At 43.5% G+C, this 144,179-nt stretch overlaps 2 protein-coding genes and 1 pseudogene across 4 annotated transcripts; 2 read left to right on the top strand and 1 right to left on the bottom strand.

Moving 5' to 3' along the window:
* The first annotated feature begins 26,706 nt into the window (after positions 1-26,706).
* On the top strand, positions 26,707-83,274 carry TXNRD1 (thioredoxin reductase 1). 3 transcript variants are annotated; one of them, XM_059681793.1, is made up of 14 exons: positions 26,707-26,846; positions 46,585-46,707; positions 48,390-48,462; positions 49,808-49,927; positions 54,676-54,818; positions 55,225-55,340; positions 56,713-56,938; positions 59,313-59,405; positions 60,060-60,136; positions 61,453-61,609; positions 65,184-65,291; positions 68,846-68,941; positions 71,110-71,244; positions 81,324-83,274. In XM_059681793.1, exons 2-14 carry the CDS (start codon positions 46,621-46,623, stop codon positions 81,384-81,386), a joined length of 1,494 nt encoding a protein of 497 aa, XP_059537776.1. In that variant the 5' UTR covers positions 26,707-26,846; positions 46,585-46,620; the 3' UTR covers positions 81,387-83,274. The 3 variants fall into 3 exon arrangements, with proteins under 3 accessions (XP_059537776.1, XP_059537777.1, XP_059537775.1); XM_059681794.1 differs by lacking the exon at positions 26,707-26,846 and adding an exon at positions 28,119-28,270; XM_059681792.1 differs by lacking the exon at positions 26,707-26,846 and adding an exon at positions 44,968-45,222.
* On the top strand, positions 34,004-43,011 carry EID3 (EP300 interacting inhibitor of differentiation 3). Its single transcript, XM_059681795.1, has one exon. It carries the CDS (start codon positions 38,427-38,429, stop codon positions 39,579-39,581), a length of 1,155 nt encoding a protein of 384 aa, XP_059537778.1. The 5' UTR covers positions 34,004-38,426; the 3' UTR covers positions 39,582-43,011.
* Positions 83,275-121,247: 37,973 nt separating the features above from the next.
* On the bottom strand, positions 121,248-131,944 carry LOC132225951 (fructose-bisphosphate aldolase A-like; annotated as a pseudogene).
* Between the last annotated feature and the right edge of the window lie 12,235 nt (positions 131,945-144,179).

The raw sequence follows: 144,179 nt of genomic DNA, 5'->3' as shown, positions 1-144,179 counted from the left end.
CCTTAGATTTTTTAAAAGGTAAATTCCCACAAGTAAAAGTTCCGGGTTAAAAGGTATGGCCATTTCAGTGGTTCTTGATCCACACCGACAAGTTGTTTTCCAAAAGTATTAGTTTATATTACACTCCCCTCGCCACCCCTTGTGTCCCTGGACTTACCTCAATGTACATTTACCAGCACTGGGAGTTTTCATTTTTTATAGGTAGGAAATCACACTTCATTGCTTTAATCTGTATTTCTGATTATGAAATAACAGGAAAATAAATTGACCTTTATAGTTTAGCTTTGCCATTTTCTTTCTATTGATTTGGTTGTTCATGTTCTTTATTCATTTTATCATTTGTGGTCCTGCTGTTTTCTAACCAATTTGCTTGAGTTCTTGTTTTTTTGTGTTTTTTTTTTTTTATGTAAATACTTTCCATAGGCTGCTCTTTTGCTTTAAAAAAATATTATTGCTATTATTATTTTGCAGTACAATTTGTTGCTCCTTTTCTTTGTGTTTACTCTTATTTTTATTTTATTACTACTATTTAAAAATATTTTTATTGATTTAAGAGAGGAAGGGAGAGGGAAGTGCCAACTGGGGATGGAGCCCGAAACCTGGGGAATATGCCCCGAACTGGACTCGAACTATGACCTCCGGGTTCATAGGTCAATGCTCAATCACTGAGCCATGCCAGCTGGGCTATTTTTATTTTTATTTTTAATGTTTTTATTGATTACAGAAAGAGGAAAGGAGAGGGAGAGAAGGACAGAAACATCAATGATGAGACATAATCATTGAGCCATTGAGCCACACCAGCCAGGATATATTTACTTTCTTTTTTTTTTTTTTTTAATATATTTTATTGATTTTTTTACAGAGAGGAAGGGAGAGGGATAGAGAGTTAGAAACATCAATGAGAGAGAAACATCTATCAGCTGTCTCCTGTGTACCCCCTACTGGGGATGTGCCTGCAACCAAGGTACATGCCCTTGACCGGAATAGAGCCTGGGCCCTTTCAGTCCGCAGGCCGGCGCTCTATCCACTGAGCCAAACCGGTTATGGCGGATGTATTTACTTTTAAGCTTTGGAAGTTATCACCCCATTAGAGATATGGAAAAAGTTTCATTTTACATGCTTTGTTATATAGTCAGATAAGTGAAAAAACTTTTTTCTCCCAAATTATCAAGCCATTATTACCATACTATTTTAAAAAATACATTCTCTCTTTATTGCTTTGTGATACCTTTTTATCATAAGTTATTCTATATTTATCTATTTCTGAGCTATCTAATCTCATATTGATGTCTCTGTAACTATGGGGCATATTTATTTTTACCCTGTAGTTTGAATTTTTCCCAGTCGATAGTATATACTTTATGGATCCAAATATTAGGAATTGACCTTAGGCAGAATAGTTGGGGCAAAAGGGAAGGAACAAATAATTACAATTTTATCTAGGTTTTTCTGATCACCTATTTCTGTACTGTCCTTGCAACATTTAATTAATATATTACTTTGCTTCTTTAAATTTTATTTCAAAATTGAGGGGGGAAATTTAAAAATAAATGATAAACTTCTAAACAAAAGTTTAATTTCCTTTTATGTTAGAGGCAGACTTTAAGGAAAAAATCTGATGATTTTAATTAGCTGGACAATTTCTTATTTACTTATTTATTTATCTATCTATCCATCTATTTATTTATTATTAATTTTGGTGAGCAGACTCTTCCTAGTCAGATTGCAGCTCTTTCAATCACAGAAGATAATGCTTTCCTTGTAGTGGCCCTGAATACTGTGTTCTGAGTATTGGCAAATATCTGAGCTTAATAGGTGGGTGGGGCCCTCAGCATAGATGTTATGTAAGAAATTGTCACCTGTTTTTAGAATTAGTCATCCCCTGAAGTCAAAGGAGTCAGTAAGGCATTATGAAATCAGGAGGCTTGTGTGGCAGCCCTGACTCCAACACTAATTAATTACCTGTCTGGACATCAGTTTCCTCACCAGTAGAATGAATAGGTTGGCCTAGTGACCCCAAATATCTTTCCCATGCTGACATTCTGTGAGTCTCTTTCCATGAGATGTTACCACTAAGAATCCTTATTTTCACATTCCTTCTAAAATTCAAAGACCAGGGAAGTAAAGCAAAATTAACGAATGGGACTATATCAAATTAAAAAGTTCCTGTACAACAACAACAAAAGCTGTCAATAAAACAAAAAGGCAGCCAACCCAATGGGAAGAGATATTTGCAAACAACACCTCTGATAAGGGGGTAATATAAAAAACCTATAAAGAATTCAACAACAACAAAACAATCCAATTAAAAAACGGGCAGAGGACCTGAACAGACAAATAAACGGTGAACAGATATATGAACAAAATGCTCAACTTCAATGGCTATTAGAGAAATGCAAATCAAAACCACAATAAGGTACCATCTCATACCTGTTACAAGGGCTGTTATCAACAAGACAAGTAATAACATGTGTTGGAGAGGTTGTAGCAAAAAAGAAACTCATACACTGCTGGTGGACATGTAAATTGGTGCAGCCAATAAGCAAAACAGTATGGAGGTTTTGCCAAAAATTAAGAATAGAGCTACCATATTACCCAGCAACTCCTCTTCTGGGTATTTAGCCAAAAAATTTGAAAAAATTTATTTGTAAAGATATATGCACCTTTATGTTCATTGTAGCATCATTCACGGAGACCAACACATAGAAACAACCAAAGTATCCTTCCATAGATAATTGGGTAAAGATTCACACACACACACACACACACAAACAACGTAATCCTACTTAGCCATAAGAAAAGATGAAATACTGCCATTTGTGACAACATGGATGAATCTTCAGAATATCATGCTAAGCAAAATAACTCGGAAAGTCAAGAACTATATTATTTCACTCATATGTGGAATATAAAACTGAAAGCAACAAATGAACAAACAAGCCAAACAAACAAAAACTTATAGATATAACAGTATGATGGTTACCAGAGGGAAAAAGGGGTGGGGTGGGATAGAAGAGGGTAAAGGGGTCAAATATGGTGGCAGAAGGAAACTTGACTTTGGGTGGTAAACACAATGTAATATACAGGTGATTTATTATAGAATTGTACTCTTCAAACCTATATAATTTTATTAAGAAAGGTCACCCAATAAGTTTAATAAATTTTTTTAAAAAGCAAAAGAGAAAATGAAAACCAGAGTTTAATTAAAAATTTTGAAAGCCATTGGTGGGGCTGTAATCATGTGTCATGCTGCTTTAGTCTAACAGTTCTTAATTAGAAGTGTGCATTAGAATTACCAGTGAACATTTAAAATATATGCTTATATGTAGGTGCACATACACTGTGATGGCCAGAATAAAAAAGACAGATAATAAGTATTGGCAAGAATGTGGACAAATTGGGACTCTTGTACATTTCTGTGGTAACGTAAAATAGTGTCATATATTTCGACAGGAGTGGTGGTTCCTCAAAAGATTAACTTGACCCCACAATTCTACTCTCCAGTATTTACTCAAAAGAAGTGAAAACAGGTGTTCAAACAAAACCTCTTCATGAATGTTCATAGCAGCTCTGTTCACAACGGCCAAAAAGTAGAAATAACCCAAATGTCCATCAACTGATGAACAGATGAATAAAATGTGGTAAAACTATACAATTGAATATTATCTATCTCTCTATATAAAAGCCTAATATGCAAATTGTCTCCTTGGGAGTTCGACCAGGAGACCGGGAGTTCGATCGCTCACTGTGACATGCACTGACCACCAGGGGGTGGCGAGGAACTAAGGAAGGCCCCAGCTGGCAGCTGGAAGGCCCCGATCGGCCCTGATCATCGGCCAGACCTAGGGACCCTACCTATGCACAAATTTTGTGCACCGGGCCTCTAGTTTGGCAATGAAAATGAACGAAGCACTGGATACATGCTATAGCATGGGTGAACTTTGAAAATATTCTGGGTAAACATGAATATCAACTATGAAGATGATGATGAGACTGAAGAAGAATGGGCAGCTCTTAGATGAGCAGAAATTAGAGGAAATCACTTATGAAGCAAGTCATAAGGGTAGGATTAAGCTTGGTTTGCAGGTCCTGAAGCCAATAGCTAGTTAAAAGCATTTACAAGCCAGAGGTAGCAATCTCTCAGTTGCTTTGGCTGGTGGTGATGCCCAGGATGATGGTGCTGTCATGTGCGGATGACATGCAGCTAGGCTGGATCACGTTTGTTCTGGTGCCAAATTGGGCCACGGCAAAATCCTGGGAAGGAAACCGAGAATCTGAAGAAAGTATTTTTTGGGAAGCTTTTTGTGTCTGTGGCCTGAAGGCCCCACAGATTTGTCTGCTTATCCAGAAGTTGGAAGAAAAATAGTAAGCCTTGGCTTGGGTTGTGTATGCCTGTGTCTGCAAGCAGGGTTGTGTGAGAAAGGGACATAACATCTGATCCTTGGCCTCTGCATTTAAACCATAGTGGGGAGTGGGAGGTGGCGGCGGTAAAAGTCCTCCATGACTAGAACCTGTTACTTATTCTCCTGCTTCCAAGGATAGTTCAGACTCTTGCTTTCATTTGTCCATATCCCCTGAGAACGAATTTTGAGTGTAACCAAATGAGTTGGGAATATTGCATGAGTTGCCCAAAGTCTCTCGTCAGATGACAGAACTAATGTACAATCCATGTTAGAGTCCTTCCTCACATTGCTTATTTTGGCCCTTGGGGCTAAAATTGCAAGGCTTTTAGAGTGAGTCTAATATTAGAAAATGCATCATCCTGTTTTCCTTTCTGGTAATTACCATCTTTACTTCCATCACTTCTAGCAAAGGATCTTCTCTCTAGTCAAACTTTGCCAGAAAACTCAGCCACTGGATCCACCAGCACAGCCAGCACAGAGCCCAGAGCCCGGCTGCAGGCCTATGTAGACAGCCACTCTGTGGTCATCTTCAGCAAGTCCACGTGCAAACGCTGTACCGAGGTAAGGCTTTAACCTCAAGTGGTGGTAACAAGCTGTTGAATTATAGAAATCTGATAGACTTTTGAGCTAAGGTGTAAACAACTGGATTTCTCCTTAGTACAGAGTCTGTGTAGGTGTAACTTGCTTTAGAATACTTGAGGAATGTTGATTTGAGAAGAAAATATTGCTTGAGCCATCATTTTCTGAGCCTTTGCAAAGTACTCAATGTTTTCAGACAGTCAGGGTCAGGGTCAGGGAAAGTTTGGGTGGGGGAGTTACCAAACCAAGTGATTTGCTACTCTTTTAGGCATGTCCATAGGGAATAATTCTTAAGGAGCTGTTACTTAGGGCACTCCGAAATTTTGATAAGTATCTCCTCATGCTCTGGTTTATTATGGGGAAAACGATTTCACAAAGAATAAACCGTGCTTCCGACTTGGATCTTAACCTTAGATGATCAGAGAGAGAAGCTCAGTGATGACTCTGATTTCACCTTAGCATGAAGGTGAGAGTTTAAAGACAAACCTGTTTTGGTGCTTTATAGGAGGGTTGAGGGAGTTTAAAGGTTGCTAGGGTTTAGCTTTAAATTGTACTCAGGGTAGCTCTAGGACTAGACACAATGGACTCTCAGATAAGCAGAACTGGCCATCTGTCCAGCTTCAGCTGTAGGGTAATTAGTAAGTTCAGTTTTCTCTCAGCTTGTTTGTCTCTCTACTTATTCCCCAGCTCTCAGGGAAGTTTAGTTCAGAAGCCTTTTTATTCAGAAAGCCTTATGAAGAGATAGACTTTTTTGACTGTGTGTGTGTGTGTGTGTGTGTTCTATTATTTCAAAAAGAAAAAAAAAGGGAAGGTGGGCAAGCAGTGGAAATAGTTAAGGTAGGCAGAACCTTTCATGTAGTTTCTCATTGAACATGCTCGTGGCATTGGCCCCCGAGGCTTCATCCCTCCTTCCGTAACGTCGTATTAGGAGCAGAGTTGCACAGAGATAGGAGACACGACGGCCATCGCTAGGGGTTTAGTCAAACTGAGAAGGCAGAACAGAGGCTTAAAAAGAAAAAGGACTTGAGGTAACCCATGCTAAATTCTAAATGAGGAATATACGTGGTAGAGAATTTAGAAGAGGGCTGGATGTTAGAAATCTGAGGTATAATTCCTGGCCTCTGGGGGCTAATCATCTAGCTCTGGTGATCTTATCCACTTTTGAGGCTCCTCTCCCTTGTTTGTTTAATCTTTAAGTGAGAGGCTCGGACTAGTTGATTTCTGAAATTTCCTTTAGCTCTGAAACTATGTAGTTGTTCAATCTTTTCTGTTACCGAATATAGTTAAGAGCTGGGACTCTGAATTCAGAGTTTGAATCTTGGCTCTGTGATGTATTAGCCATGTGACCTTGATTAAAGTTATTTACCTGCTGTGCCTCAGTTTCCTCACCTGTAAAATGTGTATAATAATATACCCATGTCAAGTTTGTTGTGAGGATTAATTTCTTTAAAACTTCTAAAAGCCATACAACATGCCTGGCACATAGTACTAGTAAATGCTATATAAAATGTCTGTTAAATAAAAGAACTTGCTTTTCCTGTTTTCCTATCAGGACCTAAAGCCTTGGATGGTGATTCTTCTCCCAGCAATAGAGAGGCTTGGCTAGACAGCAATCAACAAATATCTGACCCTATTCCAAGTACAATTAGTCCTATTATGGAGGCGTTACTTTTTCTAGGCTAGCCTCTCCCTTCAGAGCTTCGTGCTCATGGTGGACAGCAGAGGAACACGTGCAGTCACAAGAGCTCAGTTCTCATTTTGTAAATCTGTTTCCTCAACAACAAACTAAGGATGATGATACCATCTTATCTATTACCTGTTAAGCACACAGCTTTATTATGAGGCCCAAATGATTTCAAATCCATGTGAAAGGACTTAGGAATGTTCACTTACATTAATAATAGCTACTGTTTGAGTGCCTACTGTGTCCCATGCATGTTTTGGTCGCTTCACTTATATTTTTAAAACACTTTTAAAGAATTGGACAATTCCAGTTTTGATGCTGCTCTAGTTCTGTGATAAAGGGTTGGGCTAGGCGGGTGATCAGCATTGCTACTAAGATAGGCAGTTAGAGTTCCTGTTCCCTGCAGATCTCTTCGACCCGTAATGACTCTTCTCCCTACTATCTTATTTTACTAACTTCATTTCCTAGCTCTCTTCCTTGTCTCTAAAAAGGCAAAGCCTGGCCTTTTTCTTTTTCTGTTTTACTTAATTAAATATACTCTGGGAATGATCAGCTTGTCCTTAAAAATCTGTGCCAGATATTTGCATTCTTATTTTAGTAATTTTATTTACTGTCATTACCTGAAAAATTTCTGGCTATGCCAAGTCTTCTGAACAGACATCTGGTTTTACCTTTAATAAATACCAGTTGCTTAGCTTTTCCAAATGCATAATATAAAAGCTATTTTCAGATTTGTGCCAATTGAGATAAATTAATTTTCAATATTTTTGGCCATGAAGGATGGTTAGGTGTCTCTCCTGGTCAAAATGGTGATTTTCTTTTGTGGGGGTACAACGTATATACTTGGTTATTCACATTCATTTTTTAAAAAATTACCATTAAGTAGAATTTTCCCAGGTTATTTCCTTCAGTTTTGATTTTATCATCTCATTTAACCATCATGATGTGAGTAAATGAGAATATAGCAACTAAATTTATAATTGCTCTGATTAATTTGTATTTCTCTCTGGGATTAGTAATATAGTTTGCATTAATTCAAGTTGGGAAATGCCCACAAAGAAATTAACTTCTGTATCAGGTTAGTTTCTCGCTTGTTGCCTAACACATTACCAGGTATGCTTTGAATGCATCTTACTGCAAAGATAAACCCTCTCTGCCCTTGCAGGAAAATATGGTATTTGTTTCTTACAGATATTTCCGTGTGAAGTAGGGTATGCAATTAGAATTAGCAGATGATGTTTTGTTACAGCTTACCCATTGTTTGATATGCAGATCCACTTCTACTTCTCAAAAATATTTTGCAGGCATAGTATCCTTTCTCTAGTTTTCTCAATAAGAACACTCTAGAAGCTGGCACTTTTGATATTCAAGTCATAGTGAATCTTGGACGGTGAAACCATGCTAAAGTTCAATCAGTATTAAAATAACCTACGAAATAGCTTCGTGAAGTGGGGTCATGTTTCTCTGGAATCTAACGAGTATATTTTCTATATTCACATATGATCAAACTTTGAGAATTACTTTTAGGAGCTGCTTTTAGGGCTTACTCTCTAAATCTGGAAAACTTGGTGTTGTTGTTTTTGTAACAAATTGCAAATGGTTTATTTCTAAACCTAAGTGGCTAAGAAATCTAACAAGTCCATGATTTCATATGTGTATGAAATTATTTTTAGTCTTAGAAAATGATCATTGTAATATGAATTGACTTTTATCCAGGTGGTCTCCCAGCTATAGCTTTCCTGCCCTATCCTTAAAGTACCTCTTTACTTACCCCATCATTCTTCAAAAGGATTCCTACATTTTTAAGTGTATGCTGCCAGGGGAAGCTAATTTGACTGTTGTAGGGTATGTTTTTTTCCCCTCAGGATTGCAACATAATATTTTGGAAACATTAAGTATTCCAGTGGCTTGTTAAACATGGTTAATATTAAACCCATTTTATAGTGGGATTGACTGACTGAGTCAAATTAACATGTAAAACATATTTTATGAAGCCATACAGGTCTCTGAAAATAGAAGATAGCCCTAACTGGTTTTGCTCAGTGGGTAGAGCATCGGCCTGCCGACTGGAGGGTCCTGGGTTGGATTCCAGTCAAGGGCACATGCTCATATTGCAGGCTCGATCCCCAGCAGGGGACGTGCAGGAGGCAGCTGATCAATGATTCTCTCTCATAATTGATGTTTCTATCTGTATTTCTCTCTCCCATCCTCTCTGAAATGAATAAAAATCTTTAAAAAAGAAAATAGAATATAATTCAGAGACTTCAAATACCCCTTTAAACAGCAGGAAAATTTCTCTGAGTTATGTAAAAACGAACTGGAAAGTGTCCAAAGGAAAAGACTGATTTGAGGAGGAAAGTAATAAAGCTGGATAAGAGACTCTTCTGTTGGTTATTACTTTTTAAAAATATGACATTATTCCCTTGTTTTTCAACTTCTTGCAGGCAAAGAAGTTCTTTAAATCAATGTGTGTTCCTTATTTTTTGCTCGAACTTGATCAGGCAGGTAAGATTCTGTTTAATATGTTAATTATATCTGCTGACTGTGTACTTTATGTAATTTATTCTTTCTGGCTTTTATTTTCTTCCTTGAGGATTTTATTATTTAGTGAACTCATACACTTGATTTCTTTCTTGTTACCATTTAGATGGGGCTTTACCCTGGGACAAATCATATTTAGCTTTAGTCTTTACCTAGTTTATAGCCTTGATTCAACTCTGAGTTTCCTGTTGAAATCGTTCTTCCTTTTTGAGTCTAGTTTACAGGTACAGTATTTGCTGGTTTTATGATTACTTTGTTATTTTTGTAAATTTGTCTCCTTCCTGGCAAATACCAAGTAGTATTTGAGTGAAATATAAATTGAGATGCAGTCAGAAATGTGGCAAGGACATACAAAGACCTGTAGGGATAAAGATCCACAAAAGGAGTCATTGGGAAATAGTTGCATGTGGCTGGAAATCCCAAGGAAAGAAAGGTTGATGGAATAAAACAGAGTGTCTTCCTAGAACATGGTGCTCATGCATTTTGATCATGAGTCAGAAAATTCCAAAGACTCATCAGTTAAACATTATAAGCAATCTGATCAAGTGCCCAGCATCATTGTTTCTATAGGAAAAGTAGTCTCCACATTAGTAAGCATAGGTGATCTTCATGTCTGGTAGCTTGGGGAAGCAGAGTCCTGGGCATTTATAGTCTCAGCTCAGAATCTATAGGAATAAAACAATAGGGAAGAGACTCAGCTAGAGAGAGTCATAGTAATTGCGATTGATAGCTCATTTCTAGGGTCAGGAGGAAGGTGGTACTTGTGGGGCAGGAAACTATTATGTATTTGATGCTTCTAAAGGCAGACTCCCTAATACAGAGAGAATCCGATAATAATTGAATGCCTACTATTTCATAGGGACTATGCTGGGTTTATACACAGTGTCATTAATCCTCACAAGAACTCTGCAAGGAAAATATTATCCATATTTTATAGATGAGAAACTGAGTCCCAGAGAAGTCAAATAACTTCCCTGAAGTCATATAAGTTGGGAGGTCTGTAATTTGGACACAAGCCTGTCTAATTCCAAAGTCTGTGTTTTTTCCATAATGCCATGTTGTCTGTCTTCTCTAGCATACTTTTATTTTTTATTTATTATGTTTGTATTGATTTCAGAGAGAGGAAGGGAGAGGGGGAGAGCAATAGAAACATCAATGACGAGAGAATCATTAAACAGCTGCCTCCTGTAAACCCCTCTGTGGGAGATTAAGCCCGTAACCGGGCATGTGCCCTGACTGGAAATCGAACTATGACCTCCTGGTGCCTGAGTGGATACTCAGTCACTGAGCCACACCGGCTGGGCTAGGATGACCTTCCTATTCTTCCATCATGGAAGGCTCTTACCCATAAACACTCCATAGTATATGGAAGAAAAATCCCAGTAATTAAAATTTCACCTGGGCCAAGAAGTAGCCTTTTGAAAATGTAAGTTTTCCTGGGAGAGTTAAGTCACTTGCAACTTGGTATGAATTAGAAAAAAGCCACAACAAGATGATTAAACTAATAAGATAAAGCAAATGAAAATGTCCATAAAGGATGAGAAGCTTAAGGGAGGTAACATTAGAAGAGGATGGGAAAGACGAAGGTACCAAGCGCTTCCAGAGCAAGAGTCCTTAGGCCAGGTGGTTGGCAAAGGTGCCGAAAGGTGGATGGGGGTCAGTAAAGGCAAGTGTCAACTACTTTTGAAAGTTTAATTCTCGCAACACTAATCAGACAGGAAGCTCCTTTTCTTTACCGTGGAAGTGGCTATAGTTCTATAGGTCACGGCTGGAAGCTCCCACTCAGCCCTTGCTGAAGTCCTGCCTCGGAAAACCTGAAGTATGTGAGCTGGGATCGGGTTGATTAGACCTGCTCTGTAGTTGAAGGATGGGAGTCTCTGGCTAGGTGAGGAGCTGATGGTCCTCTGTGTCCTCACTTGTTGCTTCACTGCACATAAGAAGCTATCATCCTTCTCGTGCTCACTTACAGTCTGGGACGTGGGCAGCTTGCAGGGACAGATCAGGATTTATAGAGTAAGGCAGCCATTCTCAAAAGGTGTTCCGCAGACCCCTGCAGTGCCTAAGACCTTTCAGGGGCTTTCAAGGTCAAAACTGTTTCATGATAATGTTAAGATGCTAGTTACCACTTTACTCTTTTGACCCTTTCATCGATAGTGCAAAAGCAATGGTGGGTAAAACTGCTGTGTCTTAGCATGAATCTAAGTGGGGGCATCAAACTATACTTCATTACCACACAGTCACAGTAAAAGAAAATGTCAACTTCCCTTACGACTATCCTCATTAATGTAGTACAAATTATTAACTTTACTAAATCTCAACCCTCTGAGTATACATATTTTTAGTATCTGTGTGGTGAGAAGTCTACATAAATTGCCTTTGCTGTATAAAGTATGATGGTGTTTCAAGGAAAAGCACTTGTGCAATTAATAGTCTGAGTTGCAAACGGAGCAAACTGCTTTTTTCATGGAACACCATATATACTTGAAGGGATGAGAGTCAAACTCTGGTTATTCAGACTTGGGTATTTGGCAGACTCCCCCAAAATGTATAAAGTAAGTCTATCACTTCAAGGAAAACCACTGATAGTATTTGTTGTCAATTATAAAGTTTGAGCTTTCAGGTGAAAATTAGAATTTCAGAAGTTATATCTGCCATGTGAGATTGATAGCTTACTTAAAAGATTTTTCTGATAAGGTTGGTGGTAATATTTCTGAATATATTTTTTTGATATTGTATACTGAAATATGTCAGTATTTGGAAGATCTGTGTAACTTAGTGAATAGATATTTTCTGAATGATCAATGTATGATCTTATAAAGTCTTTCATGAGTAAGAGAGCCATTCAAAGTGTAAGGCAGACCAGTGGATTTTAATGTGATAGAGTGTGAAAAGCTCATCCACATGGTTTCAGAGTCCACGTTGCAGCTAACCTTTAATCAGCCACTACTGGTTGAGTTTTGGTGTCGTATCAATGGAGAATATCCACAATCATCTGAAAAATCTATTAAATATTTCTCCTTTTCCCGACCATTGTCTTTGTGACTCAGGTTTTCGGCCAAACAACATACATCATAATAAATTGAATGAAGAAGCAAATATGAGAATCTAGCTGTCTTTTATTAAACAAGACACTAAAAAACTTGTAAAAATGTACAATAATGCCAACCTTCTCACTATATATTTTTGAAAATATAGTTATTTTTAAATTATGTTGTGTTGACATGTAATGGGTTTATTATTGTTAATTTAAAGAGAATTAATAAATATGCTTACATTTTCAGTTTTAATTTCAAATATGATAAATATTAATAACTATAACCCATATAAACAAAAGTTCTTTGGGGCCCTCAATAATTATTCAAGAGCGTAAAGGGGTACTGTTACCAAAAGTTTGATATCTCGTGATCTAGGGCAAGTAAGAAGTGTGAGTGTTATTAATCCAAGCACTTTGGATTCTGTGAAATTTTCTTGCCCCGGTATAGGAGGAACACCGTCGAACATGTGCAGGGCCTCACACGGAGAGATGTATGATCTGGTCCATGTTTTCTAGAAGGTTTTAATTTTGGAACTGGAATTGCTGATGTGGTCTCTGAGTTCTGATCTCATGAATAAATAGCTTCTCATCTGTTTCTGCTTGGTTCCACGAACAACCCTCCACAGGCATGATTTTCACACTGGCCTTGGCTACCTATTCTCCCTAGTGCCTAGATCATAGTAGATTCTCAAAGAGCCAGATGGTCAGTTGGTAGAAGTATCTGGTATAGAATATGGTGGGTGCATTTATTCATCCAGCATGTTTACTGACTGCTTGCTGTGTTAAAGCACTGGAAATAGAGTCAGGAACTAGGCAGGTGTGCTTCCTACTCTTATGGAGTGAGGCTTGCTTCCCTCCCCCTCCCCCCAGGAAATCCCCTGTATTTTCACTTGGAGTTGGTGGCCTGTGGCAACCAGGGCAGTGTAGCACCTAACTGGATTGGTAATGGAGTGACTCTGCAGTGATTCCTGCATTTGCAATAGTATCTCCTCTTAAAATCAAGATGGAAAGCTGTGCTACCAGGGACCCATCTCCTACCACCCTGACATTGTCCTCTTCCTTCTTTTGGGCTGTATTTTGGACCAGTCTATATAAATTAAGGTTATTACTTGAGAACAACCATAAAGATCAACTCAGATCTATTGAGTTTGGTACTGGAGGGAGGAGTTTAGCACCGGAAGACAAGGCATTTGCATGTGTGTGTGGGCAGTGGCAATAGTCATAAATGCTGCCTTCCCTGTGCCCGAAGGGCATGTTCTCCTACTCAGTCTTCAAAGTACATCAGCGAGATGGGTAGTGATATCACCTTCTTATGATGAGGAAACAAACTATAGAAAAGTATTAATACAGAGGATAGTTGGCTTGTTAGTAAACCCATTGGTAATTCCTGGTCCCTCCCTGTGCTTCCTCCCACTACCTCCTTTGAACTTTTCATGCCTCACCCCACCTGCCTTACATATGATGTGCATGGTATTGATACCATGGTAGATGTTCCTAGATGTGACGGCAGCTATTGTCACCAAAGGTTGTGTAACCTGCCACCATGCCAGCTGCACTGTGCCTACCCCTGTGGATGAATGAGCTGCCACTCACAGGGCTTGTTGATAGATGGAGCCTTGTATCTTGGCCTCAGGTATCTATCTGCCCAGTGGCTTTGATCTGAGTAACAGACATCATCAGTGCAATCATCTTAATTTTGGCTGGCAGCTGCTGTCATTCTTCAGCTATCAATATGGAAAACAGTGTAAGGTTTGAGAGGACTTGTGTGTCAGTTTGCCAAAAGTGTATCTGGATGCCATATGTCACTAATTTGGGGATTCTGATGTGTATCACCTTTGTTCCCTGGCTGCTAATAGATCACATGGCTTTAATGACTTCAGCAAGAGGGAGAGAATCTAACATTTGAATTGCTGTTTTTATGCCAGTGTTTCACATCTCTCTCTCTTTATCCTCACAATAACCTTGTGAGTTGCTGGATTTAATTCTGTTTACAAGCAAAGAATCAGATGCTCCACATTTTAGTAACTTGCTCAGTGTGGCTGTGGCAAGCCCAGGCCTGTCTGGTTCTCAGTGCCCTTTCCTTAAACAAATAAAAGCCCCTTGCATGCAGAGGTATCCCAGGCTGGCTCAGATTTCACCGCTTTGATATTGATGCTTCTTCATTCAACAGATGTGTTTTGGACACCTATTTATTTACCAAGCTCTGGCAGGAGAGAAAAGACGAATAAGGCACAGTCTCATTCTTTAAGGCCACTCAACTTGTTTGCATCTGTGTAATCAGGTGTCTGGAAAGGCTGTCAGATCACAGAGTAGCTGTGATAGGATATTGGGTAGTTGTTTTCCTGGTGGAAAAAAGCAAGGAATTCATGGCTGTAAACAAAAGCAAATTAGAAAACATCATGACTTGTTCACTTAGAGTAAATATAGTAAGGAGTATGTGGCAGAGAGATGATGAGAGATAAAAGTGGGCAAGGAGTCTTTTCCTATAGGGAGTAGGGATCCATGGGAGGTCATTCTATTTATTTTAGGAATTAGGCTTAAAATATTCTTTAAGCATTTAGTTTTGTCTGTAAAAATGTTCATTTTAGAAAACTTGAAGACTGCAATACAATAAAATTTTAAAATCACATATACTTACATTCAAAGATAACCACTATTAATAGTCTATATATCAGAATATTCTATAAATAATATTCTCATTTATTAAATACTTTGCATGTTATTAAAGTTCTTTTAAAAAATATTTTTATTGACTTCAGAGAAGAAGGGAGAAGGGGAGAGAAAAAGAAATATCAATGATGAGAGAGAATTGATTGGCTGCCTCCTGCACGTCCCACACTGGGGATCAAGCCTACAACCCGGACATGTGCTCTTGACCAGAATTGAACCAAGGACCCTTCAGTCTGCAGGTCAATGCTCTGACCACTGAGCAACCGGCTAGGGCTAAAGTTCTTAATAATTTACTCAGTTACTATAAAATGTTCCATATATTTACTTGGCCACTTCACTATTATTGGACAAATAGTCTTTTTGTTATTATAGAATAGTAGGTTAGAATTATTTTTCTTTGTACATAAAGTTTTTGCTGTATTTAGAATTTTTCCTTAGGATAGATTACTGGAATGAATTTCTGGGTTACAGTATGAACATTTCTCAAGTTCTAGAGCCTTTTAAGTGATGTGTACTAATTGATAACCCCACAAGCTCAATGAAATGTTAAATAATAATCGGTTTTCAAAAATTATTGTTTGCCAATTTGAGAGGTAAAAGGGTCTGTATTTTAATTTGTATTTCTTTGATTATTAATGAGGCAAACTTTTTCTATATGTTATATTACATTATCTGAATTGCATCTTATTAATTGTAATTCATTATCTGAATTGTCTGTTCATGTTCCTCATGGAATAATAATAATGGCAGGAAGCCCTGATATGGCAATTGCTGTGAACCACTGCTCTAAGCACTTCAAGTGCTAACTAACTTAATCATGTCCTGTGAGATTATGTTCACAGATGAGGAAATGAGGCATAACGAGGTTAGATAACTTGCTCAACATTGTACAACCAGTAGCTGACAGAGCTGGAACTGAAACTAGGGCATCTGACTCCAAAGGCCAGGCTCTTAATGCTGACTAGTTCTCTGAGCTAACCTGTGCTTATGATCTTGTTGGTTATGGTGCTTCCCTCCCAGGTCTATACACAGAAACAGACGCACCCCACCAGGCTGCTTTTTATACCTGTATTAGTGCTACTTATGGAAATAAGCACTGATTGGACCCCTAGTGTGTGCTTTGCTCTTATGTAAATGGGTCACGAGGATGGAGACCAGTGGCTATGTAGCGTTCATTTAAGGATCCATACATATATACCACTGTTTAAGTAAATGTCTGTTTGGAATGAATGCAAGGAGGGTAAGGAGTTGATTATCCATTTAAGAAAACAACTTACAGCCTTGGCCTGGGTTGCTAAGCGGTTAGAGTGTTGGCCCCAGGACCTAAGGATCTGGGTTCAATTCCTGGTCAAGGGCATGTACCTGGGTTGCAAGTTTGATCCTCGGTCCCATTGGGGCACCTGCAGGAAGCAGCTGATGGGTGTCTCTCACATCAATGTTTCTATCTCTCTCTCTCTCTCTTTCTCTCTCTCTCTCTCTCTCTCCATCTCTCTCCATCTCCCTCCCTCCCATTCTCTCTAAAAATTAACGGAAAAAATTTCCTTCAGTGATGATTAACAACAACAAAAAGAAAATAGCTCACACATTTTATAGAAGGTAGAAAATATGGTTTTGTACCATGCAGACCTGGGTTCAAATCCTTACCAGGTAACAACTTCTCTGAGTTGTTAGGATTAAATAAGATAATGTTTGCAATGCATCTAACATAGTGTTTAATTAATGTCATCTTCCCAATGTACTTAGATATAAAAAGGATAGATTTAGATTAAGCTTTTTATAAGGCAAGATAAATCTCTTTTTAATTGCTAGGTGTACATTCTTTTCATTCTTTCAACAAATATTGGAGGACCTGCTCTTATACATAAATGATAGGAGTCTTGCCTTCATTAATCATAGTCATAAGTAGAGGGCTCTTTGCTCCTCTGAGCTTTTGTTTCCTCATCTATCAAGTGGGGATGTAATGAGGATGGATGTAAAGTGCCTGGTACTGTTCCTGATACGTAGTCAGTGTTCAGTAGTAGCTACTAACTCATGTACTATTAGCTGCCATTAAAAATGATTCACATAGAATTTTTAATAGCATGGGAAAATTTTCTATAATAATGTTTAATTAAAAAACAAAGAGCTTATTGAATAAAAATAAAAACAGTATTTCAAAAAATAGAAAAGCAAATCATGCTAAAAAAACAAAGAGCGAGGAAAACCAAGATGGCGGCATAGGTAAACACCGGAAATTGCTGCCTCCCACAAATTCAAAAATACAATGAAAAGACAAAACAGACATCATCCAGAACCACAGGAAGGCTGGCTGAGTGGAAATCTTACAACTAGAAGGAAAGAGAAAAGCACTGAGACTCAGAGGAGGTGCGGAAGTAAAGTGCAGAAGTATGGAGGCGCACGCAGCAAGGGCTGGCAACTGAGGACGCGGCTGTCTTTCTGAATCGGGAGGGAGTCACAAGCTCCCGACTGCTATGAACTCCAGTTCTGGGAAGTTTCTGGGGACCCACACTCATATGGGGAGAAACTGGACTGTCTGGCAGTGGGCAGAACTCGGAACTCGAGGGCAGCTTTCTCTCAGAGGTGCTTGCAGCAATTACCGGGACACTGAGACGCGGGCCCCTTAGGCCAGGGCTGAGGATCAGCCGTAGCTGTTTGCTCCACCCTGTTGATCCCCTGAGACCCGGCCCCACCCAAGCTGCAGCAGAGGCTTTTGCATATGAAAGGCCTGGCCCTTTGCAATCTGAAAATTACCTAACAAACTGCAGCTGGGCTAGACAGACCCAGAACTTCCAAGAGAAGGTCCAAGGCCCCACAGCAGCTTGCATTGCTTCACCACTGGGCCTCATCTGGGCACCTCCAATCCCCAAACAAGGAAGGGGAATCTGCAGATCTCTTCATAGCTTCTGCTGGGTAGCCTCAGGCAGAGGCTAAATTAGCACCTCCTTAGATCCAAGAGCCACTGTACCCAGTGGTCAGAGGGGGACCATCCAGATTACAACTCCTCAGATCCATAAGGGACACACTCAGAGGGAAGACTCAGTAAGCACCAAAGCCCCACTGAAGCAAGTCTTGCCCCATAAGGGTGTCTTCAGCACAGAAGTTCTCCCACTGTAGACACACCTGATTCTCACAGCCAATTGGCCTGGAGGTCAATTCCTCCCAGTGATACCTACAACAACCAAGGCTTAACTACAACAAGACTGTGCACAAAGCCCACAAAGGGATGCACCAAGAGTGTCCACCTCAGGTAATTGGGGAGGCTGAGCCACTGGGCCCTATAGGGACACCTAGCACAGAAAGCCACCCTATCAACACAGGGAAGCATAAAAAATTCGGAGACAAAGAAAAAGGATACAAATGACAGAAATGGAGGAAAGCAAATATAGAGTTCAAAACCACACTTTTAAGGTTTTTCAAGAACTTTCTAGGAACCACCGATAAATTTAGTAAGACCCTCAAAAAGTCTGGTGAGACCGCCGATAAATGTAGTGAGACCCTCAAGAAATCTAGTGAGACCCTCGAGGTTATGAAAAAGGACCAACTAGAAATTAAGCATACACTGACTGAAATAAAGGATATTATGCAGAGTTCCAACAGCAGACTAGAGGATCGCAAGAATCAAGTCAAAGATTTGAAATACGAAGAAGCAAAAAACACCCAACCAGAAAAGCAAAATGAAAAAAGAATCCAAAAATATGAAGATAGTGTAAGGAGCCTCTGGGACAACTTCAAGCGTACCAACATCAGAATTATAGGGGTGCCAGAAGATGAGAGAGAGCAAGATATTGAAAACCTATTTGAAGAAATGACAGAAAACTTCCCCTTCCTGGTGAAAGAAATAGACTTACAGGTCCAGGAAGCACAGAGAACCCCAAACAAAAGGAATCCAAAGAGGACCACACCAAGACACATCATAATTAAAATGCCAAGAGCAAAAGACAAAGAGAGAATCTTAAAAGCAGCAAGAGAAAGACAGCCAGTTACCCACAAGGGAGTACCCATACGACTGTCAGCTGATTTCTCAACAGAAACTATGCAGGCCAGAAGGGAGTGGCAAGAAATATTCAAAGTGATGAATACCAAGAACCTACAACCAAGATTACTTTACCGAGCAAAGCTATCATTCAGAATTGAAGGTCAGATAAAGAGCTTCACAGATAAGAAAAAGCTAAAGGAGTTCATCACCACCAAATCAGTATTATATGAAACGTGGAAAGGTATCCTTTAAGAAGAGGAAGAAGAAGAAAAAGGTAAAGATACAAATTATGAACAACAAATACACATCTATCAACAAGTGAATCTAAAAATCAAGTGAATAGCCCAACTGGTTTGGATAGAGTGTCAGCCTGTGGACTCAAGGGTCCCGGGTTTGATTCTGATCAGGGGCATGTACCTTGGTTGCGGGCACATCCCCAGTGGGGAGTGTGCAGGAGGCAGCTTATCGATGTTTCCCTCTCATCGATATTTCTAGCTCTCTATCCCTCCTCCCTTCCTCTCTGTAAAAAATCAATAAAATATATTTAAAATAAATAAATAAATAAATAAAAATCAAGTGAATAAATAATCTGATGAACAGAATAAACTGGTGATTATAATAGAATCAGGAGCATAGAAAGGGAGTGGACTGACTATTCTTGTGGGGGGAAAGGGGTGTGGGGGATGCGGGAAGAGACTGGACAAAAATCGTACACCTATGGATGAGGACAGTGGGGGTGAGGGGGGGTGAGGGCAGAGGGTGGGGTGGGAACTGGGTGGAGGGAAGCTATGGGGGGCAAAAAGAGGAACAACTGTAATAATCTGAACAATAAAGATTTAATTAAAAAAAGAAAAGAAAAGACAATCAAACAAAAAAAACCACCAGAGTGTAAAATAGCCACATCTTGCTTTAAAAAGCATAGGAAAGGACTGGAAAGAAATACATAAAAATGAATAATCACTCAAATATTTGTGCATCTGTCTTGCCAGTGCAATAGGCTCTGAGGAAACACAGGTGAATAAGATCTGGTTCTTCTTTAGGGGGAAATTTTTTTTAAATCCTCACCTAAAGATATTTTTTCCATTAGAGAAAGTGGAAGGGAGGGGGAGAGAGAGGGAGAGTGAGAGAGAGAGAGAGAGAGAGAGAGAGAGAGAGAGAGAGAGAGAGAGATTGGTTGCCTTCTGCATGCGCCCCGACTGGGGCAGGGGGATCAAACCTGCAACCAAGGTGCATGTCCTTGACTGGGAATCGAATCCACAACCCTTTGGCCCAAGAGCCAATGCTCTAACCACTGAGAAAACCGGTCAGGGCTAAGGGATGTTTTAATGCAGAGATACATGATCATAATCCCATGCAGGATGAAGTAGAGGAAGAAGTCAAGCATACTGCATTGATTTCTGCCATGAAGAAAGATGATGGTGGAATCATCATTTAGAGAGGATGCAGGATTTAGACTAGGAAGATCATGAACTTGGTTTTGGACACGTTGTGATTGTCCAGTGTGGATCTATAGGCTAGTGGGTACATAGGTCTGGATGAGTGGGGAGGTTTACTCTATAGGTGAGGTTTGAAGTTGTGGGAATGAATAAGAGAAATTAGAGGGGATGTTCCTCTTAATATCAACTCAAATAGGGTTTAAAAATTTAGAGGTTAATAATAATAAGCTGTGTCACTTCTTCCATCTGTTTACCACTATTAATGAATACACATCTTCTTGGTTGGGGGTGAGGGTGGTTGATCTCGTTTTACAAGATGAGACATCTGAAAGTTTACTGCAATAGAGCCTGTACCTCCTGAAGCTCTGCTGGTCAGAGATTTTCTACATTAAAAATGTTTTATTTCCACTATAATCTAAATCTTTTTTTTAAAATATATTTTATTGATTTTTTACAGAGAGGAAGGGAGAGAGATAGAGAGTTAGAAACATCGATGGGAGAGAAACATTGATCAGCCGCCTCCTGCACATCTCCCACCGGGGATGTGCCCGCAACCCAGGTACATGCCCCTGACCGGAATCGAACCTGGGACCCCTCAGTCCACAGGCCGACGCTCTATCCACTGAGCCAAACCGGTTTCGGCATATAATCTAAATCTTGAGTGAGTGCCTCCTATGGGAAAGGCACTGTGCCAGGTACTAGGGATTCAAAGACCAGCCCCTCAAGTGAAAAATAGTGTGGTGGAGAAGGAAGGGAATGAGGGCGTCAATCCCGGGCTGCTGTCAGACCTTGAGTTTACTCATCTGCAAATGGAGATGGTAATACATATCCCAAAGGCTTATTGAGATGATTCATGAGGACATGTGAAGCTCCTGGCACACAGGTGCTCAGTAAGTGGCAGTACTAAGGTTGGCAGGCGTGTACACAGACGGCATTACTGCAGCTTGTTGTATGTAAAAGAGTGACTAGTCCTATGTTTGCTCAGAGGCTTCTCAGAAATCATGGTCCCCTGAGCAGTTTTCAGGGCAGGTATTTCATGCATGAAGTCTGCCCTGGTCATGTCAGAAAGTTAATGCTTCTTTTTGTCCTTAAATCATGTTGCTTTTACTTCTTTTTAGTCTGTACCTCACTACATACACTTTTGAATTGTAAGACAAACAGTGGATTTAGGGATAGACACACCTGGATTTATATGGCAAATCTAACACACCTGCTTTGTGACCTTTGGCAAGACTCTTCATTTCCTGGAATTTCAGTTTGTAATTTTGTAATATGGGTGTAATACATGGATGATTTTGAGAATGTAGGGGAAAAGAGCTAAATCCCTAGCTGCCTTGTGAATCCCAAGCTAAATCTAACATATTTATAGTTTCATCTTCCCTTATGCTTCTGTATAACATGCAACAACAAGCAGTATCTTTCCTCTTGAAAATCTGTTCAAGAGCTGGAACAGCACTGTGGTAAGAGCCAAGGGCTGAGTGGCAGTTTCAGCTCTGTCAATTATTAGCTCAGTGATCATGGGCAAGATAATTATCCTCACTGTCCATAAGTGGGGTCTTTTTCAGCCGTAAAATGGGGAAAATAATAGTATCTCACTCACTGGATTGTGGTGAGGATTAAATGAGTCATGTAGAGACCCAGATTTACACCGGGCACATAAGCAGTGAAAAATCCTTAGGGGTTACTTCTACTCCCATTATTCCTCAAGATATGGTTCCCTTATAGATATCACTTGCTTTTTTAAGGCCTTCTCCCATACTATTATTTGCTTTCCCTCTGTGAAGTTGATGGGCCATCACATTTGAGTACCTACTATGTTCCAGGCATGCTCATAGGCATATTACAATTGTTATTTTACTCAGACCACCCAGTATGTTCTCATTTATTATCCCATCTACCCTCTGGGATAGAGCAAATTCTTAAAGACCTCACGTCCAAGGAGGTCAGTCCCTGGCAGAGGGTCTCAGACCCAACAGTTAGTATAGCGGAGCAGGGTCAAGGAGAAACTTACTCCCCAACAATTTGTGTAACAGCAGGGTCAGGGGTGTGTGCAGGTTCGAGGAGCAGCTGTGCTCCCACACCATATAAAGTCTTTTTTTTTTTTAGATATATTTTTATTGATTTCAGAGAGGGAGAGAGAGATAGAAACATCAATGATGAGAGAAAATCATTGATTGGCTGCCTCCTGCAAGCCCCTACTGGGGATCGAGCCCGCAACCCGGGCACGTGCCTCTGACTAAAATCGATCCCGGAACCCTTCAGTCCACAGGTTGATGCTCCATCCACTGAGCCAAACCAGCTAGGGCACCACATAAAGTCTTTTTCCCCCTTTCCTCATTGGAAAAAGATGGGACCCACAAATTAACTAATAATATACCATTTTACAGATTGAATCTTTTGACAAATATTTATTAAGCAACTACTATATATGTAGGCCCTGTATTAAGTTCTGGGAACATCATGATGAGCATAAATAATCCTGGTCCCTGCCCACATGTGGCTATTTACATTTAAATTAATTAAACAAGTAACAAAAACTTCAGGTCTCTACTTGCACTAGCCATATTATAAGTGCTCAACAGTCACACGTGAACATTTCTATCATCACAGAAACTTCTATTGAGCTGTGCTATTCTAAAACTGGAGACTGACATTGATCATATTCTTAGATCTTTCTTGGCTTCTGTCAGGGAGGAAAATTTTCTCCTCTACTCTTCTAGATGGTTTAAGAATTAAGTTGAGATGAGACAAGTTAATTGCAGAAAATCAAGTTTAATTTCATCTGAGGCGCAAAAACAGTCAGGTAATTGACAATGGCTTATATGCCATCCAGAGCTGAAGAGAAGGAATAGGCATTTGGGACTTCACATGGAGATGGCAAAATAATGTTTGGTAAACAAATGTTTGCTATGCCATGCAAAGTCTATTAGAGGGAGTACTTTGAATAAGCAGGCTTTGCTAAGGTCCCCGGCTCACTACACCTCATATTATTTGCAGTTATCCCTGGTGATAGATCCTCTTCCTGGAACAGGCTCTCTATCTAAATCAGTGGTTCCCACCCTTTTTTTGGCCATGCCCCACCTAAGCATCTCTAAAATCCTGATGCCCCCCGTGACATATAATTCTTATTATTCAAAAAGTGAGCTCCCATTCACGTGGAGGAAGCCCAAAAGGCCATTAATTTGGTCTAAATAAGCTTCCAAAGAACATGGCATCCATGAAAGAGAAAAATAAAAGTACAAAAGGACAGGTGAAGTACTGAGGAAGAAATCACTAAGAAATTGTTAAAAAGATAATATAAAATGATACGAAAAAATAGCAAAGTTTCAAAACATAATAGAGAACTGAAATGCATAAATGTCACAATATATACTTATATACTGTATATGAGTCCCCTAGAACCATAAGAAATGCAAAAAATTCACTGTTAATAACTCATTCTCCAGTTGCCCCCCCTTAAAAATCAAATTGCTTCCTTGTGGGGCATGTGCCCCATGTTAGGTACCACTGATCTAAATTCTTTTAGGCAGTTAAGAGGGAGTTAAAAAGCTCTTTCTGAGCCTTTTGTTTCTTAAAAATAATCAACCTAAAATAAACCTCATGCCAAAGAGACATGCTTTCCTACACCTCCCTATCCTACTTTATTTTTTCTTTTTCAGGTTATAAAGAATTTTCCCTCATTTTTTTTTTTTTTTCTGTGAAGGGGAGCAAAGAAATGGGATGGTAACTATGAGGGTTGGAGCACATGGAATGATGGAAGGCTTTTTTTTTTTTTTAATGTGAAAACTACAGTGTGTTTGTATGGTGATGGGAATGATCAGGTAGAGAACCAGAAATTGATGATACCATGAGTGAAGTTACTGAAGATTGAGAAGACAAGGAAAGATGAGAATCCACACACAAGTGGAGGTTGAGAGGGAAGTAGGAGGGAGTTCTGCTTAGTTGATTCAATGTTCTTAAAGTAGAAAAAGCAAGTTATGAGCCCATGGTAAGCTGTAGGTGTATTAGAGGTTTGACAAAAGAGGAATAAGAATGCAATAGTAACTTTGGAAACAGGGAAAATAAATATATCGGAGATGCAAAGCCTTGTTGAGAAGCTTTGAAGCATACCTCAATATGTCACTTGACTTTAAAGTGAAATCACTTTTAATTTCTGTCTTTTCCAGCAATGTTTTGGGTGCAGAATATGTGGACATCTAGGTTTAACAAGAGTGAGCCTGGCCAAGTCAGTACAATTGAGGAGTTTGGACTTTATCTTGAGGGTCCTGGAGAGCTACTGAAGGTTTAAGCAGAGATTTGGGTGTCAGAAAGGTGTTCTAGCTCAGTGAGGTGAGAGAGACTTATTTGTAGGAGGAACAGTAGTTCAATGCAATAGGACCCTTAATCAAACACCTGCATAGATCTGTTTATAGAGTGCTTAGATGTTAGCTCAGGAACAGAGGGCCTTTTCAAGGATTTTTTGAGTACTTACTATATATAGCAGGTTCTGGGGTGACAAGATTAATCAAACAAGGGTTTGCCTTCTCAAAGCTCTCTTGGATTTAGATGACTTGTAATTATTTTTAGTTATTTGGGGACACGGAAAAGGGGAGGATCGATAAACACTGAGTTGGAATCAGGGAAGCCCTCCCAGAGGAAGTGACATTTCAGATGAGCTTTGAAAGAGTAGGCCTTTAGGGAGGGAAGAGAAGTCAGGCAAGGGGAATAACATAAAATGTATAACTAGAACAAATGCTGCATCATGGAAAATGGGAGATGAGGCACTTCTTCCATTAACCAGCAACTAAATAGAACTAAAGAATGTTTTATTTTGTGACAAGGGTAAGGCATCTGGTCCCTAACAGTAGCAAAAAGGGCTTAAAAAAAAGTGAAGGTTTTTAAAAATGGTGATTTTTTTTTTTTACTTAAAAAAATAACTGCTGCATTATTCTAGCTATTTGTACTATAATTTGCTCATTTAAGAATAGTGTGAACTTAAGATGCCTTATTAGCCTTTTCTGGTATGCTGTTAAAAAATATTAACTATGGTAATGCTGACCTGTCTGTCGTACAGGGTTCTTAGAAATCAGTCCTTATCACTTGCTTTTAGTACTTATTTCAAGGTAAATGATTTTAAAGTCCCTCTCCTAAGACTTTTGAGTAAGGTATAGTTTCTATATATTTTTAAGAAGGAGGAGTTTATGACCGTGGTTCATGGCTATTACTGTATAGATTAAATGAGCTACGGCCTATAAAATGGTTAGTACAGAGTTTGTTTTCTCCCTTAGTCCCAGCTTTCTTTCTGACACAATTTTCATTCTTTGCTCCTTAAAACATTGTATCCTGACCATCGTCTGTTCTAAGGGCCCCAGAATCAGGTGAGGCACGCTCTCACTTTCCCTACCTAATAGTGGTTATCAGGTAGGAAAGTGTCAGGTTAGTGCACACATGCGTGCCTGCGTGCGTGCGTTTGTGCACGTTCAGAAGCTGAGAGGATGGGAAGGGGCTCAAAAAAGTGGATTGTGTTTGTCTGCCAGGTCATAAGTGTGGTTTCTCACAGCCTTAAGAAACCAGCAACCCTTTCACCTAAGTCTGCTTCAGTCTGGCAGTATCCAGACAAAGAGGTGGGGAAGACATTCATTTATTTATTTATTCAGCAAATATACATAGCTGGCCACTAGTGCAAGTCTCAGAATATGACAGAGCATGGATATATGAGAGAGAACGGGTCCCACGGGTACTTGGGCAGCTACAGGTGGCTTGGCATGGCTGGAGTTGTATACTCTTCAGTTTTCCTTAAAACATCCATGACAAACCTGAACCTGAGTGGGACAAGGAGGAAGAACTCTAAGGGGAAGTTGTGTGTTGGTGCAATTTGTCAGTTCGTTTCAGGGTTAGTCAGGGTATAGTAACTTCCTTTAGGGAATTGCCAGGCTGACTAATCCATTACCTGAGGGCACTGGGTCCCCCCTCACTTTGCTGTTCACTCTATAGAATACCCAGGAGTTAAGAAAACAAAACAAAACTCATGCCCAGGTGGCACCCCATACCCATTCCATCCGAATATCGGGGGTGGGGAGGTGGGAACCAGGTGCCAGCGATTTTTTATAAGATCCTCCCGTGATAACACTGGGCAGCAAAGTTCTGAAGTCACCGCCTTAGGGCATAGTCCAGTGTTGTTCATTGAAAACCCACTCTTCTTTTGGGCTCTGGTTCCAGACATTCCTTAAATTGTTTTTGTTCTTTTCTTGGGTTGGGGGCGCTATCAGCAGGAAGAGGATGTGGCGTCACCCTTGGGGGAGCCTAGCTAGCCGAGCCGCGGGCGTAGGTCGCCAGGGCTGCACGAGCCGCGGATTTCTGCTTTGTCATTCTGACTCTGGCTTTCTGCCACCGCTCGGCTCACACAAGGCGTGGCTTCCCGTAGCCACCGGGAACCTGCAGCGGCTCCACTGTTCGCTTCAGTCCCGCATTGCATCGGAGCGGAGCGGAGCGGACGGTGCGGGACACCTGAAGGAGGGCCCGAGGCCCAGGAGCGCGTGTGCATGTAAGCCTTGGGTGACCTGACAGCCGACCCGCCCCGAGCGAGCGGCCGGGACCCGAACCCCGCCTGCTGGGTGCCGGGGAACGCAGGGGTGTCTGAGGGAGGGTGAGGCTCTTAGCCCGGGCTAGTGAAAGCTTCACCTGGGGTAGGGGACACTGGACCCCTGGCGGTTTCCTTCCCCTCGCTCTTCTTTGTGGAGACAGTTTGCTTGCAGAATATCCGAGAAAATGGTTTTTTGTTTCGTTTCTTAGTGCACGACCTTGACAGATCCTCGACAGCATTAAGAGAGTGTAATAATTTCACGACGCTTTTCCAGGATTTTCACACCACCGGGTCCCCGGAAATCCTGAGAGGTTGGCAAAGTACATGTATTTACATGTTCAAGGCTCAGAATCGTTGGACTCGCCCTAGGCAATTAAGCGGGGCAGCAGAGAGGAGCCAGGGCTGTTACCTGACTTCTTCAGGCCATACAGGACAGTGTGTAAAAGCACACACCACACTGCCCGAGTGTGGGTCCTCCACCTGCTGTGGACCAGCTTGTGACCTTGGGCAAGTTAGCTTTTCTGTGCCTCAGTGTCCCTGTCTGTGAAATGGACCTGATAGGCCTTGCTTCAAGAAGGTTGTGAAGATTGTGTTTATATATGCCCAGCCACTACACAAGTGTGTGAGCTATTATTGCTGTTATAAACAACTCTACTTTTAAGTGATGGTGTGGTTTTTGTCTCATGAATAGGCCTGGTACCAGTGTAACTGGAGTCTTTTTAGTTCTGTCACTGATGCATTCTCAGAGTTCAGGGGTACAAGTGGACCATTAGGTCCCATATGTCATGGAGGGTGTTGCTGTATTGCTTAGGCCGGGTAAATAATCACCCTAAGTGAAAGAGTGTTCGTAATTCTGCCCTACGGATTCAAATTTCCAAGAAACGCTGGAAGTTGGATTTTGACGTCCTGTATGGATGCAGTTTAAAGGAAGATTAAGTTGGGAGGTGTTTTACAAACCGCTCCGTTTAAAAGCTGAGGTAATTGTGCCCTAAGCTTCCTTTTGGAGGCTTTCCTGGGTTCCGGATGTCCTGGGAAGGCGGCGCGAGCATGTCTAGGAGACTGACTCGGGTCTGACCGGAACGCTGGCCTGGGGGGACCGAGCCGGGCGCGGGCGAGGTCGCGGTCAGGCTGCGGCAGGGGGCGCTGTTCCGCGGGAGGCGCGGTGCGGGGCGCCGGGGGGCGCGCACTGGGCTCGCGGAAGCCCCGCCCCCGGCGCGCACTTCCCGCCGCGGCCCGAGCGCCCGCCTCACCCGCGCCCCGCTCGGCTTCTGTGCCGCGGAGGACGGGCCGCGCCTCGAGCGAGCGCTGGCCGAGTGACCTCGGAGACCGACGTGCCCGTGTTTGTGAAACGGAGAAAGCTGGGCGGCCATGGTCCGACCCTGAAGGTAGGTAGGAGACGCCAACGTTTCTTCCGCCCGCTGCGCTGGGAGGGGGCCCCGCGTGGTCGCACGCCGCCTTTCAAAGCCGGGCGGATGTGCACCGACTCCACAGGAGCCGGGCCTTGGAAATGACACGGAAACGCGCGGCTGGCCCACGTGTTACTGGAAGTGGATGAAACGTGGAGTAAAGCGAGCTGGCGAAGGGAATATGTAACTCTCTTCATCTTTAAAAATGCATCTTTGTAAAGTGTCCCTTTCCTATTGTCCCTTCCTCTCTCCCCGTAAACCTAAATAACTTAAGAACTTTTAGGAGCAGTGTAGACTTGTTTGTTTAGGGAACTGCTGAGAAAGGGGGATCAGGAAACGCTTGTCGTTTTTGGCCCCTGTCCGCCTGTTCTGTTCTCTGGGAGGGAAACCCAGACACCCCGGGGCACGGAGAGCAACCAGGAAGCTCGTGGAGTGGTTTTGTTTCTCTCCAGGTGTCCCCTTTCTAGCCCAGAGTTAGCAATTGTGTGGAAGGAAGAGGGAAGTCTTTCCTTTGGCTGTGGCAAGCATGCTGCACTCCTGCCGTCGGCCCCCGAGCGAGGCAGGGGTCATGCCCTGGCGCTGGCAGAATGCTTGAGGCTGGTGTAGGGGCTGTCTGTGTAACAGGGATGATCGACATCGGGTTGGTGACCATCACCGGACACATCTGCTTTAATTTCTGCTAATTATCTTTTTGTCCTTGTCTGTGTATCTATATAATTTTTAAGAAACGGAGCTCATATTTGAACACATTGCCTTCTGAGAAAGTAAACTTGTGGCACAGTTAAATGCAAAATCTATTTAGACATGTGTGCCTTTAGGAAGGATATTAGCAATTAATTTGCATTTTTATTATTCTTCTAAAAATTTTATTTACGTTTTTGAAAAATGGTTATAGGAAATGGAGATAGACTTCAAAGACAAATAGCAAATTAATGGACAATAAAGAGATAAAAAGGCTTTTGGCTTCATTTAAAATATGTTGTGTTACTCAGACCTTTAGTTTGCAGGGAAAATGAGACAAAGGTCTATTAATATTCCTGTCTGATTGTTCTCTTTGTTCCACCTATTTCATAAAATTGCACTTAAAATGTTATATAGGCATTTGAGCTTTATATAAATTCTACAGATGATCCTGGTTTTAACATCAATGGGAGGAAAAAGAATCACTGTTTTTATACGCTTTGGACCCATTTTACTGATATAATCTGATGTTTTCAATTCCATATGATCATAGGTAATTTCAGACATTTAGGGAAGTGCAACACCATGAATGAAAAGCACACTACCAACTCACAATTAAATCATTTAGCACATCTCTTTTAAGTAAACTTACCACTCAGCTCTGTATCATTTGGTTTATTTTGGGTTTTTAATGAGTACTAAGGAATGGAGGAAGAGACACAAGATAAGGACCACTGGTTTGAAACGTTTGTGAATTTCCAGCCAATTGTTGCCCACAGTTGGGGCTAACTGGTGGGTTTTGAAAACCTTTAAGGAACATTGGGTTTGAGTAAAGAAAGGCATTTATTTAGTGGAGAATTGAGTGTTAAAATCCTAAAGTCTACACCTTAAAAAAAGGTTAGGGTTTCATACTCTGATGGCAACATAAATAACGGAGAGGGAGTTTTTACAAATGTCTTCTTCTCCCTTCTCTTAATAGTTTTTTCCTTTGCCTCCTTTCCTCCTCAGTAAGTATCAGTGGCAACAGCAGAACTCACCTTGCTTTCATAGTACTGTAGAAGACAAGGGAGTGAGATTCCTGTTTCAAGGAACTGATAAGCTCAGATGACCGCCTACAGGAAGAAGGTTTTAAAGAAGCGTTTCAAAAACTATAGTCTACGGAACACCTACACAATTCTCTGGAGTGCTTATTAAACATGCATGCCTGGGCTTTACCTGAGGCCTTGCTAAATAAGCCCTCTGGAAGGGGCTAGGATCTGCCTTTATTTATTTATTTTTTTAAGCAAGCCCCCTCAGGTAATTCTTATAAATACCAAGTTTGGAACTTTAATGTTTAAGGTAGTTTAGTCAGGATTGGTTGCTAAATAATTAGAAGTGAGGAAACAAAGAACTATTCTTTTTTTTTTTTTATAAATATATTTTATTGATTTTTTACAGAGAGGAAGGGAGAGAGATAGAGAGTCAGAAACATCGATGAGAGAGAAACATCGATCAGCCGCCTCCTGCACATCCCCCACTGGGGATGTGCCCGCAACCCAGGCACATGCCCTTGACTGGAATCGAACCCGGGACCCTTCAGTCCGCAGGCTGACGCTCTACCCACTGAGCCAAACCGGTCTCGGCGACAAAGAACTATTCTTTAATACCCAAAATATAATAGTTAGAAGATAGCTAATGGTAACTCAACAGGTGAGTAACAATTTATATGTGAATAGAAAAATAGGGTAATATGCTATCTGTGGCTAGGACTTGTATGTCCATGTGTAAAATTAGAACTAAGGAGCTACTAAATTCTGAGAACTATAAATACAGTTCCTGTTGCTCAAAGGAACTGGCTTTCATGAACATTTGAGTTCTTAAGGGCATAATGCAAGTATTCTTTATAGGGAACCTTATATGTAAATCAGTGTCTCTAGGTTTCCAGAGCATTGAAACCACTTGCATAAATGCCTTTTGTTGGTATTGAGAGGAACAGCAAAGTGAATGAAAAAGTGCTCATTGGAATACTAAGTGCTGGACATACCTAAGACTGTAGTAGTCCCCAGTAGTTTGAAATAGTAGTTTGGGAGATAAGACTTAAACTGTGGCAACATGGAACTTAATTTCTTCAAAGCAGGTGACAGACACAAATCAGTGCATGATTAACAATCCAGGTGAATTATGAGACGGTTGTGAGAGGAGCTCAGATGTGATCGGGTAGTGGTCAGGCGCGGTAGCCCCGTGTTCCAGCCTTGAAGGTGGGTACACACTGAAATAAAGGCAGGTCTCCTCCTTTCAAGCCTAATCTCCAGTTACCAGAAATCAGACTCTTAACTGAATAGACACCAGGAGATGAGTGGTAATTTAGTAACTCTCCAACCATTACCTTCTCTACTAATATTCTACCAAAACTGACAGAAAACATTTCTTTTTATTCTTTCCTCTGAGACAGTTCCATCGAGGGAGATGAGGAGGGTACCTGCTTTTGGTCTAGTTAAGGGTTGAGTCCTGAGGAGAACTTTGAAGATGAGGGAAGTGAACAGGCTCTAATTTACTTAAGAAAAGGGAAAAGGGTAAGGACTAACAAGAGTTTAAAGGAGGATAGATTATTAGGACCGAAAATGAATTTATCTGGTGCTGAATCCATGTTGCGACCCATTGACTCCTCCTCCCACTTTAACCCAGTGATAACAGAAGTCTTTTTTGCTGTGTAGCTGATCTTTTCCTATTTCACTATTCTGGTGGTCCAGGGTTCAGATTTCCTCTGGCCTGTCCTGTCTGTTCACTTACCAGGGCCTGACTGCTTCCTATGTGTGTGCCTGCAGTCTATCTGAACTTTGCCCAGTATTTCAGGTACTTAATTCCTCTTGCCCAAAGCAGTCTCTAATTTGCCTTCCACTGCTGATGTCCCTCTCTTTGTAGTCCATCTGTGTTCAGTCATCTTGCTGATTGCTTCTGTGCTGCCCCCAGATCTCTACCGGTGATAACGTGCAAACTCCTTACTTTGGTATTTTGTGTCCTCAAAGCTCTGGGTCCCACCTATTTTTCTGGTTATTTTCTGCTCTGCTCCCTCACCTACCGAAAGCTCCTGGGAATACTGTTACAGCCATAGTCCCCAAATGTCCCTTTTTTTGCTCTGCTCTTTGTTTCAATTCCTGACTTCCTGCTCAAACCCACTTCCAACTGCCTGTGTTAGAGTACAAGGCCAGCTTTGCCCATTCTTTCTCTCCTGTGTGCTCCCACAGCGCTCCCAGAAATCCTTCTCTGGAAAAGGAGGAAGCCCACCAGTGACTTTTTTTTGGCTTCCACATCAGAAGTAGAGAGTTAGTCTTAATTCTTTGTGCCTGTGATCCCAGATCTGTATTACATAGAGCTCAGCAAATACTTAAAGACATTCCTATTAATGACAGTAGCTACCATTTATTGAATGTCTACTGTGTGCTAGACTCTAAATGCTGTAATAGCTGGTTGAGTAAATCCTCACATTAGTCCTATGAAGGAGATGGTTTATCATCCAGTTTTACAGATGAGAAAATGGAGGCCCCGAGAATTTAAGGAGCATGTCCAGATTACACAGCGAGTTAAGTGGCAGAGCCAGGAATGGAACCCAAGCCTATCCATACAGTTCACTTTGGTGCACTCACACTTCTGGCACTTGGCTGTGTGTTATTGCTATTGGGATACATGCCTGATCTCCCTAGTGTGATGGTGTGCTCATGATTCAAGGCTGAGCCCATGCAAATCTTAGTATTCCTAGCATAGCTCTGGCAACTTGGAATTCATTCATTAGATGCTTGCCGAGTGGAACTGCATTCCTCTGTGCCTACTAAATGGTAGCTTCCTTTAAGATGAAAATGATTTATTTTTATATTTTCTCTGTGTTTTAATACCTAATGTGCATTCAGTTAATATTTGTTGAATGAATGATGTTAGGGCTCACTTAAGTGAGGTGTTTAGGTACAAGGTGTCTGGTTTTGTGAAGGTGGGCTATCTTTGTCAGAGACCAAGCCCTAAGATGTTCAGGAGAGAGTCTAGGAAGCATATAAAGCAGTTCAGAATTTTAAAGAGCTGTATGACAGCAGTGTTGTCCACCAGTCAACAGTGTTCAGCAGTCTATGCAGGTGTGTCCAGGTCAGTTGAGAAGAAATTCACATGATGTCTATTTTGGTATTTATTGAGCACCTGTGTTTTTGTCATTTAGCTAGGTACTCTGCTATCTCTCATCTCTCGCACAAGTTTGTAGGGCAGAGTGTGTACTTTAAAATACGTTTGTCAACGAATGTTTGTATACGACTTTTTACGTAGAGTCACAACCCCTCTGTACGGCAGAGGAGGAAACTCAAACTCTGAAGAAAATAAGTGGAAACTAACAAAGCACTAGTTTCGATTTGAACCCAGGCCTCCAGGGCAGAGTTCCTTCTAGGTCGCTTCCTCTGAAAGCCACATACCCAGTGCTTTGCTACCCTGGTCCATGAAAACTATGCTCCTGGTCATTGCTGACTCCTGAGGTGTCCCAAGAGAGCTGCTAATTGCTCTTCTAACCTGAAAGGCTCTATTCTCCTCTGTCACACCCTTGTTTACATTAGTTCTTGAGGCTTGGCAAGTCAGTTGCCACTGGGTTTTCCTAAGTGTCAGTTAAGTGTATGACTTTTACCACAGACTAAGGTGGAGGTTTTATATACTGTGAAATATTTCAGGGAATGGCTCCAGATTATTTTGTGGGACTCAACTGTCATTTTATCTTTTATCTCATTAATAATAAAGCAGTATTATCTGAATATAGAATAGTTATTCAACACCTCTTTCGGATACTGTATTTTTATTTTTTTTATTTTTTAAATATATTTTATTGATTTTTTACAGAGGAAGGGAGAGAGATAGAGAGTCAGAAACATCGATGAGAGAGAAACATCCATCAGCTGCCTCCTGCACATCCCCCACTGGGGATGTGCCCGCAACCCAGGTACACGCCCCTGACCGGAATTGAACCCGGGACCCTTCAGTCCACAGGCCGACGCTCTATCCACTGAGCCAAACCGATCTTGGCGGATACTGTATTTTTAAAGGAATTTGCTGAAATCCAAGGAGCCATTCATGGGAAAAATACACATAAATAATTTTGCATGTCATCTCAGACTCTGTGGACTTGCTTCAGAATATTTAGTAGATTGGATTACTTTTCAAAGTTCTATACACACTACATTAGTTGAAGCCTTATGTTTTAAAATTTTATTATATATCAAATTTCTTTTCACTGGTATTTGTTATAATGGGATATATTTTTGTATTCCTCCTTACAGATTTAATCTTTAAAACATTTTTCTTTTCCTAAATCAACATCAAGGAGTGAAGCTACTGGTTTGATTTTTTTTTTCTTTCTATTTGACGTCTGATATTTATTAAACATTTGTTACCTTTGGGATAATTTAAGATTGATTAAGTACTCAACAGTTGAAAATACTGTCAAATCTATCACATAATTCTCCCTTAATACATAGAGTAACTTCATGATGTAAGAAGTAGTATTCCCATCTTACAAATGAGGAAACTGGAGCCTGAGGTTAAGCAACCTGCCCAAGATAACAGTAATAGCTAATAGGTCAAGATTGGAACCCAGTTTTGCCTTCTTCCACTGTTCATGGTCTTTTCAGAAAAACACATATCTGCCTTGATCATAGCACAGTTTACCTTTAGTCTAAAGAACCAAAGAAAAATATACACTCAGAAATATAACCTTAAAGGAAATTAAAAAGAAAAAGAAACTATACCTAGTATCCTAGCATCCTGCTACCTTGACAAATCAAATAGGACTTTTACTACGTCTCTTCACTATTAAATAGATACCCTGGCAGGATGAGGAGAGAAAAGCTGCTGTGAGAGAAGAAACAAAATTATTAGGGAGGTAGCTAAAGGCAGAATAAGTCTTATCTGTTGGAGTGCAGGACTCAAACCCTTAAACATCTATTTGTTATAGATTAATCCTGAAGTAAAATCCCACTGCAAAAGGTGGTGGGCACTGTGTGAGCTCTTTTTTTTTTTTTTATTTGGCCAGAAAGAGACCTGTGATCTGTGACATACATCCCATCCTGTTTGTGTTCAGTGCTGGGGGTTGTGGGACAGAGCTCAAGAATGCTTGGAAAGAATGAACCTGAATTATTAGCAAAGGGACTGAAAAAGAACGCAGGAAGGAAAACTAAAGAAAGGAAGAAAGAAAATGGAGGGCCATGTTGATCCCTTAGAGCCACTCCTGAAAGGAGAAAAAGGGAGAAGAGGAGCTAAGTTATCTTGGAGGCCAAGTTGTGTGTCATTGGTTGCCTGAACTAATACTGATGCATTTTTGCTTTATTTACAAATCATAAAAAAATTTACCAGTATAACTGCAATTGTGTATTGCTGTCATTTATATAATTACTATAGGCCCGGTGTACAAATTCTTGCACAGGTGGGGTCCCTTGGGGTGGCCTGCAGAGTTCGGGCCCCAGCTCACGCCTCTAGCCTCATGGCGCTGCCCCCTCGCTCCACCATCCTGCCTGCCCAGTGATCAATCAGGGCCAGGCCCCCACCTGGCTCCTTCAGGGCCCGGGAGTCAGGCGGTGGCCCTGCCCTTCACCGCCACTGCTGGTCGCCGTCTGTGGGGTGACTGGCAAGGCAGTCGGGCCTCCGCTCACACCTGCCTTGGCCTGGTGCCACCCGCTCACGTGCTCCACCATCCTGCCTCAGTCCTGTTCTCATCGGGGCCCATTGGGGCTGGCAGCACCTCCACTGCCACCCGCTGCCATGGCGTGTATCATAGCGAGTGGTCAAACTCCTGGTTGAACTACTTGCCTGAGAGGACAATTTGCATATTAGACTTTTATTATATAGGATTACCAGTAATTTGACCTTAGGTTAGAAAGTCACTGTTTAGTGATTTAAGGATTCAGAAGAGTAGAAATTCCCATTCTATAAATTACTAGGGAAAATCATTAGACATGAAATTTTTACTTTGAGGCTACATCTGAACCTTGTGCTCCAAAGGCAGATTTAAGAGGGCAGAATATAATGCAAGTATGTCTTCTTTCTGAGGCTGATTTAAGTTATGTATTACTAAGGTTTCTTAGGGACAGGGACCTAGCATAGAGTGAATTAAGTACTGGAAATCACACCTTAATAATATGATGCTTGTCTTTTTGTGTTCTGTTGCTTCAAGCAAATTGTGTGGGCTGTTATCTCCTGAGAAATCCCTGTAAAATGTATTAGTAATACTTTATAAGTAGGTTAGGAGAAATAATTTACTTTTCTAAAGTATTTTGAAATTCTTAGATGAAAGGCTCTGTATGAAGAATTTGGTGTCAGCTATTTTTTCTGAGTTCAGAGAAAATAGGCACCTTAGAGTGGGAAGGTTGCTTATCTTTAGCACTTCTTTATAAGTTACTTTTATTGACTTGCAAGTGAATATCAGAAGCTCCCAAGAGTATGGTTAGCTGTAAGAGCAAACATTTTTGGGTTTGGGACTTGCAATTAGCTATGTGTTTTCATCTAAGATTTAAAACAGGTTTAAATATTAGTTTGTAATTGGCTGACTTGGAGGCAAAATATGGCCCTTTGTTGATCATGGGTCCCAACTTTTTCTCTTGCTCTTTCTTTATTTCAGAGACGGGGATAAGCCTGACTTTCTGAAAAGCATCAACTTTCATTTCCTATTTGAAATTAAATCTCTTGCTGCTAACTAACTTGTAATAGGTCTTGGAAGAAAGTGTTTCATCTATACATTAAAATCTACATACTCAAATGCATCCATGTGAAAACAGCTTTGCTTGGAAGACTTAACACATTCTTGCTTTAGAGAAGCTAACAGTCTAATAGGGCAGAACTATATATATGCACAACTAATCGTAATAACATGGTGTCTTTGAAAAATGCATGCTTCTTCCTCAGTTACCCTTACTTAAAGAAATAATGGTGAATGGTAGTAATATAAATATTTTGGAATAACTTAGTAAGTTTTGCGTTTATGGATTTGCAAGAAACTTTCTGCTAATGTCCAAGAAAAATGGACCATTACAACATGTATCCCAATTTCGGTTTTGAACAAATAGTCATACAATCTTCCACTCCCCATCGTGTTAAAAGCTCCCACTTCCCAAACAATAAAGTTAACTTTTCAATGAAAAAGAGAAAAAAAAAGACAAATGAACCAGCCAAGGTGCAAAGGACGGAAGGTAGGGTTGATTTCCTTCCTGGTGCCTTAAAACCAGAGCTGATAGATGAAGTGTGCTGTATCCTCTCTCCTTTAAAAGGAGCACCTGTTGCAGTGATTAAAAGCTTTTTATCTTGTGGGCTGAGTGCATGTTATCTTCAAAAACAAAATTATTCCTTTCCAGTGTTATGTATAATTTGCTGCTCATGATGTGACTGCTGAGCTGAGCCCTTTCTCCAACTGTACTAGAATTTCCAGTGAACTAGTGTGTGAATTTTCCAATTTAGGTTAGTCACCCGATTTACAGCATTCACTTGCATATCCTTATAACAGATTGTGTTTAAATCTTCATGGCTTTGTTCACCTTTTAGGGTTCAGATTTACTATCCATTCAGTCTGTGGCCTTTAGCCTTTGGCAAGCTTTCAAATAAACAGCTCTTGCAGGGACTGTACCCACTTTATTCTCCCACCCTTGGGTTGTGGAGAACTGAAGATCACTTGAGTAATACCCCTCTCCCCATCTTCGAGCTTGCTCTGGCGCTGAAATTCGATCACAAGTGACTACTTCCTCCCCCTTCTCCGCCCCCTCCCCCCCATCACCTAGTAGGTTGGAGGGGGTTTGGGCTTTAGAGGGCTTAAGAGGGCCCACCACGATAATTGACGCAATTTACATTTGTATAATAAAGAATTGAGTTACAAACAGCCATCTTGCAAATGAGCCCTTGGAGTTAGGCCTACTTGTAATAGGGTTTTGCAGTCTTGCTCCTTGGCCTTACGGGCATGGGCAGTTTATAATCTAGACAGATTTAGTTCTCAAAAAATGAAAGAATAATCATAGTAACAATAAAAAACCAGGGTCGACCTAACTGCAGTATGTGACAGCAATCTAAAGCGCAGGACCTTGAGTTTCCCCACAGTTTTGTCAAAGATCATCCAGGTGTTTCTTTGAAAGCTGGAAGACACTGTCAGTAAACGCTAATACCCATCGCCGACACGGGTGTTCAGTGTGGGGTCAGGAGCCATTGTTGCGTCGTGTGTTCCGTGCGCCGGCGCGGTTCTGTGCATGCGCCGCCTTCCGCGAGGTGGGCTTTTTGCAGGGCCCTGCGCCGGGCTCCGCGGGGCGGGCTGTCGGGAGGCGGGTGAGCTTGGGGCGGGGCCTCCTGCGACGCCCCCCTGCGCATGGGCGGACGCCTTCTCTGCTCGGCCTGACGCCGGCCTTCAATTGCCGCCGTTGTTGGTGAGAAACATCTGCGAAGGCCCGGAGCAGAGCGCTACCTGAGCTCCGCCGCCACCGACATGTCTGATGAAAAAGATTCCCTGCGGGGAGACGAAGAGAAAGGAGAGGAGCCGGTGGTGCGGGCCATCCCCGGCAGTGCCATCCCCGGCAGTGCGCTCTCTCTGAAGCAGGCCGAGGAGGTGGACCCCCTGAAGCTGGAAGTGGCGATGGGGGCTGACGGCTTCTCTGACAGCTGCTCCGAGGACTGCTCCGACGACCTCAGCTGTGCGGCAGCCCACATAGATCCAAATCTCCTACTGCTTGTGGCTGACGAGGAGAAATGCCGGAATATCCGCAGGCAGTACCGGCAGCTCATCTATAACGTCCAGCAGAACCGGGAAGACATCGTGAACACGGCGAGCGACTCATTAACCGAGGCTCTGGAGGAAGCCAATGTCCTGTTTGATGGAGTGAGCCGGACAAGGGAAGCAGCTCTCGATGCCCAGTTTCTTGTTCTGGCTTCTGATTTGGGTAAAGAAAAAGCAAAGCAGCTGAACTCTGATATGAGCTTTTTTAATCAAGTAGCATTTTGTGATTTTCTGTTTATTTTTGTGGGTCTGAACTGGATGGAAGATGATGAACGTGATGCGTTGAATGGTTGTGATGATAACATAGTTCTTTCCTTCTGGGAGACAGTACATAAGGAAGCAACATCCTGGATATCGCAAGCTGAAACATTCCACTTTCTCTTTGGTTCATTCAAGTCAGAGTCTTCTGCCCCGAAGCGGCGACCTGGACACCATAAAAAAGCTCCCAGGGTGGAGGAAAATGTGGATATGCCTGCAAAGCTGAGGAGGCTGGACTTGAGTAGCAATCACGAAGGGACAGAAAAAGAAGTAGAAAGAATCTTGGGGTTGTTGCAAACGTATTTTCGAAAGTATCCTGACACCCCCGTATCCTATTTTGAGTTTGTGATTGATCCAAATTCTTTTTCTCGTACTGTGGAGAATATATTCTATGTTTCTTTCATTATAAGGGATGGTTTTGCAAGAATAAGGCTTGATCAAGACAGGCTGCCAATATTAGAGCCCATTAATGTTAACCAAGTGGGTGAGGAAAATGATCCCAGTTCCCATGGCAGGAAACAAGGAGTTATATCTTTGAGTTTACAGGACTGGAAAAATATTGTGGCGACTTTTGAAATTTCAGAGGCTATGATTAAAAGCTCTTACTAAATATTTTTGTTCTTAGAATAGGGTGCATTTCGTGGTTTTTCTAAAGTATCATCTCAAAATAGAGTGTAAAACCTACATAGAAGCCCATATTGTATGTCTTGTAAAGTGAGAAAATATTTTCAAGAACATCAGAAATTGTCTTACTGTGCAGTGTATTTTTCTTGGTAGTTTATAAAGTTGTCATGATCTGTTATTTAAAAACAATCACTAGCATGTTCATGGAAATTTTTTTGAATGTCCTTTAAGACTTTATTAATAAAATTCAGTTCCAAATTTCATAAATTAAAAGGTATGTTATAATTTGCAAAAAAAAAGGTATCAGTTATGCTCTGTGATACTGTATTCCTGTTACATGGAATAAAATGAATCCCATATGGGATTCCTAATCAGGTTGGGGAAGGAGTGGGTAAAAAAAATGCTAAATTAAAGAAAGACTATCTGTAGGGCAGTGAATGTGCAATGTTCACACACACACACACACACACACACACACACACACAAACAGGTGCTTTGCTTCATTGCTAGGAAGACTTGTAAGATTAACTCGTGGATATCCACATTCTAAATAATTCTCCTGTGATTAGTTCAAAAGAAATATAGTATCTACTGTAGTAGATGAGGTGTCAACTAAGTGCTGAAATGTGAGTAGGAATTGGTCACAGATAGGAATGGTATACTGGACATGGAGGCAAATATAGGGAATTGTGAGAGGTTTGTGGCATTAGAAAACCGTAAGATCTTTATTCCAGTTGAATGTTAAACTGGCCAAAAATGAATTACCTTTTCTGTTAGTATTCTCAGAGGTAGGAGATACTTTTGTTAGATTATTTCAAACAAAATCTTTTAACATCTAGTTCTAGTCTTTATCTGCTTGGTTAATTTCTTCTTTGACTCCTAGTTTTTCTTTGTAATTTCTGCTAGTACACCGTGTGTCCTTCAGAAATCAGTGATGTTTCATTATGTAACAACAGCCTTGAATATCTGTTCTCAATTCAATTGTGCATTTCTTAATAGGGCTTTCAATGCCTGGAACTGCCCCTGTTTCAACTGAAATAATTGATTAATTTATTCATAAAGCCATAAATGCTCCTTTTTCTTCTTTTTAAAACATAAAGTAATGCCTTACTTGGAGGTTATTCCCGAAAATTTGGGTTTGTAAGAAAGCAGTTTTGAAGGTGCAGTGAGCATGCCTATAAGCTTCTTTTCTTGATCCCTAAAGGAATTTAATCTTTGGTACTGGTGGATTTTGCCATTAAACATTATTTGGCGGGTGGATACATATTTTGCATAGCAATAATGATAAATTTTCCTATTAAGTCTAGTGTGGTATGGAGAGGGGAAATCCAAAGACTAAATGAATGACATCAAGATTGAGAGGAGAGGTTTTTGTATGTGTAATATTGAGGGGTTTTTTTTAAGCAAAAATAGAAATTTCTTATGAAACTTGGCCAATTATTTTCCTAACAAATTAACCTTTAGATTTCCCAGTCAGTTTGAGTGGAGGTTCTGCATGTCATGACCCTTAACCTCCCCCACAGTTAATAATGTAGACAGATTAGTTCTCACACAAAATTTTGAAGGAATGCTGACCCTTCCTGGTTGTCTATCACCCTTTTATTTAGCAGTCAGAAAGCATCTTTTGGTCTCACTGATCTTCACTTTAGCCTGTTTCTTTCTACCAATTGAGTTCCTTGATTTCCAGAGACTTGCTGTTTGAGGAAAAGATACTCTTAAAATGATAGCAAAAAAGGGAAAAAAATCTTGCCTCAGTTCTTTACTTGCCACCGGATTGCTCTGTTAAATGCCTAGTGTATTTACCAGGAGTAGTTGAGACTTAGTGATGACTAAAAGCAATAATAGAGAATGTGAAGGTTTGGGGTCTTCTCTACAGTTATAGCTGTTAAAATATAAATAAAATTAACCACTTGTTTTGTTTTTACTGGTTGTCATGATACCTGGGTTGCCTTATCACTTTGAAATTAAAATGACTGCTTGCTTACCTTGAAGAAAAAGGTGAATTGACCAATAGGTAATTTAATTATAGAGACTTAGGTATCCACCAAATTGCAAATCTTGTGGGTTTCCCACTAATATAGTTAGAGTGGCTCAAATTTCAGATTTCAGTAAAATCAACTGAACTTAGGAGAATATTATGGCAAAAAATTTTTTTTTACTAGAACTTTCTTATATAACAACCACTTTCTGTTCAAAGGACCTGGGATTAGATCCTGACCCTCTAATATTCTAGTAGAGACTTTGGGCAAATTATTGAACCTGTAAACCTTAGGGTTTTTTTTTATATTTTGTTTTTTTTTACTAAGTGAAAATAATACCTATCTCAAGTTTACAGTAAAGATAAAATTAGAAAATGTATGCGACAGGTACTTTAAAATATGAACGATTGGGTATGATATAGTGAGAAAAAGAAGAGATTTGTTATCATACAGACTTGAGTTCCATTCTTAGTTCATGGCAAGGCTCTTAATCTCTGTTTTTATATTGTCATTTCTGAAATGGGAAAGACATCTGCTTGGAAGACTATTGTGAGAATTAAATGGTAATACACATATGTACAATGTGCACGCGTGCACACACATACACCTACCCCACCCCACCTCCTGTAGCACCATATTGCTCGCTCATCGTGAGCACTCATATTGGTGCCTCATTCTCTAGATCAGGGTTAGAAAATCCATGCTGCCACCTCCTTCCATGGTGACCATCTCTGTCATGGTTTATTCAGTTTATTTTAAGTTTAGATATGACTTCATTTGTTTTAGGAAATCAGTTACCAAGAGATTGGAATTGGTGCTTTGTTGATTTATGTACCAACTACTTGAGTGCCCACTGTGGCCAGATACTGCTCTAGGCACTAGGGAAAAAGTGGTGGACAGACTATGACCCAACTCATGGAATTTATATTTTACTGTGTGTATTAGTTTCCAATTGCTTCTATAACAAATTACCATTTAGTGGTTTAAAACAAATTATGTTTTATAGTTTTGGAGTTTGGAAGTCCAAAATTGGTTTCTCTGGGCTAAAATATTGTTTCTGCACACTTGAGTTGCTTTCAGTATTATTTTTGCACACTTGAGTTGCTTTTGGTATTATTTTTGCACACTTGAATTGTTTTTGGCATTGTTTTTGCACATTTGAATTGCTTTTGGCCTTTTTAAGGGGAATCTGGAGCAGTGTTTTACTGGGGTGGGGGAAAGACATTACTGAGAGGCAGATGGAAGAGAGGAAAGAATAGCTAATATGTAAGCCCAGCAAACACCTGCAGGTGGGGTGTTGTGTATTTACACTTATGTCCTACTAGAGGCCTGGTGCATGAATTCCTGCATGGGTGGGGTCCCTTGGGGGTAGCCTGTGGGGATCTGGCCCCAGCTCGTGCCCCTAGGCTCGCAGCCCCAGCTCAGCCCCCAGCCCCTCAGCTGCTCCACCATCCCACCTGCGGGGCGATTGATTGGGGCCGGGTCCCCCACCGGCTCCCTCAGCACCTGGGAGCCAGGCAGCAGCCACCGCCCCTCACTGCTGCTGCTGGTCGCAGTCTGTGGGGCAATCAGCAAGGCGATCAGGCCTCTGCTCGCATGCACCTTGGCCTGGCACTGCCCGCTCACCTGCTCCACCATTCTGCCACGGTCCCACTCTCATCAGGGCCCATTGGGGCTGGCAGCACCTCCACTGCTGCCCGCTGCCAGAGCTGCATCACCGATGCCTGCCATGTTTGTGCCACCCCCTGGTGGTCAGCGCACGTAATAGTGAGCCGTTGAACTCCCAGTTGAGCTCTCAAGGGGACAGTTTGCATATTAGGCTTTTATTATATAGAATAGCATGGTTCTCAGTGAGGTCTGGATTCCTATAGGGGCCCCTGAGGCTCGTTCAGGAAGTTCTTGAGGTCAAAAATATCTTAGTAATACTAAGATGCTGTTTGTCCCTTTCACTCTAATTTTTTTGCAAGTCTACCATAGAGTTTTCCAGGGGGTACATGCATGACAAGTGATGTTACAATAGAGTGAACCGCAGAAAAGATATGGGCTGCCTTTTATTAAGACAGACATTAAAGAGAATTACCAAGATATAAAACAATGCCACTGTTCTTGCCAATTAAAAATGTTTTAAATAAATTGTTTAATAAAATATTAAGATATTTAATGACTTACAATATTTTAAATCTTTTCTTAGTTTTAATTTTTAATATGATAGATATTATAAATAAACCCCATTAATCAAAGCTCTTTGGGGTTCTAAAAATTTTAAATTGTAAAGGGATTCTGAGACTAAAAAACTTTGAGAACTCTTCTGTATCAGCTATTTCTAATAGTTGTAATTGAAGGTCAAAGGAAGGAACATTTTTCTCTAGTCTGCTTACCCCATCTGTATGCTCCTTTCTTACAGTGCCTGGCAGAGCTGTCTTCTACTGTCTCTTATTTATATTTCAGATGGGAAACCACTTTCCTGCAGCTGAATTACAGTAGTGTCACTTTTAATTTAGATTAAAATTTGAAGACATCATGTTTAGTTCTGGAGTCAGCTGAATGCTTCAGTTGCCTGTCTTTGTGATTTTACACAGTTAAAAATGTTCAGGCTCTCTCAGAGCTTGCTTTGTAAAGTCTCTACACTGGTTGATATAATCTGACTTTAACCTTGGACCATAAGAACCCAGGACTGATACAGAATTTCAGCACAGAACAGATTATAAACATTGTTGGAGGGAGTATGTGGCATGACAATGCTGCTTTTTTTTCTCTTGCTCTAGTAGCTATGTTGGGGGAGGTGGTTGCAAGAATGGGTGGTTTTCTTTTAGCAGCCAGTGATTGTGTTCTGGCATCATTTGTGTCAAGTAGAGGCAGATTAAATGAGGCTGAGATTCAAAATGGTTATTTTCCAGAAGAACATCTAAGTGCATTTATTAATCCTTTCAGGCCAGCAAGTCAGCTTTATGTTCTTTAAAAAAAAATTTTTTTCTAACTTTATGCTCTGTGATACCAACTAGAGCAGCGGTTCTCAACCTGTGGGTCGCAACTCTTTTGGGGGTTGAACGCCCCTTTCACAGGGGTCGTCTAAGACCATCGGAAAACACATATATAATTACATATTGTTTTTGTGATTCATCACTATGCTTTAATTATATTCTATTTGTAACAATGAAATTGGGGGTCACCACAACAAGAGGAACTGTATTAAAGGGTCGCGGCATTAGGAAGGTTGAGAACCACTGAACTAGAGAGTAATGCTTGTTATCTGAAGATTACATTCGTCCTTTGATCTGAATGGCTATTGTTACCAAATTGTTTTTCCCCCCACAGTGCCTTGTGTTGAAGGAGGAGCCTCTGCCATAATGCCAGTTGATGAATACTGGCTGTGTTTACCAGCCTCTCATGTTAGACCTTTTGTACAGACCGTCAGGGTGATGCAGACTTGTCCCCACTGTTGCTGGTTTCCAGGTGTTCTGCCTTGCATCCCTGGGCCATCATGTGTACCTGCTATGCTGCCAAGGGGCAGCCACAGTGCTGCACCTCCCCCTCCTCCTCCTCTTCCTCCGCCATCACCACCGCCTCCCTCTGTTGCACCCCCTTCCACATCCCAAGCATCCTGTTCTGCTGACCCCAAGCTCAGCCTTTCACCCTCAACATCCGAGGTAGGCAGGAGAAAAATGTAAAGTCTAGGCTGGTAAGTTGGGGGCTTTTGTTGTATTAAGGTTAAAACTTGATTTTTAAAAAACTTTTTTTATTATGCTTATTAACTTTTCCAGTTATTATCACATATTAGCACAGATTTTTTATTTTAATGAAGGGTAATATTAAGTATATCACCAAAACTGTATTTAAAGCTAATGTGAAATGGTAAATAATGTGTATAAAAACCAGGGGAATGAACTTTTTTAAAATTAAAAGTCCAGCCCTGACCAGTTTGGCTCAGTGGCTAGAGCGTCGGCCTGTGGACTAAAGAGACCCAGGTTCGATTCTGGTCAAGGGCATGTACGTTGGTTGCGGGCACGTCCCCAGTAGGGGGTGTGCAGGAGGCAGCTGATGGATGTTTCTCTCTCATGGATCTATCCCTCTCCCTTCCTCTCTGTAAAAAATCAATAAAATATATATATATATACATATACATATACACATACACATACACATACACATACACATACACATACACACACACACATATATATATTAAAAGTCCAGCAGTTATATTATAAAGACTGTTATGGTCGTAACCGGTTTGGCTCAGTGGATAGAGCGTCGGCTTGCGGACTGAGGGGTCTCAGGTTCGATTCCGGTCAAGGGCATGTGCCTTGGTTTCGGGCACATCCCCGGTGGGGGTGTGTGTAGGAGGCAGCTGATCGATGTTTCTCCCTCATCGATGTTTCTGACTCTCTATCCCTCTCCCTTCCTCTCTGTAAAAAATCAATAAAATATATTAAAAAAAAAAAAAGACTGTTATGTGCCAAGTATATGGAATCTAAATACCGAATACAATACCGGAGGCTTCATGTACAGGATAGAGCACTGGCCTGTGGACTGAAGGGTCCCAGGTTCGATTCTGGTCAAGGGCACATTGCCCAAGTTGTGGGTTTGGTCCCCAGTGGGAGGGCGTGCAGGAGGCAGCCAATTAATGGTTCTCATCGTTGATGTTTCTGTCTCTTTCTTTCCTTCTCTGAAATCAATAAAAATATATTTTTTAAAAAAGCACAATCCTGAGTTGCTTCTTCAATATTAAAAAAAAAAAGTTCTAGAATAAAAGGACAAATCAAATTTAATTTAGGCCTAAATTGATTGTGTTGGGCCATCAGCACCTTACTTATGTGACACTTCGAGCAGCTATCTGTGATGTGAGAAGATTGACTGTTTCGTTTGTGTGCTCTAATATAAACGAAACAACATTTTTTCTTTGAAAAACTCCTTTTGCTTTTCTTTAAAGAAAGGTTTTTCACAAAACTCTTCAGACATTGCTGCTTATAAGTTAAATTATTTTCCCTTTCATTGTTTTTGTTCTTTAGGCTTATCAAGAGGGCAGACTTCAAAAGCTACTAAAAATGAATGGCTCTGAGGATCTTCCCGGGACCTACGACTATGATCTCATCATCATTGGAGGGGGCTCAGGAGGACTGGCCGCTGCTAAGGCAAGTCATTTTATGTGTTATGTGGGTTACAGCAGTTCTCCAGATTCTCTGTGGAATTTGAGCCACTTTTGTGACATTTTGCACGTTAACTTGGGTAGGACATGTTAAGGGGACCACTTTATAAGTCATTTTTCCAGCTTGAACTAAATGTTCTTTATTTTTTTAAAAAGATACTTGTATTGATTTCAGAGTGAGGAAGGGAGGGGGGTGGAGAGAGAGAGATATAGACAGCAATGATGACAGAGAATCATTGATGGGCTGACTCTTGCGCGCGCGCTTGCGCGCACACACACACACACACACACACACACACACACACACCACTGATGATCAAGCCTGCAACACTGGCATGTGCGCTGACCAGGAATTGAATTGTGACCTCCTGGTTCATAGGTCGATGCTCAACCACTGAGCCACGCTGACCGGGCTGAACGAGACGTTCTTTACATAAAAGTACTGGACTTAGTATTGTTGGGATGCATTTTTATTCATTTTAAGTTTGGTGGATTTTTCAAAGATAATAAGGGTGTTGTGTGGAAATGGTTTGAAATTAAATATATTTCTTATTCTTAATAAATATTTTTTTTTCACTTTGATGTTCCTATTCACAACTCCTCCTCCACAATAGAAAGATGGAGAGTGGTTAGATTTCTTAAACTCAGTAAAAATGATTTGCCTCTTGTGTATATACTGTGAGCTAAGAGAATAACCACTAACACTGGCCTGGGGGTGGCTGGTAGAGGATTACAAATAAGAGAGGTCGGAGTGAGGCTCCTAGCCCTGAGTTGAGATTCATTTGCCATGTGTGAAGGGGCCCTTGGAACTGTCATTCTTGCTGAAGAGGTTCTTTTAAAAGATGAGGTGCTTATACTCCTTGTATCTTGTGGTGAATCAGTAAAGGTAGATTCAGAGGAAGCTGCCCAATATCGGAATAGGCCAATACCTGGTATTAAGCAGTGCTTTGCTATAAATTACTAAGGCCTAGTACTGTGTATATGTATTTTACTGACGTGATGGTGGTTTTGGAGGACACATAGACTCAGTATTTTCAAATAACCCTTGGAGGTCTAGTTGCCAATACACAAAGCTTATTCTCTGAGAAAGGTAAAGGATGCTCTTCAAAATGAACTTTTGACTGTCATCACTCCCCTAAAATGGATTGGGAAATCTTATAGATATCAACTTTTTCATTGGCTCCTCACATTAGTAAATCTGACAATTTTGAAGGAAAAACTTCTCCAATATTCTGCCTAGAAACAAAACTTAAAAGTACTTTAAAAAAGATTTTAAGATACAGGCTGGATCAAGGGTTATAGATTATCAGTAAGTCTGTTTTACTGGCTACTTAGCACTTGCTTTGAAATGGTCATATGTTTTTCAGATGATCTCTTAATTTGTTACTGTTTGAGTGGAATTATGTAAGAGGATGCTAAGATTTCCAGCTGATGGACAATTTTATAACTAATTTGTGTGTTCTTAAAGCCACTCATAGGATTATCTAAATATTGCTTAATTTTTTTCTTGAAATAGCACTAATTTTGGTATATGAAATTCCCAGGTATTAATAACTGGTGTTGCTTTAGGCATTGTAGCCTAATAAAAATAGCATGGATTTTTTAACATCCCATTTCCAGTCTGTCATGTTAACTTTTCTAACTCATTTTAATAATTTTATTTTCTAGGAGGCAGCCAAATATAACAAGAAGGTGATGGTCCTGGATTTTGTCACTCCAACTCCTCTTGGAACTAGATGGGGTAAGTTTTTAAAATATTTTAGAAGTGAATATTTGTAGGAGCAGGTTTTTCCTTGGTATTGGTTTAAATGGCTCCTAAAATCCAATTATAAAATTAAACAACCAGCCCTGGCTGGTGTGGCTCAGTTTGTTGGAGCGTCATCCATCCTGTACACGATAAGGTGGAGTGTTCAATTCCTGGTCAGGGCACATACTCAGATTGTGGGTTCAGTCCCTGGTCAGAGTGTGTGGGAGGCAACCAATCCATATTTTTCTCTCACATTGATGTTTTTCTCCCTCCCTTCCTCTCAAATCAATGAAACAAAATAAACCCCAAAACATGTACCTTTTACTTATGAAAATTTAGGTTCCTGGAAGTTAAGATCATACAAAACTTTATCCACAACTTTTATGATGATTTAAAGCTAAATCATACCATTTTGTTCACCTCCTCACCTGCCTACATTTTACTCTCATGGAGACAGCTATCACCATGTTTTAAGCTCAAACATGCTAATCTTTTTTTTTCTTTTTTTTTTTTAAGAATTCTTTTGTGAGAATCAGCAAAAGCTAAAGACCACACCATCTTCTTTAAAACATGCTCATATATTGAGGCCTGCGCAGGTCCCAACCTGACTGTGGTTTGGAGTTGCTATCTGCCTCATAAAGTAAAGTAGAGGATTTGTCTTCTGGGAGGACTAAGTCGTCTTCTCCTTTGAAAAAGCCTCTCACATAGTTGGTTTTGTCATCTTTTAGGAATAGGAGGGCAAGTATTGAGGCCTCAGGAGTCTGGGTTTTCATTTGAGGTAGAAAGAGAAGATAGTGGTTAGAACTAGAAAGTCGAGAGTGGGGTGTAGTTACTTCCAGAATATGTCACTGTTAACCCAGCCTGGGCTTCATGATAGTCATAGAGATGGATTCCTTAATAATAAAATAGTAATAAAAATAGAGTTTATAAAATGCTCATATACACCATATTTTATATGTAATTCCAGGCCCACTACAGTTCAGTTATGCTCAGTTTCACAACCCCTTTATCAGGTAGTTCTGCTCATAGATTCAATGGCAAGTATGGGTTGTGCACAAAGTAAAATTTCAATTTCTGGCATCTTTATCAGCAGGCAATTAATTTTGAATCTTTGTAGTATGTGGACATTTGCTCATTTTTGTGTTTTCTGATGTCTGTGTTTGGTATATAAGGCTATCTGAACTTAGAAATATCATAAGACTTAGGGATAAACTTGTCTAAACAATATTGGCTACATTAAGCAAATAAACTGTGGTTCATAGACTAGTAATAATTGTGGATCTTTTTCTTTGAAGGATTGTAAAGCAGGTTGTGAACTGATTTCTCAATGTTGTTGCAGGTCTCGGAGGAACGTGTGTGAATGTGGGATGCATACCGAAGAAGCTGATGCACCAAGCAGCTTTGTTAGGACAAGCCGTGCGAGACTCTCGGAACTATGGATGGAATGTTGAGGAGAAAGGTATGGGGGGGAAAGCTGTGTTACCTTTGTGCTTTGGAGGGTTTGAGCTATGATTGCAGTACATCATCCATTTTTATGAGACTAGCAGTAACCTGGATGTTGTTTTTATTTACATTTTTAATGGATAAAATCACTACAGTTATCCTGTGTCAGGTGATGACATAGCTATTATGGTAAGAACAGATATTGCACTTAGAGTTTCTTTCTTTACTAGAAAACCAGAATTCTTTCAAAGAAATCATAGAGAATTTCATAGAGGAGTACAAATTACATTTACTTTCCTTTGAAGCTATTACATTTTTCTCAGTTCAAAGAAGTCTGTTTCATGAGCTGATATTTTGGGGGTGGAAGATGGTTAGTCTTTGTCAGATTAAAAGTATTTGGAGCCCGGTCAGTGTTGCTCAGTGGTTGAGCATTGACCCATGAACTAACACAGTGGTTCTCAACCTTCCTAATGCTGCGACCCTTTAATACAGTTCCTCATGTTGTGGCGACCCCCAACCATAAAATTATTTTTGTTGCTACCTCATAACTGTAATTTTGCTACTGTTATGAATCATAATGTAAATATCTGATATGCAGGATGTATTTTCATTGTTACAAATTGAACATAATTAAAGTATAGTGATTAATCACAAAAACAATATGTAATTATATATGTGTTTTCCAATGGTCTTAGGCGACCCCTGTGAAAGGGTCGTTCGACCCCCAAAGGGGTCTCGACCCACAGATTGAGAAGCGCTGAACTAACAGGTCGCTGGTTTGATTCCTGGTCAGGGCACATGCCCAGGTTGCAGGCTTGATCCCCAGTAGGTGGCTGTGCAGAAGGCAGCCAGTTGATGATGTTTCTCTCTCATCGATGTTTCTATTTCTTTGTGCCTCTCATTTCGTCTCTAAAAGTCAATAAAAGCATATTTTAAAAAAAAGTATTTAGAGTACCCTAGAAAAGTTGAAGAGGAATTTGTTGACTTTATCTGGTAGGGGAATGACATGAGGTCTGGCACAGCTTCATGGCTAATTAATGATGTAGGTCACTAAGTCCTTGGAGAGTGAAACTGTAGCCCCTATCTGATTTTAGCTTTGAGATCTATGGGTTATGGGACATTTGAGGGACATCTTTCATCCAGAAGCTGGGGTAAATTATTTTGTGGCTTTTTTTGGAGTTTTAATTAATAGTTGATTATTTTTTTAAAAAGGCCTACATACATGCTTTGAAAAACTTTGCTTCCACTCAAACTAGTCAGGCTTCCTTTATTGATGCTTTCCTTTCTCATTTAAAATTAACTTTTTTGATCCCCGGCATCTCCATAAATAAATAAATAAATAAATAAATAAATAAATAAATAAATAAATAAATAAATAAATAAATAAAATTAACTTTTTTGATCCCCGGCATCTCCATAAATAAATAAATAAATAAATAAATAAATAAATAAATAAAATTAACTTTTTTTTCCAAGTCTGGAATCTTAGAAAATCAGTTATTTTAAAAGTTTTCCTGGGGTCATATCTCTTCCTCAGACCTTAGAAGGCTGCTTTCTGGGTTTTTGGGATCTTAATAACATAAGAGATAAGTATAGGCCTCTGCTGAATGTAAATTTTATTAATAGGGCCAACTGAATATTATTTTAATAGATTCAGTAATCAGGTGGGTGGTGAAATATAACTTGGTAAATTTGGTAAGTCTTCTTTCAAGCAAAAGAATGTCTCTGTCATTGTTATGTAATAACTAGGGGCCCGGTGCACGAAATTTGTGCACAGGGGCGGGGGTGGGGGTGGGTGGATCCCCTCAGCCCAGCCTGCACCCTCTCCAATCCAGGACATCCCTCTCACAATCTGGGACCACTGGCTCCTAACTGCTCACCTGCCTGCCTGATCATCCCTAACTGCCCCCCCTGCCAGCCTGATCACCCCTAACTGCCTCTGCCTGCCGGCCTGGTTGCCCCCAACTGCCCCCCCCCCCCCCCCCCTTGCAGGCCTGGTTGCCCCATACAGCCTGCTGTTCAGTCGTTTGGTCGTCCCTCACTAACACCCCTGCCGGCCTGGTTGCCCCACGCAACCTGCTGTTTGGTCATCTGTCCGGTTGTTTCGGTTGTGACGGCCCCTGGCTTTTTATATATTAGGATAATAAGCATTGGCTATTTTTTTATGTTGAATTTATTTCTAAGTTATATAATAAGGAACTAATAAATGTACTGCAACGAGGGTAATAAAAGCCACTAGAAGCATAGCTCACATCTGTGCAGCAAAAGCTCCCTGAATTCAATGGGAGTTTTAAAACTTAATTCAAGGTTTTTTTATTTGTCTATCCTTACAAAAATTATTTATCCAACCTATTTAAGTTTTGCCACTTTTGTGTTTCCTCCCCCTTTCCATATTTTAAAGTAGAAATATATAGTTTTCTATTTTTATACCTTACACCTCTTGTATTTGTCAGCCACAAAAGCAATCTCCGTCTTTGTAGTTAAATCCCTTCACTCTTCCCAAGTTGAAGCCTGGTGGTTTGCTTATTGTTATCTTCAGCTTTTCTCATTAAGCTGAAGCAGGCAGTGGCCTAGCTGTGAGAACCAGAGGCGGGCTTTGTAGGAGTGGCCTATCAGGATCCACTGAGGGAGAGTAATTACTCCCCTCCTTTTTGTGTTCAAAATGATTGTGGTAAAGAATCAGTGGATTTAGACAAACGTTTATGTCATTAGATTTTAGAGGAAGAAGGAAACTTAGAGATGTAATTTTCAGATGAGAATCCCCTAGAGACTGCTGATTCATGTTCCTAACAGATAAAGCAAGAAGGCTTATTTTGCATTTTTCTTATAGAAACAGATCTAATTGTGTGTCCTTGAACAAAGAACAGTGCTCAGTTTTCTGGGAAGAGTCTTCTCTGACACTGAAAATAGTTCCCAGTGTGGTGAGGGACAGGGACAGCTGAGTCTGCCCAGTGACAGGGGAGTGACACCTACGGGACGCAGCCTGTGATCTGACATTTCCCTGAAGCTCCAAATGGAGAAAGTACAGAAAGCATCTAAGGCCTTAAAAAAATTACTTGAGCTCCGTTATGTAAATTGGATGAATTGGTCCTTTCTGGAAGATGTATAGGTTTTATATTTTCTAAGATTTCCCTATTTGAATTCTTCTGTGCTTAAGAATTGTGTATCTTTAAAATATTAAATATTTAGAAAGCTTTAGAATCCCATTGTCAATACAAAGAAAGCAAGCTCATTGGTTTGCAATTGGGGGCTTGCAGTTTGGGATAGATTCTCCTACCACACACCTGTCTTTTCACATACACTGTCTGTGTTTGCCACTGGGTTAGTGTGTGGCCTTGGGCAGGCCATTCGTCCTTCTTGGGTTACAACTGGTAGACCAGGCCAGTGGAATTGGGAGGCCTAGGAGAAATGCTGGGGCCATGCCAGCAGATGGGTGAGTGTGGGGATGTGGAGTATTCAAGTAATATTTGGGAATGCAGTGCATTTATTCCTTATTATACAATTTAGAAGTTTTTATCCATTGAAGGTGGTGGATTTAGGCATTATCAGAAGACAGGGCAGCCCTGGAGAACTGGGGTTCAGGAATGCTATGACCAATAGTCCAACAAGGATCAATGACCATAATAGTATGTAAAGTAGGAATTTGGGTTTTACAAGACCAGAAATTCAGTTTCCAGACTGGAATGCAAGGTCAGGACATAGGAGCAGCTAGAGTGCCCTTATGCTAAATCCCAAACTGGTGGGTGGAACTTTTAAAATCCTTCTGCCTGATCAGAATCACACTATAGAGACTGGGGATGGATGGTGGTTGGCTCTCCCCTTATCAGAGGATGAAGGGGCTCTGGTAGAAAAGGGGGTTTGAGAAGTTTGGGAATCGGGGGGTCTGACGGCAACAAAGGAAGGCTGACTGAGATTGGAACAGGTCTAATCATTGAATTTGGATTTCTGTCATTGAAATAACAATTTGTTGGTGCTGTTATTTAATCTCAACTGTGTCTTCTTTTAGAATATGGTATCTGCTATAGGATTAGCAGAGTATAGTCACTTAGTAGTTCTACAGCTGTAAAGTTTCAGAAGTGAATCTTCCCTTTAATCTAGTCCACTGTTTCTTCATGGGGGTGTTAATGGCATTGGCGTTAATGGCACTGGCACTTCGTTGGGCCAGACAGCTCCTAGTTGTAAGGAACTGTAGTGAAGGATGTTTAGCATTACTGGCCCTTGGGCATCCCTAAATCACTGTAACTAAACCAAAATCACCACTAATAAAATGCTGGGGTTTGCTTAAATATCCTAGTGTTGTTTTTTTTAAAAAAAGAGTGGAGCCTGGCCAGTGTTGCTCAGTGGTTGAGCATGGGCCTATGAACCAGAAGGTCTTGGTTCAATCAGGGCACATACCTGGTTTTGTGGGCTTGATCCTAGTAGGGGGCCTGCAAGAGGCAGCCTATCAATGATTCTCTCTCATCATTGATGTTTCTCTCCCCCCTCCTTCCCTCCCTTTCATTTCTAGATAAAGAAGAAAAAAGTTGAGAATGGTTATTTTAGTCTTAAGAATGTCCAGGAAGCTTTGCATTATTTAGTATTATGGTAGTTTTCTAAAAAGGAAAGAATATTTGAAGATTAAAAGGTTGTTTATGGCTTGAAATGAAGGACTTGCCCTTTTCAACTAAAAGCTCTGCTCTTTGTATTCCATGTAAATAGTTACTGAGAAACGATCTTCTCCAGGCAGTTGAAAGGCTAAATGTCTTGTCTTATTTCCTTGTGCAGTTGGACATGACTGGGGGAAAATGACCGAAGCCGTGCAGAATCACATTGGCTCCCTGAACTGGGGCTACCGCGTGGCTCTGCGGGAGAAGAAAGTCACCTATGAGAATGCGTATGGGCAGTTTGTGGGTCCTCATAGGATTAAGGTAATTGTGTGACAGCCTAAGTAGCTTCTTTTGGTTTGTGTTGGAGGCAAGGGAGGAAAGGAGAAGGGGATTATCCTCATGAAAGTAATAGCACTGTGACCCAGAGTGCCCAGTGTGGTGATTTTGCCATCACATCTCCTTGTGGGGCTTTCTTCTGTCGGGTTGGAGAGTAAGAGAACTAGATTCAGGGCCACACCATCTGGATTTGAGTCGTGGCTCTGCCATTTACTGGCATAGTGACCTTGACCAAGTCCCGTAATTGCTCAGAGCCTTAATATCTCTTATGTATTACCAAATTTATATGCGGATCAAATTGGACAATGTGGTAAATGGCCTTTATTAACTGTGAAGTTACAATTCTACGTCATGAGAACCATTAAAACCTGACATTTTGGTTCCTTTGTAGACAACGAATAACAAAGGCAAAGAAAAAATTTATTCAGCAGAGAGATTTCTCATTGCTACCGGTGAAAGGCCACGTTACTTGGGCATCCCTGGTGACAAAGAATACTGCATCAGCAGGTAAGGAAAAAATCGCAGGGAGAAAAGAAAAACCCATTGTGGATTTATGCTTTTGCTTTTGTCTTAAAACCCATTTTGTCCATTTCCTGTAACTTAGTGGATTTTTTTTTACCATATTTTTGCCCAAAGGGGCAGGGGGTTGGGAAAAAAGAGAAAGGAAAAATTATTTTAGATACGAGAATATTTTACAAATTAAAAACTATAAACATTGGTCATCTTACCACCCAGAGTTTACATCACTAACATATAGATGTATGCTTATATTGAAATTTATATATGTGTGAATATGTTTTATGAATGTATTTTATAAAACCAGAGGGACAGTCACAAACATTTTGTGAAATGATACATATGTGTGTATATATATAGGATCGTCTGTTACCTTACCCTTTAACACTTGCAGTGTGACACTGAAAGAATGAGAGGATGGCAGACCATTTAGATTTATCAAAGCTTGGTCCCTATTCACTGTTCAATTCCCTGTTCAAATGTTTGCAGTGTCAGTGTAGATGAATCTTCCGAAATAAGTGAGTCAAATAAGAAGGTTTTGCTAAGTGATTTATTTTTGTCCAAGTGATAATACTGGTGACATTGTTTTTCAGATGTTTTAAATTACCAAGACATTAAGATAGATTGTTGATAAACATGTCCTCTTGGATGCTTTTCCCCCAGTGTATCTGATTGTGTTATAGATTACTCTTTTCAGGCCTTTTTTGGGGGGGGGGGGGGAGGATTTATTTCCTCTGTGCTTCATATAGGGGCAGCTCTGATGGCAACTGTTGTCTTTGTTGTTTTGAATAGGCTCCCTTCTCAAAATTTAAAAAATTTATTTTCTAATGCTTATGTGATTTCACTCATATATTCAGCATTCTTCATTGAGCAAGAAGATTTTGTCAGATTTTACTTTTTATAATTGACGTTTACATACAAAGACTGTATGTTGGGTTTTTCCCCACTCTTGATAATTGGTATTCCAGATAAGAAGTACCAGATTTTCCACCTCAGGGAGAGCTGAGTGGTGGGATGAGGGTTTAGATTTTCAAATGTAGGATATTAAACACAGTAGTGAAGAATTGTTCCAGACAATTCAGCATCGGTTTGTTTGACTATGAGTTGGACTGTGGTCAGAAGTTACATAGTTTGCTGTGTTTGGCCCCAGGGTAGCTTGAGCTACTCCCCAAGCCACTGGGTGGGAACAAAGGGAGAGTCTAAGACCTTATAAAAACTTCTCATATTATGTATGTAGCTAAATAAATTTTTACATCTTAAAGGTGTCTCGCTCAGAAGAAAGTAAAAATATTTGCTTTGATTTGGTCATTATTCCCATGAACATTTTTTTTATTTCTGCCTTCTTTTTAAAATCTCTTTTCAGTGATGATCTTTTCTCCTTACCTTACTGCCCGGGCAAGACCCTGGTGGTCGGAGCATCCTATGTCGCTTTAGAATGTGCTGGGTTTCTTGCTGGCATTGGTTTAGATGTCACTGTTATGGTACGATCCATTCTCCTTAGAGGATTTGACCAGGACATGGCCAACAAAATTGGTGAACACATGCAAGAACATGGTGTCAAGTTTATAAAACAATTTGTACCAATAAAGGTAAGTGGAGTTGCCTATAAGTTTGTTGGTTCTATACACATATTAAAAGTTAGGAAATAGATTTCTATAGGTGATAGAAGCATCCTCTCAGAATTATAAACCATAAGGGACACTGTAATTCCTCAATTGTGTGGTAGTGGTATGTAAACTTGTACCTACCTACTGCCTAAATAGCTTTGTTCTTATTTGCAGAATAATTTCTTCATTACCTTTGGTTCTCTTCTGTTTAATACTTCCCTTTATGCATTCCTTTATTATCTTTGGTCTGTTATACTTTGTTCCTTCATACATACCAGTGATTTAAATAAGAGTTCAAGACTAGGCTGATTTAAAAAATTTTCCGTAAGACATTTCTCCTTGGTGTACAGTGTAGTCAGTAGATGTGCTATACTATTCTGGCTTCCTTGAATACAATTATCTATTTTTATTATATGGGGTGGCCTTTTTTGTTCATTTCATTTTCTCTTGAAAGGGCCGAACAATATGACAAGTTACATTGGGACTTCTTAATATTACCATGTTTGATATGTAAGAGTGACAGAATCAAACACTTTGTGAATCTCAGATTAATAGTTTCCTTTAGTGCAGGTGAGGATGGAACTGTTTTGTTAAAGTTAAGGAATTTTAGCTGTTATTTTAAAAATTGCTTCGTGGGTTAACATAGTTTCATTGTGTGACCATGAATCTCATAGTGTTGATAGCACATGGAACACTGAGGTCAGAATGGCATGGATTTAATACTGTTCTGCCAGTTTCTTGCCATATGACTTTGGGGGAATTACTTAACCTCTCAGAGCTTCAGTTTTCTTTTATAAAATTGGGATGATAATAGCACCTATCTCAGTTCTTGTGAAGATCGCAGTAGCTTACAGTTAGAAAGACGGTTCTGGCTCAGAGTAGGTCTAAGATGAATCTATCTCATAATAATGTAGTGAGGATTAAGTAACAAATGTCCTGAAGGTTATCAGTACTTATTGCTGTAGCTGTTTTTTAGGGAGTGGGGGTAGGTGATTAGAAAACAACGGCTATCAGTAATGCCATACTGATAGGAAAGCAGCATCTTTTTTTTTAATAACCTCTGGGGACTTGTGGGCCCCTTTGAGGACCTGGTGGACTATCCCTGGTGAAATAAACCTGTTTCTGTGTACATAACATCTTGCTGAGGTTACCAGGTGTCTGATTCCCCAGAGGCTAGTGTGAACGCTTGCTACATTATAAAGCGACTGAATGGAAGAAGCCTCTGCAGAGAGGAGGGATAGAGGGCATTTTGGGCAAAGAACAAAGTATGAGCAAAAATGCTGTTGGGAATAAAATTGTTCTAAATGCAGAAATTGTTCTAGATACAGAAAAAGCCTGACTGGAACAGAAAAGTGAGTAAGGCAGGAAGGAATTAGAGGTGGGGTGAGGCCCTTATAATTTTTAAGCAAATCTAAGCCATGGACCAGTTCAACTTTTCTCCAAAGATTAGAACATTATACCTTAAATTAAATGGGAAAGACATTTCTTATCTGTATAAGAAAGCAAGGGAGTTCAAGAAGGAAATCTTGACTGTCTATTTAGATGTTGAAAATAAAATCAATCGTGACAGTTTCCCACACAGCGGTTGTATTTTAAAGGGAGGGTAGACATTGCAGGTTATGTTTATGGATTTCTCCAGTAAATACTTTACGGAGACCCATGATTTGGCTGTCATTCAGGGACAACAAAGGTTCACTACATACTTGCCGAAGCCTCCAGGTAGTGGGGTTTCTTAGTCATTGTCACCAAGTTACCATGGACATCTATGTGTAGTAGGCTAGTATGTTCAGTCTCATCATAGCACAAGAACCAGGACTGCTCATTTCCTCCCTATATCCTTAACTGAAGACAGCCCATGGTGATGACAAACAGACACACCTCCTTGCCCGCTATGGTTTTTAGGGCTTTCTAGGTGTTATCTGTATCATGATTGATCTACCCTCATGTCTGTTCTTTGTATAGAGCTGAGCATCTGTCGTCAAAAGAGAACCTCTGAATATGAGCAGCAGTGGCTCTCCAGGGGCTTAGTGATTCTGGGTGACTTAAAAGACAGTTAGTCATTGGTTTGATTTTAGGGATTGTAGTCTGCTTTCTCTGGCTTTCCCTTTCACTTTTCTCTCTGAATTCTGCATAAGAACTGTGTGAAAGAAAACCCCTCTAGCAAACATTAAGCAGTGAGAAAAGGGATTAATAAGAGAATCACATTATCCTAATGATGCTGGGGTGAGGGAGATAGGACATGAAAGACCTTTCAAACCAGATTTTGTGTTAACGTTGGGTTAACCAGACAGAAAGGGAGAAAGTATCCACTTGATACATGTCTTTATCGTTGAGTAAGACCTTATCACTTTTATAGGTTGAACAAATTGAAGCAGGGACACCAGGCCGACTCAAGGTGGTGGCTAAGTCCACCAATAGTGACAAAATCATCGAAGGAGAGTACAATACGGTAAGGAACGGATATAGATCCAGGTTCATACTTTATTTTAGATTTCAGATTTCTCCATTGTAACTTAAAATATTGTTTGTTAAATGGCTGTAAAAGGGCATCAGCATTTTTAAATGAGCTAGAATTTCTCTGTCCCATGTTCTTCCCTTTTAACTCCCCAGCCCACCATTGTTTTTTCTTTATTGATTAAGGTATTACATATGTGACCTTATCTCCCCATTGCTCCCCTCTCCCCCCCGCACCCCTCACTCATGCCCTTACCCCCCAGGTGTCTGTGTCCATTGGTTAGGCTTATATGCATGCATACAAGTCCTTTGGTTGATCCAGCCCAATACTTTTAATGTTTAAAATAACTGAATTCGGTCATAGGCTATGCTGTCTTTGTCTTTAATCTTGTCTAGATTAATTGAGGAATTGTTAACTTCCTTTTTCTTAATAAGAAATGGATAAGGATTTCTGCTATATCATGTTTGAAGGATTTTTTTTTTTAAACATTGTAATTTGTTTTAACTCTTGCATTATTTTCTTAATGAAATTTCTTTCCAGGTCTGGATAAATCAGGTTGGCTTAATAAGCAGAAAAAATAATGATTAAATAACTCATGCAGAGCCTTTTTGTTATAAGTCACTACCTATATGTTAATTTTTTTTTCAGGTATTGCTGGCAATAGGAAGAGATGCTTGCACAAGAAAAATTGGCTTAGAAGCCGTGGGTGTAAAGATAAATGAAAAGTAAGAAAAAAACCTTTATTATATCTTATCGAATACTATTTCAGGTACTTATAATATTGATTATTGCTGGAGTTTTGATTTTTAAAGTTAATTTTTATCATAGTTGAAGAGTTCTCTTTTTAAGTTCAGAAAAAGTCTTCCAGCGCCACTCATACATAGTATTTTCTGTTTTCCTTTTTTCTTTTCAAAATCGAATTGAGAGCTATATTGGCTTACTTTTTGTTTCTTTAGTGTGTATGTGTACAGAAAAAGATCCATCCATGGTTAATTGTAGGAATATGCTTTAGCTTCACTCAGCATGTAGATTTGAACCATGTTTAAAGCTACCAGGTTTTAAGGTCACTAGGACTAGGGTGGTCACTACATTTCTAGTGATAGCTGCAGGTATGAAAACGCATTTCTTCAAGGCTTTTAAAAGTTAAAGTCCTCCCATCTCTCTCCCAATTTTTTTGAGGGGGAGGCAATCAGAATTTTTGGTGGCCTTGTTTTGACAAGGCTTAAAAAAAAAAAAAAAGAGGTAAAGTCCTTTGGACTGTACTGCACCAGATAATTGAGACTCTGGTATCTGCTTATGGGAGCAGCATGGGGTATTTCCCAATACCGCCTGTCTTACATCCAAGTATAAAAGCACCTGCTGTGAACGGCAAGCTCCCTTGGAGTAATGGCAAGCTCTTAATCCTTGCAGGAATCACATCTATTCAGGAGAAGAGATTTCTAATCTTACTGTGAAGATTATTTTTTCTTCCTTTTTTTCATAACTTGCTAGCCTGTTTCCAATTAGATCTAAGGTGTAGATTTCATATAATGTTAATAGTTATTCTGTATTTACTGTGAGCCATGAACTGTTGTGCTGAATGTTTTATTCACATTCACATTGAATCCTCACAATCCCTTACGGTAGATAGAGATGGTGTTCTTTTTCTTCCTACTATTATTCCCATCATCATTATTCCCATTTACTAGTATATGTGGGGGGTATGAAGCTTAGAGATAGTAAATAGCTCTCCCAAGATCAAAGAGGTAATAACTAACAGACCTGGTTATTACAGTTTACAATTCTTATTCTTAACTGCTATGTTCCATTTTATCCATTCCAGGGTTTCTGTCAAGTTTTCTTATTCCTTTATTTTTCAGAATAGCAGCGAGAATGGTCTCTAAGCTTTTATTTCTTCTGAAATAAATAAAGTTGTTTTGTTTGGTGTAATACATTAGAACATTGTCCCCAGCTGGAGTCATAATTTTGGGATAAAGGGGATTTTGTCCTACTTAATTATTAATGGTAATTAATGATGATTTTTAATGGGATCAATTTGCAGGAACGGAAAAATACCTGTCACAGATGAAGAGCAGACCAATGTGCCTTACATTTATGCCATTGGTGATATTCTGGAGGGGAAGCCGGAGCTCACCCCTGTAGCCATCCAGGCGGGAAGGTTGCTGGCTCAGAGGCTCTACGCTGGCTCCACTGTCAAGGTGAGTGACACTTCACCCACTGAAATACTGTTTTTAATAATATGCCCAGTTCTCTATTTAGGGATAGTTGGGAAGTTTCCCAGGTCTTAAATAATTTACTTACTTTGATGATGGCATCCTAGATGTGCTTTATTACTGAATTCCAAATGACATTGTTAGGAATGCTGTACCTTTGTGATTTTATTAAGAAAACTGTCACTCTTGGAATTACAATAAGAATAAAATGAGCTTGATTAATCAAGTTTCAGCACTGTTATGTTCCATTTACACATAATAGTTGCATTTTATATCAGTTTTATTATTATTAAGGTAAGAAATCTTGTTGTGATACCTATGTAGGGTATGTAAAAGGATTTGGGGATCTAGGGAATAATGCCAGTGTACAGAGCTGCTTAAATCAGTGTTCAGGCTTTATTTCCCTGTCCTTTCTAAAAATTGGTCGTCTGTGCTTAGAATGTTGAATGTGTTCTATTAATAACTTAATGTGGTTTTTAAAAATCAAAGTAGATAAATTGAAACTCTTAGGTATCTGTCATGGGACCAGTTACTGAGTGTATGTCTGCTCATGGTGATTTTGCTTGGGGGGGGAGGGGGGGAGAGGGGGTAATGGGGAGTGACAGCTGATGGGTATAAAATTTCTTTTTCTGGTGATAAAATCTTCTGGATTAGATTGTGGTACTAGTTGCATACTTTGTGACTATACTGAAACCACTGAATTGTAAACTTTGAAAAGTGAATTTTATGGTACAAGAATTCTATTTCAAATGTTAAAAAAAGTAAGGGAGGGAGGGAGGGAGGGAGGGAGGGAGGGAGGGAAGGAAGGAAGGAAGGAAGGAAGGAAGGAAGGAAGGAAGGAAGGAAGGAAGGAAGGAAGGAAGGAAGGAAGGAAGGAAGGAAACACGGAAGGAAGGAAACACTAGCACTGAGAAAGAACACCCAAGTAAGATACAAACTTGGAATGGGGCGGGGAGAAGAGGGCTCCCCAAGGCTGAAAAAAATGTTTTATTTTGCATTCATTTTCTGGAAGGTATTTTTACTGAATATAGAGTTCTAGATTTACAGCGTTTCTTTAAATATTTTAATGATTTTTCCATTGTCTTGTGGCTGCAGAGATTCTAAAGAGAAATGCACTATCATTTCTATGTTTGTTCCTCTTAAGATTTTCTTTTTGTCATTTTTTTTAGCAGTTTGAATATTGCATGCCTTGCCATGCTTTTCTTTATAACTATTCTGCTTGTGATGTGTCCAAGATTCTTGGATTTATCTGTTTAATAGTTTTCACCAAATTTGGAAAATTTTCAGGCATTCAATTATCTTTTTATTATTTTTTTTAATCCTCACCAGAGGATATTTTTTCCATTGATTTCTACAGAGGGTTGAAGGGAGGAGAGAAACATTGAAGTGAGAGAGACACATTGATCCATTGGTTGCCTCCTACACATGGTGACTGGGGATAGGGAACCTGCAACAGAGGTATATGCCCTTGACTTGGAATCTAACCCCAGACCCTTCAGTCCACAGGCTGATGCTCTTAACCACTGAGCAACTGGCCAGGGCTTCAATTATTTTTTTCTGTCTACTCCCGTTTTTGTTTTCCCTTAGACTCCAATTAATGAATATTGGTTCACTCGATACTATCCCATGATCTCTGATGCTCTGCTCCTGTGTCCATTTCCTCCCCACCCCGACCCCATCTCAGTGCTCCATTTTCTTAGAAAACCTATTGCCATGTCTTCAAGTTCACTGATTTTTTTTTTCTTCTGCACTCTCTTGGGCTATAATCCCAATCTGTGTGGTTTGCAGTTCAAATAGTCTTTTTCATCTCTATAAGTTTTATTTATTAAAATAAATTTTTCTTTTTTTCTCCTCAGCAGGTTGATGGTTTCCTTTACCTGGTTGAATAGACAGAACATATTTGTAATAGTTCTTTTAATGTCCTCAGCTAATTCCATCACCTTTTGTTCAGTGTTTGTTTCTGTTGGTTGATTTTTCTCGTGGTATTGGTTCACATGTTCCTGCTCTTTTGCATGTCCAGATACTGTTGGGTGGACGCAGATACTGTATATTTTACATTGTTCAGTGCTGGGTTTTGTTGAGTTCTTTTATACAGTGTTAGGATTTGTTCTGACAGTTCGTTAAGTTACATAGGGTTAGTTTTATCCCTTTTGTAACTTGCTTTTAAGCTTTTTTAGGGTTCGGCTACAGCAACCTTTCACCGAGGGCTTAGTTTCAACCATTAAATTGATGCCTTTGGGCATCAATTAACCCCATTTCTCTCACATGATGAATTCTTTCTGCTTTGACTCTGGGAACAGGAACTATTTCCAGTCCTGTTGGAGCTCTGGTCATTTTGGAGCCTACTGCTTTCCAGTGGTTCTTTCCTCTGAGGCGTTTACAGATCAGTACTCAGCCCAGATCCCAGGAGTTCTTGTCCAGCTCTGCTGGCTTCAGGGCTCTGCCCTGCAGCTGCTGCCAGATGTTTAAACAGTGTTGCTTCATATCTGTCTGGTTTTCTAGTTGTGTAAAGCAGTGAGGTAGGTCTGGTCCCGGGTACACTATTGTGGCTGTCAGTGGAGATCTGCCTTTACTGTTGAATCAGAATTCCAAAGGTTTATGTTCTTCTTAGAGAAAAAGGATTCTATTTACTGTTTGCACAGGGAGACTCATTTTAAAGATTTCACCCTACTGTTTTAGAGAGTGAGAATTCAACTTCTCATATTTTAAATGCAGAATGGCTCACCTCTGTGGGTAAATGTGACTGGGTAGGTTTTCATCAAACAGCATTTACAAACATTTTGCATTTATATAATAACAGAATTCGCATCAGCATATTAAAGACTGAGATATTTGGTAATTAAGAAACATTTATTTGCTTAATACAGCATTTTACAACTTCTTTGACTTCAGAATCTGTTTGTCATCTATGTCTATTATCATAAAATGTGCTTTGGAAATAGAATCCTTAACTTTTTTTGTTTCTCTAGTTTTCATTTCACTTTAATTGCTGCATATTGTTACATGGAGTGTATGTACTACAGAACTACTTCCTTATTTGCACTTTAAAGCTGCTCCATATTGCCACTATTGAAGAGAGCTACAGCATTGCTCAGTTAATGCACGCAGCTGTTTCTGTATGTTATTATAGATGTCTAAGAATAGGTTTATTGGGCCAAAAGGTATAAAATATTTTTATGACTCTTAATATGTATTGCCTAATTAATTTCCCATAGAAGTCTATTAGTTTCTGTCACCGATAATGAGACCATCAGCTTTGAGTACACTTGTATTGTTTTTGGCTGCTTTATTAAAGGTAGAGAAAGTATGTCCTTGTTGTTAACATCCATGAATCATTTATTCATGACTAGTCTTGCCAGACATTAAACCTCTGCCAAAACTTCATGACATCGGTTCATGGTTCTCATGTGATAGGTTTATACCTGGGATTGTTGTGACTTCCCATATTTTTGGTAGAAATTTATTAGTCTGCTTTTCTCACCTAATTTTGAACCTTTTTGAAGCATACCCTTTTTTTGAGTTATAACTTCTCTTGTAACTCTTCTCCATTTTGAAATAGTGTGACTATGAAAATGTTCCAACAACTGTATTTACTCCTTTGGAATATGGTGCTTGTGGTCTTTCTGAAGAAAAAGCTGTGGAAAAATTTGGGGAAGAAAATATTGAGGTAAGTTCTACTCTACTGCTTTCAAAATTAAAAATAATTTCAAGCATACAGAAAAGTAGGAAAATTGTACAAAGAATTTTTGTACAATTATCCAGATCCATATACTATTAATATTTGTTTTTTACATTGCATAGTCTCTCTTTCTCTATTTCTGTGTATCTGTGTGTATTTTCTTTCCTGAACCATTTGCAAGTAAGTAGAATGCCTCTTTTCTCCTAAACATTTCAGCATATATTTCCTATGAATAAGAGCATTTTCTTATAAAATCACAGGATAGTTACCACATTTAGGAAACTTAATATTGATACAACTAGAGGCCTGGTGCACAAATTCGTGCATGGTGTGGTCCCTAGTCCTGGCCGGTGATCAGTGCTGATCAGGTTCCCCGCCTTCCCACCTTCCCCTCTCCTTCCCTCGCCACCCACATCCGCTGCCACCCACCCCCGGTTCCCCTTCCCAGCCCAGGGGCCTGGCTCTGATCAGGCGATCGGGGCCTGCAGGCTCGGGGCAGCTCCTCTGTTGAGCATCTGTCCCCTGGTGGTCAGTATGCATCATAGCGACTGGTTGTTTGCTAGGCTTTTATATATAGAGATGGATACTTTTATGTGATCTACCTTCTATTTTTCAGTTTCATCAGTTGATCTAATAATACTTGCTTCTACTTTTTAAAACCAATTTTACTGGTTTCTTTTTATTATTAAAACAATATTGTTGGAAATAGGAAAAATATAGGAAAACACAAAGAAAAAAAATAAAAATTAACTTAATTTCTGCTGTTCTATTAGGTTTTGACCCTCTGCTGTTATCCTCTAATTTACACTAACTTTTATCATATAGTCAAGGAAAATGCACATAAAGTGCACTATTTTCATATACACAAATAATGCTACACAAAATGACTGCTGCTTTTTAAATCATTTGAGGAAAAGTTTTTAGTAAAAACTTCTAAAAGACCAGAGTAAGTTTCAGGATGTGAATTTATTTTAAATCTCTTACCAATCCTTTTCTTTATTATGTGCATTAGTAATAGCATGTAATATCTTGGTCTAGGAGTAATATTAACTTTTTTCTGATTCTAAACATAGTGTATCCTTGTTATAGGAAGCTCAAAAACATAAAAAAGGAAATTTTCATTCATGAAGTAGTAATTGGTGTTAATATTTTGGCATATTCTGGTCTCTAAGTATTTATGTATGTTTTTATATATTGAATGCATGTATAATTTTGTGTAGGTACATATATCTTAATTTTTAATTTTATTTTTTAAAATATATTTTATTGATTTTTTACAGAGAGGAAGCGAGAGAGATAGAGAGTTAGAAACATTGATGAGAGAGAAATGACTGATCAGCTGCCTCCTGCACACTCCCTACTGGGGATGTGCCCACAACCAAGGTACATGCCTTTGACCGAAATCAAACCTGGGACCCTTGAGTCCACAGGCTGACGCTCTATCCACTGAGCCAAACCGGCTAGGGCTATATCTTAATTTTTTTAAAAGTGTGATTAAGTTATGTGCAGTATTTTGGCCTACTTTACAATAATATTAGATCATGAGCATTTCCCCCTAAAAACATCATTTTTAAAATGACTTGTGTAATTCTTTTAAGGATGCTATACAATAATTTGTTGTGGCATTCTTTATAGTGAAAACCTGTTTACAGTTTTTTACTATTAATAGAATGATGAACCTCTTCATTGTTCACTGTCTGTTTCTCTGATTATTTTCTGAGAATAGATTCCTATAAAGAGGTATTTAAATTTTAAGGTTCTTAATATACATTGCATATTTCTTGGCAGACCATCTTTGGATTTTGTTTTATTAGAATTTGCATTTTTTACTATATGAATAATGCATTTGTGTTGAAATTTTGGAACATGAAAAGGAAATAGGGAACAGTTACTCTTTTTTTTGGTAACTAATTATTAGCAATTGGGTAAAATTTCTTTAATCATCTTTTTCCTATATAATTGTTATCATACTATGATATACATTCAATTTGGTAACTCATATTTTAAGAAAAATTTACATCATTTTTATAATTTAAAAGAACACTTATAATGTCTACAAGATTAGTATGTTTTTAAAAGGTAGCTAACCATATATGTTTCAAATTGAGGCTAGCAGTTAGAGGAGAAAATAAATCCCTTTAGTCATTCAGCACTTAAGTTTACGAAACATCAATAAGGATGTTTGTGTCCTTCCATTTGCCTACCTTCCCTCCCTCCTCTGCTTCCCTTCGATACTCCTGGTGAATAATGTCAATGGAGGGAATGTCTTTGGAAGCATTAAGCAAGAAAACTTGATAATTGCTATAATTGTTGCTGGCACTTGACTTGTTTCATGCCCAAAGTTGTCCTTCCTCTCAGGTAACAAAATAGAGGTTTATTGTGTTGTTGTTTTTAAATTCGTATGATAATGCAAGACAGCATGTAATGACATGGCTTCTTTCTCTCATTTGCTAGCTCTTTATTGTTATTATGACTTAACGTTTACTCTTTAGCCTGAGTTGTAATTAAGGGATGCGCTTATAGCAAAAGGAGCTGACAACAGAACTTTTAAAGTCATTTACTTTCTGACTAGTTCCTATTTATTTCATGAATTTTTTGGGAGGTGTTTTGTGTTTTCTTAACTTTGATTTTTCAATTGCAGTTGACATTCAATCTTATTTTATATTAGTTTCAGATGTACAGCATAGTGGTTAGTTATCCTATATAATAAAAGCCTAATATGCTAAGTGTCTGGTCCTCTGGTCAGCTTTTCAACCAATCAAAGTGTAATATGCTAATGATATGCTAAGGCCGCTCAACTGCTTGCTATGACGTGCACTGATCACCAGGGGGCAGAAAGTTGACCAGTCGACCAGTTGCTATGATGTGCACTGACCACCAGCAGGGAGACGCTCCAACTGGTAGGTGAGCTTGCTGCTGGAGTCCAGCTGATCAGGACTGAGTGAGATGGGCTGGACATGCCCTGGAGCCCTCCCGCAGTCCCTCCCATGGCTGGCCAACCTCCCATGTCTCTCCCCGGCCCCGATCGTGCACCAGTGGGGTCCCTCGGCCTGGCCTGCACCCTCTCGCAATCCAGGACCCCTTGGGGGATGTCAGAGAGCAGGTTTGGGCCCGATCCTGTAGGCCTGGCTGAGAGACCCCACTGGTGCATGAATTCATGCACCAGGCCTCTAGTGTAATTTATAAAGTGATTCCCCCCCCCCCGCCACCCGCATCAGTCTAGTACCCACCTAGCACCATGCATAGTTATTAGAATATTATTGACTATATTTTCTATGCTGAACTTTGACATCTCTGAATATTTTGTAACTACCAATCTGTATGTCTCAATCCCTTCACTTTTTTTACCCAGTCCCCTAACTCTCCTCCCCTCTGGAAACCATCAGTTAGTTCTCTGAGTCTGTGAGTCTGTGTCTGTATGAATTCTATTGCTTAGTGAAAGTCTAAATACTAAAGAGCTTCCATTGTCTTTGTGCCAGAGCTAGTGTTTGACAAACATGCTTCCTAAGATGATGAGTCTAATTGTGCTTATATCCTCTTAGGTTTACCATAGTTACTTTTGGCCGTTGGAATGGACGGTTCCATCAAGAGATAGCAACAAATGCTACGCAAAAATAGTCTGTAATATGAAAGACAGTGTAAGTACAATTCTCATTTAATCCTTTCAGCTAACTTCATTTTGTTTTTAATATGTAGCTATATTTTGATCACATGTTTACACACTACACTTCTTTCCTGTTTTACCTGTCGGTCTCCCCAGCTGCATAGACCTCTGAGAGCAAGGACCATGGTGACACAGTGCTCTCCCCCCAGCTTCACCGGCACAGAGCCCTACACATAGGAGGCAGGCAGCTAAACTTGCTGAGTGAAGGAGCCATAGGGACAACTTGAGAACTCTTTGTGTTTGTGTGTATGAAAGGAAACCAATAAAGTCATCAATGACCTAAAAATGGCAAAAAGAAAAGAACAGGAGTACTGCAAGTTTATATCCTAAGCAGCTGTCCCAAATGAGAAAGCGGTAATGGGAAGACCTCTTAATTGGGTTCTGGTTTAAGGTTTCATTATCATCTGATTTAAGGCTGCATGTGTCAGTTGATAATGAAGGCCTAGGGGCAAATTCTTTGACCTCACAGTTTGTCTCCGTACGTACAAAGCGAGTGAATAGTCATTGGTTTTCAAACTTTTCTGACTGCTCCCTCCATTTTATATTGTAACCCAGGGCACGTATTTGTTGTGCACATACTCTGTAAGTATTGTGAATTAAATCTTATGAGAACTGGTATTTTTAACTTAGCTAGGCTCTTACTTTAAGAAAAAATACAAATGATGCTAAAGAAACCATATATTAAAAGCCTAATAAACTCATAATTTTCTTATGTGGGATTGAATATAATTAAGCTATATATCCTGTTGAGAAGTTACTGCTCTCGACAGTAGCACAGTAGCAGATTGCTTTTTGCAGAACCCAGGGTTCTAGGAAAACCTGGATCCTGTGCAAAAAGACATCATCATAGATACATTTAATAAGTGAATATACTAGGATAACCATAACAAACTCTACACAGTTGGCATCAAAAACAATTTTAGGTACAGTTTTTTCTTTTCAGACAAGTTTAATGAAAAGGTTATTTGTGTGAGCATACATTAGATAGAAGTTAAGTAATTGTGCCAGGGCATGTAGGAGCTAATGGAAGGGCTGGAATTCAGTCCCAGGCAAGGTCGATTCCATGTTATTAACCATTATCCCATGCCTTTTGTAGTCTTTTGTAGTCCTTGATCTTGTACCCCTCATTTCTTCCCTACCCCACAGGCAGCAGTCTTGAAGTTGGAGTGTCTCACCTGTTCATATTTTTATGTTTGCCACCTCTGATGTATCTGTAAACATTATAGATTGTGGTTTGATTTGGTGGTATCCTTAGCTAATTAGAGCCTGCAACTTGTTTTTAATCTCAGTTTTTGGGATCTATCCATGTTACTACATTATTGCTAGTGTATTTTAAGACCTAGTGTATTTTGTGCTTTGTTTATCCATATGCTGGACCCCTGATTGTCAGGATGAATGATGTAAGTCCAACATGGAATATATTACAGCACTTTGGCAGCAGAATGACTTCTTGATTGCTTTCCATAGAGTGATTGAGCCTTAGGCTGAGCACCCCACAGCCTGAGTTGCCTCGTCGGTTTTGAGGAGATTGGGCTAGACAGTCTATCTCAGTCAGAGTTGGCTCTCAAAAGTCTGAACAATGGAGTGAATCAAATTTCTCTCCTCTTGGCAGAGTTTCTCCTGAGTTTGGGATAAAGAATCTATCCAAAATAATTCCTACACAGTTATTTCAGAGTTGCAAAACATTTTTCTATTGTTTTTCAAAAATGCTATCTATCCCCAAAACCTGACTTAAAATGATTTTAACTTGAATGAGTGCTCTGAAATGTTTCAGCTGTCACAGATAGGTTATCTGGGGCTTTAAGACAGCCCATAGAGGAGATGACGACATAACTGCCCTTTGAAAACATTTTCCAGGACATTTTGAGCTTTTGGAGTTGCAGGCAGTTCTACTTTCAGTGTTTTCCCTCGTCATTTGTCACTAGTGCTCTTCTCTTCCTTTCTTGCTTGAGGGGACCCCACACTCTATATGGGCCCATGCTGGAGTTACCTTCAGCCTAAACAGCTTTTAGCAGCAAGCATTAATATAAGCCTATGGCCACTTCTGAATGGGGTTTTTAGAATGGACTGGGAAAATACTTCAGTCTGCTAAGGGGTGGGTGGGAAATCAGCATAATTGTATTACTTTATTTTATATTTTAGGAACGTGTTGTGGGCTTCCACATACTGGGTCCGAACGCTGGGGAAGTTACACAAGGCTTTGCAGCCGCGCTCAAGTGTGGACTGACCAAACAGCAGCTGGACAGCACCATTGGGATCCACCCCGTCTGCGCAGAGGTGGGTCATCTGCACTTTCATGGCTTTGCCTAAATGCACACACAATCTGGCTTACAAGTGGCACATCTAGCATTCTGGAGCTAGTGTTCTTCCTGCTGTATCGAGCTGCTTCTATACGTCCTTGCAGCTTGTGAATGAGTGAGAATCCCTCAAAAAAAGACCTTGTCTCTAGAACCCACGTTTTCCTGTCTCCGACGGTTCTTGTTCCTGGTGTGGACTGGATAGTACTGCCATGCTATAATTGGTAAAAGCCATAGAGTGATTTATAGAGATGTGCCTTAAATCTTTTATTTGTCATGTCTTCTAAATTATTTTTATGGCAGTCAGTTAATAATGCCATTCATACCCAGAAACAGCTTAAATACTTGGTATCTCAGATGCACCTCGAGGATAAATGATAACGGTTGCCTCTTTAGCTTTGGATATTAGAGAATGAGATTTGAAAATGATGATTTTAAAAGATCAGGCACATGATAATAGAATTGGAAATTGACCATTCTGGGCCTGGGTGTTAATTGTCTTCATGTTTGTCAGTGATTATTGTGGAGTTGAATGTTGTGATGCTTACTGTTAACTACAAATTGTAAACCCAAAATGTGTCTATGTTGAAGAAGTTGATGAAGATTGGGAAGAGGTATCTCATACCAGCTTAAGTATGGAATTGAAATTACAACTGTTGTCTGGCCACCAGCCAGTGGTTTCCATAGTGTACGTTGTGCTTGTGTACACATGCACACACGCACACACGCACACATGCACACACACTCCTGCCAGATTTCGTTCAGCAGCCTGCTAACTGATGGTCTCTGTTCTTCATTGCCCTCGTACAACTGAACTCATTACTGAGCATGAAATGTCAGCTTCAAGGCGTGGGAAAATATTTTCATTCTTTTGCTTTGCCATGTTAGGGATAGTGTCCTCTACCTTATTATGCACCTGGCTGGGATAGTAGCATGGAAGTTTAACATGTTCAGTAATTAGGGCATTATTCATAGAGAACTGCTGTCTTATGAACTCAACCTAAGCTTAAAAAATATAATGTAAAAATTGAAAATTGTCTAGATTAATGCTCTTAAACAATGCGCTGTGATAATATATTTTATTCAGTGTGATGAATAAGACTGTCACTGTCTGCCTAGGGGAGGAGCCAATTAACTTTTCCCCCTAACACATAACTTTTAGCGAGTATGTTAATGTCCTAGGCAGCCTTAACAAAATAGCACAAACTGGGTGGCTTAAAGCAAAGGTCTTCTCTCCGAGCTCTGGAGGCTAGAAGTCTGCCTCACGGTGTCAGCAGGGCCACGCTCCCTAGACGCTCTAGGGAAGAGTCCTCTTGCTCTTCCCATGGTGCCTGGCAGTCCTTGGCGTCCCTTTACTTACAGGTGCATCACTCCGGTTTCCGCCTCTGCCTTCCCATGGCCTTATCTCCTATGTGTCTGTCCAGATTTCCTTTTATCGTAAGGGCATCAGTCCTTGGGTTAGAGCCCACTCTAATCCACCGTGACCTCATCTTAACTTGATTACAAAGACCCCATTTCCAAATAAGGTCACATTTACAGTTGCTGGGGCCTCAGACTTGAACATATCCTTCGGGGGGGCTTAATTCAACTCACAACAATGAGTGTATTTAAATTCTTGATGCCAGTCCAAGAGGCTTAAAAGCTACCACAATCATCTCCAATGTGGATGAAAAGATAACTTCCCAGTTTACATCCGTGTGTCTAATGTTTTCATCTGAATTCAGCTCTCACTGGGCTGGTTAGAAGGAAGACCGCTGAGGGCTTGGCTCCTGCGGCCCCCCTTGGTAGAGTTGTGCTGTGACTCAGCAGTGGTGAGCCCGGCAGCATCTGGCAGGGTAGCGGCCAGCTGGGCAGAGAGGTGCAGTGAAGAGGCAGGACATCTTCCTGACGCCCCCCTACAGGGAGGCCAGCCAGAAGCCTGTTTCCTTGGTACACCTGGCACATTGAGAGCCTTTTCTAAGCATTTACCGCTGTGCATCTCCACCTGTTGATTCTCTTTTGACGTTGAAGCTCTGAAGCTAATTTCACTGCTTTGATAGCCCCGCGCCCCCCTTCCCCCCCGGCTATTGGCTGATTTATGAGATAAAAGTTGGGTGCAATGTCACTCTGTGAGCGCACTTGTGCAGCTATGTGCACAGCACTGTGCTGGGCCCTTGAGGATACAGCAGGGGTGTAAGATGCACTTAAGAGCAGGGAGACAGGTGAGTGAAGTGCAGTTCAGTGTGTCAAGCCCTAGGACATGGTTATAGTATCATGGGGTGTTTGGAGTAGGGATACGGGGCAGGGGGGCTGAGGAGGGAGCCTTGCCTAAAACTAGAAGAATGTGTTGTGTTAGCCAGTCAGAAAGAGCACCAAATGCAAGGCCTTTGTGGGAGCAGCATGCCCACTCAGGAAACTGAGAAACCCTCAGCACTGCTGTAGCTTGAAGAGCTTATAGGTTTAAAAATCATATATATGTATGAACACACTTATACATACATACACATACAGGAGAAATAAGTGGAAGGTCATGGCCTTGTAAATCAAGGTGCAGGTCACTTTTACTTTATCCTGAGGCACTGGGCTTCAGCTGAGAGAAGCTTAAAGTGGGAATAACATGATCAGACACGTTGTTGAGAGAAATCACTCTTGCTACACTGGAAAATAGACTGGAGGAGACATGTCTAGAGGCAAGAGTGGCAGCCTGAACTAGGATGGTGGCAGTGGAAATTGAGACACTGATCCATTGAAATAGAAGGGTGAGTTGATAGTACTGGCCAGCTGGTTGGAAATGTGAACAGGGAAGAACTGAGAATGATTCACATTTGTGTCTGACATAGGGAGCGATAGAAAGAGCAGGTTCTAGGGGAGAACTCCGATGACAGCACTGATGTTTGTGTGGGTTCCTGTGTGTGTCCAGCACTCTGCTCTATATGTATCGACTTAGCCCTTGGAGGAAGCCCAGGAGGTCGGTGCAGTAGTATCTCCATTTGACAGATAAGAACAGAGAGGTTGAGCAACTTGCCCAGTTACCAGCTTGGAGGTGGCAGAACCAGGATTCAAATCCAAGCCACCTGACTCCTGAGGCACCATGTAGTACAGATGATAGGCCATTTCCACAGACCGTCTTACAATATTTAACAGAATTTAAAAAATGGAAATGATATTGGTGGCAACATGAGCATAATGAAGACACACAGACCTGGGTTGTGATCTCAGCGAATTCTTCTCAGTGAACCTGTCATGTCACCTGGCTTTTCAGGAGCTTAGTCTCCACGTTAAATAAATTAGAGATAATATCTAACTCATAGGGTTGGTGAGCAATGCTATGTGGAAAGTGGAAGCGTCTCAGACAGTTCCTGGCATGCGATAGCTACTCAGTGACTGACTACATCTGATAGATGGGTTTGGTTTCCCCAGGGTATTTCATTATAGAAGTGCCTTGACTAAATGGTCATCACTACAGTATTTTTAAGGGGAAGGGGGAGGGTGGGTGGGGAAGGAATATGTATTTTGAAAAAGCTCCTCTGGACTTTTTTAAATCCCTGGTTATGAACTATTTGCTTAGAAATTTGATTTTGAAAAACCAAAGGCTTCTAACCCCTGACTATGGAAATCTTTTTTGAAGCTACTTGATTGAGGGAAAGTGAAATTTGATTGGTAGGGGACTTTGGGGACCCTTCTCTGTGCTAAATGCTGGAGTCTGACAAGGACTTGCTACTGGACCACTCACTGCCTCTTCATGTCAAGCTATATACTGTAGAGGGGCGCTGCTCCAAGTGCTGGCCACGGAATGTTTGTTACTGTCCTTAGTGAGTTAAGGATGGAAATGAAGAAAGGTTTAGAAACTTGGAGAGTAATTTGACAGCATTGGATTTAATAATTAAAAGTAATATGCCTTTTAAAAATTCATTTTTCTAATACATTTTATTGCATTTCACAAGTGTCAGTCCATTGGATGGCTTAAAAATAATCATTTAAACACTGGTCCTGAGCACTGCTTTGAAGTGCTGAGAACTAGTCCCAGCTCACAGGCCAGCTGTGGGCGGTTGGCAGAATGAATCATCAAATGATGTCTGTTAACACTGTTTTGACAAAATAACCCAGGCAATTGAGCAACCTTTGCTTTTGAAGAGTAATTACTTAGAAAAGTGGACAAATTCCTCAGTTGAGACTTTGCTCTTTGGAGCAATATCACTTCTAAAGGGTTTTCTTCTGGAATTGCTCTTGTTTTTGTGTGTGTGTGTTTTAAATATATTTTTGTTGATTTCAGAGAGGAAGAGAAAGAAACATCAGTGATGAGAGAGAATAATTGATTGGCTGCCTTCTGCATCCCCCCCTACTGGGGATTGAGCCCACAACCCAGGCATGTGCCCTTGACTGAAATCGAACCTGGGACCCTTCAGTCCCGCAGGCTGATGCTATCCACTGAGCCAAACCAGTTAGGTCAGGAATTGCTGTTTTAACCAGAAGCCCGTTGGTGTCAGTATGAGAGGGAATCTTAGCTCGGGAGCATCAGTGATGCATTAGCATTATTCAGTGTGAAGATAGTATGGTGATAATTTATTCTGGACATCTGAGCAGCAATATTTGAATGGGAAACTGGTTGTACATCATTTGGAGTCATAATTTCAACTTGTCAAGTATAAATGTAGGGGAAATATAATAGCTCAAGAGGAAAGAACATTAGAAAGGCCCCTGTGAAATGTTTTTAAATAAACTTCAGTGCCAAACATCAAACGTTTTAATAGTCAACATAATCATAGTCTAGAGCAGCGGTTCTCAACCTGTGGGTCGCGACCCCTTTGGCAGTAGAACGACCCTTTCACAGGGGTCGCCAAAATACATCCTGCATATCAGATATTTACATTATGATCCATATCAGTAGCAAAATTACAGTTATGAAGTAGCAACGAAAATAATTTTATGGTTGGGGGTCACCACAACATGAGGAACTGTATTAAAGGGTCGCAGCATTAGGAAGGTTGAGAACCACTGGTCTAGAGTGAGGGGTTCTTGTGAGGCTGGGAGGTGTTGGGAGCAGATGTGCGTGTGAGGTGAAGCCCGAAGCAGTGTTTGACCCTTTGTTAGTGTTCTTTGTGTTGCACAGAAAAACATGAAGGGGCAGCCTCGATGCTCGTTTTTTAAAATTTTATGAAGCTTCTAAAGCAGTTATATGCAAATGAAATCTTTCTGAAAATCTACCCCATCAGTTTTTTCATGTCTATGAACAAGCAGTGGCAGTATATTGGCTTCCCCCATCTTTTTAATGTGAGTGTGTTATCGGTATAAGAAAAATAGATAAGAGCTATTTCTTATCTGCTTGCATGTTTGATAGGTTTTCTTTCTTTCCAAATCGTAGGTTCTCTTTCTAAATTAATTCCCAAGAAAGAAAACTTAAGCTGGCAAATTCATAAGCCTGAAATTTCTTTGAATGCATTCCCTGGCTCTTTATTGTTCTTTCATTGTAAAAATTGAAGTGTGTGTGTGTTTGTTGGTATTTTCAGTTGCCCATGATATCATTCTAACAGCTATTTTCATTATTGAATATTGTCTTTCTGCCCTCTTCCACAGTCACACATTTTTTAAGCAAAGGAACGTTACTGTTTTTCCAAAGAGTCATACTAACTTACAGTGTCATCAGCATTGAATTCAAGAGTACTAATGAAAATGCTGCAAATTCAGTGTAAAATAAGTTATGGGGATAACTTATTTCAGGAATTTTCACATATCTTTGCTAACAAGTATGAACTCTTTTCTCATCATTACTTTTCTGGATAAGAATTGTTTATAGTTTCCTCCAGCTTCCTATTTTAAATGTTTTCAGGTACAGGCATTATTTCTTGGATCTGAATTTTTTGAGATGCTGATGACATATTGGTATATCAGGAAGGGGAGAGGCTTTGTCACTGTTTTAAGCTAAAACAGACCAAGGGTTTTTCTCAGTATTGTTTCTCCTTTACATAACAGTATTTCCCCCTTTTATTCAAAAGTACTTTTGATGCTGATAGCTGTTGTTTTGATTTGTATAAGTCAAAGTGGCCTTGATATTTTTGTGGTCTTTCATTTTTGTATTAAAAACCAGCAAATCACTTGTTTCTCAGGAGCCAAAGAGACAGCAGACTAAAAAAGAAATCCAGGTGCCAACAAGGATGCAGGCACTCAGTGAGTCCACGCAAGAGGCCCCCAAATAAGCCATGGCGCCCAGTCTCAGTAAGACAGTTACTGGCTTCAGAGGTTGGTCCATCCCTGTAGGGTAGGACTGATGGACTCGACAGAATCTTCGCAATGTTACCTCCCAGTCTACTTAGTGCAACCAGAACGGTTTGGATTAAAATATCAGTTGTACTCAGAGATCAAATATGTTTCTAACTTTAATTTATTGGACACAAGCCCTTTTGTGTTTTCATGTCTAGGCAATATAGGTGGACAGTTGGGTGATGTTTTGGTTTGTGTGTTTTGCCTATAAAAGCAAAGGTTTATTCCTTGCTGATGCTCTCTGGTCTTCACGGATGAGCTCAGCTTCTATGCATCTTCACCAGGACCAGGCTGATGGAGCCGCTTCCTGAGGCAGTGCTGGCACGTGGCAGAGGGGAAGGGAGGTAGGCAAGCACACTTGGTGTTCAAGAAGTCATGCATCCCAATTCCACACACGTGTCTTTGGCCAGAGCAAGCCCCGGTCCCCAGGTCTGTGTCCCAATAGGGTGGAAATGTGTGGTCCACACAAAGGTCATCACAGGGAGGTGAAAACACTATATGAGTTATTATAACGTGTCAACACAATGAGAGATCAGATTTAACAGATAAAAAGCAAAATATGTGACTCAATAATTGACGACCTATCATAGTATGAAGGTGGAAGAATTAAGAACTAATTCCAGGTATGTGGCCTGGGCATCCAAGTGGTGTTGATGCCAGCATTGGGAGGAACGGGGTTAGGGAAGAGAACGGGTTCAGTGCTGGGCATTTTAAGTGTGAAGTGTCATCCAAGAAGAGGCACAGTTAGGTCTTACTGGTGTGTAGCTCAGGAGAGACACAATGGCTGGAGAGATGGCAAATTCATCTGCCTAGGAGGGTGTAGTTGACTGAACGAGACCACTGTAATAGGAGGGTATCTAGATGGGAGAGAGCTGAGGATAGGGCCCTGGGGTGGTGCTTTCTGGCCTTGTCATGTCCTGCATGCGTGGGCAGGGGCAGTATTTATGCAACACATTGGAGTAAGTACATTTAGGTAGCTCTGGTCTACAGCCAGCCCGCCCAGGGGCTTGGCCATTGCGAGGGCTGGGGCAGTTGGTGCTTCAGGACCCCTATGCCAGGGCTGAGGAATAGCCACAGAAGAAGGAAACAGGGAAGATCGCTGTCTAGGAAACAAAGGGAGGAGAGAATTGTAAAAGGTAGGTGAGATCAGCAGTGGGAAATGCTGCGGAGAGGCTGTGTGGAATGAGGACTGCAGGGTGCCCTGTGGATCTGGCAGCTGGAGTTACTGACGAGCTCAGGAGAGGTGTTCACGTGGAGTGGTGGGGGCAAAGCCAGATGTCAGCGAAATGGGGAATAAAAATAGACCACAGATTCCAACAGCTTACGGTTTTGGCTGAAGGAGGACGAGAGACATCGGTGATAGAGCTGATCATAATGTTGAGGGAGGATTGTGTTACGATAAATGCGATCTAAGAAAGACCAATGGAAAGAGCAAGGTTAAGAATAAAAGGGGTGAGGTCAGGTGATGTGTGAAATAACGTGAAGAGATGAGACCCAAATCCCAGCCTGGAGGGGGCATTCTTGCCCTGAATTGTAAGGGGGGAGCGGTTTGATCGTAAGAGCAGTGGGTGTGGCGCACCAGGCAGGGGATGGTGACTCTGTTTTCCCTTGTAGGGAAAGGTGTCGTCCCTTGTTACCGTTTCCCTCCCTGGAAAAACTTTTGAACATTTTTTGGCGGTGTTGGTCTGCTAGTGACAAAATCACTCAGCTTTTGTTTGTCTGAAAATGTCTTTATTTTGCTTTCTTTATGTATTTTTTGTTGACTGTAGAACTCTAGGTTGACAGGGTTTTCTTCTTTCAGCACTTTGAATCTGTGTCAGATACCCGTGTTTTGTTGTCCTCCTTTCAAGAGTACCGAGTTTTCTTGTGGACCATTAATGTCCTTGTGGCTCATTGGATCCTTGGGGGTTTGTTTTAAGCTTTGTTAGGGTGGTCTAGGGTAGGTGTTACTCTGGTAATGCTTAGCCTTATTCCTAGGTATGGCTTTGTGGGGGTCTCCACTGGTTGCCTCACGGGTTCAGGGAAGCCACTGGACTCTAGGTCGTGAGAACTGGGACTTCTCCCAACCCCGAGTGGGCTCTGGTGGTGGTTCAGCTTACAGCTGTCTGGCTGTGGCTTCTTCCCTGGCCTCGTGAGGGCCTGCCCCCTAGACCTGCACAGCTTGGTATTCAGCCAGAGATGAGGGACCTGCATGCAGATCTCTGGAGCTCTTCATCTGTATAGCTCCTGCCTCTGGGAAATTCTGCCCCACAAATCCAGCTGCCTCAACCTCCCCAGTCTCCCTTCTTGTCGCTGCAAGTCACCAGGATGTCTGTGCTCTCTGGCTCCTGCACCAGCGTCTCCTAGGTGCCTCCAGGTAGACAGCCAGGCCTGTGGAAGGCTCATCTTACTTGTTTCTGTGAGTACAGGAATCACAGCCCAGTGCCTGTCCTCCCATATCTAAAATAACGGTTTCATATATTTTGTCTAGCTTTTTGTTTTTTAAGCTGAGAGAGATGGTTTGGTACCAATTACTCCAGTAGGACAGGAACGAAGATCTGTTTCTAGATGTAGAAATACGATGTTTTTTGAAATCTCGACTCTGTTTCCAGTTTGGTGAAACTACAGCAATAAGCAGCTGTTGGTTAGACTACCTTTGGGTAGACTTGTAGGCCAGGATTGCGATACTGGTGTTCCACGGAAATCCTCATATGTGGCAACCTGTGTTACAACCAATCACTTAGGACTCCTGCTACAAGTGAGATTCCTGGGCTCTACCCTAGCTCTGCCGAATGAAAATCCATATAATTTCTGTGTGTTTCAATCAGTCTAAACAGTCTGTGTTCACTAAAGTTGGAGAAGCGTTGTTTTGCATATACGCCATCTTGTAAAGCAGCAAGTTAAAGCTGCCTAAAGATGTTAATTAGCTTTAAATCCACCAGTGCCACATGTTTGCAAGGATGTGAAATGAGAACTTTTCAGTCACTGCAAATAAGAGTGTCAGTTGGTCGAACACCTTGGAAATCCAGTCAAGTCAGAGCTGCATTTCCCCATCCAACCCAGCAATTGTACCTCCAGCTGTAGGTGTGAGGAGACTCCTGGATGCCACAGAGCATGTTGCACATGGCATGTTGGCAATAGCTTGGATGGCCAACCAAAGGAGCCTGGATATGTAATCGTAATAGATGCACCACTTGAATGATTTGGATATGTGTAGCATACTGTAGTAATTGAATACTCTTCAGTGAAAAATGGAAGAATTAGAGCTGTGTGTCCGTCCATATGGGTAAGTTACAGAAACATGTTTAGCCCAGAAAGCAGGTAGCAGAAGACACTATCTTGCCATTTTCATGTAAAGTTTTAAAAACTTACAAAAGAAAACGGGAAGAAATTCGTAGGAAGGGTTGGCAGTGATTGGGGGAGAAGTAGGGAGGAGGCGACCAGGAGGGGCACACATGGGACTCTAGCCACATTCCTATAGCACCCTGAGCTGGTTGGGTACACGGGTGTTTGTAATGATGCACCTTGCACATTTCTGCGGGTCCCAAATAGTTCATGTGCGTTTTCTTAGAGAATAGACAGGCAACTTGGGTAACTTGTTTTAATTACCCTTTTACTAATAAAGTTTGTCATTAAAACATAAGTATTTTTCTCTTTTGCCTTTGTTTTAAAATGTTTCCCCCTTTTATTCTCTGGAGAAGTTGAGGATATCCGTGGTCATATCACTTCTCTGTTTCTTTCATTTTAAGTCGTCATTTTAACTCCGTACGTGGGGTGTGATCTGAACTCCTGTTAACTCATCTGCTCATGTGTCTGAGAATCTCGTGCTTTCTCCTCCCGCAGGTATTCACGACTCTGTCGGTGACCAAGCGCTCCGGGGGGAGCATCCTGCAGGCTGGCTGCTGAGGTTAAGCCCCAGTGTGGATGCTGCTGCCAAGACTCCGAACCACTGAGGTGTTTCCTTGCCCAAGTCCAAGGTGAAGTTTTCAGGAAGCTTCTTTGGCTTCGACACCTATGTGTCCTGGGCCTGTATCACCCGAGGCACCCTTGGATCTTATGGGTAGGAGGTGGTGAGTGGAAGGCGGGCAGCATCACACTGGGGTCACCATGACGGACTCGAAACTGACCTTCGGCAGTGCATCGTAGGGTGCGTCCATGAAGTCACTGGCCTGAAGCCCCGCGGTGGGCCGTGATGGAACTACTGGCGAAGCAGTTTTCGCAAGACTCTTTCTGTGGGTTTCTTATCCCCTTTGCCAAGCTTCTGTTGTTGATTACTGTTTTCTATTTTCTCCAAGGTGTTAATGATACTAGAGATGAAAAAAAATGTTAGCGCTCGATTTTTGTCCAAAGCAAGTCTTGGCTCGAGTATGCTCATGGCTGCCTTGTTGCTTGGGAGGCATGGTTTGGCTCACTTGGAGGCTGATAGGCTCGTACCATGATCCAGAACTGCCCTGAGATTCAAATGTTCTGTTCTACTCGACTGACCCATTCAGTGTCTCCCCTAACAAGTTACATGTTAAAGCAAGTAAATGTGTGGTCGACTCTGGCCAAATCTGCCCCATGTGTTCCATCACTAGTTACTGTTTTTCGTTCTGCTTAGGAGAGGAAATGGCTACTTAGCCAGCCCATCTGGGCAATATTCCACTGCACGGACCTGACTGGTCCAGTATGATCGCCATCATTATTCATCATGGAGGCAGGTGTGCTCCTTAAATGGGGAAAAACAATACATGTCTTTATTGAGTCTGTTGCATGCTGGTCTAAGTGAGCTGAAATGCTTAATACTTGTTTAAAACATTTTTTTTTTTGAGGGGGGTAGCTTTAGCTTTAAGCTAAAAGCACAAAATGTCACGGCTTTATTTTTCATGTATGTTATGTATCTGTCCCTTGCTAAGAACTACATTTATAGGAAAATGGGTCTTTCCACACTACCATTTAACTCTTTTGTGGTAATTACTTTTTTAAGGAAGCTCATCATATATCATAAGTTATTATTTTTGAACACAGGTGGATGTGAAGGATTTTTGTTTAAAAACCAAATGGTTTTGATACTTCTGTTGAGTGAATGACTGTACCTGGTGGGGTTTTAGCGGAAGTGTCTGTGCTTCATTAACATTCCAACTTGTGTTACCAAGAGGCGGTATCCACAGTTACAGACTCCTGTGTGAATGTGCTGAGGATCATACTTGGGCATCTTCTCACTGTGTAAGTTGGCTTTAAATGTGTGCTGTGGCCATCAGGCCTCCCACCAGCAGTCCTGTAGCTCCTGTTTCACTCCCTCCCCTCTGCTGGTATCTGTCTGCTACAACACCGAGTAGTTGATTCCAAGTACATTTCTCGTCACCTCAGGGAACCCCTGCGTGTGCCTGGCATTCCATCACAGAGCATAACCCTCCCACAGGGCCCTGCCTCGCGCCCTCATCCCACCCGGTTATGACGAAAATGAGAAAAGGAAAAACAGAAAGGGAAATTGAGGCAGTTGACATCTGGTTTTATTTATTTTTTTAATATGTTTTGTCTCCAAGTCTGCCAGTCTCTGAAATTTCTGAACAGGAGGCAGTGAGAGAGGATTGTGCCGAATCATGTGGTTCTCCCTGCTCAGTGGAATGGAAGGTTCTGCCCCCACAAGAAGGATTGTACTTTATGGACTTGTCTTGTTTAGATTCTGTACTTGCCCATTGTATTGAAACATATTAAGTTCTATGTATTTTTGTTAAAATTCTTCTGAAAAAAAAAAAAAAAACAAACAAAAAACCCAAACACCAATGTGAACCATTAAAAGGTATTGATAACCAACCCTGTGTGCCTTCTTACTGAATGGTGGTCTTGGGGTTCTTTGCATGAGCCTTCTTATCAGCGATCGCGAGAACCAGCTGCTGAGGAAGCGGCAGTGATGGGCTCTCAGGACTGGGCGATATGGTGACGTTTACAAATTTATGGCATCGACTTTTCACATTCCAGTTTTTAGCTCGTCCTGATTTCACCTGTCAGTCTTGGCCTTCAGAGTGACGAAACCACCCCTCCTACTCCAAGTCACTCTGGGTCCCGGGACTTGGTACGTCCATGGCTGTCTCTCTCTGTTACTGAGTGAAGAGACGAGAGGAAAGTATGGAATGCTTACATCCAAGGCACGGTGGACACAAAGTGAATAAACACTGGTTAATATATCTTTCAGCTTGACTGGAACATGGGGTGCTCAGCTATTTGGCTAAACCTCATTTCTGGTTTGTCTGGGAGGGTCAGATGTTCCTGAATGAAGTGAGCACTCGAACCCGTGGACTGGAAAGCAGTTTGCCCTCCCCGGTGTGGGTCGCATCATCTGTCCCCTGAGGCTCCGACCAGAGGAAGAAGGAATTCGGCTCTTCCTACCCGATTGCTTGAGCTGGGACATCCACCTTCTCCTGCCCTCTGGACTGCTTGCTCTCAGACCGCTGGACTCGGACTGAACTACCCACTGACTTTCCCACCGGCTTCCTGTGTCTCCAGTTTGCAGACGGCGGCAGGTCTGGGACTTCTCAGCCTTCACAATTGCATGAGCCAATTCTTTATAGTAAATCTTTTCTGTATGTGTGTATGTATATTACATATGATTAAAACAGACAGACCTTGCCCTGAAGCTGTGCATGGTTAGGGGGGGCAGTTGAGGCCAGCAGTGAACAAAACAATAATCCTTGTCCTCAAGGTATTCACATTACAGTTGAGGGAAATGTGCAGAAATACCAAGTCAGTTACACAACGTGAAGTGGTGGTGGGTGCCTAGAGCAGCGGTTTTCTGTGGGTCGCGACCCCTTTGGGGGTCGAATGACCCTTTCACAGGGGTCACCTAAGACCATCGGAAAACATATAATTACATATTGTTTTTGTGATTAATCACTATGCTTTAATTATGTTCAATTTGTAACAATGAAATTGGGGGTCATCACAATATGAGGAACTGTATTAAAGGGTCGCGGCATTAGGAAGGTTGAGAACCACTGGCCTAGAGCATGTAAGAACCGGCACCGTTGGGAGCCGTTGGAGGTCTCTGGGCAGAGAAGGGGTGTGGGTCAGGGTTGAGGCAGCCTGAGGCTTCGGGCAGGATGGAGGTGACCGCAGTCATCCAGGGGAAAAGCTCTCGGTTCAAGGTGATGGTAGATGCGATAGGCAAGTCCTGGTGGGATTTAGCATTGGATTGGATGTGATGTGGGGCTTTGACAACTGGGAGGATGGAGGCAGGAGGTGTCATTTCACTGAGATGGGAAGTGATGGGAGGAGGGGCAGGTTTGAGGGGAGCATCAGAAGCTCAAGGTTTGGGTCCTGAGTTTGAGATGACTGTCGGACCTCGGAGTAGAGGTGGCAGTTGGACATGAGTCTGGAGCTGCAGAAAGAAGGTCAGGATGGAGAGTTAAATGTGGGTCAGCCCAGAGAGGGTGTGTCAAGTCCCCAGGAGGAGGCCCCCAGGGCACGAGGGCAGGGAGAAATGAGGAAATCCCTGCTAGAAACCAGCAGCTGCCCCAAAGGAGAATAGAGCAGAGCCAGAGAACCTCTCACAGATTCTTCCTTTCATGAAGAATGGCAGGTTTTAGACCCATAAATGTGGGCAGGGAAAGGACATTGCAGGCAGGCAACCAGACAACATGGAAACAGAAAATAAGAGGAAGATGGACAGGTGAATTGTTAGCAGCCTATGAAAGGCCCCAAACAGCAGGCCAATGCTTTGAATGGCATTCTGGGGCCGTGGGGAGCTGGGAAGGTACCGGACTGCAGGCTGGGACTGGAGTGAGGAGAGGCGTGCACATACTGGATTAGACTTGCACCATCATTTCCCCTACTCCTGGTCCTGCATAACTGATGGGCAGTTCAGTTGGGAGCAGATTAGCATCCTATTGCATTCCAGACTGAGATAACACTAGTTTGAATCAGCTTTGCCACCTCTTGGCCAAATTTTCCATGCTTAACCTCTCTCTGCCTCAGTTTCCTCATCTGTAAAATGGGGATATTCATTGAGCCTTCCTAGGGTGGCTGTGAGGGTTACACAAGTTGAAACACATGAAGCACTTAGAACATGACCTTACTATGCAGAGAGTAAGCATGTGGTCAAATTGACTTCTTATACAATTTGGTCAGAGTAAAGAGAGATGACGTCACAGGCAATTGCAAGTCAGAGCAGCGGTCGCCAACTGGTGGTCCATGAGGTCCGAAAGGTTGGCGATGGCTGAGTCAGAGCAAGAAAAAGGGGCAGTTGTTCTGGAAGAGCTGAGATGGATATTACCCTGGAGGCTGGAGCTCTGAGACCAAGGTGCTGACCAGTTCACTTTCTTTTTTCCTGAGGCCTCTCTCCTTGCTATGAATAAGGCCGCAGACTTAAAAGTTACAGGGCTTGCGAATCAAAAGGGAAGGACAACCTGGCCAGCATGGCTCAGTGGTTGAGCGTCAACCTATGAACCAGGAGGTCACTGTTAGATTCCCGGTCAGGGCACATGTCTGGATTGCGGGCTCGATCCCCAGCAGGGGTCATGCAGTAGGCAACCAATCATTCTTTCTCATCATTGAAGTTTCTCTCCCTCTCCCTCTCTGAAATTAATAAAAATATTTTTTAAAAAGGGGGCAGGAGGAGAAACAGCTCAATCACTGTATGTTCAACTATAAAACGAGTGCCAAATAACAAAGGTAGACACAGAACAGATGAAGGACCTACATGTATATGGTGCAGCCATAAAGTCTTTATGGTAAAGGTAGAAAAATATCTCTGTGACCTAAAGGTGGAGAAAGACTTCTTAAGCCACGGCCTAAAAGCATGAACCATAAAGCAAAGACATTGCGTGGGCCAACTGCATCACAAGTTCTGACCCCAAAGACCACCAGGAAAGAGTTAACAGGATTAACAAGAAAATCAGGAGAAGCTAATTTCAGTGTCTAGAACTGACGAGGGACTGAGACCCAGGGGACAACAAGGAATTCTGCCCAATCAACAAGAAGACAGGAGCCCCAAAAGAACATGGACAAAGGACATTGAATCGGTTATTCCTGGAAGAGGAAACCCCATAATCTAATGAGAGATATACACAAGCTTCTGGCTAATTAAGAGGCGAATAGGATAATGAGGGCACGTTATACTCACCAGATCTGCAGACATCAGGAATCTGATTAATGCGTAATGAGGGGACCTGGGGCTCTGCTGACGGGAGGATAGACTGCTTGTGGCTCCGTGGGGAGACAGATCAGGCACCTCAGACCCCAGAACCCAGCAGTCCTGCTCCTGACATCAGCCCTGGAGAAATTCTCACACATATGTCCCAAGGGAAAGTGCTTAAAGATGTCCGTTGAGCATCTTTTTGGAAGTTGGACCCAAACCTGCTGTCTCTCCCTGCAGGGTGGACGACCAGGCCAGGGTGGATGCAGGACACAGCAGCATTCTGGGAGGTACCATGACACGGATAGATGCGAATGAAGAAAACCAAGGAAGAGAATGAGCCCGACAACTGCTGTTGTGTATTAAAGTGACACACCCCTTACAAGAACCTCTACAAGCAGCACCCAGCCAGCACAGCAGAGCGGCCGACTGTGGAGGGCAGAGGAGGAAGCAAGTGGAAATAAAAGGAAGTTAAAGAAAAAGAGGGCACCACACTAATGCCAGCTGTCCTGCAGCCCAGGTGGCGAGCAAGGACTCTCCAAGCCTCGCTTTCCTTCCCCATAAAGTGGGGATAATAATGGTGCTCACCTCCAGAATTGCTGGGAGGATCACATTAGCTAATACAGACGTAAAAGTACTCAGAATAGTGGCTGACACCAAGCGGGTGCTGGGTGAGTGGGCGCTACTATTCGTAGCAGGAGGAGGAGGAGCTCAAATCTCGGCATAGGCGGTCCAAAGAAGTAAAGGTGCAGTGCTGGGCCCTAGCTGGTTTGGCTCAGTGGATAGAGCATCAGCTGTGGACTGAAGAGTCCCGAGTTCCATTGCGGCTGGGCACATGTCTGGGTTGCCGGCTCGATCCCCAGTGGCGGGTGTGCAGGAGGCAGCCAATCAATGTGTCTATCTGCCTCCCTCCCTCCCTTCCACTCTCTGAAAACAATGGAAGAATATCCTCTGGTGAGGATTTAAAAACAAAACAAATTCAGGGGCAGCTTTGGGATTCAAGCCCAGGACGGTGACCTGCCTCTTTAGACTTCAGCCAGGCCCCCTCCTGCCCAGGCAGCAGCCAGGGAGTCTGTTGGTCTGGGAAGGACCAAGTGGCTCAGAGCCCCATCTGAGGCTCAAGGAAGTGAGGGTGACCCTAGGGAGATCGCTGGGCCAGCAGGGGGCGACCCAGAAGCACAGGCTTGTCTCCAGCAGGGGACAAGCACAGAGCCAGCGTGGGAAGCATTCCACGCTCTGCCCCCATCACCCACCTGGAACCCCACGTAGGCCTCCCCTAAGAGAATAATTACAAAATTAAAAATGGCCCCATAAAGTATCTTTCCATTTGGGAACCCTAGAAGGCGACACTGATGGGTGTTATCGGGGCTGACGCCTTCCTCCCTGCACCCCCAGCCCTAGTGTGGAAACAGCCCTGGGGATTTTGTGGGATGAGTTCCCCATCCTGGAGGTGGGTGGTGACTGGTCCATCGCAGGCACCTCCCTCCCTGACTTCCTTCCTACTGTAGTAAATTTGAGCCCGGTAGTTGGTGAAATGAATTTCTCATGGTGAAGTGAGGAGCCGGGAAATGATAGGAATGCAATTGCCTTGCCTCCTGTGTGGCTCACGCGGCTTGAAGAGTGCTTTGTTATAAACGTATTTTTACGATTCTGGTGGCATTCTGCGGGGTCCACGTCCAGGACCATTCAGCAAAGGAAGGGAAGAATGTCAGCAGCTGATCAAAGCAGGACTCATCCCTGGGGTGGGGGTTGGGGGTCAGGTAGCTCTGAGAGACTGTGGTGGGGGCTCCGGCCGCCACAGGCACAATTTTAAAAGCTTGTCGCCAGCATCATAAATCCTGCTCTCCCCCGAGCTTCTGAAATAAGGCTCCTCTGATAAAAGCGCCCACCCTGCTGCACGCCAGGACCTCATTCGGCTCCCAGTGGGCCAGAAAACAGGGTATATTGCCCCATTTCCCAGAAAAACCTCGGGGTGGTGGCTCAGGCTCAATGTGGACAATCTGGTGTCTTCAGCAAATCAAGTCGAGGGAGAGCAACGAGGTGGAAGGAGCCAGGGCCCCCAGGTGACCGGCCCCGAGCACCTGCCCACCTCCATCTGCTGGGTGAGAGAGAAAGATGCGTGTGTCTTACTGGCCCCCTCTTGGAAGGTACTGCACTTGGGGACTCTGATATAGCAGCTTTACCAAATACAGCAGCATTCCAACTAATACAGCAATTAGAGGAATTTTTTTTCAGAAAACAACGATATGAGAAAAAGCTTGTAGTTTCTATTTCAATGAAAGGAAATCAGTATATAGACACGAGATTTTTAGGGCAGTGAAACTATATGATACTACAGTGTTGGTTACGTGACACTATACATTTGTCCAAGGGTGATCCCCATTGTAAACTCTGGACTTAGGGTGATAAGGATGTGTCAGTGTAGGTTCATGGATTTTACAAATGTGCCGCTCTGGTGGGGGATGTTGCTAATAGGGGAGTGTGTGTGTGCGTACGTGCGTGCGTGTGTGTCTGTGTGTGCGTGCGTGCGTGCATGCGTGTGTGTGTGTGTGTGTGTGTGTGTGGTCAGGAATTAGAGGAAAGCTCTGTATCTTCTGATTAACTTTGCTGTGAACCTAAAACTGCCCTTAAAACAATAGCCTATTAAAAAAAACACCCAGTTTTATAGACGTGCACCAAATATGGAAGACCCAGATGGTGTGGCCTCCGTCCATCTTCTCACGGCTAGTGGAGAGGCCCACGCTTATTTGACAGAGCACCTGGGGCCTGGAGTGTTTTGTGAATAACTCTCTATGAAAGATGCCCAGGTAGGTTCCCCGAGGTTCGCCTGGGCCTGATGGTCTGAGGATCCCTCCAACCAATGAATGAGCAAGAATCTCGTCACAGGACAACCCAGCCTGTTGCTATGGAAGTGACAACCAGGGGCCTCACAGAGTGGCTGTGACAAATGCAGGCAGTTCCCAGCATGTTTTCCTTTTATCCTTTGGGACACTGATCTTAGAATTGCTCTGTGCGATGGTATACTTGTGCCACCTCTTTTGGATTCAACACAGCTGCTAAAACTATCATAATTATACAGCTTTGAGTTAGAAGGGCTGATTTTGAGTCTGTGTATGTTTCAGAAATCTGAATTTAGTTTTAGATAATGACAGTATGTGACTCTCATTAGATTCATGAGGTGTTGTATCTGAGGAGAATGAGGGCATTAATTTTATTTATAATGAAATTCATTAGTGCATAAATAAGAGGCATGAATATTTTATTCATGACTATTAAGCGCTGGTAGACTAGGCCAGCGCTGTGCTGGGTCTGAGTTTGGAGTCATCGCTCTGTTTCTGTAGCTTCTCTGCTCCTTCCCTCAGGCAGCCACACAGGCACATGTGTACACACCTCTGCCCAGGCCCCTCGCGCAGCAGAAGGAGAACAGTGTTCAGGTGACATGTTCTTTCTGGAAGTAAAAACATGTCAGGTCTGATCTAACAGGAGTGGGGAACTTTTCTTCTGCTGAGGGCCATTGGGTATTTATAACATCACTAGAGGCCCGGTACCTGACATTCGTGCACTGGGATGGGCCCGGGGGAGGGCGGGGGGAGTCCCTCAGCCCAGCCTGTGCCCTCTCACAGTCCGGGACCCTGCAGGGAGCGGGCCTAAGCTGGCAGGAGGACATCCCCCGAGCCCAGCTTCTGGCTGAGTGTCTCTACCCCTGTAGGAGTACACTGACCACCAGGGGGCAGCTCCTGCATTAAGCATCTGCCCTCTGGTGGTCAGTGTGTGTCATAGTGACTGGTTGTTTGGCTATTTGGTCAATTTGCATATTAGCCTTTTATTATATAGTATGCACTTAATATAAAGTTGTGTTGCTATGAATAAAGCTCCTAGATTTATTGAATTTCAAGTCCCACCTGCAGTTGCCTTGGCAGGGCCAGATCAAATGATTTTGTGGGCCTTATGCAGTCTGTGGGCCAGATGTTCCCCATCCCTAAAACAGAGCCTCCGTTATGTGGATGCAACAACAGAAACAGGCCCTCAAAACTGCTGACCTTCTGTGTGACTTGGGGCCCAGGTCCCAACGATAGATTCCTTGGATGGCTTCCCTCGATGGCTTGGAGCCTTCCTGGTGAGGGCTGTACCCTCCCCCAGGCTCCCTTCCTCCCTAGCTGCAAGGGAGGCTGGGAAAGTGAGTTCCTTTTAGCTTTTCCAGTCTATTGAGTGGATCAGCCAATGTACAGTGTATATCTCAGTATCTAAAATAGAGGCAAACTAGACAGTGGAGGGAGACGGAGGAACACGAATCTTTGTTTCCTGTCTGCCCTCCTCCTGCAGGCTCCCCCACTCCCCCTACAGTTGTAGGGCTCAGAGAGCTCCATAATGTGCTGCATGCGTTATAGTCATCATCTGGAATGTCAGAGCTGCCAACGGGGAAAGCAAAGCGAACCATCAAAGCGGGCTGCCTTGACCCCCGTTTACTTATTAGAAGGCTTGGGTTTGAGTTAAATCATCATTAAGCAGTCGAAGCACTCGCTTTTACACCTCACCTCTCGTGACCCCTCCTCGTCTGGCCATTCTTTATCCTCAGTGCAGCAGGGGCCAGTCCGTTCTCTCCTTAAATAAAATCAGTGAGAAACCTCCAGGTACACTGCAGGGCGTACACAGGTGCGGTGAATGCCGACCGGGCTGGGCGCGTGTTAATTCACCAACGGGGAGAAAAGTGTCAATATTTGTGGGGAGGCGAAGTCACCACGCGTAAAAAAAGGCCACATTATGGAGATGGAATGTTGTATGCAGAGATGTTTTTAGAACCCGGGAGGATCAATAAAGAAGAGTGAAGTATGTGTGTATAAGAATTAGGCACAGACGAGCCTACTGGCTAAGACATAAAGCAAGACTTCCATAACCTACCCCACCCCTCACCGCCCCATATCCCCATTTCAAGAAATAATGGACATTTCCCAGGGACTGTTCTGTGCAAAAATCTAAAGGTGCTCATGCCAAAAGATGGAGGGGGAACCACTGCTACCAGCCACCACAGCGGTCTGTATTCTGAGTGAATTGGCTGCTTTGTTCTCCAGTCACAAAGGAATTAGAGAAGGGCAGTTCAAATCCCAGCTCAGCCACGTGCTGTGTGACCCTGGGCTTGTTGTTGAACCTCTCTGTGCCGCAGTTTCCTCGGGTATGAAATCACCCCATAGCATCAGTACTTTCCTCCCATGGTTGTGATGATGACTAAACAAGTCAACTTAGGTCAGTAAGGAGCTGGCAACAGAGCTGGCATGTGGGCAGGGCTCCGTGGGAGTCAGCGATGATTGGACGTGAGCGCCGGCAGGCAAGCAGCGGATCTGGCCACGGGATGCTGGCTTTTCCCAGCTGTGCCTGCGAATGTCTTGTGCCGAGCAGAGATTTTGAAAGCAATGCATGTATTTTCTAGAAGGAAGGCCCAGAGACGGGGTGAAGGGGGGTAGTGGGAAGGGGGTTGACCAAGTGTTGTATAAACAGCATAGGAATTCAGACTTTGCCATCAGACGCGTTTCAGTTTCAGTTTGAACCCCGTTGCTGGTCCGCACTAGTGTGATCCTGGAGTAGTTCTCTGCCCTCGCGTGTGAAGGAGAGACGGTAAATGCTCCTGGCCCGAGGGCCGCTCAGAAGGTGCAATAGGACACTGATAGGAAAAGGCTGGCACATGCCTGGCACATATGGCGTTGAACAAGTTAATGCGGCAACAATAACTCAGTCAGAAGCAGCCTGCGGCTGTGGGAGAGGGATTTGCCTCTTGACTGTCTGCCCCATAATCCATCATTTCACTAAACAGCAGACCCTGATGGGGTGCAGGGTGGAAGCGGTCCCAGCTGTGTGTAGGGGGTTGCCAGCCACTTGGGATCCTCTCTCAGCCGGTGGGTGCGTGTGAGCAGTGACCGGGGCTGGGCTTTGAGAGGTGGGGGTGTCAGGAGCTGGTGTTGGGTGGGGCAGGGGCTGTAAGCGGAAGAGACTGGATAACCTCCATGCAGCATGGGCCGGGATGGGGGCCTCCAGGTGAAATAGCAGGCCCCAATCTAGGCTTTCTTGGCTGCAAATGCTACCATTTCTAGTTCAGAGGATTGTTTTTGTATTTGAGACCCACTCAGGAAGATCAGGAATAATCAAGATTATTAAAATATAGAATGTTTAGCCTTTGGGGCAGAGACTATGTCTGCTTTGTTCACTTATCCCCAGGGCCTCAAAGAATAGGTACCCAATAAATATAGGTTGATTAAATAACTGAAAATGAATTTAAGTAGCTGGTATTTGAAGTTCCCATATACACAAAGATGTTTGTTACAGCATTATCTATATATATAAAAGCCTAAGTGACTGTCTGACCGTTTGACCATTCGACCAATAGCTGTGATGTACACTGACCACCAGGGGGCAGGTGTTCAACACAGGAGCCAAAACCATAGCATGGAAACATGGAACAGACTGATGAATCTCAGAGAGAAGGGAGGAGGGGGGAGGACAGAAAAAGATTAACCAAAGATTTTATATGCATACTAGAGGCCCAGTGCCTGGATTCGTGCACCGGTGGGGTCCCTTGGCCTGGCCTGCACCCTCTCACAATCCAGGACCCCCCGGGGGATGTCGGACTACTGGTTTTAGGCCAGGCCGAGGGACCCCACCAGTGCACAAATCTGTGCCCCGGGCTCTGGTTTATAGTAGAGAACTAGTTTTTTCTAGTCTGGTTAAGAAGTCTGTGGTATTGAATACAATGTAGTGGATGTTAGTATTAGAGTTAACAGGAGGAGTATAAAACATGAAAAAGTGTTTATGGAAAATACAGGAAAAGATTATAGATGAAATTTAATAATGTCGTGATTAAAACAATATAAATGTGTAAATCTAGATGAAGATGCTAAGGCACATTTAGAAAGGAAGTTATTATTGTGTAAAATTAGTGGGCTTATGAGCAATTAAACACTTCTGATAATGTTTTACACTGGCTTCGAGAATATCTTTAAACTCTTTTAAAGACGCTTTCTAAACCGATGAGCCAGTTCACTGTTTTCCAGGGTCTGCTTGGTGAGCTGTGAAGGCCTCATTGGACAGGAAGGGGCCTTCTGGAAATTTCCGTCTCCCCACTTCCTGGCTCGGGGCGACAGGTTATTCCAGGCAAACACAGTGGCCTCAGGTTCTCAGTGCAGAGGGCCTCCCGGGGACCAAGGTGCCATCATCTGTGCTGGTCAGACGTGGCCAACAGAGGGCTTTCCGGGCTTTTATTTCCAAAGTCTGTTCCTTCCCTTCTTTTTTCTTTTTTTCTTTCCCAGTTTTAGTAAACAGCCTGGTCTGTGGTTGGAACGTGTGGAAGGTAGCCTGGTCCCTCCCCTCCGCTGCTCGTCCCTGCTGCTTGCGGAGCCCAGGCCTCTGCCCCCCTCCCACCCACACCCTCCTGTGGTCTGACAGGGACCCAGCACTCGCCCAAAGCAAACCTTTGCTTCTGCCCATGTCCTAGCGGACGTCTGATTCTTTGTGGGACCCGCTGGTATCCTTGCCCAGCTGTTGGGTTGACTTGCTTCTGGAACTACAGCTTCGAACTATCCAGGGCTTTGTTTGCAACAACCACACTCTGGGGCGGGGAAATAGGTCTCTGTGGAGGTCCAGGCGGAGCTGGGTGGGCTCAGCCCCACACAACTGGGCACCGGCGAGACAGAGCCCAGCGCCACACAGCAGGCGGAGCCAGGTGGGCCCTGAGAGAAAGTCCACTGCATCTCCCGTGGGGCCCTTCTTTCTGCGCCCATGTCTGGCTTCCCCTTACGTGAGTTAGAGCAGAACTCGGAGGGTCGGCTTTGGGGGCTGACAGGCTAGAAGGGTCTTGGTGTTTTTCTGGCCCCACCTGGCATTACAGGGAACAAGCAAGAGCGTCCCTTCACTTCCACGTCCCAGCTCAGCCACTTACAGGGCGAGTGTAATAACAGCTCTCATCCATTCATCTAGTTTGGTAGAGGCTGCACGTTTTATATGCTTCATCCTTTTTCTTTTTTTTGCTTCATCCTTTCTCATCTCTGCAGCTGTGGGCTGTGTCGACGCTTCAGCATTGAGGTCCAGAAAGCGCAAGCTGCTGGCCTTGGGGTGCCCGTCTTGTAGATGGTGAAGCCAGGATCCAAACACAGATGGGTTTTGCTCCCACGCTGATGACTTAATCCGTATCCTTATTACCTCCTTCTGTCCTGCTAAGCCAGTTTCCCTTCCGAAGCAGCAGAACTGTGTACCGTGCTCACTTCTCCATAAACCCAAACTGCACAAATCCTGAACACCCAAAAGTTGTGTTTTAAAAAAACCAGACACACACACTCCCAGCTCCAAAACTCATACAGCAGCAAAAGCTGTGCAGAGCTGCCATGAAGCTCCTTGTGGTCTCGCTTTATCCAACTCGCTGGGAATGTTCATACGTTTACTGAGGAAACATTAATGATGAGTTGGACTGTGGGTCCGCCCCATATCTGCTGGAGGCGAGGCACGGTGCACGGAATGTACACTGCAGAGCTCCTCTCGAACCCGGGAAATCCTGATTTCTGAATGGCATATGGTCCCAGAGGACTGAGCTGAGCGCTGAGGTCTGTGGAACCTTGCCCACTCTCGCTCCCTGGCCCCCTGCTTGGCCAGGCCCTGTAGGAACTCTGGAAGCAGTTGGGTAACAAAGGTCAAAGGTTGACAGGTACACACCCTTTGACTCAGCAGTTCCTCTTCTAAGAGTTTCTTCTAAGGATTCAGCATGTGAAAATCTGGAAATAGAGTAAATACCCTAAACTCAGGAAATAGCTTTGAAAAAGGCTGATACATTCACACAATGGAACCCTATGAGCCATTGGTGCTTGACTTGTAAGTCTTCTAATCTGGAAAAATATTCATTAAGTGCTGTAAGTGGAGGAGAGACCCCAAAGTTACAAACAATGCATACTATATGTCCTATATTTGTTAAAAGGAGAAAAACCAACAAGAAAGAACACTGTTTTTATTTATTTATTTACTAGAGGCCTGGTGCACAAAAATTTGTGCACTCGGGGAGGGGTCCCTCATTCTGGCCTATGCCCTCTCGCAGTCTGGATGACCACCTGCTGACTTAGGCCTGCTCCCTGGGGGATTGGGCCTAAGCTGGCAATCAGACATCCCTCTGGCAGCCCGGCAGCCCTCGGGGGATGTCCACTTGCCAGCAGGGAGCAGGCCTAAGCTGCAGTCTGACATCCTTAGTGCTGCTGAAGAGGTGGGAGAGGCTCCCACCACCACTGCTGTACTGGCAGCCTACAGCCTGGCTTGTGGCTGAGCAGAGCTCCCCCTGTGGGAGCGCACTGACCACCAGGGGACAGCTCCTGCATTGAGCGTCTGCCCCTGGTGGTCAGTGTGTGTCATAGTGACCAGTCATTCCCAGTTGTTCTGCTGTTAGGGTCAGTTTGCATATTACCCTTTTATTATATAGGATAGAGGCCTGCTGTATGGGTGGGGGCCAGCTGGTTTGCCCTGAAGCATGTCCCGGATCAGGGTGGGGGTCCTGCTGGGGTGCCTGGCCAGCCTGGGTGAGGGGCTGATGGCCATTTTCAGGCTGGCCAAGCCCCCCTGCGACGGAAGCTCCCAGCCTCTCCTTTTTTTCTTTTTCTTTTTATTCTGAGATTTATTTACCTTCTATAATTGAAACTTCGTTGCCTTCAGTGGAGCTCAGAGCCAGCCAGGATGGGCGGGTAGCTTGGCTTCCTCCATCACTGGAGCAACCAAGCCTCCTGCTCACTCCAGCTCCGTGGCCACGGCCGGCTGAAAGCAGATATCTGGGGTTTATTTATCTTCTATAATTGAAACTTTGTTGCCTTCAGTGGAGCTCAGAGCTGGCCATGGCAGGCAGGAAGCTTGGCTTCCTCCATCACTGGAGCAACCAAGCCTCCTGCTCGCTCCAGCTCTGTGGCTGCTGGCCGCCATCTTGGTTGGGTTAATTTGCATATAGTCACTCTGATTGGCTGGTGGGTGTGGCTTAAGGCATAGTGAAGGTATGGTCAATTTGCATGTTTGTCTTTTATTAGATTAGATGTATTTATGTATTTATTATTTTTTATTGATTTCAGAGAGGAAGGGAGAGGGAGAGGGAGATAGAAACATCAATGATGAGAGGAAATCATTGATTGGCTGCCTCCTGCATGCCCCCTACTAGGGTTTGAGCCCTCAACTTGGGCATGTGCCCTTGACCAGAATCGAACCCAGGACCCTTCAGTCCGCAGGCCAATGCTCTATCCACTGCACCAAACTGGCTATCGCAAGAAAGAACAGTTAATCCTAGCCAGTTTGGCTTAATGGATAGAGCCTTGGCCTGTAGACTGAAGGGTCCTGGGTTCAATTCTGGTCAAGGGCATATGCCTAGGTTGTGGACTCTTCGATCCCCAGTAGGAGGCAGTCAGTCAACGATTCCCTCTCATCATTGATGTTTCTCTCCCTCTCTGAAATCAATTATCCTATATAAATAAAAGGGTAATATGCAAATTGACCCTAATGGCAAAATGACCAGAATGACCACTGTACCAGTCACTATGAGGTGCACTGACCATCAGCCTGCAGGCTCCAATCGCCTGACAGTGAATGGGGAGTCAGGGGTGGGTGTCAGGGGAAGCGGGCAGCACCAGGCCAAGGCCCCTGCCCTACCAGTCACCCCACACACACAGGGCAACCTGCGGGCAACCTGCAGGCAGGAACAGCTGACCTCTTGGTTCCTTCCCCCAGCTGTCAGGCACCAATCACCTGATGGCAAAAGGGGAACTGGGGTGAGTGGTAGGAGGGGGAGGGGCCAGCTAGGGGCAGCCAGGGAAGATGGCCCTGATCGCAGGCCAGGCCTAGGGACCATACCTACGCACGAATTTTGTGCACCAGGCCTCTAGCATATATATCTCTCTATATATATCTATCTCACTGTCAATCATTTCCACCCCGGGAAGAACAGTTCTCCAGCTTTCTCACCCAAAGGGCAGCACTGGGCTCTTTGCCTGGAGCTGGCTGGCTGGCCGTGGATCTGCAATGAAAAGGATGCTTTCCCACTGATGTGATTAGGATGCTTCCTGTCCTCAGCACTGCCCGTCCAGAGCAAGCAAAGTGAGGCGGGCATGCTCCCCCCCATCTCCCCACCCCCCCACCCGCCTCCACCCCCCAGCCAGAGCGCTAGATGGATTGCAGTGGCTGCACTTTCTGCAACCTGAGGTGGGTCGTTTAGGGATTTCATCTGTTCCTTTGACAAACATGTCTTCTATTTATCAGGCCCTGCGCTAAATGTCAAGGATGTAGAAATCAGTAACACGCCTAAGTTGTCCTCTCCCGGTGGCTGTGGTTATACCTTACTCATCTCTGTCTTCCACGTTTCTCATTGTACCTGCTGTCGCATAGATGGGGGCTCAGCAGATGAATGACAAGTGAACAGGGTCCCTGTCACAGCCCTGGGAAGGGTAACAGATAAAGAAATAGGCTTGATAAGGTTAAGGGCAGCATGTCCTGGTGGGGACACACAGGAGGGATGATTCACTCTGGGGGCAGGGTGAGGGGAAGACTGGCAACTGGTCTGGATGGATGATCTCCTTATTCCCAAGCCTGTGTTCAACTCCATCGCGAAGACAACAAGCTCACTCAGCGCCTCTGACCCAGTCTGCATGTCAATGGCAATGCCAATGCCGCGGAGGAGCTGGGGCAAAGGTGCTAAGAAAGGATGGGATGACAAAGACGACTTAGGCTCCTGCCTCTTTAATCCGGTGTATTCTCCTTTCCTTTGCTGTCTCTCAAAGTCAAGGGGGCGGTGGGGAGAGGAGAGTCCTAGGGTGGGAGGGCTGGGGGGGGGGGCGCTCCACAGGTAGAGTAATTTTATTTTTCAGAATTTCGGTTTCACTGCTCTAAAAATGCCCTGTGCTCTGCTCACCTCCTGACAACCACTGATCTTTCTCACTCCCCCCATAGTTTTGCCTTCTGTAGATGTCATATAATTGGGATCACACAGTGCAGCCATTTCATAGGAGCCTCATTCCCGTCGTGATATGCATTTAAGGTCCCTCGCCGTCTTTTTGTGACTTGACAACTCACTCCTTTTTGTGCTGAATAAGATTTCATTGTCTGACCCCTTGCCTTCCCACTTTATTCTCTTCTTTCAAAATTGTTTTAGCTATTCCAGCTCCTTTGCCTTCCTGTATAAAATTTAAAACAATCTTGTCTATTTCTACAAAAATCTTGCTGAGAATTTGAAAGGGATTGGGTAAAACCCATATATCAGTTTGGGGAGAATTGACATCTTTTACTGTATTGAGTCAGCCAATCCATGAACACGCTATGTTTCTTCACGTATTTCGATCTTCTTGGATTTCCTTCATAAATATGTGTGGTTTTCAGCATACAAGTCCTATACACGTTTTTTTATACTTACAACTAAGTATTTCATATTTTTATGAACAACTGTAAGTGGTATTGTTTTCAAATTTTGATGGCCAGATGTTCATAACTATTATATAGAAATACAACTGATTTTTGTATATCTCTCTCGTATCTTGTGTCTTTGCTAAACCCACTTATTTATATAGCTTGAGGATATTTTTTTTGGTAGATTCCTTGGCAATTTTTTACATGGACTATCATGTCATCTGCAAACACATCTTCCTTTTCTGGTCTGTATGCCTTTTATTTCCTTTTCTTGCCTTATTTCACTGGCTAGAACTTGCAGCACCATGCTGACTAAGTGGTGAGAGTAGATATCTTCGCCCTGTTCCCAGTATTAAGGGGAAAGCTCTCAGTCCTTCACCATCACGGATGTTAGCTGTAGGGTTTTCTCGGGTAGATTTATTTATTAAGTATTCCCATTTTTCTGTAAGTTTTTATCATGAATGGGCATTGAATTTTGTCAAATACCTTTTCAACATCAGTTTATATGTACATGTGATGTTTTCTACTTTAGTCTGTTAATATGATGGATTCCACTGATTGATTTTCAAATATATATATATATATTTTTTTTTTCTAACACTTTTATTTTATTTAAAAAAAAATCTTTATTGTTGAAAGTCCCTTTTTTCTCCCCATTGATCCCTTCTAGCTTGCCTACCCGCCCCCCCCCCCGCCCTCCCCCAGTCCCAGACCTTCACCATCCTATTATCTGTGTCCATGGGTTATGCATATATGCATACAGGTTCTTTGGTTGATCTCTTCCCACTGACTTTTAAATATTGAATCAGCCTTGCATGCTAAGGATAAACCCCACTTGTTCATGGTATACAATTCTTTCTATATATTCTGAATCCTATGTGCTAATCTTTTATTAAGGATTTTTGTGTCTATATTCATGAAGATATTAATCTGTAGGTTTTTTTGTACTTTCTTTGTCTGGTTTAATATCAGGGTAATACTAGCTTTATAGAGTGAATTGGCAAATGTTCCTTCCTCTGTATTTTCTGATAGAGAATATATAGAGAGACAGTGTTACTTTCTCTTTAAATCTTTGGTAGAATTCTCTAGTGAAACCATCTGGGTCTGAAGACATCTTTTTTTTTTCTTTCAGTTTTTAAATTACAAATTCAATTTCCTTAACAGTCGTGAGCATATTCAAATGATCTAGTGCATATTGAGTGAGTGGTGGCTGTTCGCATTTTTCGAGGAATCGGTCCCTTTTATCTAAGTTGTCAAATAATGTGTGTTCTCAATAGCATTTTTAAAGCTCACTTTCCTATGTTCGTTCTTCTCACATTGAAATGAGATGCTGATTTCCCTGCATGCCGTACCCACCCTCACTCGGGTCAGAGATGAGAAACGACATAAAGCTGTAGTTTGTGTCTTGGACACTCAGGCAGAGCCCAGGATGGGACAGTCCCAGCGAAAACTCACAGAGTTTCAGGGAATCCGCTGTCCGTGGGCTTCTCTAACGTGTCCTGGAACCCGAAGGGCTGGAGACCCCAGTCCCCTAAGCCTTCCAGAGAGACCTCAGAGGAAGAGAGGTGGAGCCCCTTCCCTCATTTGAGAAGAATCTCCAGGGGCCCCAGGTACCACTAGGTGGCGCTCAGAACGCACAGTTGCCTGCCTTGGCCAACGTGGCTCCAAGAAGCTCAGCTCAGCAGGACAGGTCTGTGGGGGCATTTTGTTCTTTCCGTGAGATGAACACAAGTCTAGAGCAGGTTGGTTCTCAACCTTCTGGCCCTTTAAATACAGCTCCTCATGTTGTGACCCAACCATAAAATTATTTGTGTTGCTACTTCATAACTGTAATGTTGCTACTGTTATGAATTGTCATGTAAATATCTGATATGCAGGATGGTCTTAGGCGACCCCTGTGAAAGGGTTGTTCCACCGCCAAAGGGGTGGCGACCCACAGGTTGAGAACCGCTGCTCTAGAGCCTGCAAGGACCACAGGAGCTCTGGGCTGGTGGAGTTTGCAGCGCCTTCCCAGACAAAGGTGCTAAGGCTTGAGAGGCTGACTGGAGGCTCCTGAGAGGTGTCCGAGGACCTAAGAGCAGAAGGCCCACACTGAGACAAACATGCCCCCTGGAGCCTCTGTCTGGTTAGGAAGCAGTGACACCCAGCCAGGCCTGGAGCAGACTCCGGAACCCATCTGCCCTGGTCCCCTTCCAGGCCTGGCTCTGGGAGTCCGTGGGGAGGCCTGAGGTCAGCCTGCCTCTGCCACTCGCCGTGTGCCTTGGGCAGGTCTCGTGCAGCATTTTTGCTGGCTCTGGACTAAGTCCAAATCCTGACTCAACCACGCCGGGGCTGTGCCACCTTGGGGGAAGTTACCTCAGCTGTGAGAGCCTCAGGTTCATTGTCGCGTGGGGACAACCATGACACTCACCTCCTCGTGCCGTGAAGCTTGAATCCAGGTAGATGTGCAGCACAACCTAAGCACTCGATGGGCATGGGCAGGTACCTTTATGATCACCCTGATGATGAATCCTTGTGCCTTTCCCATCCCTACCCCAGGACCAGATGTATTTGCTTCCCACTGCTGTTGGAACAGATGCTACAAACGTAGTGGCTTAGGACAGTGTAAATTATGCTCTCACAGTTCTAGAGGCCAGAGTCTGTAATCCAGTGGCATTCTTTCTGGACACTTCAGGGAGGACCCATGTCCTTGACTACCGGGCTTCCAGAGGCCACCACATTCCTTGACCTGTGGCCCCTTTCTCGCATCACGCCAGCCTCTTGCTTCCACCATCACATATTTTCCTACTAACTCCAACCCTGTTTTTTTTTTAAATATATATACATTATTGATTTCAGAGAGGAAGGGAGAGGGAGAGAGAGAGAGAGAGAAACATCAATGATGAGAGAGAATCATCCATTGGCTGCCTCCTGCATGCCCCACACTGGGGATCAAGCCTGCAACTCGGGCATGTGCCCTGACCGGGAATCGAACCTTCTGGTTTATAGGTCGATGCTCAACCACTGAGCCACGTCAGCCGGGCTAACTCCGATTCTCCTGCCTCCCTCGTTTAGGGATCCTTTCTACCTTGGATCATCCAGGGTAATTTCCCCACCTGAAGCTTCTTTTTTTTTTTTTTCATTTTCCACGTATGATTTTTTTAAATATATTTTTTATTGATTAAGATATTACATATGTGTCCTTGTCCCCACGTTACCCTCTACCCCCCCCCCCCGCTCATGTACTCACCCCCCCCCCCCCCCCCGTTGTCCGTGTCCATTGGTTAGGCCTATATGCCTGCATGTAAGTCCTTTGGTTGATCTTTCCCCCTTACCCCCACCCTCCCCTGCCCTCCCTCCAAAGCCCGACAGTCCAATCAATGCCTCTCCGTCTCTGGATCAGTCCTTGTTCATCAGTTTATGTTGTTCATTATATTCCACAAATGAGTGAGATCATGTGGTATTTATCCACTCTCCAGTTCCATCCATGCTGTGGCAAATGGTAAGAGTTCCTTTTTCTTCTTCCTCTTCTTAAAGAATCCCTTTCAGCATTTCATATAATGCTGGTTCGGTGGTGATGAACTCCTTTAGCTTTTTCTTATCCTTGAAGCTCTTTATCTGACCTTCTATTCTGAATGATAGCTTTGCTGGATAAAGTAATCTTGGTTGCAGGTTCTTGCTATTCATCACTTTGAATATTTCTTGCCACTCTCTTCTGGCCTGCATGGTTTCTGTTGAGAAATCAGCTGACAGTCGTATGGGTACTCCCTTGTAGGTAACTGACTGTCTTTCTCTTGCTGCTTTTAAGATTCTCTCTTTGTCTTTTGCTCTTGGCATTTTAATTATGATGTGTCTTGGTGTGGTCCTCTTTGGATTCCTTTTGTTTGGGGTTCTCTGCGCTTCCTGGACTTGTAAGTCTATTTCTTTCACTAGGTAGGGGAAGTTTTCTGTCATTATTTCTTCAAATAGGTTTTCAATATCTTGCCCTCTCTCTTCTTCTGGTACCCCTATAATTCTGATGTTGGTACGCTTGAAGCTGTCCCAGAGGCTCCTTACACTATCTTCATATTTTTGGAATCTCTTTTCTTTTTCGGTTGGGTATTTTTTGTTTCTTTGTATTTCAAATCTTTGACTTGATTCTTGGGATCCTCTTGTCTGCTGTTGGATCTCTGTAAATTATTCTTTATTTCAGTCAGTGTATGCTTAATTTCTAGTTGGTCCTTTTTCATGTCCTCCATGGTCTCACTATACTTATTGAGGGACTCATTAAATTTATTGGCGGTTTCCATAAAATTCTTGAAAAACCTTATAAACGTGGCCTTGAACTCTATATCCAGTCGTTTGCTTTCCTCCGTTTCTGCCATTTGTGACCTGTTTCTTTGTCTCCACATTTTGGCTGCTTCCCTGTGTTGATAGAGTGGCTTTGTGTGCTAGGTGTCCTGTAGGGCCCAGTGGCTCAGCCTCCCCAGTTACCTGAGGTGGACACTCTTGGTGCACCCCCTTGTGGGCTTTGTGCACAGTCTTGTTGTAGCTATGCCTTGGTTGTTGTAGGATCACTGGGAGGAATTGACCTCCAGGCCAATTGGCAGTGAGAATCAGCTGTGTCTGCAGTGGGAGAACTTCTGTGTTGGAGACACCCTTCTGGGGCAAGACTTGCTTCAGTGGGGCTTTGGTGCTCACTGAGACTGCACCCTGAGTGTGTCCCTTATGGATCTGAGGAGTTGTGATCTGGATGGTCCCCCTCTGACCACTGGGTACAGTGGCTCTTGGATCTAAGGAGGTGCTAATTTAGCCTCTGCCTGAGGTTACACAGCAGGAGCTACGAAGAGAACTGCAGATTCCCCTTCCTTTTTTGGAGTTTGGAAGTGCCCTGATGATGCTCAGCTGTGTAGCAATGCAAGCCGCTGTGGGGCCTTGGGCCTTCTGTTGGAAGCTCTGGGTCTATCTGGCCCGGCTGCAGTTAGGTAATTACAGGTTGCAAATGGCAGGGGCATTCATATGCCAAAGCCTCTGCCACAGCCTGGGCGGGGCAGGGTCTCAAGGAATCAAAGGGCGGAGCAAGCAGCTATAGTGGAGCCTCAGCCCCGCCCTAAGGAGTCGCGAGTCCCAGTGTCCCGGCAATGGCTGCAAGCACCTCTGAGGGAAAGTCGCCCTCAAGCTCGCCCGCTGCCAGACAGTCCAGTTTCTCCCCGTATGAGTCCTGGGTCCCCAGAGACTTCCCGGAACCGGATTTCCGAGCCGTCGGGAGCTTGTGTCTCCCTCCGGATTCAAAAAGACAGCCGCGTCCTCAGGGGCCAGACCCTTTCCGTGCGTGCGTGGGCCCCCGTACCTCTGCACTCCACCTCCGCAGCTCCTCTGGCTCTCAGTGTGCTTTTCTTTCCTTCTAGTTGTAGAATTTACACTCAGCCAGCCTTCCTGAAGTTCTGGATGATGTCCGTTTTGTGTTTTTGATGTAATTTTCAATTGTTGTGGGAGGCAGCAATTTCCCGGTGTTTATCTATGCCTCCATCTTAGTTTCTCCCCCACCTGAAGCTTCTTACCTTAATCATGGGACCCAGTGAGCTGAGGCTGGTGTGTGGAGACTCCAGGGATAGTTCTCTCTTCCACGGGACAGGAATGAAAATCAGTGTAGGTGAGTTGGTGTGTACATATGCCACATGCAAAAGATTTTCCCCCCAGCATGGCCAGTAACCGCGAACGGCGGGAAGACATCGTGAGTTTGGTTAAGTGGCCAGTGGTGTAGCAGGAAGCAATGCAGTGCTGTGGTGACTGTAAGACTGGAGGAAAACTCCGTTGAATAGTACTGAGAAAAAAGTATGCACACAACTGAATATACATATTATATGATTATAGCCGTGAAAACATTATGTGGGTTTACAAGGATTAAAATTAGAAGGCCCTTATTAACGAATGGAAATAATTACTTTGTAAGACTGCTTGGGGTTATGAGTAGCTAAAAATACCCTTTAAACTATTCTGCAGTGGACACTATATTTTATTTCTTCTAAAGAATTCCTGCAGGGATTTCTTCTTGTTTGTTTGTTGTTATTATTGTGTGTGTATAATCTGATTTTATTTTCTGAGGGTCTACCTAAATTTGATTTACAAACTTGGTGTCGCATATCCAATTTTGTGCCCTATTTTCCCCACTTTACAGTAATAATGATCCTTTTTAGAAAATGCCTTTTTAAAGAGCTTCATAATATTTCGTAGATAAATTTATAACTCTGTTATTTATCTATGTTGCTACTTTTACTAGTAAGATGGTTTAAATTTTTCGCAGCCAACCCAGCATTAACATCTTCATATATTCATTGTTGTTCCACTTCAGGAAAGATTTCTAGATAGGTGGATTATTTATTTACATACCAGTATATACTAGAGGCCTGATGCACAAAATCCGTGCATGGGTAGGGTCCCTAGGCCTGGACGGCTATCAGAGCCGATCTATGGGGCAACCAGCGGGGCAATCGCCCCCCCCCCCCACCCACAGCTGGCACCCACCTTGGCTAGCCTGGGGCCTGTGGGCTGGGGGCAGCTCCTGCATTGAACATCTGCCTCCTGGTGGTCAGTGAGCTCCCACAGCCAACCTCCCACAGCCAGCCAACCTCCTGTGGTTCCTCCCCCCCGGCCAGCCGGCCCCAATCGGCCCTGACCGATTGGGACTGGGCGAGAAGGCCCCAATCGGCCTGATTACCAGTCAGGCCCAGGGACCCCACCTGTGCATGAATTCATGCAGTGGGCCTCTAGTTTTCAAATAAAATTCTAGAACTACGACAATATAAAGAGTGGAGCCTTTATAGCTGCTGTTTCCTTAGCATTGCGATGGTGCTCTGCTGCAGTCATTTCTGAATGGGTGGACCAGTTGGTTGCCATTTTCCAGGGTCTGCCTGGTGAGCATGTGACACCGATTTCCTGCCCTCGAACTTGAGGGTTCCAGCCTTCGGATGGATGCTATGTGTGGAGAGTGGAGGGACAGAAGGGGACAAGGACCCTCATAGTCTCAGCGAGCTGCTGGCAGGCACTTCTGACTTCCTCCTGGGTGGAAGGAGAAAGCATCATAAACCTAACCCTCTCCACGGCCTTCTCCACATCTTTTACCCCATTTTAACAGCACTGTAAGGGCAGCAGACTATCTTTAAAAAGGAGCCACTTTGGAGAATGTGTTCTGTAGAAATAACCTTTTTTTTACACTCCCCTCTCCCCATGTCCCTCGTTCCCATCTTTTGCCCATTTTTTGTACCATCTTTTTTTCTGGAGCTGTGACCCTCAAGCTTTGGTTGGGTTGGAAGCATGGGGAGGCCAGTTCTTTAAGACATAGATTCTTGGGCCTCCCTTCCAGGGTCTGCTCTACGCAGATCTTCGTCTCTGCATTTTACCCACCTCTCCAGGTGCTTGTCCTGCAGCTGGAGTGAGTGAGGACCACTGTTCCCCTACACTGAGGCACATGCCCTGGAATCATGGGTCAAGCGCAGAGGGGATGAAGGGAAGAGACTGTCTGAAGACAATCAACATGGTGCTTGCTGCTTTCTCCTTCAAATGCCTAATCAAACACAGGAATGAAACATGACCTGACCTTCCTTTCAGAATCCTTGATGGTGACCTTCACGTCCCAGGAGAAACGTTAGTCAAGACTTAGATACACCTGATCTGGTTTAAAATTGAACAGCTGTACTGAAAGCCATGTCCTTGTGGAATGATAACTGGATGTGCTCAAAAGATTTGTTCGAATGAGTGGGTGGAGATCCCAACTGAAGTTAATAGTTCTTTTCTTTTTCTTTTTCTTTTTTTTATTAATTTCAACTATTTCTTTTACTTTTTTAAAAAAAATATTTTATTGATTTTTTACAGAGAGGAAGGGAGAGGGATAGAGAGTTAGAAACATTGATGAGAGAGAAACATCAATTCAGCTGCCTCTTGCACACCCCCTACTGTGGATTGAGCCCGCGACCCAGGCATGTGTCCTTAACCAGAATTAAACCTGGGACCCTTCAGTCCGCAGGCCGACGCTCTATCCACTGAGCCAAACCAGTTAGGGCAGTATTTCTTTATGATCAGGTCCATCCAAGATGGACTCAGATGATTCAACCAGCTCAGGAATCTTCGTCTGTTCTACTGATATTGAGAATGCAATGATATTAACATATTTCATTGATTCTAAGATCACCTACCCCCACAAGCACACACCTTAGCAGCTGTGTAATTGGGACGAGTCCATGATTAAAGGTCTCATTGTCATTGACATGAGGTCACAACGTGGCTGCCATTGCTTCACACCTCCCCTCAGCCCTAAAGTGCAGACCCTGGAAAGAAATGCTTTGTCAATGCCGTCAGTTGCCTGGAAGGTGACTTTGTGTTAAAAAAGATGAACACTGACAACATTCAGGATTCAGTTGAAAATCATTAAGAAAATGTGAACTCTGAAGAAGTTTTAAGAATAACTTAACCAATTTTTTTTTCACTTCTATTTTTCTTTCTAGGTGTGTCCAAGGGAGATAGGTGGTATATCCCATAAGTCACTAAATGAGTACTTTTGATAAGTCTACAGTAAAAATTTTAGGAGATAAGAAGCATTGAATAGTTTAATTGGGAGTATTTTTTCCTTTCCTAGTGGTACATAAAACAGTGGTGCTTCTAACAGTTGATGGCATCTTAGACACAATGAAATGCAGCAGCAGCTCACACACAGGGCGTTTCCTACACCAGCTGTCAACACTTCATGTGCACGAACTCACGCAGATCCTCATTACTGTAAGCCCCAGAACAACCGAGAAGGAAACCGAGGCACTTGGGAGATGAGGAGATTGGTAGAGTTGGGTGGGGTTCCCATGCAAGCAGTATGCTCTGGGGCCCAGGCTCATCGCTGTACTGAGGGTCTGACTGAGAAGTGTATAAGCTTGCAATGTGTTGGATAATAACCCGTGAAGAATTTCCCACCAGATTTGTATTTTAACGAGCATGGTATGGATCAGGAAGAAAATGTGCAAACCTTTTGCAAAGATAAGGCCAATTCTGTGCAGGCAAAGGGCTGTGGTGGGAGCCTACATCATGGTTATTTCTTGTCCCGAAGCCCCCAGCAGGCACGCCCTCATCCACCAGGAACACCGCACATCAGAAAGTTTCTTGTGGCTTCTCATTGCATTGGATGGAGACTTCAAAAGAGTAGACACAAAATTTGTTTCTACATTGAAATAGGGAGTGACTCCCATGATGACTGATCTGCAGATTTTTGCTGCCTTTGTCAGGGGGAGAGGCAGTCCCAGCTTTCAGGGACTGAATTTATATTCTTTGCAAAGGATTACGTAGCCACTAAGGCCAAGGGTACAAATGTAGATTCAATGTTTGACCTAATGGTAAAGCCTATCCCCCAAGTTTACTTCATGTAGCAGCTTCTAAAAAGTCTGAATTAGCACGAATTTTATTGCTTTTATTGCACACGATGAGATTGATATGGTAACAGTGACATTTGGGATATGAGTGACTGGAGTTGATCATGGAGACCATCTTTGGGGGCTCAGATCATCAGCAGGTGACAAAACGTACAGCTTTGGTGATAAAATGGAAACCAAAGAATCCGTCATCTCTGTTCGTGGAACATTTCCTTTGAAAACTGTTTTTCTAGGGCAAAGACAACAACAAAAGAGAAGACTGGTATCAGAGACCCTTAAAGCCGCTGTCTGCCCCAAGCTTCTTGCTCTCTCAGGAACAGGACGTTTAGGAAAACGAAGCTGACCTAGACCCCCAAGCACCCTGGGTTCATTTTTGTCTGCCCCAAGGGAAACTGGTGTGGAAAAGTTTGAGAAGCTCCGCTTTACAAAGAGTCCCTTGAGCCTCATGGCCATTGGTAGGAAAACATGCCTGGTTCCTTCTGTCCTGGGCTGCCTTCCATTGGTGTCCACCCATGACCATGGCCTGCCCATTGGCGGGCAGGGTCTTCGCAGCTGAGGGCTCCCTTGGCAGAATGTCCTCGGTAGATTCAGTTCAGGAGGCCCAGGTAGTGTGGTTTGCAAGGAAAAATTAGAGACCACCCTGGAGTCTTGGGTCTGAAATAGTCTTTTCCTCTGTTCGGTCCCCTCTGGTTTGGTGTTGGGGAGGTGGAGCTCTGAGGGGCTCAGTCTGGAAGTCCAGTGAGACAAGAACACGTTGCAAAACCAATAGAGTCCACACCTCTGTGTACATAGAGGTTGGAATGTTTGCACATTTTAGAATAAAGTTTCTCCCATTGTATTAGGATTTTGAAAAAAGAGAAGACATTTCCATGTATTCTAATATTCATTCATTCAACAGTATTGCTGAGCTGCTCTGGGCATGGAGAATGCAGCAGCAGCCAACAAAACAGGTAAAATCCCTACCCTAATGTAGTTTACCTGCTAAGGAGAAAGAGAATTTAAAATATGATAAAAGTATCTAGAATATCTGGTGGCGATCTATAAAGACAAATAAGGAAGGAGGGATGAAAATATGTGTGTGTTAATGGGTTGGTCATGATGTTAAGTAGGATGACCAAATATCACTGAACAGGTGACATTTGAACAAACAATGGTGGGATGTTGGGTCTGTAGTTTTGAGGGTACAGCCTGTTGAGTTGCCTGATGGACTGGGTGTAAAAGGAGGGAAATTGGGAATGACTCTGAGGGGTGACAGGCAGCTGATGATGTGGCTCCTAATGACCCCGCCTCCTGGTACTCATGTCTTTGTGTGATTCCCTTCCTCTTGAGTCTGGGCTAGACCCAGTCACTTGTTTCTAATGAGTAGAAGATGGCAAAGTTGATGGGATGTCATGTCTACGATTAGGGTAGAGAGGATTGTGGCTTCCTTTTGTTAGTGGGTTCTCTCTGCTTCCCTGTTGGCTTGCACACTTCATTGGAGCAAGCCGCTGTGCCGGAGAGGTCCCCAATGGCGGGGATCTGAGGGCAGCCCTCAGTCCAACAACCCTCGAAGGACCGAATCCCGCCAACAGCCACGTGACCTCAGAGGGGTCTTTCCCCAGTTGAGCTTTGAGATGAGATCACAGCCTCTGCTGACACTGTGATTGCCACCTGTCAGGGACCTTAGAGCTGAAGGCCCAGCGAATCATGTCCAGCTTTCTTACCCTTAGAAACCGGGAGCTAGTAACATGAGTGTTTTAAGATAAGCTTGAGGATAATTGGTTATACAGCCATACATAACTAATACACAAGGTTTTTGGTCAGGGCAACTGGAAGAATAAAATGACCATTTCTCATATCATAAGGTGAGTGTAAATTGAAGGGTTTTTTTAATTGGAAAATAGAAAATTTGGTTTTGCATATGTACAATACATTCATATTTCTGTCTCTGTGATAATGTTTCTCATGGATTTTTCAGATGGTAGTGACCTACCAATAAATATGATCTAAATGCTCTCCCATGGACCATTTCTTGAAATGTTAATGAGTGCATGTTCAGAGATAAGATTCTATGATCATTTAAGTCACAGTTATTTCTAGAAACCGAGAATCTCAAATACATACCAACCCATTAATTCTGACGTCTCACTTGTAGAATTTACTTATTCTTTTACAGTTTGCACAAAACTGGGATAAAATTCATTATGTTGACTCTAAGGAAGAGATTTGCCGGAGCAAATTGACAGTACAGGCCATTGAAGGGAAAGAATGTTTAATTTTAAGCATTTGAGAAGGATGTAGTTATGTTAACAATTTCACTGACTATTAGTAGAAGTTTGCCCAGCTTAATGAGGTGCTGAATTATGATGGCCTAGGTGGAGACCAGGAGCAAAGCATGGAGCCCAGAGGACGAAGGAGGCAAACGAAGGAGGTGACTGGTTGGACATTGGAGTAAGGAAGAGGGAGTGGGTTGACACTCTGTGTTGCTTATCTACTTTCTCATCTTCTTGGGAAAGAGTACCATTTTGGTGCTGGTATCAGGTGGCCAGTGTGACAAGAGATGCCGGTCTTCACACAACCCTGGAAGGCAAAGAGTTGTTCATTTCAGCCACTCTGATGGCTCCACTCCCTTCGCCCTGCTGGTGTAGGATGGGCACGCGGCACAGTCAAGGTCAGTGAGACGTGAAGGAACTCTCCTCTGGGGCACCTCTGTGAAGGGCTCTTTGCTCTCTAAGGAGAATGTTGAGGGGAAACCTTCCTTTCCTGCTCCTGGACATTGCTGCCTTCTCCTGTTGCTTGGAACCAGGTGAAGTGATCCAGCCAACAGGCTGAGGGTGGCCCCGTGGAAAGACAGGGGAATTTGGTCCCTGGATGCTGAACTTGAGCCGAAACATTATCCGCTCCTGGACAGTCACACTGGGGACCTGTTTTTCTATGAGATAGAACATTTTCTGATGGTTTTAAACCATTTTGAGGTGGGTTTTCTGTTCCTTGCAGCCTGAAGCATTTGGAGACAGGAAAATTCTAGATAAGATCTGGTTTTCTGGCTTAGTCAGAGAACTCATTTATCGAAACAGAGAATTCAGAAGGAGAAGGGGACTGGGCTGGGATGTGAGAGAAATGATGACATGGGCTCAGGCATGTTTAGTTGGGGTTGCCTGCGGGACACCCAGGTGAGGACATCTGTGGAAGGTCTCATGTCAGACCTGGAGGTGAGGAGAAAGCTGAGTGGAGGTGAGGAGTGGGAGTCCTTGTGCAACTGAGAGGTGGTGGTTGCTACACAGCCTTTGATTTGGGTTTGAACCCTAGCTTTATCTTCTAATACCTGTGTGACCTGGGGCAGGGCACTTAACGTTTTTAAGCCTCCATTTCCTCCCTTGTAAAATGGAACTACTTGCATTAATATTTCCAAAGTAGGAATCCTTACCTCAGTGTGGCAGAGGCGATGTTATATCTCCTTTAAACCTGGTTTCCACTTCTCTAGGGCCCATGGGCCAACCACATGTCCCAGAATCCCCTGCTGTTAGGTAAGGGTCCCATGGATGAGTTCTGACTAATGGGATGTGATACTCTCTCTTTCCTCACCTGTCAACTGGGTGCAGAGAATCCAGGGGAGGCCCTGAGACCCTAGGGGAATCGGGAACCTTGAGATGGAAGGAGCCTTGAGAGACTTGTGGAGAACCCCAGACCCTCCAACCACCTACATCGAACTGACATGAGCAGAAAACCAACCCTGACTGTGCTGTTTCTATAGCAGCTAACATTTCTTACCCAGTGTATCCCAGTGGCTGATACACAAGATGATTTTTTTTTTATTGCTTAAAGTATTACAAAGGGTATTACGTATGTGTCCTTTTTTCCCCCCTGCCCTTGACAGTCCCCTAGCCTCCCCTATCCCCCAGTGTCTTATGTCCATTGGTTATGCTTATATGCATGCATACAAGTCCTTTGGTTGATCTCTTACCCTACTCCCTCCTGCCACAAGATGATTTTAAATTTCAATATTATACGTTTGATTGATAGCTATTAGAAAAAACACATATCTACATAAAACTAGCTCATCAGTCTTATGATTTTAGATGTATTCTTACTTAAAATAAGGGTTGGTTTAATCGTGTGAGTTGGTTTAAGAAAAATATCAGGTAAATTAGAGCAAGTGTTAGGGGGGGATGGCAGAAATGCTAACAGTGGCACACACACACCAGCTCACTTCATGAGGTGGTTGTGGGGCTAAAATGACATAATGTACGGGAAGGACCTCTCCGAGGCCTGGCACATAGTCAGTGTGATAAATGGTAGCTCTCACCTTGCGATGGGCAGACCTGCATCACAGGATTGAGCCCACCGCACCATAGGACTGGTTCACTGTTGACATGCTTATCACATGCCCTGCTAACTCTGAGCTTAAGGATGGGGAGCTGCCTTATTCCTCGTGGCATCGTCAGTGTGGCTCGGTGCCCAGCACCCAATGGGAAACCAGTAGATGGTTTGGGTGTAGACAACCTGGGCAGTGAGACGTCCTTTCTAGGATTACAGATTTGAATCCACTGGACAATGAGCCCCTTGCAGACAAGATCTATGTCTGACTCAATGCTTGGTCCCAGAACCCAACACAGCACCTGGCACATAGTGGGTCCTCAGAAATAGTTATTATGAATGCACCGATTTTAATCATTCTCATAGACTCCTACATGCTCCAAATTTGGGGTTGGTCTCAAGTTAGCACCCCAAGGTGGTGCCAAGGTTCTTCCCAGAAGCTGATGAGGAGTGGAGCCCATGGGACTCCCCATCCCTTGTCCCCTGTCCCCTGTCCCTTCTCCCAGCAGCTTAGCCCTGCCTGGGGGAGGAGGAGAGCGTGCAGCAGAGGGGAGAGTGTGGCAGAGATATATCTCCCTCCGAGGTAAAAGCTGGCTCTGCCTCCTAATAAAACTCAGACGAGAGTGTGTATTTTAAAGCAAATAAATGTTTCAGGGCCTGAGAAGGGAGACGTTAATGGCTCCATTCGAGTTCGCGGAATTTATTTTCCATCAGGGCCGGGCTTTCTGAGAAGCCTGGTTCAGTCAAGGTTAGACATGAAAGAAGCGCTTGTGGGCTCAGTGGCCCCACGTCAAGCCCCCGAGAACTCACCCGCTGCACACTTCTTAATTAGATCTCCGACCCCGCCGCCGCCGCTGGCACAGGGACACGCTGGCTGTTTCTTGCTCCTTTTGGCTTTTTCCATGTTGGAAAAGATAATCTTTCAAACTTGTTTTTCACAGTCAGCACTGAGACAACCAACCAACTATCGGGCTGACCCATCCGAAGGGTGCCCGTCAGCTGGCAAGGAGGGGTCTGGCTTGCCCTTTCAAGAGGAGTATTTTAAACAATGAATGGTGTTGACAGAAGTGAGGTTGGGAATAGAGATTCCTAATGAAGAGCTCCAGCAATAATTACTTATTGTCTATATTTATTGAAAATGAGTACATACAGTATTGCTGTTTCTCTGAAGAGAAGAATGCGTAATTATCACAACTATTTATCTACTTTCCTGTTTTGATGACTAGCAATTGCCATTTTTTAATTACTAGGGCAAAAGAGAATGTTACCCTTAGGTGAGATGGCTCTAGTGTCATTAAGAATGCATTTGCACATTAATATCAGTAACTTAGCGTGCAGGGAATAAATAGAAAGTATTTGGGCTTACCATCCAGCTGTTAGACCTGTGATAGAAAAATAGCCTGGGGTTGGAACAATTTGTTTCTAGATTCCTGAAATGAAATGAGTTAGTTTTCCTCGGAGATATATGGGAACCACCTCTCTTAACAAAGAAGACATATCTAATAGTACATGTCCATTTATGTTTAGTGAAGTGCTCGTTAATGTTTAACAACCAGCTTTCCAGGCAGAAAAATTCTTGATATATAGCATTGGCCAATTGCTGTGGTGTAAATACTGCCATCATGAGAGATAGCAATATGATATCATGGAATACACGGTTGGGATGGGATGTGGGCAATTAACTTCCAAAGCTGGTGTGAGCTGGCTCAGCACATCACTGGTTATACATTATATATTAAACACATTGGTTGAGGGCATACTCTGTATCAGGCACTGTCCTAGCTGCTGAAGTCACAGCAGTGAACCAATAGACAAAGCCCCTGCCCTAATGGGGTAGGAGAAACAGACAATAAACAAACAAGCAAACTAATAAATATGTAACATCACGTAAAGGAGTGATGAGTGAAAAAGCAGAGTAAGAGGAAGGGTTGTGACAGGTGAGGGGGAGCGCTTTGGGGTACAGTGGACAGGACAGCCTTTCAGAGGGATGTCATGAGCACACATTTTAATAAAGGGAAGGAGTGAGTCCATGAGGATGCCTGGGAAAGGAACATTCTAGAGAGAAGGGAAAACAAGCACAGCGTCAATGAGGTGGGAGTTGGGAGGATGCCTGGGGGTGGCACTGAGTCTGTTTCCGAAGGTCCAGAGATCTGGGAAGCTGGGGCTGCCCTGTAGGACATGGATGAATGTCTGGCTGTCTCCAGGAAAGCATTTGCACCCTAACTTTAGGCAAGGGCTGAGACTGGGGAGACCCATGGCTCTGCCTCCTGTCCAAGCGCCATGGCTTTCTGTGGGAAGTGTGAGCCTCGCTTTTACTCTCATGACTTCTATACCTCCAGTTCCTTCATGTTCCTCATACGGATTGGCTCCTGACATTCTTATTCCTCTTACATTCAAATGTACGCCTGTACCTAGAATGGCACTCCACGGGGGCAGGCTAGTGCACAGCTCATTCTCTGTCTCCCGGAACAGTGCCTGCCCCATCGTCAACATTCAGTAAGTATTGAATGAATACAGGAAGATGCCAGCATCTAATTAGGTCATTAGGACTTCCATTGAGGTGCTGCCTGAGCTCCTACCCCACACCCTCAACATTTCCTATCCCTCTTCCTGCCACTTTTGTCCACTGCTTGGCACCTACAGAGTTGCCTGGGAAGAGGTGCTCACAAACACTTATTGAATGATTGAATGCATGGCTATTATTTTATCCTAAGTGACTTTAATTTTTATTCTAGATTGCTTTTCTTTTATTCCTCCTTTGTATTATGGATAGGATGTTCTATTGATATTTTCAAAATTGTGTGTGCAGGGAAATAAAATGATCTGTGAATTTCATTGGAGTACAGTGAAGGAAACATTCAAATCTTTATGAAGGGGCCGCTGGGTCTGACAGGTGTGAGAACTTCTGGGTTAGGCAGAATGATTCTCAGTTACTTTCCCGTTCTAACAGGCCCTGGGGGTCACCTTGATCGTGTCCGAAGCTATAAGAACTTGGGCAGGCCGAGGGCAGCTCTGGGGACCTTGGGAAACTCCGCTGGTGTCTTCAACGAGATACGCGTCTGGGACAAAGGCGGGCCTTCCTTTCTGGGCATCTCCAGTGAGCACCAGGAATCAGAGAGAGGGCCATTGGTCTCCAGTGCTCTGAGAACCCGGTCAGCGATCAGAGAGCGGGGGTTTGAGGGGAGTGTCCCTGTTCATGCCATACTTGATGTTCAGTGCACAGAGAGGTACCAAGTCCAGCCAAGGAGTGAGGGTTCCTTTCTTGTGGGAGCAAAGTCTTGTTGGGTTTAAACACAGATCAGTCTGCTCTGAGCTAGTGATGAGAATGGAAGACATATTGACATTGCAGGTGTTTAAGTGTGAACATAGATGCTTCTTTCTATTGTTCCTTAGCGACTGGACAAGTCTCCCCACTCGAGAGACTTTGTTGTTGTATTTTATTTTCACACCGACTTCTAAGGTGAAGACGTTTATGGCAGGACTCAATCTTCAGAAATAGGGACCTGGCGGCTCAGCGTTGAGAAAACAATGTAAAGGACAGTCATGGCAGTCGTACCATTGGTCTGAGATTGAGGCTGGAATGGTCACCTCTGTGTTAGAGACGAGGACAGCAGGATCAGAGAGCTGCATGGATTCACCTGAGATCAGCCTGCTGGTCAGAGGCAGCCTGGGATTCAAATCCAGGCTTCCTGACCCAGGACTGCTGGTGTCTTTGATGGGGAGTTAATAATAGAAGGCAGGAACCATACTGCGAAAGTCAGGTTTCTCCACAGAAACAGAACCAAGAGGATGTGTACACATATATATCTAGAGAGATTTTATTCAAAGGAATTGGCTCTTGTCTACAGGGTAGACCAGCAGGCTGGAAACGCAGGGAAGAGTTGCAGTTTGAGTGCAAAGGCTACCTGCTGGCAGAAGCCCCTTTTGCTTTGGGCAGATCAGTCTTTGTTCTAGTAAGACCTTTAACTGATTGGATGAGGCCCACCCTTGCATGAAGGGAATCCGCTTTACTCAGAGTCCACTGATTTAAATGTTAACTGCATCCAACAAACACCTTCACAGGAAGATCCAGAATACTGTTTGACCACATATCGGGGCACTGTGGCCCAGCCAAACTGAGACATTAAATTAACCATCACAGATATATTTACTTAAAAATACGTTTCTTAATGATGGCAAATGTAGTACATATTCAGTATAGAAATGTGAAAACTGCAAAAATATTAAAAAAACAACGTTCAGTTCTACCAGGTTCCACTGGGATGGATATTTCTTACTACTTTAATTCTAAGCATGTGGAATCTTTCTATAAAGAATATATTCATACCCCTGAAAGGTATAACTTCACATTAATGTTTTCAGCCTACATTTTTTTTTTTTTCATTTTGCAAGACTCCATGAATTTTTCCCTAGGTTAATAAATATTCTTGAACATCCTGATTTGTAATGATAGCACAGCAGGCCTGTCTCATGATGGTTATAGTGAATGGCTTCCCCTTCTGCTCAACATCCTTCTCCCCCCCACCTTTTCCCCCCCCTGTCATAATAGCACCTTGACTTTCTTTTAGGGACCTTCCCCGCTCCCCCTCCCAGTCTGTTTGGCTCAGGATGGGCCTGGGGCCAAAGCTATAAATATCAAGAAAGAGGGGTTTCTTTTCTCTAGGTTGCTAGGCTGGTAGACTCTCGGTCTAGGACAGCTGAAGGTCGTTTTTGTCAATATTTGGACTTGATCCAAAAAATGAAGCCAGTATAAAGGAAAGCAAAGTAGAGAAGTGGACAGAAACAGACTCCTGATTACATTGTTTGCACACCCGAATGCAGCCATGCCTGAAGCTACTCTGCTATACTTTCCAGCTGTGGAAGATAATAAATGCATCATTTGTTGCCTCAGCCAGTAGAGTTAGATGTTGTCACTTTCCCCTAAAGGAGTTCAGAGTCCTTTCTGATACGCCATTCCACCTGACATGACTGTACTGTTTGGGTGCTTTGTTTGAGTTTTTTTTGCTCATTTACCCACCATAGGCGAGATGTTGCAAGAGGATTTGGAGAAGACAAAGATAACTAAGACATGTTCTCTGACCTCAAGGAGCCTGTGACTCAGTGACTGGGACCGCGCACACTTTAGTCATCCATAAGGATGTGAATTCTAACTCCCTGTGGGGATTCCTGTCAGCTTATGGCGATCCGGACAAGCTTCCCAGAAGAAGCATGTACCCTTGACCTGGAAGGAGGGGGGAAGGGATTGCAAATCCCTTTCCAGGGTCTAAGAGGACCTGTGTGATCTGGTCCAGAACCACAGCGTTAAAGAATGTACATATGAATTGCCTAGGGATCTTATTAAAATGCAACTTATGATTCAGTAGGTCTGGGGTGGGGACAAGATACTGCATTTCTAATGTGTTCCCAGGTGAGCTGGGCGCTGGCCAAACTTTCAGGAACTTTGAGTAGGGAGGGCCTGGACCTTGACCACTCCCTCCAGCCTCGCCTCACACCAGGCCTCCACCTGACCCTCTGCCCTTTGCGTCCTGGACCCACCCTCTGGCTGCCTCAAGGCCTGCAACCCACTGGCCCTCCGCTGGGATTGCTCCTTCCCACGCGGAGGGCTTCTCTCCAGTCTCTGCTCAGATACCACATGCCAGACAGGCCACCGGCACCCCCGCCTATTTCACACAGTACTTCCAAGCTTTCTTCACATCGTAGCGGAGGCAGAAGACAATACTGGACTAAATGGATGAGCAAAACCTCGAGGGGTTCCGTTTCTTGCACATTTGTAATCTGTTCTGGGCACGTGGCCAGGAAGCTCAGCCGCGTTGCATCAACCTGTTAGACCAGAATCTGCAATTATCACGTTGATTGATTGGCTTACTGTCTGCCTTTCCCAGGAGAAGGGAAAGCCCTGGAAGGCAGACCCGTTCATCTCGCTCGTCACTCTCCTCAATGGTGTCAAGCATGTGCTTAGCAAATGTTCCCCCCGTGGATTGAATGAATGAGTGGGTGGGAGATAGAGTGAGACAGGAAGCAGGACAAACAGTGCTGGCAAAGGGGAGATGGTGAGCAAAAGTGGGGGATAAAATGAGTCACCCACTTTAGCTGGAGCCCGAGTAGAGTGTGTAGAGGAGGTGGTTGGTGAAGAAGGTTGGGAGCATTCTGTGTAGGCCTCCTGGTGATGGGTGCATTGGTCACATATGATCACAGGTCAGCTTGAGGAGTAGCCATCTGGCTGATGGGGAGAGGGAGAGGGAGAAGGTGGGTTGAGAATGGGGACCAGGAGCTGCCAGAGGCTCTTGAGGCAGTTTGTGTGAAAAGGAGTGTGGTGGTAGCAGGGGAGCAAGGGGACCGGCGGGAAGCTGGGGAGGGCTAGGTGTGGAAGGCTGGTGAGAAACAAGACTGGTGATTGAGCCCAGCCAGCATGACCCAGTGATTGAGCATCAGCCTCTGAACCAAGAGGTCAAGAGGTCATGGTTTGATTCCCTGTCATGGCTCATGACCCTGTTGTGGGCTCAATCCCCAGTATGGGGTGTACAGGAAGCAGCTGATCAATGATTTTCTCTTATCATTGATGTTCTCTCTCCCTCTCCCTCTCCCTCTCCCTCTCCCTCTCCCTCTCCCTCTCCCTCTCCCTCTCCCTTCCTCTCTGAAATCAATAAAAATGTATTTTAAAAAAGAGAGACTGGTGATGGAGTGAGGGTGAGGGACCAGGGGCCTAGACCCTTGAGGGCGGTGCTCTGATAAGAACGGGTTAAAGGGAGGGCCAGGTTCTCTGGGGAAAGGTGAGTGAAAATAGAGGAATTGGTTCCTGATTCTAGTTTGGGAAACTGATAGGGTTACATAACCCGAAGTCTAGAGCTTAAGGAAGGGCTCAGCCTGTGATACTGAGGACAGTGGCAGGGTATGCATCACCTCCTTTCTCAGGCCTGCAACTGGGGTGCAGGCATACCTGGAAGTGCCGTGAGGTGGTGAGGTAGCACAGGTAGGTGAGTGACTCACAGGATGCAGTGTAGTGTGGGTGTCGCTGGAAACGCTCCAGGATGGATGTGTTTATTCCCCCAGTTGAGGGGTGTGTTGGTAGCTGATGGCTGACCACTGAGTCCCTGCAGAGCCCTGCCTCGCCCAAGGATGTGCCTCCTTCCCTGGGATCAGCTACATCCAGTGACTGGATAGGTGTGTGGGCGCTAAGGCTCAGCTTCCCCGCCACGTTGGGACAAGTCTGCAGCCCCAGCCTAGCTGCAGAGCCCATGGGATGGGCGGAGACTTGCTTGTGACTGTCCCCTGCCCCTGCACCCTCCCCCCAGCCAGACCTGCTTCCTTCACTGGCCCTCCAAGGCAGGTTTTGGTGCGCTCCCTGATAAACTCCCTGCACGCCAGCCTCCATCTCCGAGTCTGCTTCCCAGGGAACCCAACTTGCAACAGATGGTAAGATCTTGGCAGAAGGCTTTTAAGGACTAGAATATCAGGTGTTGCTTTTTGGCCAGGATCTTAGACACGATACTGCAAATCTTGAGTACAGAGCTGAGAAGGAAAATAATATTCTGAAGGCCCCAGGCTCTTGGTCAAAAGGCTCCTCCCACACGTCAGCGATATAGAAATGATTGGGATGCAGTGCTACAGTTAATGAAAGACCAGAGGGGCTAATAATTCAGAAGAAGCAACGAGCATTAATGACGTTTCCAGAAGTATACGGCAGATGTAACGTGATAAGGAGACTATCTGATTTTGTTGATGGCAAAGTTGCAGGGTTTGCAAATACTGAGGTCAATGAAAATAAAAGATGTAATCCCCCCCGCCCCACGAAAATCATGGCACCCCTGAATTCTATGCATGGATTCCCTGGGGGGGGGGGTGTGTCCGTAAAACACACACGCATTAGTGTTACAATGTCTGTTGATACTTTAAGATAGTTCTAGATAGTTTGATATAAATGTGTGTTAGTGACCCTCTTAGCCAGTTGGATGCCACACTCCAGGGCAATAAGATAACAGTAGATCAGAAGCGTTCGTCGCTGCTCACCAGGCGTCTTACTGATTAGCACAGAGAATAGCACAAGTGCATTTTCATCGGTGAAATGTGTGTAGAAATGGGCTCTCCTTAGTGCTGTTCAAGATTAGCAGATTGGCTGAAGCGCTCTGAGGCCCGCCTCATGCTGCATGGATGGAGTGTAAGGACCCATCGAGGCTTGTCCTGTATTCTCAGGGAGGGGCCTGTGTGCAGCCCTGGGGTGGGAGGCCAGCTGAATGCCTAACAGCAAACACAGGGATGACAGACTCCTGCCTCTGAAATGTGGTTGTCTCGTCCTTAAGAAACAACCAACAGGCGAGCAAATCAGCTAAAAAGTCAGAAAGCTGGAACATCACCAAGTTTATAATTATGCTTGTTAATCAATAAAAATAGGTGAGGTGAAGTGAGTTTGGTGTGAGGGTCACTTTCCATATAACCAGTGGTGAGGTAGCAGAGAAGTAGCGCACCTCAAACATTCTGGAAAAGTCTTACATCTGTCAAAAAGAGCCCAAGAGGTTGTGCCTGACCGTATTGGCCTAGGTCAGTTTGCAACCTGGACAGTTAAACTGTCAGCCTAGAATCATTGAAGCCACCACCAGTACTTCACAGAAGGCAGGCTGAGGGGAGGATCGCAGGCTCCATGGTGGGCACAATGCCATTCTGCTGGCAGATTCTGGCGCTACTGGCCAGAATGTCCGTGTTTTCCATGGCGGCGAGGGTTGACAGGGTGTGTTCACCAATCTTCAGCACATAGCACCACTCGGCAAAGTCAGCTCCATCCTTCTTGTACTGGGCACAGCGCTCAGACAGCCCATCCAGCCCTTAGGTAGTAGTCTCTGCCAGGGGTACCATACCCTTGTCCACCTTGATGCCCACAGCACCACCCTTGGATCTGATAACTTGGGGGAAGGGATGCCCATCATCTGTCTTCTGATAGAGCATCTCATGGAAGAGGGTGACACCCCAATACAGGGGCTCTTGCAGTCATCGGCCGTCACCAGTAGCTGGCAGGAGAAGCGTTGGTCTCCTTGGGGTTCTCAGTGCCAATGGACTGCAGCCATGTGGCAATGCTCCCAGTGGACTCATCTGCAGCCAGGTGCCCTTGCTCAGAGCCATGATGCGGTGAGCAAAGTCAGATGCCTCCTCCTTTTGCTCTGGGGTCAGCCCTGGGTATTGGTAGGGCCTGGTGCCAGTCAGTTCCTGGCCCAGGAGAGAGGCGGGTTTACGTGGTGCAGCAGTGGAGGGCAGCGGGCTGGCGAGTGGACTCTGGATTTAATTCTTGTTCCGGGTCAGGTGGAATCTTTTCAACGACTCCAATGCGAAGGCTTCTGCAGATGTCTTTAAAATAGTTATATTCTTGCAAATGTATTCTACACTACCCAGCCCTCAAATCTGTGATATTTACATAACTCAGATGTCTGAGCTGGGGGGTGTGCCACTGATTAAGCGTTGAGGAATTTAGACTTTGAGACTTACAGCAATGATTCCCGTATCCTTAAAAATCCTTGTTATGTACATAGACTGCATTGCCTGGATCTCTCTGGGGACTTATTATTTCTGTAATATTCACTAATTCCACCCATTTTTCTATCCATCAACAACATACCTGGTCTACCATTTCTCATCAATAGATCCCTGCACCAGTTTGGGTCAAAGGTGAATATTTGTATTACACAGTTATTAGCTGCTCAGTGGTGTGCTGGCTAATTGGGAGGAAGCCCTGACTTGTAGCATTTGCCAGTGTCTGTGGTGTTAATATTCCCACCATATAATGTCAAGCTACCGATGTTTAACAACTGTCTCGCAAAAGTCCTAAAGACTTACCAAAGAGCACCCCATTGGAGCTGTGTGACCTTTATCAATTTATTTAATATCCTTGGGCTTATTTCCTTGTCTGCAAAATGTGGATATTATTAGTGCCTACTTCCTGGGGAGGGTGTGAATATTAAACAAGCTGACGGGTGAACGTGCTAGCCAGTGCGATTGTATGCACTCAATAAGTAATGGTTGCAATCATTGTTACAGTTTACAAACACCTGATTATATCTGATGAATTAAGCCCCAAACAAACAAAATACTGCCCTCCATCTCCTATTAAGTTTGTGGATTTCCACAGATTCCCAGATAGGTGGGTCATGTATAAGTCATTTTGCTGCATATGAGTCTTTTCTGAGTAGGATCTGGTTCACTTTCATTTAGCAAACGATATTTCTATAATTGCATCAAGAGTGTCCTGCTAGTATATTGTTGGAGTTTCAGGGCTTTGTCATCTAAAAAAAAAAAAAAAATCTTTTGCTTTTCATGATTCAAAAAAAGCACACCTTCTTGAAGGCTTGAAAAATGTCCCTTCTGATTTTCACTTTCATATCCAGAAGGGACTAAATTATCCCCGGCTCCTTTGTACTTCAGAGGGAACAGAAATGGACTTGCCTGCTTAATGCAGCTAATAACATAGCACACTTTGCTGTCAAACAGCTTTATCGATTGGCAGCACTACCTGTGAATGCCCTACCTGCTGCCTTTGGAAGGTATATTAATGGCCAGCTCCTGAAATTCTGGCAGAGGCAGCGTCTGAGTTAATGGTTTCGGTGAGAGCTTCTAAAAAGTCTAGGGGAGGAGTTATAATCTTTCATTTTCATAATGAAGTGTCAAGATGTGTCTGGCCGCATGGTAGAGAAGACCTAACAATGGCTGGGGCAATCAAGACATTTAGTCATCTCGCACAACAAGATTTCTGCAATAGGCAGTTCCAGGTTGGTGCAGGGGCTCACTGATGACTTCCCACCTCCCCTCTGTCATCCTCATCATGTTCCCTTTGATCTTCGGCTGGTTGCCTCATGGTTGCAACCTGGCTGCTGCAGCTCCAAGCATCTCCTCCTTATACAACCATGTCCAAGACAAGAAATGAGGAAGGGAGAGTGGTAGGAAACTCTTTCCACTTTTATCAGGAAGCAAAACATTTCCTGGAAGCCCCTGAACAGACCTCTTTTCGTATCTCATGGGCCAGAACATGGGCTCATGGCCACCTCCAGCAGCAGTATCTGGAAAATCACAGTAGGTCACCATGTTGGTTTAGAACCACTCATGATATATCCCCTGGAGCTTGGGGAGGAGTCCTTACTCCCTGAACTCAAGGGCTCTGCACTTCATATCAGAGCAAAACTCAAGTTCAGGGTTCTATTAATAAGGAATGGGGGTATGGAGGGGTGGGGCAATATTTGTCACATGTAATGATTAAATGTCACATGTATGACCCGCACATGTTAAATTTGACTCTATGAGGCGGGTCAGGTAGACGAGTGGACACCTGATCCTGCCTGCCTGATGTCCATTCCTCTTTCTTCTGTTGGCCTAACCTTCATTCTCCTTTGGAGAATCGCCTCTGCCTGACCCCGGGAACACATGCAGTGGGTGGAGACACTCAGGGCTCAGGTGACCCTGGCTGATCAATTGATCAGCTCCCTCCGCCTCCTGCCCAAAGTGATTATTTCAGGGATGGGCACAGGACTCAATCTGGTTCTATGAGCCTCAATCCTAGGAGATTTTTGGTAACTGTCGGTGAAGATTGGATTTCTTCAGGGGTTACTGGGAGGATGTGGGTGTTGCCCTCTGGGGGGCGGGGGGGGGGGGAGAGTTGCTTGCCTGAGAGGAAAGCAGGCCAAGAAGTGAAGAAAGACAGGTTGCTGCCAACATTGTCTGAGTGCCTGATTCCAACTGCGGCTCGTCTTCTCAAATTCACACACACGAGCCATTATAGTTCTTCTTTTGCTTTTACCAGTCTGTGGGGTTTTTGTCTGTTGTCATAGAAATAGCCCTAAGTTACCTTCTATGTGAAACTTTCCTGACCTCCTGACAACTCCTCTTTTATTTTTGACTGCACTGACCTCAGACCTCAGGCTCTTACTGCTTTGCATTGCTTTATTCTTTACTAGAGGCCTGGTGCACGAATTTGTGCATAGGTGGGGCTCCTCGGCCTGGCTGGCAATTGGGGCTGATCAGGGCCATCTCATCCAGTCCCTATCGGGGCGATCAGGGCAGGAAGGCCTGGGGGTGGGGGTGGAGGGGCCACAAGAGGTTAGCTGGCTAGGGGTGGGGGGTGGGGACCATGGGAGTTTGGCTGTGGGAGTGAACTGACCACCTGGGGGCAGCTCCTGCATTGAGCGTCTGCCCCCTGGTGATCAGTGCATGTCATAGTGACTGGTCGACTGGTCGTTCAGTTGTTTGGTCGCAGTGGTCGCTTAGGCTTTTATATATATAGATGTATACAGATTGCAAAGCTTCTCGTGGCAAGGACTGTAGTAGCCAAGAGCAGGGATGCTGGAATCCTGACTCTGCTGTTTCCGGGTTGACCACTCTGGGCAAGCTGTTCAACCTCTGCAGTCCATGGCTTTCTCATCTGTAAAATGGGGATGATAACAGCTCTGTGTGTATTAGTTTCCTGCAGCTGCTGTAACAAGCTACCACAAATGCTTATGAAGCTTCTTCACACAGCCATGAGGGATGAGTATGCCCCCACTGTACCTGCACCTCGTAGCAACCAATGGAAATGTGAAAAACTCAAGGATGGCCACTTCACTTGGCTGAACTGGCCAGAGGCCTTGACCCAGCCCTGTGAGATGAAGCTACTTGGAAAGGAAGATTCCGGAGCTCACTCTGCCACCTAATCCATCCCCACCCCCACTTCCAGGCCAAATCCTGAGCGGGGTGGGGAGCTGGAGTTGGGTTTCCGGGGATTGGAGGATTGCGTCCCACCTAGCTCTGGAATCACACAGAGTGACATTCTCATTCAGGGACAGCCCAAGGTTGGATTACATCCCTAGCAAGTCTGCTGAGGGGAGAGCACAGAGGCCCTTTCAGAGGAGAAAGGCATTAAGAATGCAACACCAAGATCTTGATTTATCACGTTCACTTTTACCTGTCAGTCTCCTTGGATACGCCTCTCAATTGCAGGGTGCGGGTTTCGCTTAGGCATTCTGCTCACAGCCCGGGCTTGGTAGCTGCATAATTAAACGGAAAAGAGCCACCCAAGGAAGCTGGAGAAGGATGACTGCTCTCAGAGTCGGGGGAGAGGAGGGGTTGGGAGGAACCTGGAGGACTCAGGGTCTCAAAGGGGTCGCAAAGCAAACCACTGCTCTTGGCCACATCTTCCCACTGAAGCACCAGGTGTTCGTTGCCTGCAGAAGGCCGGGTTCATCAGAACTCCCTTCTGACCTTCATTATTGAGGAGGTGACACTGGATGCGTGCACAGGTCCGACCAAACGACTTAATCCATACGTGCCCTCTCTCACTCTGCATGAGGCTGACTCACCTGCCTGGGGCCGGGAGGGTGAATGCAGGCTGGACCATCATATGGGGCTGAATAGTGTGACCTGGTTTAGAAGTGGGGTCTTTTGCAGAGGTGACTGGTTAAGATGAGGCCCTACTGGATTAGGGTGGCCCCCAATGCAACGACTAGTGTCCTGATAAAGAAGAGAATAGGACACAGACACACAGATGAAGGCTCCGAAGATGGAGGCAGACATGGAGCGATGCAGCTACAAGCCAAGGAATGCCAGGGTTTCTAGCAGCCCCCGTAGCTAAGCAATAGGCACGCACCAGATTCTCCCTCATCTCCAGAAGGAGCCAACCCAGCGAGCACCCTGATTTCAGACTTCTGGCCTCCTGAACTCTGAGAGAAGGAATTTCTGTTGTTTTAAACCCCGAACTGGTGGTCATCTGGGACGGCAGCCCCGGGAAACTAACACAAGGTCTCGGACTGATGTCAGGCTACGGAGTGAGAGACAGCGGAGGGGCAGAGCTGGAAGGCCCTGGTCCTGCCCCAGCTCACCAGGATGATGAGTCACTTTGGCGGTCCGACGGGGAGCCCAGAGTGTGACCCCAACCAGCTCATTCATGTGGAGACTTGAAGCGAGCTGCGAAGTGTCGTCCCCTGACAGCACCGCTAATAAAAACCACACCATTGGAGCAAAGCCTTAATTAAAGCTTTCATTCTGGCCGAGCTGGAGTCCTTCTGTAATTAACTTTTATTCTTTCCTCTCTCTCCACTTGTCAGGAAAACAAGCATGCTTATCTCAAGTACTTAATCAAAACACAGCCGTGTCCATAACCACGTACAGATGTTTTTATCTGCTGATTAGCATGTAGGCTGTGGGTCTTGAGAATAGTGACTGCAGCTGCTCAAGATGACATGTCGGAGACTTTAGTGAACCCCCTTCAGATGGGTTCATGGGGCTAGAATTTCTAAGGCAGGAAAGGCCACTAAGAAATTTATCTCTTCAACCGTAAGAGCATTCCATCAAACAGAGCACATATTTGCCTCGAAAACTGTACTTAATCAAATTTCGCTTCTGTCCAAGCCAGTCTGAGGGTGGAGCCAACCCAAGGTGATGCAGAGCAGAGCAATGGATCCTGGTGACATTGCCTGACGCCTGGATGAAGCTGTGCCTGAAGCCATCCCTGCCGACCAGCTTCTAAAAATATTGGCCCTCATAAGCCTCAGGTCATAGCACTTTATGTAAAATATCCAACTTGTTTCTTTAGTTCCAATAACTGGTGGCCTTTTCCCTTCTCTTCCTGTTGGCAGTCATCCTTGTGTGTTTATCATGTAACTTTGTGTTGGTATCCTTTGTTGTAGTTTTAATTGACCCAGAATATTTTTTATGTCTCATTCTTTCTTTTACTTTTTTTTTCCACTGGGTGCCATGTTTTTAAGGTCCACACATGATGCTATGGGTACCATTTTGCTAATTGATTCTCATTATTGCGTGCTTCTCCCTGGTGTATATTTATTACAGTTTACTAGTATATATCTGTTCCCCTGCCACAAAACACTGTGATGAACATGCTGTGTGTGCGCCCTGTGGATCTATGTAAGAATTTCCTTGGGTCCTAACACTAGCAGTGGGATTTCTGGGTCCCGGGGGAGGGGGAGCACTTAATTTGACTATGTAATGCCTGATTTCTCTCGGTAATGGGTGACTCAGTCTACACTCCCAGAAGCAGTGTCTGAGGGTTCCCATATCTCTATTTCTCCTCCCACCCCCAGGCGCTTAGCATTTTCCAGTTTTTTAATTTTCGCCAATCAAATAAAAGTAAGGTAACATCTCATGCTTTTAGAATTGGCATTTCTCTGATTACTAATAATTTTGAGTATCTCTTTATATACCTATCAGTAATGTGGGTTACCACTTCTATAAACTGCCCATTTCCATTTGTTCATTTGCGAGGGTTCCTTATATATTATAAATATCACCCCCTTGTTGGTTTCAGAAATTGAAACTATTTCCCCCTTTCTTTCATCTGTTCATTAACTTTGTCCACAGTGTCCTTTGTGGATAATAAATCCTTAATTTTAATATAATCATGGTAGGCAGAACTCTAACGGTGTCTCCCCAGAATTCCTGCCTCCTAATTATCTAATGAAACACTAATAGAGGTATTGTAGTGAGGGGACTCTGCAGATGTAATTAACATTAAGGACAGTATTAGTTTATTCTGGCTACTATAACAAAATAGCAGAGACTAGGTGGCTTATAAATTTCTGTTTAAAAGAAAACAGAAATTTCTGTTTATAAGAAAACAGAAATTTATTACTCACAGTGCTGGAGGCCGGGAAGTCAAAGATCAAGGTGGGGGCAGAGCCGGTGTCTGGGGAGACCCACTTTCTGGTGTATAGGGCACCTTCTAGCTGTAACCTCACAAGACAGAAGGGCAACAGAGCCCAGCGGGCCTCTTTGTAAGGGAGCTAATCCCATTCATGAGGGATCTGTTCTCATCATCTAGTCATCCCCAAATGACCACCCTCCTAATACCATCATCTTGGCTGGGGGTTTGTGATTTTCAACATACGAGTTTTGGGAGGACACAGACATTAAGAGCGTAGCAGGATTGTCCTGGACCATCTGGTTGGGCCCAGTCTGGTCACTTGAGCCCATAAGGGCAGAGGCATTTCTTTGGCTGACATCGGAGAGATGCAGGAGGAAAAATGAAGGCGACGGGAGGTCAGAGGGATTTGCATCCTGAGAAGGACTTGACTGTGTGTTGCTGGCTTGGAAGGCAGAGGAAGGAGTCTCAGATCCAAGGAATGGGTGTGGCCTCTAGGAGTTGAGAAGGACTCCTGGGCGGCTGGCCAGCAAGAAAATGGGAGCTCAGCCCCACCACTGCCTAGACCTGAACTTTGTCAATAACCTGAGTGAGTCTGGAAGTGGATTCTCCCCCAGGACCTCCAGGTAAGAGTCCAGGCCAGCCTGGTGGGAACCTGGGCCACGTACCAGCTGAGCTCACTGGGCTTGGGACACAGAGCTGGGAGGTAACAATCAATGGGTGGCAGGCGAAGTCGATAAATTTGTGGTAACTTGTTATGGCCATGATAGGAAACTAATATACTAGTAGTAGTCAAATCTATCGATCTTCTGTCTGAGGGCTTGAGCTTTTGGATTATTTTTTAAGTCCCTCCTCACCTCTATGCGTGTAACATTCTTATGGGTAGGGCAAGAGGTGGAAGGTGATTGCCCCAAGAGTGAACATTGTTTTTCAAGGGAGTGAAAAAAGTAACACTCTTTGTAATTAAAGTACAGATATACATACAATATCTAAACAGAAAATTGGTATAACTGTGGTATTAAAATTTCCCTGTTGTGAGCAAGCGGGGGGAGGGGGGGTCATAATTAGGAAAAAAAATGTCTAAGAAAGCTCCTTAGGAGGCAATAATAGAAGAAAAAGTTGGAGAAACACTGACTCATGTCATAATGATATTCTTTATTTTTTAAAATCATAGTTTTATCTTAAATATTGAGGTCTTTAACATATGTAGAATTTTTAAAAAAAAATATTTTATTGATTTTTTTACAGAGAGGAAGGGAGAGGGATAGAGAGTTAGAAACATTGGATGAGAGAGAAACATTGATCAGCTGCCTCCTGCACACTCCCCACTGGGGATATGCCCGCAACCAAGGTACATGCCCTTGACTGGAATCGAACCCGGGACCCCTCAGTCCGCAGGCCGACGCTCTATCCATTGAGCCAAACCAACTAGGGCAACATATGTAGAATTTTACTGAGTTCTTCTAAAAATACCTATATAAAATTTTTACTGGAATTGCATTGAATTTATAGGTTAATTTGAGGGAGAACTGACAACTTTATAATATTAAATCTTCTCATCAAGAGCATAGAAATCCACTTCACTTATTCAGTTCATCTTCTGTACCTTTTATTAGGTTTTTAAGGGTTTCTCCATAGAGGTCTTTGTGTATTATTTGTTATTGCCAGGATACTTTAAAATACCTGTGGAGCTGAGAATGGTGTCTTATTTTTGATGCTGTATTTACTCAAATCCAAGATGCCATCAATGTAAGATGCATCCCAATTTCAGAGACATTAAAATGTGAAAAAAATGTGTTTGAAAGTTATATTTTTCTATTGATTTATTGCTGGTGTAGAGAAATGCTGTTGATTTTTTATGGGCTAATCTTGTATCTGGTAACATTGCTGATAAGTCCTAATAATTTGTTTGTTGCGCCTGTTGGTTTTTCTGGGTAAATGATGAGCGTTTTATCTCTTCCCTTCCAATGTTTACACTGTTCCCTTCTTTCTTTATAGCTCTGGCTGTGACTTGTAGTACTATGCAATCATTAGTACTGAGAGTCGATTGTGGACTTTCAGTTAATGGGGCAATAGGTTATTTTTTTTAAGTCAGCATGCTTGGGTTTTACAATCTAAGAACTGTGACTGATATAAAGTAGTTTCTTCAAGGATACAGAGTGCAGAACTCTAGCCAATTGTTGAAGGAATCCAGATTTTTCAGTCATCTATCTTCACGCCACCTGGTACAAATGGAGTGGCTTAGCACCACCTTGGTCTGTGGATGAAGGCAAATTCTTTTAGAAAGGTGTGTGGCAGGAAGAGAATAATTGGTGGGTTTAGTGGAGTGAGAATAATAATTAAGATAATTACAAAGATGATGATGATCCTTTCATCTTTATGACTATAAGTTTTCAAAGTAATCCTTTATCACATTTGATTCTTGTGACAGTCCTGTGAGGTGGTAGGAAAATTATCATTCCCACCCAGCCTGCTCGTGAAACTAATATAGTGGTTGAGTGTTGACCTATGAACCAGGAGGTCACAGTTTGATTCCCAGTCAGGGTACATGCGGAGGTTGTGGGCTCGATCCCCAGTAGGGGGCATTCAGGAGGCAGCCGATCAATGCTTCTCTCTCATCATTGCTGTTTCTCTCTCTCTCTCCTCTGCTTTCCTCTCTGAAATCAATAAAAAAAAAATTTTTTTTTAAAGAAAAGTATCATTCCCTTCATTTTCTACATGGGGAAAGGAGATCATTACTTTCTACTTGGGTCCATGGATAGTTTCTGATAATTCTCCTATAAGGGTTGGAGCAGCTGGGCAGAGGGGTAGGAGGGCCCCTGAATCAAGTCAAGTAGAGTTGGGGAGGGGGTGTTGCTTATTCAAGACAATCTTGATCAACAACTGGAAAGTACAGCAGTGGTCCAGCACACCAAGAAGACCCCAGATGACAGGCCAGGGCCGTTTGATAAGGAAAGAGCCGGTCACCTAAGATGGCGTTTGGAATCTCAGACAATGGCAGAAATGCTTGGCTCAGGTGAAGAACCCCAAACGAGAAGATGTGCGATGTCAGAAAGAGTTTTGGGTCTGAGTGGGAAAGGAGGTCCAGATGAGTGCTTCCGATGTAAGACCGAACCAGAACTTCTACACGAGAGTCCTAGGCAGCCCCGTTCTGTGAGAATTCGTAACTGATTTTAAAAAACACCCACCACCAACACACACGTTATGTTTAGAATTTTATGTCTGTACTATGCTAGCATTTGCAATAAAAGACTGATGGAGCAATTTGGTTATTTTAAAGGTCCTTCAGCCCCCTGTTTCCACCAGAGAAAAGAATGAGTGGAGACAGGAGATTTATTACAAGAAACCCGCTTACGCAATTGTGGGACTGCCTAGGCAAGTCTGAAATCTGTGGGGCCGGCTGTGAGTTCTTTTTTCCTGGGTAAAGCCTCAGTTCTGCTCTGAAAGCCTTTCCACCGATTCAGTAGGCTCATCCAGGGTATCCAGATATTCCAGGAAAATCTTCCCTCCTTAAAGTAAACTTATAGTAAGTAATCACACCTACAGAATACCTTCACAGCAACACCTAGATTAGTGTTTGATTGGGTAACTGGGATCTACAGCTTAACCAAGTTGACACGAAACTCACCATCACAGCCCCTGTGCAGTGTATAGTTGAGTTGCCTTCATCCACTGAGTCATTCTCACTTGAGCCCATTGTCTCGAGACAGGGACGCTGCTGAACACTGGTGAGCTCTGGATGGCACGGAGGGGCACAGCGGGCTGGCGACATCAGCTTCTCCTTCCCAGTGACTTCCCCAACCTCCCTTACTCACTGCTGACTGGCTTATGGGGGCAAACACTCCCTACAGGTGTAATATCAGAGAGAACATTTAAGACTAATAAAAAGTAATTTTTACCACTGTGCCTCAGCCGTGGTAGATACTGCAAAACAGACTGTGTAGGTTAGAAGAGAGTTGCACTGTGAACTTTTTGCATTTGTCCAACCTTTTTGTACATTTGTCATGCCCTTGGCCTTTATATTGTATTAACATTCGTGTCTTATTCTTTTGAGAGTCAGGTGGCATGTTTCACAGGTCAGGTATGACGTGAAAGAGGAGGATTGGTCCAGGCCATGGGCAGCCTTGCTACGGTGAGGGTGGAGGATCACAGGTGAGACCTGGAACCGGAAGTCGGGGAGGAGCTAGTCTTCTGAGACCCTTCCTGCACCAGTCAGATAAGGGACACAGAGATGCTGTTCTTTACCGGGAGAGGCACTCATCAATGGGCTTTCACCGGCTGGGGAGCCGCGAGGTCCCGGCCCCCGTGTCTGTGTGACGAACAAAAGTACAGCAATGGCCCAGCCCACTGAGCGGACACTGACGACAGGCCATGGCCATTCGGAAAGGAAAGGGCTGGTCTTTTGAAATGGGTATCGGAGTCTTGAACAGTGTAAAGCATTGGAGAAAAAGTCAGATCAGTTGCAGGAAGCAAATTATTCAGCAAGAGAACTTATTGCCCCGAAAAAGAGGGGTCACACAGTGGGAGAAAACCTAATCACACCAGTAAAGGTTCAGTGAGTAACATGCAGGACAAGGTGCAATGTGAGAAATCAGAAAGGTTCCACTCGCAAAGGATCAATACAAGTCAACATATTGATGACATGTCACATGATGCTGAAGAGATCTAACTAGTAAATTGAAAAACAATAGCTTCTCTACACAGGTTGAGATGTTAACAGATTTTACCAATACACGTCATGGTATCTAGCATTTGTAGGAGTTGTAAATGGTGAAATTCAAGAATCTTTCTCTGGCTGCAAAGAGTTGCCCCCAAACAAGTAAAAGCCAATATGTATTTTTTTCATTACTGACTTTAGTTTTCATTACAGCTTTATTGAGATATAATTGACATGCAATCAATGGCATAATGTGGTGAGTTTTGATATATTTGTATACCTGTGAAACCATCATTACCGTCAAGATAATGAATACACCCATCACCCCCAAAGTTTCCTCATGTGCTGTGTGATCCATTTCTCTCTGCTCCCCACGCCCAGGCCCAGGTGAGAACATTGATCTTCCTGTTACTATAGATTAGTTTGCATTTTCCAGAATTTAATACAATGCAGTTAAACAGTATGTATTCTTTTGTGTCTGGCTTCTTCCACTTGGCATAATTTTTTGAGCTACAACAGAATCACCTGCTGGGTGTACCTATATGTTCTTGTTTTCCTGCTGGGTTGCACTCATTCCATGATATGGATATACCACAGTCTATCCATTCACCCGTTGATAGACATTTAATTTGTTTCTAGTTCTTGACTGACAAAGCTGTGATGAACATTCATGTGCAAGTATTTGTGTGGACATATGCTTTCATTTGTTTGGGGTAAATGCTTAGAAGTGGAATGGCTTGGTCATATTGTAGATATATGTTTAATTTTGTAAGAAACCACTTTTACAACATGCGCTTTATTGTATGTACCACCTACAGACTATGAGAGTTCCAGTTACTTTGTATCTTCGCCAGGACTTGAGATGATCAGCCTTTTTTAATGTTAACCATCCTAGTGGCATTTCATTGTGGTTTGAATTTGTGTTTCCTTAATGACCATTGGGGTCTAGCTAGCATCTTTTCATGTGCCTATTTGCCATTTGTATCACTTCTTTGGCAAAGTATCTGTTCAAATATTTTGTTCACTTCTTATTAGGTCATCTTCTTATTGAGTTGTAAGCACTCTCTATATTGTAGCTACCAGACCTTTGTCAGCTATATGTTTTGCAAATATTTTCTCTCCAGCTGGGCTTGCATTTTGATTTTCGTCGCTTTCTTTTGAAGAGCAAAAGTTTTAAATTTTGATGAAGTCGAACTTGTTGATTTATTTTCTTTTCTGGTTCACATTTTTTGTGAACTACTTGAGAAATCTTTGCGAGACCCAAGGTCACTGAAGTGTTTTCTAATATTTTTGTCTAGAAATTTAAAATCATTAATGTTTTATTTTCAAAATAGAAATGCCAAATATCTCCTCTGTCTTAGAGGACCTATTTGGCATTTGTGTGGATGGTGCCCCTTCCATGGTTGACCCCAGGAAAAGTTCAGCCTCTCTCATAAAACAGAAAATCTGGATGTTGTCACAAGATACTGCTCTTTCCATTGTGATCTGATGATGTCCAAAACTCTCGGTGATGAACTGAAGAAATTCTAGTTGATGCTACAAAAATAGTTAACTTTATTAAATGAAGTTCATTCCAGATTGTCTGAGTTGTGTGAAAACCTGGGGTGAGGAAGAAAGACTTCTTCTTTCTTGGAACACTGATTCTTGTCCAGAAGCCCAAGCAGCCACGTGGAGAGGCCACGGGGCAGGCCACTTGGGGAGGCCACGGGGGAGAGGCCACGTGGAGAAAGGGAGCCTTCTAGTCCTGCTGCTGTGGTGCTGGACACGTGAGTGAAGACAGTTTGAATGCTCCAGTGCCCAGTTTGAATGCTCCAGTGCCATCACACTGAGAGACCTCAGATGAGACCAGTGGCAACGATTCAGCTGATCCATCTACGGAATTGTAAGAGCTTATGAAATAGTTGTTGTTTTTGTCATTAAGTTCTGGGATGGTTTACTACCCAGCGATGGATAGATGAGCACTCTAGAACAAAAGTTCCCCCAGAAGCTTCCAGGGTGGAGAAAGAGACTGTGCTGAAGAGTGTGCCGCAACACCTGCTCTCTCGTGGCCTTGTTCTTGCTGCTCTCACTACCGGAGAAGAGGAGAAACTCAATCTCTGTGCCGCTGTGCCTGGCAGCCCATCACCACTCTGTGCCATGTTAGCCAGATGCCCCTCCGCTGTGTCCAGGGCAGGGGTCCGTGGGGCAGAGATCTGGACTCACGTTTCCCCCTGCACTCTTGCCTTGGAACCATTTTCACTTGTACCCCATCGCCCCTCACTGCCTTTCTCTAGAAAGATCCCTGACCCTCAGGTTTGTTGCGATTGTGACTTGTGAAAATGCAGAGTCCGGGGCCATGATCATGCAGACCCTGCTTCGGTAGATCTGGGTTTGACTTAGGAGGAGGGACTTTGTCACACAGCAGGTCGGGTGACATAGGACACCATGGGGCCATGGTTTGAGACACTCCTTGTCCACTCCCCTGGTGGGCAAGGGCCATTTCTCTCTCCTGAGTTGTTCCTGATGAGTAGGAGTGTGAGTGTGCATGAGAATGTGTGTGAGCATGTGTGTGTGTGGGCATGTGTTGAGTGTGAGTGTGTGAGCAGGGGGTGAGGGTATGACTGTCAGCACATGAGCATATATGAGTGGGAACATAAGTGTGAACATACGACTATGAGTGTAAGTATGAACATGTGTGTGAACATATATGAGTGTGAACATATACGAGGACATGGGGTTGGGTGGCAGTGGAAGGAAGGCACCAGCCGTGGAAGGGGTGTCAGTGCCCTGGGAGGAAGCGAAGGGCTTTGGTGTGGGACACATGAACTTGATAGCAGTGGCTGCTGGCACTGGTGACTGGCAGCACCCAGCAGCTGAGTTAGTTGCTTTTCGTACAAACACATGCGCCTGTGCTCTGGCGGAGTCCAGAAGCCACACGTTATAAGCAGGTGTCCTGGGCGGGTAATGGAAAAGGGCAAAGGAAACCAGGTGGACCTGGGAAGGGATCTGGGCTGCACTGGAACTTGGCAGTGGGTGGGGGATCTCACCTCGTTTAGTACTGCCCCTGCCCCCTTTAAGGGAACTCCTGGCACTGGAGCTGGGAACTAGCCGTGGTGTGGTTTTCAGAAGTTCTCCACTGCCGTTTGGCAAGTCAGAGCCACAATAATCATAATAATGACACTTGCTAGCACTTGCTGGGCATAGTTCTCTGGTCCAGACACTGTGCTAAGTCCTCTTGGGGCATTAGCTCACTTAATTTCAACTTGGATGATTGCAGACATCTTCTGGAATCCTGATCCTGAAATGAACATGTAGAACAAAGTATAGATATCCGTGCTTAAGAGAAAAGTTTTTTAAAATTATAATTAAAAATATTTTTATTGATTTCAGAGAGGAAGGAAGAGGGAGAGAGATAGATAGAAACATCAATGCTGAGAATCATTTGTGGGCAGCCTCCTGCATGCCCCCCGTAACCCGGGCATGTGCCCTGACTGAAATGGGGATCGAGCCTGTAACCTGGGCATGTGCCCTGACTGAAATGGAACCATGACCTCCTAGTTCGTAGGTCAATGTTCAACCGCTAAGCCATGACAGCTGGGCAAGAGAAAAGTTTTAAATAAAATAGAACATATAGGAAATGCACAAACCGTAAGTGTGCACTGCAATGAGTTAGCATAGGTGAGCACACCTGTGTCACAGCCCCCAGAAACCCCCTGTGGGCCTGCCTAACCACAGTCCCCTGCCTCCTACAGGAATTGTCATCCTGCCCTCTAACCCAGGGGTTAACTTTGCCTATTTATAAACTTGCTGTGAATTGAACCACATAGTAGGTGGTTTTGTGTGTGTGTGTGTCTGGCTTCTGTCCCTTGACATGTGTCCGTGAAGTTTGTCCAGGATGTGGCACGTGGCAGTTTCCCTTCATTTCCTCTGCTGTAGACGTGGAGTCTTGCATAGTGTGATTGCACCACAATTTATTTGTTCATTCTGCGGTGGGTAGATTTTTTTGTTTTTGGGTTTGAGCTATTACAAGTAATGTGTAGGTAGCTCTGCTATTTATTGTTTGGCTTAAAGAAATATTACCTGTTCATATTGAATACATAGTAGCAGTGGCCACGTAATCCACTGCGATGGCCACTTAATGCATATCTGCTGAGTCATCAGCACTCCAAGGACGCCAGTCCTGCCTTCAGGAACCAGAGCTTATTCCAGGTAGTTTGCAAGGGGTCCAGCCCCATTATGGGGGTGGTGAGATGAAAGAGCATTGGAGTTACCTGGTCAAGAACTTGGCTCCTCTAGGGGACTGTCTAGGGCGGGGGGATAAAATGGATACATATGTAATACCCTTTGTAATACTTTAAGCAATAAAAAAAAAAAAATAGAAGAAAAAAAAAAAGAACTTGCCTCCTCCAAGCCTCTGTTTTCTCATCTGTTAAGTGGAAAGACCGACAGCTGCCTGTACAGGGCTACTGGGGAGACTTAAAGAAAATATATATGAAGTGCCAGGCACCTCCTAAAAATAGCTACATTGACTGAATGTTTACTATATATCAGCATAAAAAATGCTTCACATTTTGTAACAACCATCTCAACACCCTTGAGGGGGTGGCACCATTATTGTCGATTCACAGATGAGGAAACCAAGGCAAGGGGGTTGGGGAATTTGCCTAAGTCTACACTGACACGGCCGTAAGCAGCCGAACTGGGAAGTACACTGTGACCTTGACCACCACTGTGACCTTGGCCACTGCAGGTCGCCCTGCCCAGGAGCTGCAGCAGCCACCTTGGAGATTCAGTTCAGAAACGTCCACAGAGCAGGTTAGCACAAGTTTCAAGCACCTGGCTGATCTTTCTCTTCACCTTTCACTTAGGGCCGATTCCTGGCTTTGGGCACTAAAGTGAGAGCCAAACACAGCCTCTTTTGAAGTCCAGACTCTGTTCTGTCTCTCCCCATGGGGCCCCGGGGCAAATGAATTCTTGCCGAAGATAGCAGCAGCTTGTCTGTGGGGGAAGCTGGGGGAATGTTGGACGGATGCATTCGATTTCAAATGTATTGATGATGAAATGAATTGATAAATTCACTCATTTATTTCACACGCATTTACTGGGCAGCTGCTCTGTGCTGATGTGGAGCACTCACTCTAAACATGACGGGTGGACGCCCTTGCCCGGAAGGACCTTGTGTTCTTGAGTTGGGAGGCACAACACAGCAAGTGAAACATATTTTCAGAGTGACAAGTGCTTTGAAGAAATGAAATGGTGTTCATGACTGAGGCTGGCTGGTGGGGAGACACGACGTTAGGAAGGGTGGCCAGGGAAGGCCCTGGTGAGGAACTGACATTTGAGCTGAGGCTGGACCAGCGAGAGGTTGGCCATGAGCATATCTGGGGCCAGCATCCCAGGGGAGGGAGCAGCAGGTCTCTAAGGCAGGAACAAGCATAGCAAATTCAAAGAGCATCAGAGCCGGCCAGTGTGGTGGGATTGTGCTAAGCAAGGTCAAAGAGATGCGGCCAAATAGCAGGGAGGGGCCCAATCACAAAGGGCTTTACAAGTATATAACGCAGGAACTGCTGGCCAGCCCCCCCCCACCCCCAACACCTGGTCTAGCCTTCTTCCATGGCAATGAAACCCCACTTTTAACTGGGCACACAGTTGCCTTAAAGGCTACATCTTCCAGCCTCTCTTTCAGCTAAGAAGTCATGTGACTAAGTTCTGCCAATAAGGTGTTAGCAAAATAATCTTCTTCAAAAGTGCTCTTTGCCTTGTTTTTTCCATAGCCCCTTGCTTCCTGCTGCTTGGACCTCTGATGCAATGGCTGGGACTCCGCTGCTATGTTGAATCACGAAGAGGTAGATTCCACCTGGGGATGGTGGCACAATGATGTGGAAGGTACCTGCATCCCTGAGGGCTTCGTGAGTGAGTCATGTTGGCCAGTCTTTGACTGCCTACCTCTCTTCTCTCCAGGAGGAAGAAATAAACAAAATGCATTTTTGTTTTGTTAAAGCCACAGTTATTTGGGGTCCTTGTTACCCCTCAACTGAACAAAAGCTGCCTTTGCTACTGAGTCCCACAATAAAGATTGTGGATACTCCTAACTTTTTAACTTGAGCAACTGGATAGATGCTGCCATTTAAAGGGATGGTGGAGAGTGGGGGGGGGGGGGGATTGGGTGCAAATCAAGAGTTCTCTTTTAATTATATCCAAACTGAGATGCCCATTATACACCCACGAGGTGCTATGGACAAGCAGGTGGCTGGATATTTGAGTTGGGAGCTCAGGGCTTGGATGGGCACAGAGCTGATAAATTTGGAAGCTATCATGGTAGTGGTGGTGGTGGTGGGGGGGGGTTGTGACTTCTCCAGAGCCACATGGAGAGACCCCAGCAGTGCTCAGTCTTCCGTAGGGGTAGTGAGTTTACCGTTGCTGCTATAGGTAAGCTTCACTTTATACCATAAATTCTTGGACAAAAAATTGAATTTTGGTCAATCCAATTCCATTATATATGTGCTGGACAAATGTGCTACTTAAAAAAAATTCCTTTTGTGAATTATTTCAGGAAGGCCAAGTTTCTTTCCATCACATTTTATTCTTTTTACCTGTTTAATTTGTTCCAATTTTGTTGGATGTTTTTCACGCATTTCATTCTTGCATTTCCTTCCTTAAAATATAAATAGAGAATTAAAAACCTTTAAAAAAATAAAAATGAGGGTGTTCAAGAGGGATTCATAAATCTAAGAAACATGAAATTATAGCATTGCAAAGGAACTTGCTAATCCAGACACCTGCCTTTGTGAATTTAATAGGAAAGATCACAGCACATGAGAGCTGGCAGGGACTTCTGAGGTCTACAAGGCTAATGTTTCCCAGGCACCAATTTATGGAATGGCCTGGATTTCAGGGAATTTTTTCCTACTTACAAAACTTCACTTTTTAAAATTGTCACCTGAGGATATGCTTTTATTGATTTTAGAGAAAAAGAGGAAGAGAGAGGAAGGATGGAGAGGATGAGAGAGAGAGAGAGAGAGAGAGAGAGAGAGAGAGAGAGAGAGAGAGAGGCGGTACAAGACCCTGGCATTTGAACTGCTCCCTCTGCCTTGTTTTCGCTTCTTCCCACAGAACACTGAGGTGGGAACAGGTGGCATCCCACGCCTTCAAAGTCACAGCATTGTATTCAGAGTAAACTGGTGTCTGGGCAGCCAGGTCTGACTGTTGTTAATGTACTCATGGGAACTAAAGAAATATAGAACGTTCTTTTTCCTTCTGGCAAATCCTGGCTCCCAATGCTACTCAAGATTCAAAGCTGACGAATGACCTTTCTGCTCTAGCTGGGACTGTTCCTTTCATGGGGAGCGTCTCATGGCCCCTGCCTGGCAGGGATGGATGGCTGCAATAGTGGGCGGAGTTTAATTGCTCATATTTCATTCCCAAAGGGGTTATTTTCACTTGCATGATGCTTTGCAATGTAAATGCGCTTTTATGGGTACAGGGTGGGGCAAATGTAAGTTTAGGGTTGTTCATATGGAAAACAAGACACTAATTAATAAATAACAATACAAGGATAAATTCGGTGTTTTGTGTACTCACAACTGTAAACCTACTTTTGCCCCCCCCCCCCCCGCTCCCCCCCTTCCCCCCAGTATTATGCCGCAACAACTCGGTGACTGAGATAAGCATATCCATTGTATGGATAAAGACACTGAGACTAGAAGAGGCCTCGTTAATGGCAGAGTTTAGGCTTGAACTTATGTCTTCAGACTTGATGGCTACATGACATTCATCACTGGCAATAGATCTCTACTGACTTTTGTACTCTGAACCGGTGCAGATGTGGTCGAAATCATCCGTTCATCTGTTCCCACCCAGCGTGGTGAGCTGAATACTGGCCCCCAAAGATGTCTACATCCTAATCCGTGGAACCTGTGAATGTGTTACCTTACACGGCAAAGGGAACTTTACAGATGTGACTGAGTTACTGATTTGAGATGGGAGATTATTCTGATTATCTGGGTGGACCTGATATAATCACAAGGGTCCTTATAAGAGGGAGGCAGGAGGGTCAGAGTCAGAGAGAGAGAGAGGGAAAGAAAGAGAGAGAGAGAGAGAGAGAGAGAGAGAGAGAGAGAGAGAGAGAGAGAGAGATTACAGCAGTTCTCAACTGTGGATTGCGACCCCTTTGGGGGTCGAATGACCCTTTCACAGGGGGTCGCCTAAGACCATTGGAAAACACATATGTAATTACATATTGTTTTTGTGCTTAATCACTATGCTTTAATTATGTTCAATTTGTAACAATGAAATTGGGGGTTACCACAACATGAGGAACTGTATTAAAGGGTCGCGGCATTAGGAAGGTTGAGAACCACTGGATTAGAAGATGCTTTGAAGATGGAGGACAGGACCACAGGTAAGGGATGCAGGCTGCCTCCACAGGCTGGGAAAGGCAAAGAAACAGACACTCCTTAGAGCCTCCAGAAGTGACACAGCCCTGCTGACACCTGGATTTAGCTCACTGAGCCTGACTTTGGACTTCTGACCTCCAGAACTGTAAGATGATCAACTTGTGATCAACTTTGAAGCCACTAAGGGTATAAGAATTTGTAGCAGAAGTAAGATGACACAAATACATCCAGCATCCCTTCTTGTTCCAGAATCTCAACTTGGCCTCTAGGGTTGGTCGCCTGCCTCTTGGGGAAACCCCTGCCCCTACTCTTAGTCCTTGTGATAGGGGTGGGGCTGAGCCCATTTCTGGCTCCAGAGGACAAGATGTTACCAGGTCTGGCCAATGAGAACACTGCATTCTCTGTCTCAATGGCTGGCGGGGTATGAGCAGGTGGCCACAGTTGGGCTCCTCAGAATGAGGCTCTAGATGCCTGCTGGAGCCGCCAGGGAGGAGGCCTGCACTTTCCACCGTGGAGGAGGCGCTGAAGAACCTGTAGCAGGTGGCGGTCACCTGAGAACAAAGACAACACAAAGGACATCGGAGCAGGGGGCTGGAAGGAGACATGTCCCTTAAGACACAGCTTGACATCTTGAACCCAGTCATGCCTAAAGCCAGCGTTGCCCCTTGAAGATCCCAATGAGAGAAGGCGATAAAAGTCCCATTTTGTTTATGCGAGCTGGAGTTGGATTTCTAAATCCAAATGTTCTTGACTTAATATAGTTGCTTGGTAAGGAGTCACCTAAATACTATTATTTGATGATTGATTTTGTTGAAGTTCAACACTATTGAGCAGAATCTAGTACTACTCAAGAGGAGCCAGCTCAGCAGGCATGGCTCAGTGGTTGAGCAGTGACCTATGAACCAGGAGGTCACAGTTCGATTCCCAGTCAGGGCACATACTGGGTTTGATTCCCGGTATGGGGCATGCAGGAGGCAGCCGATCAATAATTCTCTCTCATCATTGATGTTTCTCTCTCCCTCTCCCTTCCTCTCTAAAATCAATTATATATATATGCCATGTTCTTGTCCCAATGGCATTGATCATACAATTAAAGCCCGGTAGAAAATAGGGCTCCTCCCCCGCCCCTCCCCCCCCCCCAGTAGAATGTTACAGCTGAGAGTTACTACATGAGACCTAATACATAAGAGAGCCTAACACTTGTGTATCGGTACATTGCTTTCCTCAGTCTTTACCTCATGCGGTATGGAGACCCAGGAAAGGGGAATGACTTGTTTTAAGCCACATGGTCAGCTGGTGGCCAAGCAGGATCAGAACCCCTGCCTCTGACTCCCAGCACCGAGCTCTCTAAAGCGTGCTGCCTGGAGCTCTGGAGTGAGCCTTATCCCTCCCCCTCCGTGGCTCCGGAAACTCACACCCCATGGCGTGCAATTAGACTTTGCTGCTCTCCCTTGTTGATCAGCATTCTTAATTTCATTTCCAGAGCCCTCGGTTGGTCATTATCATCATAATGAGATTACTAACATCTTGAATATTAAAAATATGATTCTACAGAATAAGGTTTGTGTTCCAAGGTTATTGTTGTTTACCAATACCCATCATTCAACCTGCTTTTTTTTACATCACTTTGTGGGGGCAAGAATCCCTCTGCCATATCCTATATTTGAAAGCATCTCCATTTGAGTTCCTGATATTGACGGCATCGATATGACACAGCTACATGAACCAAGCTCGCCAGACTATTCTAGATTCACCCCAGTATCAGAACAGGAAGGGATCTTAGAGGTTACCTAGTCTGATCTTTGCTTTTTTCCATTATACTTGTTAAATATAATTTAAAGATGTCCTTTTAAAATTAAGACTTTATTATTTTAAAATGTTTTTTTTTATTGATTTTGGAAAGAGAGAGGAAGGAAGAGGAAAAGAGATAAAAAAATCAATATGAGACATTATTTTTTCAACCACGTGAGCAACAGACATGTGAGCGACGCGCTCTTGTCCAGGGAGCATCAGCCCCGTGAGCAGCCTGCCTCGAGCGTAAGAGCAGCAGCCTCATGTGGCCTGCCCCTGTCCAAGGAGCAGCAGCTGTGTCAGCAGCCTGCTTCCCCGCCCGAAGAGCAGCAACCACACGAGCAGTCTGACCTGTCCGAGGAGCAGCAGCCGCTTGAGCAGTCTTCCTACGTCTGAGGAGAGGCAGCCCTGCGCAGCCTGCCCCCATCCGAGGAGCAGCAGCTGCGCACAGCCCGCACCCTGCACTAGTCCGAGGAGCATCAGCTGCAAAAGCATCTTGCCCTCGCCCAAGCAGCAGCAGCTGCACCAGCAGCCTGCCCAATCCGAGGAACAGCAGCTGTATGAGCAGCCCGCCCCCATCCGAGGAGCAGCATTTCTGTGAGCGGCCCGGCCCCATTTGAGGAGCAGTGGCAGCCCACCCCGGTCCGAGGAACAGCAACCACATGAGCAGACCGCCCACATCCGAGGAGTGGCAGTTCTGCGAGCGGCTGGGCCCCATTTGAGGAGCAGCGGCAGCCCACCCCGGTCCGAGGAACAGCAACTGCACGAGTAGACCGCCCCCATCCGAGGAGCAGCAGTTCTGTGAGCGGCCCGGCCCCATTTGAGGAGCAGCCGGAGCCCACCCCGGTCCGAGGAACAGCAACCGCACGAGCAGACGGCCCACATCCGAGGAGTGGCAGCTCTACGCAGCACACACCGGTCTGAGGAACAGAGCCACAACAGCCTGCACCTGTCCAACAAGCAGCAGCCGGTCCAAGGAGCAGTAGCCCCACAAGCAGCCCACCACATCAGAGGAACAACAGCAGCATGCAGCCAGCCCCCATTCAAGGATCAGCAGCCACGTGAGCAGTTTGCCCCAGTTCAAGGAGTAGCAGCTGCGTGTGTAGCCC

This window comes from Myotis daubentonii, chromosome 2, assembly GCF_963259705.1.
Source record: "Myotis daubentonii chromosome 2, mMyoDau2.1, whole genome shotgun sequence".
NCBI lineage: Eukaryota > Metazoa > Chordata > Mammalia > Chiroptera > Vespertilionidae > Myotis > Myotis daubentonii.
Note: the sequence above shows the minus strand (reverse complement) of the source record. Positions and strands in the feature narration are given on the sequence as shown.

Coding starts and splice junctions, on each gene's coding strand:
- TXNRD1 (XM_059681792.1), top strand. CDS start 44,995: ATGCAGACTTGTCCCCACTGTTGCTGGTTTCCAGGTGTTCTGCCTTGC. Junction 49,928..54,675: donor ATGGAATGTTGAGGAGAAAG/GTATGGGGGGGA, acceptor TTCCTTGTGCAG/TTGGACATGACTGGGGGAAA. Junction 61,610..65,183: donor ACGCTGGCTCCACTGTCAAG/GTGAGTGACACT, acceptor ATTTTGAAATAG/TGTGACTATGAAAATGTTCC.
- EID3 (XM_059681795.1), top strand. CDS start 38,427: ATGTCTGATGAAAAAGATTCCCTGCGGGGAGACGAAGAGAAAGGAGAG.